Source organism: Pseudorasbora parva, chromosome 9 (genome assembly GCF_024679245.1).
Source record: "Pseudorasbora parva isolate DD20220531a chromosome 9, ASM2467924v1, whole genome shotgun sequence".
Lineage (NCBI taxonomy): Eukaryota > Metazoa > Chordata > Actinopteri > Cypriniformes > Gobionidae > Pseudorasbora > Pseudorasbora parva.
In genome coordinates, this window is record NC_090180.1 from 40,585,999 (window position 1) to 40,730,177 (window position 144,179).

The following is a 144,179-nucleotide window of genomic DNA, read 5'->3' on the forward strand; positions in this document are numbered from 1 at the left end:
AACTTAACTTGTGATTTAAGCTCTTCTCAAAATAAATTCATTGTATATTTAAAAGTTCTTAAACTCTACTAGTTATCTGGACCGTAAATCAAGGACTTTTTTTAAAAATATTGAAGTTTTACATTTTTAATATAAAATTATACAATACTGTATACATTAATTTATAATATGTATATATTATAAATTATGCATATATTATAAACATGCAAATATTATGTAAACACACACTTTTATTTTGGATTTCACAATGAATCGATTTTACAGCACTAATATATATATACTAATACAAATACCACAAAAAATGAATGTGCTATTTTTTGGCAAAAAAAATGCTATTTTACCTGTTCTTTATCTTGGACAATATTATTTGTCATTAAACTGTAATTCATGTTTATGTCATGATTTACAATTTTAATTTATTTATCAGTATTTGCATATTTTTGTTTTTGTCAACAGACTGACAGTGGACTACCTGTATGATGTTGGAGATCTGATCCAGATTCTTGGTGAATCAAAAATCTTGAGAAAACTGAAGTAATTTACAGAAAACATCCTACTTACACTGTTTTTTATTTATTTATCCTGAATGTAGTGTTTTAACATTTGTTTGTATAGTTTACCATAAATTTCACAATGATATAATTTATTAGTTGTTTATTTGACTTGAGATTTAAAGTAAGGGAAGTATGTTGGAAGATATATTTTGTGTTTTTGCTCCGATTGGTAGAGTTCAAGAAGATGAATACACTGCTGAGAGTCTCAGATGGTCGCTTGATGTGTCATTCACTCGTGGAGATGTCTTGTAAGAAACTGTTGCATATGCAACAGCTATTTTTCTTATTAAGTTATGTTTTAGAAACACAGCAGATATCCATCATAGTGAGTGTATGGTTCTTTTATCAAATGTTCCTCTGTGTCTCTGTTTGTTTCAGGTTGTCTTTGAGCTCCTCAGAGAAGAATCCGTCATTTCCAGCAGTCTTAAACATCAGTCTGACATGTTCACACTCAGAGATTTCCAGCACTGACTGGACGCTCTTCTTACAGACACTCAGCAAGGCAGGAAAACAAGCAGAAGAGTAAGAAAAATATAAATGTTGCCATTACACTTTATAACTTATCAATAGCTTTACTGTTATCCAAACATGTTGTTGTCAAATATATTTGTGCAGCTCTTCATCTCTCGAGGATCATGTCAGTTTGCTGCTGTTTTCATTTCACTCTGTGAGTTTGAAGACGTTGGATCTGAAGGTGTTCAGTCTGAATGAGAGCTGGGCTTCTGGGATCATTTCCCTCGTCCAGACCTGCACCAGTCTACAGGAGCTCAGGTAAGAGCATTTGCTGTAGTTCATAAATTTTTTTTTTTTTTTTTTTTTTTTTTTATGTCCTCTGATATAAATAACAGCACCACCAGGTCAAATGCTGTATACGGTTGCCCCATATAAAATTTGGACACTGAAGTCACAATTAAAAATCCTAATTTCATTGCATTAGATACAAAATATCAATCCATTTGACATCTTGTAACGGATCACTGAGAAAAGGAGCTGAGAGAGAATCCATTTGCACGCACACATTTAATTCCAAGACTCCTCAGAAAAGTACAGGGACATCAGAATTAGAAAACAAACACGATCCATACCAAAGAACAGTAAACGCAGGTCAGAACATCCAGACTTACAATTAACGACTCGCAAACCTTACATGAAAACCAAGACCTTAAATACACAAAACAATGAGTAGATAGACTGCAGGTGTGTACAATGAAGGTAACCATAACAACTGATATGACAACAAGGAGAGACAGAAACCAAACAGGAAGAGAACATAGAAACATTGAAAACAAAAGGCACTTCAACATAAAAGTCCATACTAAACAAAAGACCCAGAGCTGGGATCGTGACATAACCTCCCCTCAATGGAGCGGCTACCAGACGCTCCTAAAATGTCCAGGAGGGAGGTGGAGCGGAGGCAGGCCCAGGGGCAGGATGGACCAGGGCGGGGCGGGACGGGAGGGACGGACCAGGGTGGGACGGGAGGGACGCAGAATTTGGGAGGCCAGGGCAGTGTGGAAACAGCACAGGTCCTGGGCGGTGCGGGCAGAGAAAGGTGCCTGGGCAACGCGTCCGGGATGGCAGCAACCGCCATGGCGATCTCTGAGATTGAAATCAGAGCAGAGACCACCGGAGCAGAAACCACTGGACTCAGGACCACTGGACTCGGGACCACCGGAGCAGAGACCACCGGAGCAGAGACCACCGGAGCAGAGACCACCGGAGCAGAGACCACCGGAGCAGAGACCACCGGAGCAGAGACCACTGGACTCGGGACCACCGGAGCAGAGACCACCGGAGCAGGGTCCACCGGAGCAGAGACCACTGGACTCAGGACCACCGGAGCAGAGACCACCGGAGCAGAGACCACTGGACTCGGGACCACCGGAGCAGGGACCACCGGAGCAGGGACCACCGGAGCAGGGATCTGGACGGAGGCTAGGACGGGACTAATCTCTGGACTGTCGGGTACTGCGGGAGTGCCGCGTTCCTCCACAGCTCCCACAGTATATGTAGAGCCACTCAGCCACAATGCGATTCCCACATATTCCTCCAACGTCCAATTAGGTTGATGCCAGGGCATGAGCAACTTGAGTGGCTCAGATAGTCCTCCTCGAAAAAAAATCATTAGGCATTGTGAGTCCAATCCAGACAACTGTGCCACTTCATACCACTCCCTAACGTGATCCTCTATCCTCCGATCTCCTTGACGGAGGCTGAAAACTAGTGCGACTGGATTCATGTTTGGCGAGTCGTTCTGTAACGGATCACTGAGAAAAGGAGCTGAGAGAGAATCCATTTGCACGCACACATTTAATTCCAAGACTCCTCAGAAAAGTACAGGGACATCAGAATTAGAAAACAAACACGATCCATACCAAAGAACAGTAAACGCAGGTCAGAACATCCAGACTTACAATTAACGACTCGCAAACCTTACATGAAAACCAAGACCTTAAATACACAAAACAATGAGTAGATAGACTGCAGGTGTGTACAATGAAGGTAACCATAACAACTGATATGACAACAAGGAGAGACAGAAACCAAACAGGAAGAGAACATAGAAACATTGAAAACAGAAGGCACTTCAACATAAAAGTCCATACTAAACAAAAGACCCAGAGCTGGGATCGTGACACATCTGCATAAAAATGTCCAAAATATCCACTTATCTCCATGTTTATTTTTCTTGCCAGTGTTGAGGAAGAAATTTACAGTGCTGAGAGTCTCTTCTCATCTGTCAGTGTTTTAGTTTGTGATAAAGACATCAGGTATGTCACACACATATTTTAATCTTTGCATTGCCATGTTAGGCTATAATATGTTTACATGCGACCTGTATGTTTTTTTTTTAGGCTGGATGTGAAGCAAAGACAGACATTCAAGTCTCTCTCACATATCACTCTCACTTGTCCTCACTCAGCGTTAAAGGGTTACTTCACCGCTTTTTCATATTAAACTATGTTATTCCCTTAACTAAAACGAGTTGATACATACCTCTCTCGTCTCAGTGCGTGCACTTAATCTCTCTGATGCGCGGTGATGATCTGATAGCATTTAGCTTAGCCCACTAAGCCCAGTTCATTCACTATGGAACCAAACAGAGATCAAGTTAGAAGTACCAAACACCTCCATCTTTTTACTATTTAAATACAGTTACACGAGTAGTTGAACGATCAAGTATGGTGACAAAATAAAACAATGTACTTCTCTAATCGGATTAAAAAGGAGAACTATAATGTATGGCGGATTAGCACTTCTGAGAGTACTTTGGCTCGGCGCAGTAAAAAGTCCCGGCCGAAACATCTTTCCTCACACCTCCCCCTCACTCTCTCATTTCTGTCAATAGGGAGATGTGAGGGAAGATGTTTCGGCCGGGACTTTTTACTGCACCGAGCCGAAGTACTCTCAGAAGTGCTATTCCGCCATACATTTTAGTTCTCCTTTTTATTTTGATTAGAAACGCACCACGTTTTATTTTGTCACCATACTTGATCTTTCAACTACTTGTGTAACTGTATTTAAATAGGGGAAACGTGGAGGTGTTTGGTACTTCTAACTTGATCTCTGTTTGGTTCCATAGTGAATGAACTGGGCTTAGGGAGCTAAGCTAAATGCTATCAGATCGTCACTGCCCGTCAGAGAGATTAAGTGCACGCACTGAGACGAGAGAGGTGTGTATCAACTCGTTTAAGTTAAGGGAATAACATAGTTTAATATGAAAAGTCAGTGAAGTATCCCTTTAAGCAGCTCAGACTGGAAAATCTTCTTCCAGAGATTTCAAACACAGACTAGAAACAACCCAGAGTAATTAAGACAGTCATTGGTGGATAAAGTCGTTATTTTGATTTGTGCGCACAATAACTATTTTCGTCGCATTGTAAAATTATTGTACAGCCACTGTAGTTAGATGGACTTTGTATCGATGTGTTTAGTGTCTTTATGGGTCTTGTGAGTGGGAATGTACTGAATGTCAATGGAGGCCTTTCTGAAGCCTTTCTCAGCCATCAGCTTTCAACAAAAATATCTTCATTTGTGTTCCTAGATGAACGAAAGTCTTACAGGCGTCCAACGACATGAGGGTGAGTAATTAATGAAATAATTTAATTTTTTTTGGGTGAACTAACCCTTTAACTGTGAAGAGTTTCAAGAAAAGCCAGGTTATATCTTTGATATGAAAAATCCGGCTGCCTGTATAACAATATAGGGTTTGAATTATGTGAATGATTATGTATTACAATGTTATATATGAACTATAGGCCTTTCTCCAGTGACGTTTAGAGTTGTTCAAAGCATTTTTATTAAGATGCTGATTTTTAGAAGGCAGCTGACTCTGAAATGGCGAATGGGAACATGGTTTGTGTAATAATTTACAAAATGATTCATATGTCAAATGCAGCCATATAAATGCTTTTTGTAACACATCATTTGAAGATAGATAGCAGACATTTTTTATTCTTTCTTTATTTTGGATTGACTTTAAAATAGACATTTTTTTTTTTTTTTTAAATTTTAACAAATCTGTTAATTCGTGTTTTTGGGGTTATCCACAAAAATGAGTGAGAACAACCTTGAAAGAGAGCAGCGTGCGGCAATGCAAAGGTAGCTCTATATCTATTAAAGGGTTAGTTCACCCCAAAAATGAAAATTATGTCATTAATGACTCACTCTAATGTTGTTCCACACCCATAAGACCTTCGTTCATCTTCGGAACACAGTTTAAAATATTTTATATTTAGTTCGAGAGCTTTCTGTCCCTCCATTGAAAATGTCCATGTCCAGAAAGGTAATAGAAACATCATCAGAGTAGTCCTATGCCATCAGTGGGTAAGCATCGAAAATACTTTTTGGTCCAAAAATAACAAAAACTATTACTTTAGCATTAGCACTTTAACAGAGAAAGACAGGCATTTTTTTTGCTCAGCCATATTTATTTGAACCCGTATACACGGGCGCACAAATTGGTGTGGTCTTATTAAACACTTGAAGAATGCCAACTCCATTGCAAACAAACTGCTTCAGAATCAATAATTAAGAAGAAGAAGAAGAAAGAAGAAAGAATGAGAAAGATCTGCAGCATCATGCGTAAAGGCAGTGTTGCTATGAAAAACCTCGTAATCTCTATTCTTCAGGAAGAAGAACCTAACCTTTTATTATATATACTGCATTTATATATTTAATTCTATACTGTTTAAAAAATAAGAAGTTCATCTACTGTACACAGGGGCGTAGCACCAAATTTTGGGCCCTGGGTACAAACCATCTTGCTGGGCCCCCGTACCATGTATGTGTATGTATAGAAAACTGACTTCTAAGGCCCCCCCCCCCCCCCCTGCCTCGGGCCCTGGTTACTCAGTACCTTTATCCCCCCAGTCCCACGCCCCTGACTGTACATGGTAAGAATGTTTATGTAAAGAGTGGGACAGTGTACGTCCACCCCTTTGATCTTGAACACTTTTTTGATATCACAAGCTGTCTGTAACTAAGGAGCACATGACAAAGGTCTTAAGTTTATTTTAAGCAGTTGTATTTACTTTGACAGGTAAATTTGTTTTATGTCAAAGTTGCCTTAAAAACTTTAAAGCCTTAGCCTTAATCTAAAACTATTCTTTTTGTTGAACTTTTTCCTATCTTAATACATTTTTCTCTTTAATGATCTCATCAATTTAACCTCACAATCATCAGTTGTCAAAAGAGAAAGATTTGCAGCAATGGTGTAATTACAGCATATAGGGACAATCTTCTGAAATGAACGAGTCAAACCTTTAGTCCTTAGACACACCCGTTTTGCCCACGTCTTAAGAATATCATTTCTGGAAACACCCAGTGACTGAACACATTTTGCAGGGAGTGTCTTTCTGGGACTTTTACTTTATTTAAGAACAAATCAGTGTTAGCTGGAATGGTTGAGTGTTGCACTGTTTCAGCTGTTGTCTTCACAGAAAAATGGCAGAAGCCAGTATTTCAGAGACTGATGATCAGGTCATCTGTCTGATCTGTCTGGATCTACTGGAGGATCCAGTGACCATTCCCTGTGGACACAGTTACTGTATGAGCTGTCTTGCAGACTACTGGGATCAGGATGATCAGAAGATATTCTACAGCTGCCCTCATTGCAGTCAGACCTTCACTCCAAGAGTTTTAGGTAAAAACACCATGCTGGCTGACATGATGGAAAAACTCTCAAAGCTGCAAGCTACTTGTCCTTTTTGGTGTGAGTGTGATGTCTGTACATGGGACAAAAACAAAGCCATCAAGTCTTGTCTCGTGTGTCAGATGGCTTTTTGCCAAAATCATCTCAAAGAACATGACAGTGTCTTTCAAGATATGCACTGTATGACAGATGTCACAGGACGACTGCAGGAGATGATGTGCTTTCAACATGATAAACCGCTGGAATATTTTTGTCAGACTGACCAGCAGTATATCTGTTATCTGTGTATCGTGAACCAGCACACAAACCATGGGATTGTATCAGCAGCAGCAGAGAGGACTGTGAAACTGGTATGACCTGAATGTGGATATGACCTGAACATGTTGTTTCACATTATTTTTGTTATAGCTGATTGAAACCTACTTTGTTCCACACAGAGAAAATTCCATCAGACAATCCAGGAGATAAAGACGGGGATCCTCCGTTTAAAAGGAGCTGACATGGTGAGTTTTGAAATGAGCTGAAAGAACAGTTGCAGACACTCCAGTCAGAGAGGAATCCAGTGCTGGGCCACTTTAGTTCCTTTGAGCCCCACTGGTTACAGGCTGTCTGATGTAGTGGAAAGATCTGAGTAAAAAATGACTAATTATAATTGTTAATTTATGTTTAATATATGATATAATATAAAATATTATGTATTAATGTATCTCTGAAGCAGACTGTCTTTGTGAATGTATTTTTCTTTACATAGAGCTTCCAGCCTCCCCTTTTCTGTTTTGGAGCAGACTCACCAAGCATCACTGTCAGTTATCCCCTCTCTATTGATGTGCAAAAACCTGCCTCTCAGCTGAAAGAGAAACTAGATAGATGGCAAAAAGAAAAGATGTATGGAAAGGGTAAAGTTGTTATTGTTTGTTTACATTTAGAATGGAGTGCATTATACAATACCAAAACACAATAAGGTTGCACAGTTCACAAGTAACTACACACATAATGGTCATGAAAGTGTCAATTACAGTGCTTCATTTTAGGTCTATTTTTGTTTAATCAGATTTTTTCTATTCACAAAGTATGTTTACCCTTATAAAAATAGGTTTATTCAAGTGTGCTATTAGTGTACTTCATAAAATAAAAATAAATATACTTTTTATGTACTTCTTAAAAATATACTTAAAATTGCACTTAAAGGGATAGTTCACCCAAAAATGAAAATTAACCCATTATACTCACCCTCAGTCGAATACAATCAGTTATATTAAAATATGCCCCAGCTCTTCCAGCTTTATAATGGCAGTGACGGCGACTAGGTCTAAAAATGCATCTGTCCATCATAAAAATATTCCACACAGCTCCAGGGGGTTAAAAAAGGTCTTCTGAAGCGAATCGATGCGTTTGTGTAAGAAAAATATTCATATTTAAAACTCTAAAAACTAAAATAACTAGCTTCCGGCAGACGGCCTATGCAAGTCGACTTACGGCAAAAGAGTAACCCCAGCTCCTCCGGTCTTATATCGAAATCCTCCAGCATTTCTCTTTAAAAATGGTAATTTTAGTCTCTAATTGATGACCAGCGTTTTTGTTTTTTTTACACTATCCTCTGCACTTCTTCATTTGTCAATACGCATCAGGTCAGGGGTTACTCTTTCGTAGTAAATCTAGTTAGTAAATCTAGTTAGGAAACTAGTTATTAAAGTTTATAAAGTTTATTACAAACACATCACTTCGCTTCAGAAGGCCTTTATTAACCCCCGGAGCCATGTATATGGATAGATGCAATTTTATGGACTTAAACAAAAACAGCCATTCACTGCCTTCATAAAGCTTGGGAGAGCCGGGACATTTTTTAATATAACTCCGACTGTATTCGTCTGAAAGAAGAATGTCATTTACACCTAGGATGGCTTTTGTGGGTGAGTAAATCATGGGCTAATTTTCATTTTTGGGTGAACTAGCCAATATAGTCCCAAGCATGCATTTAAAGTTTACTACATTATTTATACTTAAAAATATACTTAAACTTTACTTAAGTATACTTCATGAAATTAACTTAAAGTACTTCTTTTTCATAAGGATAGCATTGCTGCATGGAAAGGGACTGTGCAACATATACACTCAACAGCTTCCTCATTCTACTGATTACGCCTCAGGGGTTTCCAGTAACAGTGTTCAGCACACCTATTTTCTCTGTTGTATTTTTTTCATGTAGATTGGAGCAGCTTGAATCTTCAGTACAGGACCTCAGTCATTGACAGATGCAAGTTTTTGACAGAGTATAACCCTCCATTTAATGAATGTGTGGAACTGGCTGCCCGTTTCACTGAACCTGTGATCATTCAGAGGAGCAAAGAGCAGAATGAGAAATACTATCGTGAACATGTGAGGTCTGCTCTCGCTTCTGGAACAAAAACATCATCTCAGCTGTTATCAAATGACAAGAATCACAGCATCAGAATAGACCAGCTGTTCAGTCCCGATAGTAACGGAAACACACCGAACACTGTGATTCTCAGTGGAGATTCTGGAAGAGGTAAATCCTTCACGTTACAGAAGATCATGTTGGACTGGGCTTCTGGAGAACTTTACTCTGAAAACTTTGATGTGATTTTTCTGTTGAAGTGTGATGAGCTGAAGTGTATTTCTGAGGAGATGAGCTTGATTGATCTCTTGAGCTGGAGTTGTAGTTTAACATCAGATCAGATCTCACAAATACTACAGTTAACACCAGAGAAAGTCCTCTTCCTCATTGATGGAATGGATGAGTATGTATCTTGTTCAGTCATTCATTTCATACCACACACAAATCCATCAAAGAGAGCGTCACCTATGGCTATTCTCAGGAACTTGTTGAGGGGAGTTTTGTTGCCTGAATCATTTGTGCTTGTAACTATGAGATCTAAAGCTGCTGATGCAGTGATGAATCTCCTCAAGGGACCTCAGCGTTTCACTGAGATTGTGGGCTTCTCTGAGAAAGGGGTACAGGAGTACTTCCACAAGTTCTTTCAGGATGAGGAACTCTTCAAGAAAACACATGAGAGTGTGAAAGCAAATCAAAGCCTCCTGACTGCCTGCTCTGTGCCTTTACTGTGTTGGATGGTCTGTTTTTGTCTGAAGAAGCACTCAACTGATAGTCAGGTTATGATGAAAAAACTAAAGACAACCACCTCCATATATGTGCACTTTGTGTCCACTCTACTGGAGCATCATGGCCAGAGTCAGTCTGTCCTCAGTATGCTGAGGAGTCTGGGTCAGCTGGCAGAGAGAGGAATACAAAATCAGCAAGTATTTTTTGATGAAAAGAGTGTGGCAGAGACTGGCCTAGATGCCGCCAAGTGTCTGTTCTTGTATAAAGAGGATCTTAACGGAAAAGAAAAACAGGAACCAGTGTTCAGGTTCATGCACTTCAGTTTTCAATGGTTCTTTGCTGCACTTTGGGTCTTGCTTGTTGAAGAAGAGTCCTGGTTGAAAGTCAGTGAACTGTTGACCTTGATGGGCTCAGCTATAGTTGAATGCCTGTCTCTAGAAAGAAGATCAAATCCCATTCCATCAGTTCTGCTTTTCTTTTATGGTCTCTTAAATGAGGAGGTGATCAGCTCACTCTTTAAAAAAATCAAATTAACTGTCTCTCACGCCATAAAACTGAGAAAAGGGAAACTGAAGAAAACACTGAAGCAAAGAATTCTTACAATGACAACATGGCATGGATGTGAACTATATGTTCTTCACTGTCTGTATGAGCTCCAGGATGAGGGGTTTGAAAGGAAAATTCTGAATTTTCAAAGCTTCGTGAATCTGTCCAACATTTCCCTGAGGAGCACAGACTGTTGGGTTCTGCTGTACTGTCTTCAGTGCTGTCCACACATCAGAGAACTGAACCTCATGTACTGTGATTTAACAGTTGATCAACTCAAGATTCTTCAGCCGGCACTCTGCATGTGTGAGACGCTGAGGTCAGTGTGATGCATGGAGAAACGCCTGAAACTTAATTCATGATTGATTGAAACTCTTCTAAAGTACAAATAACTAATATATTTAACTTAAATTCCTTGTACTTATGTTTCTGTGGTAGATGGGTCAGTGACGTGACAGCAACAACAATAATAAATAAAACTTAAAATATCAGTTTTGACTTATGAAATTTGCTGAAATCTTCAAAATCATATGAAATCAACAGATTTTTAAGAGATTTCTCCTTTATCTTGAACATGCTTTTACATTTTATTCAACATTTTATTTAAATGACTTTTGTTTTTGACTCAAGGTTGTCAGTGAAACATCTTCCAGAAGTTGGAGATTTGATCCAGATTCTTGGTGAATCAAAAATCTTGAAGAAACTAAAGTAATTTTAACAAACATCCTACTTCCCATACAAACATATGATATGTTTAAACAACTAATAAATTACTGAATTAAAAAAAAAAATAGTTTGAAACGTTATCTGTTCTTCTGTCTTGGTAGAGTTCAAGAGGATGAATACAGTGCTGAGAGTCCAAGATGGACGCTTGATCTGTCAGTCACTCGTAGAGAAATCTTGTAAGAAACTATTGCACATAAAAAGTAATCTTTCTTATCAATAATAATTTATGACATAGTTCTAAATCCTTTATGTTTTAGAACACAGTGGATATCATTTATAGTGAGTGTATGGTTCTTTTATCAAATGTTCCTCTGTGTCTCTGACTGTTTCAGGTTGTCTTTGAGCTCCTCAGAGAAGAATCCGTCATTTCCAGCCGTCTTAAACATCAGTCTGACATGTTCACACTCAGAGATTTCCAGCACTGACTGGACGCTCTTCTTACAGACACTCAGCAAGGCAGGAAAACAAGCAGAAGAGTAAGAAAAATATAAATGTTGCCATTACTCTTTATATCTCATCAATAGCTTTACTGTTATCCAAACATGTTGTTGTCAAATATATTTGTGCAGCTCTTCATCTCTCGAGGATCATGTCAGTTTGGTGCTGTTTTCATTTCACTCTGTGAGTTTGAAGACGTTGGATCTGAAGGTGTTCAGTCTGAATGAGAGCTGGGCTTCTGGGATCATTTCCCTCGTCCAGACCTGCACAAGTCTACAGAAGCTCAGGTAAGATCATTTGCTGTTATTTATTAAATTGATTTGTGCATGCCCTGTCATGATACCATGTATTGGCCCTATAATGTTATTAGAAGCTTAAGTCACAATTTAGTGGACAGCTGTGTTTGCATTTGATATCAAACTGTAAGGCTGGAAGCTAAAGTCAAAGTCAAAGTCAAAGTACCTTTATTGTCCCACAAGGGGAAATTGGATTTGCAGCAATGCTCCACATAAACACATAAACATACAACAACACTCATCAACAAAGATCAGCCAGCAGAGAAGGAATTCACAATAGCGCCCAATGTACATAATATGCAAAAAAATAAAAAAAATACAGAGCACAATCAAGTGCAAAAATGCAACTTGTACAAGTTATTATAAAGTACTAAGTACCATTAAGGTGCCTCACAGCTGATGGAATAAAAGATATTTGCATCCTCTTTGTTCTGCAGCTAGGAACTCGATAGCGCCGCTCAGAGGGCAAAAGCTCAAACTCTGTTCTTAGGGGATGATCCTGTGAATGAGCTATGACTCTAACTTTCCTCTGGACCTGTTTTATATATAACTCCCCGGGTTGAGCCTGACTTCTCCTGGAAATCTTACTCGCCACTTTGACCAGACTACCAAGTCTGTTTTTATTTGTCAGGGAGAGGCTTCCAAACCAAGCAGCTATACAAAAGGATAAAACCGATTCAATGTCATCATTTCTGAAGAAACATTAAAAGTGTTCATTTTCCTAAGAAAGTACAGTCTTTGTTGGATTTTCTTTGAGACAGCATCAACCAAAGGTTCAAAGCACAGTTTGTTGTCTAAAATGACTCCAAGATATTTGTATGTCTCCACGAGCTCAATGTCCGTACCTTTAATAACCGTGACTGTAAAAGGAGGCGGTGTCCTGCGAAAGTCAATGACCATGTCCTTAGTTTTAGATACATTCGGCTGTAAAAAGGAACTATCGCACCACTCTACAAAGTCACTGAGGACTGGCCCATGGTCCCGCTCATTCCCTGATTGCAGGCTGACAATGACAGAATCATCAGCAGATTTAAGTATGTATCTATCCTGGTACAAACTGCGACACTGGTTTGTGTCGCAGTTTGTACCAGGATAGATACATACTTAAATTTGCTATTTTAAGTCATTATCATACTAATGCTATTTTGAACCAATAACCGGAACAAAAATCAGTTCTGACTCCATTAAAGCATTTTGAATATTTTTCTATTTAAAGGTTGTTTTAACGTTTATTAAAGGCTCAAATTTTGTTTTTTTTTACATCACTAGAAGATAAAGGCCTGGTTTCACAGAACAGGATTAAGCCAGAGATCGGTGAGATTGCGTTTATTGAATGCGTGACAACTTTTAGTGATTATAAAGGGAGCACTCTTTGGAGGCTGTCTGGGCAATATCATTATTATTTATTTTTTTGTAAGGACCACAATATCGATCCCAACCTTTAGTTTAAACTGATAATTGTTTGCTATACTCGCGTTTTCCTCTAATAGCTGCGGTGACGCAGCAGCTCTTCTGCCACTCAGCCCCAGCTGAGGTGTTCCGGCGGGAAAGTGACGTCGATGCATTCCCTCTATAGCAGTGGTCGGAGGTGAGGCAAAATCTCACAATAAAATAACAATAAATACATTTGTTACTTAACAGATGTGTTTTATTAATGCCTACACCTACACCTACCCCAACCCAAAACGTACCCTTACAATAATGCAGATACGGTAATTAAATGACGCGATATTGATGTGCGCATGCCCAGTGCCCGTAGTTGTATCCCTTAACTCTTTCACCGTGCTGGACGTAGTGTGATGACATCCCCTTTTCAGAAAATATACGGATTCGCTGTACACATGAAAACAGAAGATTGTCGTTTTCAGATTTATCCACTTTGGGACCCGATAAAAAAAAATATGGGATTCATGCTTCCAAAACGACGGATTGGTTGAACGAAACGCTGATATGGTACAAAATATATACGTATACAGCTAAACCTGTCTCCGTGTGGACGGGGCCTAGGAACATTACCATATTCTTTTCATGTTTAGGCAAGTTCTGCTAAAACTTTGCAATAAATGTGCACTAATATGCATTGATAAATGCTTAGCTAACGCACAAATAATCATGAGTTAATGTATGACTCATGAAGAAATAACCCATTTATTAATGATTACTGCATCAGCAACTAATGAAGATTCTATATGATTAATAGATTAAGTAATCATTAAATTGTTATTTGTTAAATGTGTCATTGTATTAATTCCCTAATAACATATGTATATTAACTACCGGTAATAATTTAAATTAATGTATTAATTACCACAATGGATCAAAGCCATGGATTTCAACTTCCAGTTGTCTGCTTTAATTCATCATTAGTTAATGATTTGCAAAGGCATCATTATGTTATGACTTTACTTGTTGAGGCACATGACTGTTAACTAACATGAGCCTATTTTCAAAAAAAGTGGAGCCTGAATATTTAAGTATGTGCTTTTCTAATCTCTATCCACAATTTACTTCTAAAGCATTTTGGATCAACTAGTGTGTGGGCACTGGGCAGAGGCCTGAAAGTTTCAACCTAGAGAACTATATATTGATTGATAATTAGTTTGGTATATAGTTTGTTAATTTTTTCCCAGAATGAATGTAAAAATACATCTAAATATAAAAATAGAATTTGTTTTTTTACAGAGCAGGCAAACTGAACAATCACTCATTATAGTTAAATAATTCAGTGTTTTGCTATGAAAGAAGTGCAAAACACATTTTAATATAATGTTCTTAGGATGTACCTGTCAGAACACTTGCTGAACACAAAGGAAGATGCCCCCCCCCCCATACACTGTAAAAAAGTATATGTTCAGTAAGTTATGCCAATATATGTTTTTACATTGTTTTAGTTAGTTTTACATTTCTTAACTTATTTTATAAGTTATACAAGATGTAACAATTTTTTTTAAGTCAATTTCACATAATCTAAGTTTAAATAACTTCAGAGTACTTCAGCAATGGAAAGATGAATCTGTATTTAAACTGGGTCATTAATGTAGTAGAAATGTGAAATTATTTTTTAATTTGGTGCCTTCTAGACTGAGAAAAGACAGAAAATGTTTTTTTGTCTCAAATTCACCCCCAAAGCCACCGCTACTAGATTACTGAATCACTTTCACTTTCCCATCGCGACCCTATTCATTTTCATAAAATCAGTTCAGTTAGAGAACAGACACTACAATTAAAAACTGAACTTGTCTGTTCAATATGTGATTTAGCCGCTGAGGAAGTGTCACAGCCCATAACGCTGCAGGAGTCAGATTACATTGACAGTCATGCCTTTGAAAGCTTAAAGGTCCCATTCTTCGTGATTCCATCTTTCAAACTTTAGTTAGTGTGTAATGTTGCTGTTAGAGCATAAATAATAGACTGAAGACTCATAGCAGACACGCCTCTTGAAACAGAGCATTCCAAACAGAGGGCTAATATCAGTATAGAAAAAATGCCTTTTATTTCTAAATTATTTTTTGATGTAAAAACCATACTAACAATATAAGCACACCCCAAGACACATTATAAAACAATAAAACAACCCATGACATGGGACCTTTAACTTTTATAGGAATTAGTTTGAGAAGTTGAAAGACTTACTTTGCTCTGCTGACCGCACCGTTTACATCAATGCCTGAGGCTGCAGCTGCGAGCTGAGTGCTGTGAGTGCGATCTCCATCCCCCACGCGCGAGTTGAAAACATGCAAAACTGGCTCCCCCTGCTGGCTGTAGTTTAGCCTCTAGCCAAAAATTTCTCAGATGACGCAATTGTCGATATTTGCGTCATCTGAGGAATTTTTCCAGAAATAAAATGCATAAATCTCTTGTCTCAGGGGGATATGAGGGGGGAAGCACAATCATTTGAAGTATACTCCATGGGTTTCTACTGATACAAAGCCATATGCTAATCGCTGAAGTTGAAGTATACTCCATGGGTTTCTACTGATACAAAGCCATATGCTAATCGCTAATAGCTGAAGTAACCCTTTAAAGGTCCCATTCTTCGCGATTCCATCTTTCAAACTTTAGTTAGTGTGTAATGTTGCTGTTAGAGCATAAATAATACCTGTAAAATTATAAAGCTCAAAGTTCAATGCCAAGCGAGATATTTTATTTAACAGAAGTTCCCTTTCAAAGCCTACAGCGAACGGTCGGTTTGGACTACACCTCTGCACTTCCTGCTTTAATGACGCAACTAAGACCGTTTGTTGACAAACCCTCCGCCCACAAGAACACGCAAATTCGGGGGCGTTGTCCTTTTGCTCTCGCAGGTCGAGAATAGGAAGCGTTGTTTTTGTCACCAAGCCATTGAAACGCTGTTATTTTCATCCCGGAGTCAAATCACCTTTGTTTGGCCTTCCCACGGACGCTGTACGTAGAGATCAATGGCTACAGTTTATGGTTAACTCGGTTCCGGAAAATTATAATCACAATTTAAAACTATGTGCAGCACATTTTGCTGAGGACTGCTTCCTCAATCTCAATCAGTTTAATGCCGGATTCGCAGAAAGATTATTCTTAAAAGATGACGCAGTTCCCTTTTGGCTGGAGAAGGCGTTGTTTATGGACCACAACTAGTAAGTATATTTTATTATTTAAGTTGGTCCGTTTAACAGTTTATGTAACTCATTACACAAAGTGCAACACTGTTTAGCTTTGTTAACTAACGTTAGATGGTAATTGAAACTAATCCGAAAAACTTAGCATATAAAAGTGTAGTAACGTTAATTCATTCAGACACCATCGATTGTTGGTGTTTGTAATGATCAGTTTAAACTACTGAATAGACAGCTTACCATTCTGAAACATCCTGCAAAAGTCTTTCCTGAGCAGGTTGTAATCGATCCTCTTCGATATTCTCCGGGTCTGATTCCGGCTCAAATTGATAAGGCAATATAGACATTTTTGCAATAACATTGAGCGCGCGTATCTCCCCGTTATGGTAAGAGGCGGGCAACGTGCGCTAAGCTGCTGTCCAATCACAGCGCGGGAAGCGCTGGCCTAATCAGAACTCACTACGTATTTCTGAAGGAGGGACTTCATAGAACAAGGAAATCATCAGGCCGTTTTTAGGACAGAGGAAACAGCGGTATACAGATAAGTACATTGTGTGAAAAATACTGTTTTTTTACACGCGAAACATGAACTCAATCAAATGTAATCAAAGCTTCGAAAACACGCGAAGAATGGGACCTTTAAATATGTCAGGCTTTGACCTTTTTTACAGTGTAGTTTATAAAAAGTTTGTATATGTTTCTCTTTTACACATCCATCATCTCATTTATCATTATCATCTCTGTTCTCTAGACTGAACATCTCTCCGCCTGAACCTTCTGAAATGAATCTTCACTGTCAGTCTTGTGTTCACATTGTTGATTGTGATCAGTGGGTTCAGGTGAAGCCATCAGTCTGTACAGATGAAGGAGGGTCAAAGTTCAGGATCAGCACTCAGGCGGGTCGATTCGAGTGCAGCCGGACCAGAATGCGATGGGTCTGTGCTGGTGACGTCACTCTCCAGTACCGTGAAGTGGATGGACGTTTCCTCAGTGCAGAGCTGGAGAGGCTTCAGTGTGAGAGAATTGGTCCAGTGATTGATGTGACCGTCATCTCAGGGAAACTGGAGGAGGCTCATCTGCCTCATTACGCCTGTTTAGCAGAGTCTGACCCCGCTCTCAAAGATGCTGTGAAGCTCCTCAGCAAAAGAGATGAAGGAATATCTTTACAATCTGTAGAGTTGACCCGTTATCATGCCAAAATTCTCCAACCATCCTTCTCTCTTACAACTCTGATTATAAGCTGGTTCATGCAGTGGGAAGAACACTGTAACCTTCTTCTCTACATGTGCTGTAAGGATCCTCTCATTCTTCACATCTACTTTTTTCCAGTGAATGACACTTGTTCAAAAGAGAAAGTTGAGCAGAATGAAAAATCAAGTCATCTGATCAGCCATCCTAGACCTAACAGGCCATTTAGAATGAAAACGCCACACCTTCTTGAGGTTCCTGGTGCTTCTGTTCATCCTGTAGAGGGAATTTCATTTAGAACAGATGTTGAGCCAAACTTCTTCGAGATCATGCAACATCTGCATGGTGATGTACAAATGAATCTTATCAGAGAAGAGGACAAGAAGTCTGTCTGGACTGCCACAATATGGAAAGACAAACTTGCCCAGTTAAGTCAAAGACAAGTCCAACATGAGCCACAACTGAATTCTGGGATTGATAAAGTTAAATTTTTTGATGATCACAGACTGGCTCTAATTCAAAGGGTTAAAAATGTGAAGAGCATTGCAGATAAACTGTATGAGCACAGAATAATTCATGAAGAACTATATTCTGAAATCACACAAACTAATTTAACCAGTCAGGATAGTATGAGAAAGATCTGTTACACAGTGCATTCAAGTGGTATGATTGCAAAAGCTCAATTTATTGTGATTCTTCAGGAAGAAGAGCCCTACCTCTTTGATGCACTGTTGCGTTCTGGTTCTTAAAGGTCCTGTTCTTCGCAATCCCAGCTTTCAAACTTTAGTTAGTGTGTAATGTTGCTGTTAGAGCATAAATAATACCTGTAAAATTATAAAGCTCAAAGTTCAATGCCAAGTGAGATATTTTATTTAACAGAAGTTCCCTTTCAAAGCCTACAGCGAACGGTCGGTTTGGACTACACCCCTGCACTTCCTGCTGTAATGACGTCACAAGAATAGTTTGACTAACCCTCCGCCCACAAGGACACGCAAAAAAGGGGGCTTGGTCTTGTTGCTCTCCCACGTAGAGAAGAGCGCACATTGAGCGCGTGCATCTCCCCGTTATGGTAAGAGGCGGGACCTCTCAGGGCAATGTGCGCTAAGCTGCTGTACAATCACAACACGGGAAGCGCTGGCCCAATCAGACACACTCGTTACGTGTTTCTGAAGGAGGGTCTTCATAGAACAAGGAAATCATCAGGCCGTTTTTAGGACAGAGAAAACAGCGCTGTACAGATAAGTAAATTGTGTGAAAAATACTGTGTTTTTTTACACGTGAAAAATGGGTAGGTCTTTTGCAGTGATGCCAGTAACGCGTTACTTAGTAAAGCGTTACTCTAATCTGACTACTTTATTCCAGTAACGAGTAATCTAACACGTTACTACTAACACGTTACTATTTCCAACCCAGTAATCAGATTAAAGTTACTTATCCAAGTCATTGTGAGTTACTATTTTAGTCATTTTCCTTAGTAAAAACCGACAGCTTATCAAAATTCTCAGCCCGAGTCCGGCTGGAGCCCATGTTATTTATTAATTTATTTATTTATTTTACCTTGTTGCAGCCATTAAAATAGTTCAGTTTTGTCAAAGTAGTTATATTTCGTTTCGTTTCTTTATTAAGCTCATTTAGAAAAATGTTTAGAGCAATTTTTTGTGTGTTAAATTAAAGTTTATACTTTAATTTAACAAACAAAAATTGCTCTAAACATTTTTCTAAATTAACTTAATAAAGAAACAAAACAAAATAGGCAATAACTACTTTGACATTAAAAACAAAGTAGTTATTATACCACCAAGGCATTTTTGACGAGCTGAGGCAAGCTAATATAGACTAGCCTACTGCTTGGTGCTCAAAAAAACTAAACTACACAATCTAAACATTTTTTTTTTTTTAAAGAACATGCAGGTTGTCTTACCTTACACTTCTGCAAAATGAATATTATTCGATCTTCAATTCCCGCGGCATAGTATGCTCATTTAACGGAGATCACATCAAAGCAAAAGATTCAAGATGCATTTTATTCTTTTTTTTCCATTTTTTATCCACTCATTTCAAATTCAAAGATCGCAATATGAGAGCGCGACCTATAAGCACTGTAGTGGTAAGATAATTTAGTCTCATTCATTTTTATTGAAGATGATTGTGTTTTGTGTGATTTATTTTTGTGACTTATTTTAAGTTTCATTTATGGCCATTTGCATTGGCTTGCTTTACTCATTTGCAGCGATATTGTTGCAGTAGCACCATCATATCTATCTGACTACAACATAGCCCATAACACGCTCTCATGTTTATTTTTTAATCATTTGCCAGGACTACAATTTACACATGTGGTTTAAACAACCAGATACGTTTACATTTGTTTCGTCTGAAATGCTTTCAGACCACCTTCTGAATTGGTTTGTTTGAGTGATCGGAATTAAATAAATCGCCCTTCATAAATCTGCGGATTAGAGAATGCTGCCCAATCGTTGAGCCCTCAAAACCCACATGATAAGCAGAGATAGCTGCCAGATAGACTTTAATAGTGGAAAAAGACCTGCCTTTATCCATAAGGTCTTGGAGGAAACACAAGATATCAGCGACTAAGCACTGATATGAGGTGAGACCCCGCCCATCACACCACTCATCGAACACCCACCACTTACAGCCATACAAGGACCATGTAGAAACGGCCCTGGCATTCTGTAGCCACCATGTGTGGGGGAAGCCCTAACGCGCTTAGGTTCGTCCTCTCACGGGCCAAGCCTAGAGAGCTACGCTGTCCGGGTGTGGGTGATAAATTCTCCCGTTCGCTTAAGACAATAGGTCTGTGCGGAGGGGGAGGCACCACGGCTGGGCATATAACAGAGGGATTATCTCTGCCAGCCAAGGCGCTTTGGGCCACCTGGGTGCTATCAGGATGAGAGAAAAAAACCCTTCTCTCGCCCTGGCCAGTGTGAGAATTATCAGGCACAGGGGAGGAAAGGCATACAGCAGGACCCTGGGCCACGGGTGGGCCAGTGCATCCACCTCGAGGGGCGCGTCCAAGTCCTTTAGCGAGAAGAACATAGGACTGTTACGTCCCTCGTTAAGTAGATGTTAAAATGTCTAGCATATTATCAGACATAACACAATAGAGGTGTGTGCGTGACAGATAGTGAAAGGGAACATGCAAATGAACGAGCGACACTTTAATCTCATTTGAAAAGTATTTAATGTGAATATTATTGTAAAGTAATTAGTGAAAAGTAATGATATAAAAAGTAAATTAACAAATGTACGAGCAGTCAGGATCAAACAGACATCAAAAGTGGGGAGAGAGAAGGAGCAAACGAATGGTGCTTAAATCAAAAAACCAAACATAAAAAAACTTCTCTAACTAAAGATTCAAAGCAACTAAACTAACTAACAACAAAAGATGTGAAAAAAAACATCTTCGAAGTCCGCAAACGCCATAACTAAACTTCCTAACTAAACCAAAATCAAAACATACATAACAGCACCACTCCTGAGCCTGGTGTGTCTAATACATGATTTGAGCTACGTGTGTGTGAATGTAGGTCGCGACCTGCTTACTGGCTCACAACCTCTCTTACCCCTTTCACTGCGGGAAGTGAACAGATGACAGGAGACTCAGAAACTCTCATAAAGTAACCAGATTTGATTAGACTCTCGGACTGGACTCTCGAACGAGAGACCGTCGTCACCGAGCGTGCTCTCTCTCCCCAAAGTCAGAGCACCATCTCTTTCAGCTTGCTCCATTCATAAAGAGCCTCGCGACCGCTGATTGGTGGTATCCGCCTGACGTCAGCGTGACGTCCGTCGATTTACAAGCGATCGTCCACTCACGTTCCAGCTCTGAAACAAAGGCAGCTGATACAAATACACACTCACATATCAGGCCCAGCGTGATCTCAAGACAAAAATACGTAACCATGTACGTAACACACAACATGTATACCTATGTATAACAAAAAAAACTACGTAGCACTGCGTACGTAACAAGGACAAAGGCTGTTTTCGCGCGAGGCGAACAGACCTACGCCCGTAGCCTCATCCATATCATGTCTACTATCTGAGGGTGGAGGCGCCAATCTCCGAAGAGCGGGTTCCCCCTCGAAAGAAGGATTTTCCAAAACATGAGTCGCGCGTAACGACAGGAAAAATCGGCCGCTCCATGCCAAACGCTTGTAAGCTAGGGCATGAAGCTTCGGCGGGCGCGCGCCGCCTTGACGATTGATAGCCACTGCCGTGGTATCGTCGCAGCGTACGAGCACATGATGTCCCTGCAGACGAGGCAGAAAATGATTCAGAGCCTTCCAATTGGTTAGAAGCTCTAAATAATCTATGTGTTCTGAACGTAGTTTGCTCAGCCGCAAACCGTTCACAGTTCTGCCCTCCTGGGTGGCAGCCCAGCCTGTTAGGGACACGTCCGTCGTCACGACTTCCCGCAACATGACAGTCCCCAGAGGGGTACCCTGTGCGTAAAAGTCCGCGCTCTTCCAGTGGCGCAGAGCTGCAGCGCAGGTGCGCGTCACTGCTACAGAGCGGCAAAGATCTTGTAACTGGCTGAAATGTAGTGGCAAAACCCATTTCATGAACGCCCTCATCCTCAGGGGTCCTAGTGGCAAAAACTGGATAGCTAAAGCCATAAGACCCTTCCTGAGACATGTGCGATATCGCACCTTCGCCCCCTCTCTGAACTGTGACAGATAGTTCGTCAGAGAGAGAGCGCGCTCTTGAGAGAGACGCGCTCGCATGGAGACTGAGTTCAGCTCCATGCCCTGAAGGATCACCCTCTGAACGGGTGTAAAGCCGCTTTTGTTTACATTCACCCTGAAGTACAGAGATGAATGTCATCGTTCTTGTCGTCGCATCGTTGTTGCATCATAGCAACTGCGGGGCCAAAGAGAGCCCGGCCGGGCTCTACCGGGGCGCCTGCGATACATTTCTTTTCGCTATCCGGGAGGCCAGACAGGTTGAGCCAGAGCGAGCGCTCTCCTACCACGGAAAGCGCCATAGAGCACCCGCAGGCTTGGACGACCTGGCGAGCATTACGGAGAACGAGGTCGTTAACCGTGATGATCTCCTTCCACAGTGCAGGAGAGGGAAAAGACCCCTTATCTAACTGCTGGACCAGATCGTCCAGGATCTCCGCTTGGTAAGCGGAAAGGAGATCCGCTTACCACGTTTAAAGACTCCATTTGTCCATTGTTTATTTCTAAAGAAACACGACAATGCATAAAAGGCTCCATTACCTTGTATCTTACACTATCGCCCCACAGAAGCTGTTTTTGTAAAAATAGGCTAACGATTGTGTCATAACCAACGCGACTCTGTCGCAGAGTTGAGAAATTACCGTATAGACCTGAGGAGACGCTCGCAGGCAATCTTTTACTGTCTATGAGACAGTCGGGGGGCGTGGAGACATAAAGTCTGATAAAGTCAAGGGGGAAGAATGGGGAGAAGCCCATAGTGAGCCAAAAGCAACGGGAGAAAATATTTAAACAACGTGATTCAGCTTTCACTTTCCACAACTACTAGAAGACCTTCAGCTGTCAGACAGGAGGCTCATGTCACATCTACGTCGTCAAGCTCAGTCTGAGCCTGCGCAGTTCGCTCAGCCATCAGGAAGTGAGTGCCCCTAGGTTGACTTCATTTTTTCGCCGTTGACGTCAATGGGATCGCTCGGTCCATTTATTTTACTGTCTATGCTTTTCAACACTTTCAATAACATTTTTTTAGCTGGATTTGAATATATAGTTAAAAAATATAAAATACTATTTTTATATAATTTTTTTTTTTTTTTTAGAAATGGTGATTTTTTTTCTCCTGTGAATTTGTGTGTTTGGAGATTCCCCATTAATTTCCAATGGTGGTCATTTTTGACCGAAGAGGCAAGTGGGAGAATTTTTTTTACAACCACTTAGCATGTTCGAATCATGCCCTGAATTTTTTTTTGTGTTTACATACCTAATGTTAGAAAAGTCACCAAGTTTCATATCATTCTGACGAAGATGTGATTTTTAATCATTCAAAATGTAGTTCATAGGTTCAGTTTTTCATGGGTGTGTGTGTGTATAAGTGTGCGTGTGTATGTGAGTGGATGTGTCAATATCACACTCCTGATGTTTTAGAGTGTCATCCCTATACTGCAATTCTACAATTCTGGCATTCTGGCTGATTTGTAGATTGTACACACAAATATTCTGCAAATATTTGTGTTTTTGCAGATTTCCCATTCATTTCCTATGGGGGTCATTTTGGACCGAAGAGCACAAGTGGAAGTCATTTTTTTATGACCACTTAGCATGCCCGAATCATGCCCTACTTTTTTTGTGTGTTTACATACCTAATGCTAGAAAAGTCACCAAGTTTTATAATTTTCAGATGAAGCTGTGATTTTTAAAAATTCAAAATGTGGTTCATATGTTAAATTTTTCATAGGTGTGTGTGTATAAGTGTGCGTGTGTGTGATTGGATGTGTCAGTATCACACTCTTGATGTTTTAGAGTCTCATCCCTTTACTGCTGTGTACTTTTTTTCAGCATTGTGGCCGATTTGTAGATTGTACACACAAATATTCAGAGAATTTTTGTATTTTTGCCGATTTCTCATTCATTTCCTATGGTCAGTCATTTATGACCGTAGACAATGAACGTTACTTTTTTTTTTTTATGACCAATTACCATGCTCGAATCATGACCCCAATTTTTCTGTGTGTTTACATACCTAATGCTAAAAAAGTCACCAAATTTCATATCATTCCGATGAAGCTGGGATTTTAAAAATTTTAAAACAGAAAAACCGAAGAGGACCAGAGGGTTAAGACAAGTAACTGATTATGTTTTTAATGTTGTTTATATGTCTAATGTGATGTTTTTAATATACTTAAAGATAAACCATTGCTGAATATTTTCTCCTTGAAAAACTTCAGTTAAACTACCTTGTAACCAATCACGTCAACTTGCAGGTGGGCTTTAGCATTTCATTAACTGTAGAGGAGTTTCAAAAAGAAGCCAGGTTATCCTGGTATATTTTTCTGTTGATATGAAAAATTGTGAATTATGTGAATGATGTATATTACGATGTTATGATTATATGCCTTTCTCCACTGACGTTCAGTTTTGTATAAAAAGCGTTTTTTAATGTTGATTTATGAAAGGCAGCTGACTCTAAGATGGCAAACGGGAACATGGTTTGGGTAATAATTTACACAATTATTCATATGTTAAATGCAGCTTAGTAGGTATATTCATACTGTTTGTGATAAATGTACAAACCCGATTCCAAATAAGTTGGGACACTGTACAAATTGTGAATAAAAAAGGAATTAAATAATTTACAAATCTCATTAACTTTATATGTATTATTTGTATATATAATACATATTTGTATTTACAATACAATATGGATAACATATCAAATGTTGAAAGTGAGACATTTTGAAATGTCATGCCAAATATTGGCTCATTTTGGATTTCATGAGAGCTACTTATTCCAAAATAGTTGGGACAGGTAGCAATTAGGGCTGGGCGATAAATCGATTTTATGAATTAATTCGAGTTTTTAGTTTACGACGATTTTTGTGAATGAAAATCGGTTTTCTCTTTCAAATCCGCCGACGCTCCCCTCTGAGCTCCCGTAATGGCTCAGCCCTCGCCGCGCGCGTTTGCCACAGAGGTACACAAACAACAAGGATCGCGTCTAACAACATACCGTGTCATTCGTAATTGGTTCAGTTTTTCACAGAACAATTAACAATACCCCGCTGCAAAGTGTGTTTGAAGTCTGAACGGAACCGCGGTAGGCGCTATACTCATTTAAAGCTGCGCTGACACGAACGCAGCGCGAGCTCACACACGGGCCAATCTCGTGACAGACACGATACACTGCAGCGCTGGTGATCCAGTGAGAGACCGTTTAAATCAACACACCATCGCTACTGTGATCTAGTGGAAGCGGTCGGCGCAGAATTCTGTTATAAACCACAGATATCAGATCAAACAGAGCTGAGCGAAGGTCAGGGGTTTCAGTCACAGATCACCAACATTTACCACGATTGTACTGTAGTAAAACCACATGGATTTAATGTTGTTGTTGTCATTATTTATCTCAGGATTCGTACAACCTTTTGAGATTGAAATTCAAGCACTTTCCAATGGTTTTCAAGAGCTTCACACTTATTTCCAGCACTTCAAAGCTCTAGATATCCGACTGTAATGTTATTTTTAATGTGATGGTTTGTAAAACTAAAAGTTTAAAGGGGGTCTTGTGAAAGAAATAGTTGAATGTTTTTTTTAGTTTATTTTTTTTTAATGTGTAATCCATTTTGTAGCATTTTTATTTTAAAAAAGATATGAAATGCCCACCACTATAACCAGCAGAAGAGCACTTATTGATTTATTAGCGATTTCCACTCCCTAGCCTACTGTATGGAGAAAAGTACGAAGTCACAGTCTCAGGAAAAACTAAACTTTTCTTCAAATTGTGACTAAATTACAGTAAAGTAAAGAGCTCCTTTAATAATCACTGAAGCTGTCGATCAGTTGAGTGTGAGACTATTGAAGAACAATGCTATCTATATTTAATAAGAGCATTAGGCTACATTTAAATTTTCCCTATATTTTTTTTGCACATTACTGTTGTTAATAAAAGTTAATTTTATCTGCATATCAATTCATAAACCTTTGATATGTATACTGTATATTGCAAAAGATATGGTGCCCATTTATACTGTGGAATAGTCCGGGTTATTCACATGCTGAAAGTTTTGCACCCCAGGTGGCACTTCTACCAAGCTGCAAATATTTAATTTTACCTAAACAAAATAAAGTTAAAACTTGTTTTGAACAATTTCTTTGTCATCTGCAGACTGATTTTAAGTAGGAGGGGGAAAAAATCGTTTTAAATCGTAAATCGAATTTTTGGTGAAAAAATCGGGGATTTTTTTTTTGGGCCATATCGCCCAGCCCTAGTAGCAATAAGAGGCCAGAAAAGTTAAATGTATTAGGAACAGCTGGAGGACCAACTGGCAACTTATTAGGTCAATTGGCAACATGATTGGGTATAAAAAGAGCCTCTCAGAGTGGCAGTGTCTCTCAGAACCAATTCTCCCAATGTGGTGAAAAATAGTGGAACAATATCAGAAAAAGGATTTTTAGAGAAAAATTGCAGTGAGTTTGAAGTTATCAACATCTACAGTGCATAATATCATCCAAAGATTCAGCGAATCTGGAACAGTCTCTGTGCATAAGGGTCAAGAAGACAGGAAAACCATACTGGATGCCTGTGATCTTCAGGCCCAGACGGCACTGCATCACATACAGGAATGCTACTGTAATGGAAATCACAACATTGGCTCAGGAATACTTCCAGAAAACACTGTCGGTGAACACAATCCACCGTAAATTGCTAAAACAAATCATTCACTGTTGCCGGCTAAAACACTATAGGTCAAAAGAAGCCATATCTAAACATGATCCAGAAGCGCAGGAGTTTTCTCTGGGCCAAGGCTCATTTAAAATGGACTGTGGCAAAGTGAAAAACTGTGGTCAGACAAATCAAACTTTGAAATTCTTTTTGGAAAACTGGGACGTCATATTATTCAGACTAAAGAGAACAAGGACAACCCAAGTTGTTATCACGCCTGCACTAAACACGAGCAGAGTGGATGATGGCGCTATAGGGTCATTTAAAATTCTAAATTGTTAAGTCTTAGGCTGTCAACAACACAACATACAAGCACAAAGACTGCATCAGGTTAAAAGATGAGCTTTCTATTTCTGACAGGTTATTTAACTGACTTTCTACAAGCATTAATATAAAGAAAATGTGTTAACCTAAAATTATGACGTAGAAAACTTTTATAGACCACACAGACACTGTAGTGTAGCCACAACCTGATGACAAAACTAAAACAAATCAAGTGACAAACAGATTCATCAAATAGTAGAGCGAATGTTAGCTATTAATTTAATGCTAATTTGGGAGTGGAAATAACGTTAGATTGCTGGAGCTTTACAACCGGGTAGCCTACCTAGAAAATTCACACAAATGAAACATTAAACAACTGCTAGTTTACAACAATCTACTTTCATTAATATGCAGGCGATCTTTCTCAATGTTTTTTTTTCCGGGAATCTCCCAATAGATTAAGCAAAAAGAAAAACACCCGTTTGAAAACGCCCTTTTATTTGTTCCGCAGAGACCGCATCCTCCTTAGAGACCTCATCCTCCAGTTATTTGGACCAATCATATTGCATTGTACCTTAAACAAATCACTTTCGTTTTATTCGAATGAAATCCACTTCATTTCCGCGGAACAACGAATCTTTGAAACGGTTTACGACAGGTTTACGAGTTTAAATATTTTAATAGCGTATCTCAATTTGTGTTTTGGGGACATCTACAAAAATGAGCGAGAACAACATTGAAGGAGATCAGCCGGAGCGATGCAAAGGTAGCCTATCTATTAAGATAATAGCCTATGTAGGCCTATGTAAATTGCTAAATGGTTGTTTTTTTTTTTTTTCAAAGAAAAAAATATTGGATAATGGAAGTGCTTATCAATAATTAGGACTGCTGAAGTTGCATTGTAATAAATTGTAGCCTATTAATTTGTCTCCAGAGGCCAAGTTTGTGGATGATAACTCTGCAGAGCTTATTCAAAGGGTTACTTCAGTGTTGCCAATAGCAGATGAGTTAAAACAGGAGGAGGGCATGTTACATCAAGAAAAATATGATGAGATTAAAGCAGAAAAAACCAACCAGGATAAAATGAGAAAGCTGTTTGAATCATTAAACTCTGGAGGGAACAAAGTCAAAATTGCCTTTTATTATTTGCTGGAAAAACATCATTCACATCTCTTCAAAGACCTGGGTAAGAGAACAATTATCATTTATAATAGAGATTTATAAACTTAATGTGTAATCTGACCTGTAGGCTACTGTGGTTGATTTTAACAGGTGGTGTCAGCAGGAAACGCAAGCTTTCTGATCCTGAATCCACAGTACCATATAAAAGTGAGTTTACCTTGTTATTTGTAGGCATTTTCTTACTTTTATTTTTGAACAATTTGTTAAACTGTAGCCTACTATAAATTTAAATTAAAGTTCTCTATTAGCTTTTTCTTTCAAGTAAAAAAAGGACAAAAAAAATTCATCATAATCGCTGGACTAGTCATCTGGCATAGGCCTACCGGGCATTAGCCCATGCTGTGGGCCGACGCACTTTGGGGCCGGTAGTTGTTTTGTTGTTTTTTGTGTGCCACTGACAACATGCAGCGACAGCAGCCCATTGGGTTGTCTTCTGAATTGACAGGCCAAAGCGAGAGAGACCTCCCCAGGCTCCCCTCCATATTAGGCGCTTTTTTCTATTTATTTATTTATTCATTATTTGAGCGCATGGAACTGCAAAAGGCGAATATCCGCACAGCGCAGCCGCTGACGAACGTAGGCTACTCTGCGTTATGCTGCTCTATACGGCACATTGACTCCGAATTTTGTTTATACAATCGGATATGGAAACATTACAGGTTCTGTGTTGAATCAGCTGAAAACAGCCGCGAGCATGTATTCATGACGACGAGGTAACGTGGAAACGGCAATACACACAAACGTTTCACTTTACCACAATCACAATTTACCTTGCAGCTAACAGCGAAGAAATATGGTGTTTTGGAAGAAACATTTATTAAAAATATGATTTATATATATATATATATATATATATATATATATATATATATATATATATATATATATATATATATAATATGTTTTATTTGCAAGGAGGATACCATAATCAATAATCAGTTTATGTGTCTTTGTCACAGGACTCAATAATGAGAGTTATGAACCAAATAATCCTCATGCTAGTACTTCAGCACCAAGTCCAGCAGCAATAAACTTTGTGACCAACATAGTTAATGGTAAGTTGTGATTTTACACCTTCTGCATGTACTTAATTTTGTTTAGTACTTTAATTTTGTTGTCGTAACATCCTGGTGAATGAGAAAAATATGAATAAACGAATGTCATTTATATGCAATGTTAAATGCACAATTTAACAATTGTGATGTAATGTATTTGTGGACACTACTTAAATATAATTAGTGTGCTTTATGTTGCTGATGCTAGAAAGAAGACCTTATGAGAACATAAACAATATTTCCATCTTGAAAAAAATGGAATGGAAGCACCCAGCTCCCATGAAAGAGAAGAAACCTCCTGCACCCAAGAAAGATAAGAAACCTCTTGCACCCAAAAAAGAGAACAAACCTCTTGCACCCAAGAAAGATAAGAAACCTCCTGTACCAAAGAAAGATAAGAAACCTCCTTCACCAAAGAAAGAGAAGAAACCTCCTGCACCAAAGAAAGAGAAGAAACCTCCTTCACCCAAGAAAGAGAAGAAACCTCCTGTACCAAAGAAAGAGAAGAAACCTCCTGCACCCAAGAAAGAGAAGAAACCTCCTGTACCAAAGAAAGAGAAGAAACCTCCTGCACCCAAGAAAGTGAAGAAGACCCCTGCACCCAAGAAAGAGAAGAAACCTCCTGCACCCAAGAAAGTGAAGAAGACCACTGCACCAAAGAAAGTGAAGAAGACCACAGCACCAAAGAAAGTGAAGAAGACCCCAGCACCCAAGAAAGTTAAGAAGACCCCTGCACCCAAGAAAGTTAAGAAGGCAGCTGCTTGAAAATTATGGAATACTATAAATTATGGGGGAAAAATTGTGTGTATGCCTTGTCCACACTAATATCTTTTCATTTAAAAAAAATTGCTGAGATATGTTGCTAAATAAAATTATCCTGCAAAAAGAATTGCATGATAACTTTATTATGTGTTGTTCTGTCTGTATCATCAATGAGCTTTTATGAGGGTTTGCGCATGCACAGTGAGGTAAATGATGGTATAGACAGTGGCCATTTTAAAATAAATAACTACTTTATATGCCTTGTTCCATGCTAGGGGCCCTATCATACACTCAGCGCAAGACGTGATGCAAGTCTTTCAGCCCAAAGCAGTTATCATTTTTTACGTCCAGCAGCAAGTTGCTTTAATAGCAAATGCACTCATGGCCATTTTTTTGTTATTCAAAGGGCACGTTAGTAATATGCGCCTATAGGCAGCTTTACAATGTGCATACAATGCTTGTTACACACAAAGGGAGGCGCAGCAGCAACCAAACATTTGTAGATAATATGATAGTATAAGCTATTTATATCTCTCTGGAGAAATGTTCGGTCTTTCCGCTCACAAATTACGCCATGTTTAATAGCGAATCAGCCATGGTGCAAGCGCCACTGGCTTTTAAAGGGAATGGGAGATGAGACACGTTGGTTTATTGCATGTTACACCCAAAATACATCCATGACTCATTAAGAGAATAGGTACAACTCTTTTGGACTATGTGCCTGCCACACTGATCATTTTACTAGCGTTAAACTAGCAAGATTTTCGACACGCCCAAATAGCACCTGCGCCATATACGCTTCGACCGTGCGCTCAGATCATGAAAATATTCATAAGGATTTAGAAGGCAGCTGTCTGATTCTGTGATGACGAATGGGAACATGGTTTGTGTAACATAAGCAACACATTATTAGTTGTTTGATACATAGTCAAGCCAAAGGCTAATTATATCAATTAGCATTATGTTCTCAACATTGTAGAGAGCGATACATAAAACACATTACCATTCTGATACAAAAATTTTATTCCAAAAAAGTTGCGACACTATACAATTTGTGAATAAAACAGAATGCAATGATGTGGAAGTTTCAAATTGTAATATTTTACTCAGATTACAATATAGATGACATATCAAATGTTTAAACTGAGAAAATTTATAATTTTTAGGGGAAAAAAAAGTTGGGACAAGGCCATGTTTACCACTGTGTGGCATCCCCTCTTCTTTTTATAACAGTCTGCAAACGTATGTAGACTGAGGAAACAAGTTGCTCAAGTTTAGGAACAATGTTGTCACATTCTGGTCTAATACAGGCATCTAGTTGCTCAACTGTCTTTGGTCTTCTTTGTCGCATCTTCCTCTTTATGATGCGGCAAATGTTTTCTACGGGTGAAAGATCTGGACTTCAGGCTGGCCATTTCAGGACCCAGATTCTTCTTCTACGCAGTCATGATGTTGTAACTGATGCAGTATGTGGTCTGGCATGTTGGAAAATGCAAGGTCTTCCCTGAAAGAGACGATGTCTGGATGGAAGCATATATATAAGTTCTAAAACTTGGATATACTGTACCTTTCAGCATTGATGGTGCCTTTCCAGATGTGCAAGCTGCCAATGCCATACACACTCATGCAACCCAGGCTTCTGAACTGAGGGCTGATAACAACTTGGGTTGTCCTTGTCCTCTTTAGTCTGGATGACATGGCGTCCCAGTTTTCCAAAAAGATTTTTGATTTGTCTGACCACAGAACAGTTTTCCACTTTGCCACAGTCCATTTTAAATGAGCCTTGGCCCAGAGAGATCTTCTGAATCGTGTTTAGATATGGCTTTTGACCTATAGAGTTTTACAGTAGCATTCCTGTTGGGTATGCAGTGCCATTTAAGGGCCTGGAGATCACAGGCATCCAGTAGGGTTTTTTTCCGGTCTTGACCCTTAAGCACAGAGATTGTTCCAGATTATCTGAGTCCTTGGATGATATTATGCACATAAGATGATAATAACTTTTCAATTTTTCTCTGAGAAACTCCTTTCTGAAATTGCTACTCTTCACCGTAGCATTGGGGGAATTGGGGATCCTCTGCCCATCTTGACTTCTGAGAGACACTCAGAAGAGTCTGAAGAATAGGGGAGGCTGTAGTTGTAACACAGGGAGAGCTTTAACACCACCAATTCCACGAATCAGGGGTAAGTGTGTGACAGTTTCAGTTTTCTCAGGCTTCCTTTATGATCCCACATGTAGGTTTTCCAGTCTATGTTGCTATCTCTACTGAAGCTAAAGCAGAAAATCTAATTCTGAGGTAAAAAAGCAAAAAAAAAAAAAAAAAAAAGCAACATGCTAATACAACTAACTAAACAATGAGCGACAGTGGCGGGGTAGGTTCTAACATATTTTTAAAGTGTTAACCATCCCCTTACGAACGGGTAAGAACATTTTTGTGATTTTAATAATTCTACAGAATGCCTATGTTTATGTTAATTTGCTCTCACTCACTCACTCAAAGTATTTTTTTAAAGAAATGTTGGCCCATATTGATAGGATAGCATCTTGCAGTTGATGGAGATTTGTGGGATGCACATCCAGTGCATGAAGCTCCCATTCCACCACATCCCAAAGATGCTCTATTGGGTTGAGATCTGGTGACTGTGGGGGCCATTTTAGTACAGTGAACTCATTGTCATGTTTAAGAAACCAATTTGAAAGGATTCAAGCTTTGTGACATGGTGCATTATCCTGTTGGAAGTAGCCATCAGAGGATGGGTACATGGTGGTGACAAAGGGATGGACATGGTCAGAAACAATGCTCAGATAGGCCGTGGCATTTAAACAATGCCCAGTTGTCACTAAGGGGCCTAAAGTGTGCCAAGAAAATATCCCCCACACCATTACACCACCACCAGCAGCCTGTACAGTGATAACAAGGCATTATGTATCCATGTTCTCATTATGTTTACGCCAAATTCTGACATCTGAATGTCTTAACAGAAATCGAGACTCATCAGACCAGGCAACATTTTTCCAGTCTTCAACTGTCCAACTTTGGTGACCTCGTGCAAATTGTAGCCTCTTTTTCCTATTTGTAGTGGAGATGAGTGGTACCTGGTGGGGTCTTCTGCTGTTGTGGCTTCACAAATGCCTTGCTGCATACCTCGGTTGTAACGAGTGGTTATTTCAGTCAAAGTTCAGGGTTCGTACACCTTTTCAAAGGTCAAATTCAAGCACTTTTCAAGCACTTTCAAGGTCAATTTTAAGGATTTTTCCAGCACCTAACACCGCTGTAAATTACATACCAATACATTGTCAAAATTATTATTTAGTGTTATCATCACATTAAAAAGATAATAATACTATAAACAGCCAAAATCGTGTTTCGTAAAGCAGAAGGATCAGATATTTAAACAAATCACAACTTTTATTTATTTTAAATGTATCACTGTCTAAGTAGATTTTGCTTACTATCTAACCTGCCTTTGGGGTAATTGTAAAAACAATTAGCCTAAACAAAATCACTCGACGGGTTCACTTCACTTTCAATTCATTTATTGAACATTTTAAAAATGAAAACATTCGTGTTTGAGGTAGACAGTCAATCACATGTACCTCATTGACCTTTTCTATTTTTAATTAATTTCTTTTTTGTGTGTGTATGTCTATTAAAAGTCTAGGCAATCAAGTATTTCTTCTGAAGAGATCACTTTATATGATAAAGCTTAACCTTTTTTTCCCCCATAAACATTGATCAATTACCAGTACAATTATCTCACAAATATGCTTACAGTGCATGTTCTACAATGGGGTAATTGTGTTGCAGTAGCTTACATACAGCACAAGAAAGCTTGACTTCAAATGGTAAAAAGAAGAGAAAACAGTAATAAAATAAGAACAAATAAGCAAAAACAATAGCACAAATAAATCAGGTAGGCCTAGGTCTAACTGTATTCAGGTGAGACACTGAATTAAAAAACAAAAAACAAGTTATCAAATTTACAATAACATTGGATTTTTATTGTAAAAATTAAATGCATATTAATCTGTTAAAGTTACACAAGATAATCAGTAAAGAGCAGCAGGTGATCTTTTGTCTTTTTGTAGTTTGAATAACTGCTGCCCCTTTAAGACCTGACGCGAGTGTGGAATCAAAACACTGTTCCTGTTACTCATTCTTCTGAACTGTTTACGACTGTATTTACGTTAATACACACCCAGATGAACAGTGTAACATTTTTTGTGTGTATTTGACCATTAATAAGCTGGGAAAATTAGCTATTTTTTATTTTATTTACTTGTATGTCAGAGGTCGGCTTTATAACGGTATCTGCCCACTTCAGATATGAGCGCAAAATCTGCAGGAATTTGTAGAATTATGTGTCTAATCCCGTGCTAAATTCAGACCGATCGAAAAATATATCAATATTTTTGACAGCACTAAGTTACTTGCAGGGGCGTAGCCATCTTTTCAGAAGTGAGGGGGACAGAAATTATTATTATTTTTTTTTTGGACCAATATAATTTATCGCATCTCTTGCTTTTAATTGGGCAAGATATCAAATACACTGCTGAACAATAACCACTAATTAATATCTATAATATTATTCTCCTTTTTTTGTGCCAATTTTATAATTGGTTTTTATACTAGCCTACAAACACTTGTGCATTAACACTCCATAGATTTTATGCAATGTAAAAATATATATATATATATATATATATATATATATATATATATATATATATATATATATATATATATATATATATATATATATATATATTCTAATGTAAACCATGCTGTTCTCTGTGTGAATATATAGTAAAGTGTGATTTATTCCTGTGATCAAAGCTGAATTTATCATTATTACTCCAATCTTCAGTGTCACATGATCCTTCACTAATCATTCTCAGATGAGGATCTGATGATCAACACACATTTATGATTATTATCAGTTGTGCTGCTCATTGTGATGCTTAATTTTTGTGGAAACCATCTAAACATTTGCACGGTAAAATTAAAAAAGAGAGAAATTAATACTTTTGTTGATCAGACATGCATTAAATTGATCACAAGTGATATTTTTAATATTACAAAAGATGATAATTTATTTAATGAATGCAAATAAATGCATCATTTGAACTTTCTATTCGTTAAAGAATCCTGAAAAATAACATGTAGGCTATCATGGTTTCCACAACATTTTTAAGCAGCACATCTGTTTTCAACACAGATAATAATCACAAATGTTTCTTGATTATGAAATCCTCATATGAGAATAATTAGTGAAGGATCATGTGGCACTGAAGACTGAAGTAATGATAAATTCAGCTTTGATCACAGGAATAAATTACTATATATTCACATAGGGAAAAAGCTGTTTTAATTTGAACTATTTTTGATTACATAAATGCAGCCTTGGTGAGCAGAATATACTAAACATTAAAAGCTGCATTATTCATATGATAGCCTATACTTTATTGTCAATCAATAGCCTACATTGAGATGGCTTGAAAAACACACATAAAGCATATATTGTCGCAATCGTCTGATTGTCGTCGTCACGTTTCATCATCATAACGAGTGTTTTCCTTCAGCTGCAGCTCCAGCGTGACTGGATATTACGAATCCGCTTTTGGACTTTCCGTGAGAGAGCGCCTCCTCATATTTAGATGCGAATAAAATGACAGGTCATGCATAGATTATTTTTTGTCTCTGAATTTAAATCTTGATGTATTCACATTGGTTTCTATGTAAATACATTTGACCGTGACCTCAAGAAGCGCGCAATCAACCGAGATTAGAGAAGGCTGTTTTTAGCGTCCCTGTTAACTTGCCCGCCCCCGCGCAGGTAACGCCGGTTCGGATCCCGCTCGGAGCGGGTCGACTAGCATCGGTGAGACCCAGTAAAAGTGCGAGGGACGAAAATACATTTTATTAAAAGTGAGGGGGACACGTCCCCCGCGTAATCTACGCCCATGGTTACTTGTATGATCATCTGACACTATTTTTATGCACTGAGCTAATGTTTGTAGGTTTTCATTTGTGGCTACGTTCACTGCCTATTCCACAAATGAACATGCCATAACGGATATGCTAATCTTACATTATCACATTATACGTATACTCTGTCACTAATGCGAATTCCTAGCTAGCAGTTAATAGCGCAAGTTAAACAAATAGGCGCTAATGTGTAGGCTACAGTAAACTACTTTAGTTAGCTTACTTGAAAGTCTATGACTTAGCCTACCTTTCATGTGACTCGAAAGAGCAGACTCGCCCATAGTGAAAAGCTGCATGTATTTTTGCAAACTTTACAGGAGGCACTTCGTGGGGTTTGTGTCCGTTTGATCCAAAATTCGTATTTAGCATCTTTCAGCCAACGTTAATTGAAACGACAACATGGGGGCGGAGTCACACGGAAATAGACAGGCAGATCGCGAGCACAGCAGGTTTCATTTTAGGCTCTCCAACATTTTATTTCTACATTTAATAAACAAACTATTTATTCAGATAGGTATTTGTTGTAAAATAAATAGTTACAATTTCAAGCATTTTTAAGCACTTTATCCAAAATTCAAGCACTTTTCAAACCTTGAAAACACAACATCAAAATTCAAGCACTTTCAAGGATTTCAAGCACCCGTACGAACCCTGAAAGTTGCTCTTCTATCAGCTTGAATCAGTCGGCCCATTCTCCTCTGACCTCTAGCATCAATAAGGCATTTTCGCCCACAGGACTTCCCATTATTTGTAAACCCTAGAAATGGTTATGCATAAAAATCCCAGTAACTGGGCAGACTGTGAAATACTCAGACCAGCCCGTCTGGCACCAACAACCATGCCACGCTCAAAATTGCTTAAATCACCTTTCTTTCCCATTCTGACATTCAGTTTGGAGTTCAGGAGATTGTCTTGACCAGGACCACACCACCAGAGGTGGACAGTAACTAAGTACATTTACTTGAGTACTGTACTTAAGTATACTTTTTGAGTATCTGTACTTTACTGGAGTATATTTTTTTCTGGATACTTTTACTTTTACTTCACTACATTTGAAAGACAAATATTGTACTTTTTACTCCACTACATTTCTTTCTAGGCCGAAAGTCGTTTCTGCAGCAACTCTAAAAGTCATAGGATGATTTTTTCCATCTTTAAAAGTTTTTTTTTTGTTGTCGTTGCAGACAGTCTGTCAGGAATCCCTCTTATAGGGTCATATACATTTCCCAACTTTTTTTGAGCACTGATCAGTTCATAGCAAAATGGAAAAAGAAGGTTAGGCACAAGTGTGTGCACCCATAGCCATACTTTGAAAGTATGTTTCAGTTTAAAAAAAAATCAAGATTAGTTTAGTTGGCATACACTTGGTGCATGTCTTATAAAATATTAAAAATATAAACATCTGGGAGAAAGAGAAAAGTTGGGAGAATATCAGATGTGTATCAGTGTATTGGATCCGTGCATTCGGCCTTAAAGTGACAGCAGCTTTGTAAAGAGCTTTGTAACTTTTATACAAGTATTTAAATGAGTTTAAGTTAGTGGTATGCTAGTATGTCAGATGGAGCATCACTGACTGGCTTAAACCATGATGACAGTGTGCATTTATACAACAATAATAAAATAATGCATTGGCATAAAAAAGGAAATTTACTTTTATACTTAAGTACTTTTGAAAACAAATACTTCTGTACTTTTACTTGAGTAAAAATCTATTTTTACAACTATCACTTGTAACAGAGTATTATTTGACCAGTAGTACTTTTACTTTTACTCAAGTAATAGATTTTTGTACTTTGTCCACCACTAAATACATTGAAGCAACTGCCATGTGATTGGTTGATTAGATAATTGCATTAATAAAACATTTAACAGGTGTTCATAATAATCCTTTAGGTGAGTGTACACTCCCCATTTTCACACACATTTTAATGTTGCAGCTTCATTTAAAATAAAACTGATTCATTTAAATGTTATCACAGTAGTTAAGGCCATATAAAGTGGGTCAAAGTACAGCTATACTTTGACAGAGCTGGAGAGGCTTCAGTGTGAGAGAATTGGTCCAGTGATTGATGTGATCGTCATCTCAGGGAAACTGGAGGAGGCTCATCTGCCTCATTACGCCTGTTTAGCAGAGTCTGACCCCGCTCTCAAAGATGCTGTGAAGCTCCTCAGTGTTGAAAATTAGGGAATAACCTTGGAATCGGTGGAGTTGACTCGTTTTCATGGCAGAATACTCCAACCATATTTTACCCCTAAAACAGTACTTATGAAACTAGGGATACCAGTAAAAATTCACTGTGATCTACTTATCTTCATGACAATAAAGAACCCCATCATTCTCCATGTGTATTTTTTCCCATCAGATCCTGTTGTTGCAAAAAAAATTAAGACAGAGGAAAAGCTAAGTCAGCAAATCAAGTGCTTCAGAAGCAAGTCATTCATGAGGAAATATATTCTGAAATCACACATCCCACTTCAACCAAAGAAGAAAGCATGAGAAAGATCTGCAGCATCATGCGTAAAGGCAGTGCTGCTGTGAAGGAAAACCACAGGAGGAAATCACTCTACTACAGGTTTTAGAGAAAACTATTTTATATAACGTTCTTCATATGTTAATTGATGGAATTAAAAGAAAATGCTAATGATCTTTTTGTCTCTAAAAATATTTTTTAATCACCTAGACTGCTGCAACGTCATTCCTGATAAGACAAATGAATGCAAAAAAAAAATCTGTACAGGTTTTATTTCTATACAGCTGTTGTAAATTAATCTGACTGTATCATACTTTGACATTTTAGGTACATTTACAGTTTAACACATTTTTTTAATAAACTAAAAGTGACTACAAAAATAATACAGTGATATTTGTGTCATAATTACAAATCTCATACTAACTGGAAGGTAACTAGTTTTAGTAACAATGTTATTCAATAAATAAAAACAAACCTGCAGTCTTGTATCAAAAGATACATTTGTGTGATTCACTGTGGTAATCATAATCAGAGCAATGCATCCTAAACTAAAACTTTTAAAATCCTTACAAATGCAAATGTACAAAGAGCTTAATTTTTTTTTTTAAACATTAAAATTTAGAAAAATAAAGTGTTATTTACAACAAAAGTATTATTTTGCTCAGTACAGCTGTACATGAAATGCCATCCAAAACTCAGTTCAAAGTTCAGATTGATGGCATGTTACCTGACCATTGTGTATCGCTAGCGTGAGGTTTGTAGAACTCGTGCATGAAAATGAGCTCATTTCTGCATATGAAGTTCAAAAGTGGAAGTGCATTTTTGATTAGCGGCAGGAGGGCAGCGTGACCCTCTGCTCGTCCATTCTCTTGGCCTGTGAGCGCATGATGAGGCTGAAGAAGTCTTCATCTGGGACGGTGGGGCCACGGGCAGAGGGCAGAGGAGGGGCACACCGCTGATCATCCAGACGAGACCCCTGAGAGACAGAAAGCGATTAGATTAATGGCTTAAATGAACCAATAGACATCCTTTCTTGCAGCTACAATTTGTTCCCATGAATATTTCTACAAGATGCACGTCTTTGGCAGGGACGTGCACAGGGGGGTTGCTCAGGTTGCCCGGGCAACTGCCCATATGCCCTTCTCGACTCACGTTGCCCTTCCGAGGTGGAAAAAAAAATTAAAAAATCGTACAATGGATGCAGAATTTCACGTAGGCCTAGATGCAAAAAAAAAAATCGCAAAGCCTCATTCACTTTCATGTTCGGGTACCCGTCCGAAAGTGAAAGTCAAGCAATTGCTTGGGGCCCCGAGCTGGCCCGGGGGGCTCCAAGACAACGACAGGTTAAGAATAAAATGCAACGACAAACTGCTTGAGCGCCCCTTTGATAGTCAATGCAGTAAAGTGCAATGACACTGTTATCGGAATCCCCCTCAAGGGGGCCCTCTCAGTCGTCGCTGACAGCAGCCACCCAACCACGCGATCTCTGCCGGCAAAATACAAATCCTCCTCGGCGATCATGAAGCGGAATTATGCTTTAGGAAGCCAGAAAAGAAAAAAGAGAAAAAACAAGATAGTGGTAAGTGATAAATTACACAATATAAAATAGCTCTATTTGTACAAAAATTGTGTAATTTAGCAGCAGGTAGGCTAGCAAAAATATGTTTATGTTAGCTAACGTTACCTGCCTGACGGCAAATGCTGCTTGCAACGAACAGTTTTGTGCAACTTTTTTTTTGAACGGATGGAATATGGTTACTTACTGTAATATGTTTTTTAACGGGATAAGGAAGACGCAGATCTGTTCCAGAATAACTGTTTATTGTATTTAATGAGATAAAATTGCTATAGCTTTTGTAATAGGTTTTGATGAAAGTGGCATAGCATGCTATACTAACTATTTTTATGCTATGCATAAATAACCTGGAATAGTTAATATAGCATTAACTATTATTATAAACATTATTTAACCAGAAAGAGGCAGAGGAACATGATTTTTTTTCATATCTTATCTTAATGTGCTAGTGTCGGGATATATGGTAGTAACAGTTTATACAAACATGATATTATTTTTATGAGTTACCAATGGATCTTGAACAGTTACTTTATTCTGTGTGGCAATTTTTACACTGTTGCATTTTGAAGTACAGTATCAGGACAACCCACATGTTTTACTGGTACTGTTTATTAACTATTTAACAAGGTATTATAGTCATCTGTTGCAACTTTATAATAACCATCCAGATAATGTTTAGACAGTTTACAAACCAACTAGTAACCCTTAATAAAGTGTTAGGAATATTTGGTCTGTCTATCTATGTAATGTTTATAGATGTTTTAAAAATGGTTTCTTAAAGTTTTACAAACATTTTTTAATCATTACCCACTTATCTGTAGAAAGTTAGCCATGTCCATTTTGCTTGTGGCCCCCAAATTCCTTCTATCCGCCTTGGCTGAGCCTGCATGAGCAGCACCAGAAGGAGATTGTCGCGGTTGTCGGGTGAGACTTAACGTTGTCGGAAAGGTATAACAAACGGACGATCATAAACTGTTGATGGCAGTTAAATTAATATTGTCTTTTTTTATTAGACTATTGATATTGACTGGTTTGAGTTCTTTATTGGTATAGGCAAGGGAAATGGCCTCAAACGCACCATAATGCAGGAAATCACATCTACGAAAAAAAAAAAAAATCTTGGGGGAGAAACCCCCAGACCCCCATGCAAAAAAATGGCCCCACCTATAATATTTTCCTGAGCAGAACATAAATACCACTAGGGGGCATTGAAATAATAATGATAATGGAAATAACAATAATATGTAATTGGACAGATGATGAGGGGGGGTTTTTCGGTTGGGGGGGTGCCCTTTTTTAGGTCAGAGCAACTGCCCCTCAAAAATCCTGTGCACGTCCCTGCTCTTTGGTTAATACAAACACATCGTCTCACCTGACACTTGACGAGCATGTCAAAGAACTGGTCATCGGGTTCGGTGGCATCTGTGCTGGCCATGACCTGGCTGAGGATCATCTGTCTGCTGTTAGTGCTGCTGTGTTCGGATAGGGTGCGCAGGCCGGGCAAACTGTTTCCTGTTCCCGCCCTCTGCTCGTCCAGCCTCCTACCCTGAGCACTCGCCAACAGTCTGAGAAACGGCTCCTGACCTGGACTCGCAGCCGACTCTGAGAATGCTGGAGAGACAGAGAAAAGTCATTTTAATTGGCACTTTATCGTCAAATTAAGTAAAATAATGTGAAAGAAGAGTGCCTAACATTTCCTGATGGTTGTGGGAGGGGTGGTGGGTGGGGAGGAGCTAGTATTGACAGACAGATGGCTCCGCCCATCCTGTATGGCACACCGCTGGTCATCCATCCTGTTGCTCTGGAAACGACTCAGCAAGTCAAAGAAACCCTCGTCTCCTATGTCTGTACTTCCATGCTGAGAGCAGAAAGTTCAAAGGTTAAAGGAAAACCGAACTGCTGATTCAATACACTGATTCATAACGCTCCGGAGCTTCATGAAGCAGTGTTATGAGTTAAGTCGTTATTTTTTTATTTTTTTGCTGCACCAAAAATATTCTCGTCGCTTTATAATATTAATATTGAACCACTGTACTCACATGAACTGATTTAAAAACCATTTGTAAATCCGTCAAGATTTCAGCGAGATAAGAGTATTTATGTTCGTACAGATCACTCATCTTACATCAGGTTCCACAGAGCCCGACAGAAAGCCTGCCTGTGACAAGATGACCGCCGGTGATGCCGATGGTGACTCCGCCGTAAGATATCTAGTCCTTACTATGGATATCTATGCATCCCCCTCTCTTCTGATTGGCTTCATCACACCGGGACCTTTATGACGGGATGGGACACATTCGCCGGGCGCCTGCACTGATCCGCTCTTCCGGTTATGATTATGAGGTAATGCAGCTCTGTTTATCATATTAGATACATTTAAGTGTGTTAAAAATGATGTTATGACGTTACTCCGTGCGTTCACTTGTTCACACTGCTAAGAGTAAAGCGCTCCTGCCAAATAAAACCTGAAACCGAGGGTAGCGCAGATATGATGCAATTGACAGCAACTTCCTATGTTGAAACATCCCTGTCCTTAGTTAAAATAGCAATTTTCTCACAATTTACAAATAATTGGAAACATTTGGGATATTGTAAGTACTCAACTGAACAAAATATATAACACCGGTCTAGTGGTTTTTGGATATTTTACTGCAAAAATACTACATAGTGCACATTTAATGTAAGAATTTTTTTGAAATTTTGACTAGAAACAAGACAAAAATACTAAGTAAGAAAAGCATTTTTTGCAGTGCTCACTGAGCCATTGGATTTCAACATAAATATTTTAATTTGCGTTCCGAAGATGAATGAGGTCTTAAAGTGTGGAACGGCATGAGGGTGAGTAATATATATATATATATATATATTTCTTTTTTTTTTTTACATTTTTATGCGAGCTAACTCTTTAACAGATACAACTTTTAATCTTAAAAAGTAAATGCTGAGATTAACATTTACTATGGTTAATTAATGATATAAAAGTTTTGAAAATGTAACTTTTTAATAATTCTATTTGTTTTAGTAAAGGTGGTAAAAGTACTTTGTTCTGCGGTGCTTCCCGTGTGTTGCTGGTATCCTGCAGGATTTTACTGGAGCTGCTCTGCAGTTTGTGTTTTTTTCCTCGCAAACGATTGACAAAAGAGAGCTTTGAGGATGACTTGGCCATTGTGGATTTGGACTGCTTGAAGAGGATGTCACTGGACCACTTCTGACCCTGCAGGACAGAGATTCAATTACTCAATGAATCCTGATATAGCTTATGAATCAGATAAATGCACTCTGCTGATTGAAGGATTTTTCAGCTGCTCTCACATTCATGTTGATCTTGTCAGGTGTGAGTTTTAGCAGCTCTAGGTTCTCCATACTGTGTCGTCGGCTCATCCTGGGTCTGGCTCCTGGAAAAAAACAACAATACTGATCAATCAACAAGGCAATTGCCGAACACTTGTTTATTCTTTATCACAACTTTATTGTTGAGAATAACTATATAGAAGATCCTGAGATGCAACTTCTGAAGGAAGTGCTGTACCGTGCAGGTTGTAGTCGATCTCTTTGTTCTCCGACAGGACTGAATTGTTTGTGCTGTAACTGAGGCCGAGCACCATCTGAAGATCAGAGACATTCATGCGAGCAGTGAGCTCACCACTACGATCTCCAGTCTGTATAAAAAAAAATCAGGGCATTTCTATATAAAAACAGAACAGATCTTTCTGTTTGCTTAAAGGGGTCACGAATTGAAAAGTCAACTTTCGCTTGAACTTTTGATATATAAATGGTCATGGTAATTTACGAATATCCTGTAAGTTTCAGAGCTGAAAACGTCCTTGTTAGTCAAAGCAAAGCATTCATATACACCAGGCCCAGAAAACGATCGATTTCAGAATGTGCCTCATCCTGATGTCATAGTGTGGAGAAACACCGCCTCTACAGAATAATAAGCACGTCTAATTCAGTAGCCCTGCCCACCGACGTGTGGAGCTGTTCGGATCGTGCTAGCCAGCGGCAATAAACATAGCGAAGAAGATAGCAAGATATTGCGCTATTGCTGGTTGTGGAAGAACACAGTCACTGCATAAGCTTCCTCCTGATCCTAATATTAGGAATGTGTGGTTGAACTTTATTTTTAATGAAGTTCCAGCTCACGTGGGGAAGACATTGTATGTGTGCTCACTTCATATCATGGCGTAATCATTTGTAAACAAAATGCTGTTCCTTCTATATTGAATCTGACAGGAATGGTGCAGGACCCTTATGTGAGTAAAACATGTTTTTTTTATATGTGATAGTATTGCATTGTTATAGTTCTGTATATCGTTTTGATTATGTGTACGTGTCTAACTGAACATACCTTAGAACGCTCTCACAGGCTGGAGAATAGTTTATTTGTTGGTTCATTGCGATTCGTGGTCAGACTTTTGACATGTATGGGCCCAAAGTCACGGGGCTGTGTGTTTTCCAGACGGGCTACCAAAATGTACGCCGGTCGGCAGGCCAGTGAATCTCAAATAGTGAAATAATATTCCTCTCTCTTGACTTTATATTTAAAGGGCGCGCAAATCTTTTCCAATCCTAGCCGTGGGCGTTTACTTCCAAGTCTCCAGTGCGTCACGCCCATCAAAACCCAGCGTTCAGGAGAGAGCCTCAAAACCAGTGTAGAAAATAGAATACTACTTGTTCATTATGATGTTTTTGAATGTAAAAACCATAAAACGTCATTAGTTGACCTCAGACAACAATATATATATATAAAAAAACTGTTCATGACACCTTTAAGGAGGGAGGGGGCTATCTTTCTGTTTTATTAAATGCTTTTTCATGGATTCAAACTTATTTACACTGTTAAAGAGTTGGATTATCATGCTAAACATGGCCAAAAAAAAAACAAAAAAAAACAGCGTTGTGCGCATGACGGAGTATTTCTGTGCCAAATACACTCCTTCAGGATTCAAACAAGTTTTGGAAATCTCACTAAAGAAGTGTGTTTTTGGTTGTGAGGGAAAGATCACCTTGTTCAGCTTCCCAAATAACCCAGCGTTAAAGCAACATTGGATGCAGTTTTTTTTTTCCGGAGTTCTGCAAGTGTGTTTGTTTGTTCGCGGTCACAAGTCGAAACCTCAGTGAGTGACTCTGCATCAAATGCCTGTGTTTTGTTGGCAATCGGCACTTGTGCAATTAATGCAAACAACATGAACGTATTGTGAATCGAAAGTTATCCAGGGATGTGTGGTTATGAATTTCTAGCTCCGCCCACTGCACAAGTTCGCCTGTTTTTGTAAAGAATCGGTACAGCATCTTATATGAATATGATGTAATACTACTCTATAGGTACTCAAGATTAACATAAGACTGGCAGAAACTGTGAGTGTTATGTACCCTTTAATTGACAAAAATCATTATGTTCTAGCTACCAATGAGTCTGTAGCTGTACTTACCTCTTTTGAGATTTCTAAGTGCTTCTCTGCAAAGTGCATGGCCTGGTCATGATTCCCTAGTGCTGTATGAGCATTTCCCAAACTCCAGCAAGCCCTGCCTTCACCAATCCTGCAGAAAACACATTATTCATACTTAGTATGCAAATTATTACACCTCAAGAACTGATGATTACACACAAGTTTTGTGCAATTATCAATTCTTATACTAGTAGCACTAATGTGTGAAAGCACCTGTCGTTGAGGTCCTGAGCGATGATGAGATGTTTGAGATGGTAGTCGATAGCTCTCTCATAGTCCTGCAGCAGTGTGTATGTGTTACCCAGACTGTAGCAGGCCTGAGCCTCCACCGCCAGATCCTTCAGCTGCCGAGCCAACTGCAGAGCCTTCCTGCACTCAGAAAACTATCACGGTCAGAGCTCAGCCACAACCACAGCACAGGGTTTTTTAAAATCAAAATCAAATGTAAGACTTTAAGACCTACACAAATAAAATGTATATTTGTACGTTCATACAAAAACCCACAAAATCAAATTAAATCATGCATCTCAAACTAGTAATTTAACAGGCTGGGGCATCCATTCAACTACAAAACTGTAGCAAGTTTAAAATACTCCAGACATGTTCTATCCTATATGCATATGTATTGAAATTGGTTTATTTATGGGTATAAGTCGCTGTTTAGATTTGATGCATTTGCAGTGATGATTATGTTTCTAGCATGTTTTATGTGTGGCGAAAATTTTTTAACCCTAATTGATGGAGTGTGTAGCTTTTTATTTCCAAACCAACCATGTAGGAAGACACATCATGGCCATATTCCAGGATGACAATGTCAAGATACATCAGGCTCAAACTTTCAAAGAATTAAAAATAAATTTCCTCCTTTCTGTAATTTTATTTAGTTCTTATCACATTGACTTATATTCAAGTGTTAATTTTTCCAATAAGGGTTTCCAATTGGGCTTACTTCGTTATTTGATGTTCTAAAAATGGGGTGTAACCTCATGATTGGCAGCTTTGCTTGTGATTGAGTCTGCGGAAGAGGGTGTATGTGCGGGACCCTGATACAGCGGCTCCACCTCGGGATCACTGCTGCACAGACTTAGGCTCCAAGCGACGTAACTACTGCTTCTAGTGCTGTGTTCCAGATCGTTTTTACAATCCTCTTCACTCGCTAACTTCCCTCCGTCTCGTTCACTCGGATGTGCATCATTGCTTACGTTGCATGAGTGCCCACTACTGGCGGAACCTTTGCAATGGACTGAACTAGAACGCCCTAAGCCCTTGATCACTTGGAATCCACTGTGGAGATGATTTATTAATTATATTTTTCCATTTACGAAATTGTTTAATGCAGCATTCTATATGTATATGTGTGTGTTTGGGTTGTTTTAAATGTTTTAAAAAATATTAGAGTTGTTTGTGGTGGGGTAAATTAAACGCGATATGCAGTGATGTCACAATCGTGTTGCATTGTGGTATATGAAGCTGCCTGACCCTTACATATGAAGTAGACTCGCTACCTCGGTCAAAATCAAGGGAGCAAGGGTCTGTCCAAATAAACTTCCCTTGTCCACTTCGCGAAGAGGAATGCAGAACGCACTTCCAAATGGCGGCGGGGATTCCCCCGAGGGGAAGTGCTAAGGGAAGTTCGCAAGTGAGTGTCTAATAGTGGGAGTGGAACGCAGCATAGGACATTAACTACTTACGGAAGAAAGTGGAGTCTATGCATTTTCCCTGACGTGCATTTTTTTTTACAGAAAAAAACTGAGAAAATTTGAAAAGGAGGATATTAATGTTGTCAGATAATTATTTATTATGCATTTGTTTTAAATAATGAAACATTTTTAAACTCACAAAAAGAAGAAAAGTTACACTGTGTCTACACCATAACAGTTTGAGGCTTTATACACATTGCGCAGCAATGCGATGACTGCAAATCTCTTTCCATACATACTGTAAATAAATTTGACTGCACTGAATTTAACACTTTAGGACCCATAGAAAAATCCATATTAAACCTCTAAATCACACATAACCATTGTTGAATTGTGTCACGCCGTAACAGCTTGAGGTTGTCCACACCGGACGTGACAAAGCGACCGTAGCAAAAATCCATGTGTCCTTAATTTCAGAAGTATTGCAGACACTTGGAGTATGTCAGAAATATAATGAGGCATCAGTTTCCTGTAGGGGAATTTATCTTATCGCACCACATCAAGTTTGGTTTCAAATGAGTTCTATTGTCTTATGTTGCGTTGCGTTGCGTTGCTCCTGTCCAGTGTAGAAACTGTGTAACCCGATCCCAAAAGGCATGTAATGTGCTCTCTAATCTCTCTCAACAAAAAAAAAATCAGTAAAAAAAAAAAATACTGCCCGCACCTGTAATGTTCTGCAGCCCTCTCAAACTCCCCAAGGAATATGCAAGCGTTTCCAAGGTTGCAGTAGGCTCTCCTCTCTGCAGACCGGTCACCAAACTCTTTAGCGATAAGCAGACGCTGAAAAAGACAAATGGTTCACACACACTGCAGGGTCAGTGATTTGCACTGCCTTGCACTCTTTAATTTATGACACAGAACACTCACCTGTTCATGAGAGGCCACTGCATCCCTGAAGTTTCCTAGCAGGTAATATGTGTTCCCCAGGTTTCCGTAAGTTCTCCCCTGTGCTGCTCTGTCTCCAAGTTCCTTCACAATACACAGGTCCGCCCTGAGCAATTGGAGAACGGAAAGAGGATGTAAACACTCTGTACCACACATGCAAACAATGTCCACTTGTGTGAGCGTTGGTGGGATATTCACTCGTAATATTCAGCGGCTTTTCGAAGTGCTGTCATGACCTCTTCAGGGAAGTCTCCAGGTTCTGCTCCGCTCCAGCAGATGCTCTTTCCCTTGGCGTGGTACACATTTCCAAAATTATAAAGTGCTCTGGCCTGCCCCACCTTTAGGGAAAGAGCTAATTAAAAAAGAGAAACAAAAAAAAAACCCTACATACTAAGCATGTGAACCCTAGATGTTCATCTCCAAGTACACTTCACAGAACTCTCATTATGCTCACAAAATTCTATTTCTCATTAACAATTTACTACTTTGATTTTAGGGTAAACAAACACCTGGTCATTTATTCATGAGATTCGCGCAACTGTATGATTGAAATATTCAGCAATGATTAATTTACATTTACAACAATCATTAACGAGATCCTGTCTGCATCTACCTGATTTGTTTTTCAGTTTGCAAGCTAATTTTTCCAGACAATTTCAGAGCTTTCTATTGCAGCATTATTACTGCCTCATCAGTCATAGTGTTTTTCAATTGCAAGTTGCTCTGGATGAAAGATTCATTGAATAATGCTGCATGAATGAATGCAAAATCTAATATATTCCATTACGGTAAGGTTTTTTTATTGTGTCGACTGAATAGATCACTCACCTTGTCGCCCAATTCCCTGGCAATATCTAAATGTCTCTGGCAGCAGACCACTGCTTCATCAAAGCGTCCCAAAACCTTAAACGTGTTCCCCAGGTTACCGCTGGCTTTGGCCTCACCAAGCCGATCCCCCGTGGTCCTAAGAGAACAACTCAGAAATTAGTGCTGTTATTAACAATGTAATAAAATATATTATACATTAAAAACATTGATTATTTGGGGTTGATAAGAATTGCATTTGTTTGGTTCACCAATGCTGCATTTACTTCACTAAAAAATACAATAATAAAGTAATCAAAACCTAATGCTGGTGTTTAAATTAAATACATATAAATCCTTATTAAAGCTACAAAAGTTATTTAATCAATAACAGCGAGTGATTATTTTTTTGTTTGATTAACATTTAAAACAGACAGTTGACAGGCTGACTGTTTTATGTTATAATGATACACACGTTTTATTTCTCAGCTGTTTACGTTCACTTAAGCCGTAACTGACTGTGTTTCCAATGATACTCGCCAAGATGGGCCTTTTGAAGATTGTGTGTGAATTAGTCCATTCAAGTAGCCTGACAAGCCATACCAACATCAAGATGTTTGGTCTGGAAACTCACCATAGACAGGGCGCAATCCGAGGGGCGGGATAGACGGTTGTTTTTCAAAGTCCCTCTGCACGCGATAGGATAGCGCTACACCAACCAGAGCAACGAAGGTTAAACAGAGCTCGCTGATAGATTAAACATTCGCCGTATCTGGTCGGCTAAACTCCGAACACATCTTCCCTTTTTAAGAATGACTTCAGTGCCGTTCTTTGTTCTTTTCTCAGAGAAAAGCTTAACTCCAAGTCTTCCAGAGTCGTGGTCAAAGCTGATTCGAAAGACCGCAGCCGTTCGCCAGTTTCTGTGTTAACTAGAAGCACGCAAACGCAACTCGGCCATCGTCATTATGGCCCCGCCCGCCGACTCTATACATGATGTGATTGGGCCGTCCAGATTTTGAGGAACACAGCTCAGAATGGTATTGAGAGTGCCTAGACGACACTTGCGGGCAAATTAAATTTGCTGCCGCTAGGGTGCGTCTAGATTTCTAGGCTACCATTCAAGTGCAAGAAGCAACGAATGGTCTGGTCACACGAAAACAAAACGCACACAAAGAGTACCAAATTGAGTTATCTTTTTCATCATCTTGTACTTGAATATTTAAATTGGCAAGATTTAAAAACATGTGCAAAGGATAAACTTTCGTGATGATGCAGCGGAGGCCCGATCGGGACAGTGACAGTTCTGTTCTGTTCAGTACAGTTCTGTTTACGCTGGCACTGAGCAATCCGTATTGTCGAGCCCTGCTATGTTTTGTACAGGTTTCATATTGTTTTTGCAAGTATTTAATCATTTTACCCAGAGAAAAACTTTGGATAATGCAACAGACATTATATAACTAAGCTAATTAATACAGTAAGAGCCGTAGCACCGTGAACAGTAGTGTGGTATAGGTCTCTGGATACTACAGTCGCTAAAAAGTTGTGCGAGTATACCTTGTTAGAGTAAGATCATGGTGGTGGAACTCCAGAGCTTTACTGTAGTCTTGCAAGTGGAAGTAGGCATTGCCCAGCTGACTGTAGATGGCACTTAGAACCTGCAGGTCTTCTGTCCCAACCTGGATGGCGGCCTCGAAGAAAGAAACGCCGGCACCATAATCCCCGACCTTGCACAGACGCTCCCCCTCCAGAGCCAGGTCCAAACAGGATGCCTCCATCCTACAGAGGGCAGCACAAACTATTTTTTTGAATGGTTGACAACAAGCTTTTTAATGTCTCTGCATGAATATCAGTAGAAATAAAACAAGGTAGGATGCTGTCATTATGGAAGCATACAAAATACCCAGACAGTGCACCATTTATGAGTATTAAATATACATAATCAAACAATGGGAAAATTCAACTAAAGGACATGAAATGGCTGCCATGACAGGCTATTGATTCCTTTGTGCCGGGAGAGTCTCATTGTGCAGGGTCTAGATATATTTTATATATTTTAAAAAGCTGAAAGTTTAAATGAGAGACTAAGGATTCATTTGATGATGTAAAAGAAATATAAAATGTCTGAAAATAGAATGTGGTTGTATACTAGGATACAAAGTTATACAATAAAAAACAAGGATGTAAAGTTTTTTGCACACAATTTCAGGTTGATTCAGGTTTTTCATATTTCATTAGTGCCACTGATATGTAATGTTATATGTGTCAAAATCACACATGGATTTGTATTATTAATCTAATACTGGTAAGCTTAGGGTCCTTGAAACTCCTTGCAATTTAATTCAATCTAACAAGTCAAAGGGTAAAAAGACCCAACAGAAACTTCCTTCAACAATCTACCGGATACTGCATAATATATGTGGCCTTGCAAATATTTAACCACTATTTCATGGAAGATTAATCCCTACACATAATAACAACTAGTCCGTCAGAGTTTGTAGAGGCCCTACCTGGCGCCTTCTCGCCTCACACAATCAAAGAAAACTGGACATGTGAAAGGCATCTAAAATGCTTTGATGTCCCCTTAAAAAGTCCTCTGATGGGGCTGCTGTAATCTCCAAAACCAACCGTCCCAAACACACATACATCACGATGAGGCTTGCCAATCAACCAAATTCTTCAGCAGGAATTACACTACGACAGGCTCATATGATTTTAAAAAGAATATTCTACACAGCAGTTGTCCACATTGGATGTCTTTGAGGGCAGAGGTTGAAGATGGCTTTGGCAAAAACTGTCATGCTCAGCACTTGAACAGCTAATCTGATTGTGTTTCTGCTTTCCACGGTCGTGTGTGATTAGCACAGAGAGGAATACTAGTGAGATTAGACCCACTGCAGTGCATGAAACTCTTCAATGCATGTGACTGATCAATATACCCATTTAGTCGAGCGTGTTAATCTAGAACATTAAAAAAATAATTTGGATAAAAGACACTCAGAATCAGTGTAGTTTGTTTCAAATGATAAACTGATCACAAAATCCATTTAGTTTGTGCCAGGGACTAGTTTCTAAATAAGAGTATTTCTGTGCTCTTAGAGATAGCCTAGGCTAAAATTGGCTTAATTGCTGAGTGACAGATGTTTAGCGAGGACTGATGAAAAGATCATTCAACCCAACTCAAAGGCTGCAGAACAGAATATAGACAATCATCATAAATTATTAAGTCGTTATTAAATATTGAGCAAAATAAGGCACATATGCTTTCTCTCTCTCTCTTTCTCCTTCTCAAACACACACACTCATTTATACCACCTTGGAAAAACTTCTATTGTTGCAACATTTTGGCTTTATTTTAATAATATAATATAAGATTGAGTTTGACATTCAAATCCATATCATTCATATCCTTATTTTCAGGTATAAAGGACATCTTGTAGCCTGTTCTTCTAATACAGTGCTAAATAAAAACTAACTATGATTAAATGGTATGTAAATGTTTCGGTCTACTTCAGATCTTTCAGATCTCCAAAAAAAAGTGTCTTTACGAATGAGTTAATACTGGAACAGCTCCAAAGAAGGTGCATTACAACTACAAGAAAATGTAATTCAAATGTCGCATGCCTACCTGTAGTGGACAAAGGTTCAAGTCTCATTCTGCATGCTAACCACTGCACTGCTCACAGCCATTGAAGAGCATTATGAAGTACTGATCCCAGCCAAGTCCAGAAAGTAATCCATCAGGGAATAGTGAATGAAAAAAAAGGGAAATTAAGTTTTGGCAAACACTTCCAAAGTCTGTGATGTTTTCCAGTGGCGGAGTCCAGGGTGCTACAGGGAGCTTATCCAAACTTATATTCACCACAGCAATGGGTCTAGGAAGTGGTCTAGGAAGTGTGTGTTTGTGTGTGTTGTGTGTTTTGTCCAGGATGCTCTTCCGGAGCTCTCTGTGAAGAGAACACAAGATGTCGAGTGTGAGCCCTCATTCTGTGCGTAATGCCATGGCAACACCCACTGAGCGGCAGATACATGCAAGGGATGCAGATATTAAGTGTGTGTGTGTCAGCCGCGTTGTGAATGTGAAAGCTAAACCAAGGGGGCCCACCAACAAGAGAGAAAGCAAGAGCGATCAGCCTATAAACAGCTCTGAATATCTGCCATGCATGCAGGCCAGTACCAAAAAAAAAAAAAAAAAAACCACTTTCAAATTTGTGACAAGAGTTGTTCACCCTTCTCTTAAAAATCCACATAGAATTATAGCAACTTAATCAAGAAAATAAATAAATAAAAATTAATAAATTCAACTCTAATGGTGATTGCTGGCCTCCTTCAAACATACTACACCTCTGTGACATTTGAAAAGCTGGTTTGTCATTGCCAAACTAATCCAGATACAAGATAATCAGCTTGGAGAACAACAGAGCCATGTTCACGAAATATTTAGTCTGTTTTATTTTTAGATAATTTGATACAATGCAAATAATGCAAAATGTTGTTGTGGTGGTTTGTCATATTTTTTGTGCATATTAAATGGAAGTTGTGACAGATTTTTCTTCAATAATGTGACACTTTTGAGTGTAACAAATTATTGTAAATGAAAAAAAAAATAGGGCAGGAACATGACTCTATCCATTGGTTGTTGATTGGCATTGAGATGTGAATGTTGCACTCTAAATTGATGGTGGAGACAGAAGCAAGGTATAAGCAGATGAAAAGATTGGAGTCCAACATACGTCACCAGAGAGAGAAGTCTGTTATTTTCCTCTTAAGTTATGACATTTGATTCAAAACTGAGGTCAAATAATAAAAAAATGACTAAAAGCTATGAAATGAATAAACAAAATAGGGTGAATTGACATTTCAATACAATTTTACTACAATGCTTTTAACACATTGTATTAAAACCAACATAAACAACATAATGTGTCTTTCAGAAGATATTAAATGAACAAAAAAAGTAGGGCAGGACTAAGTATAAATCCAATTCATTTTCTCCAAAGGTAAATTGATTTTTAATCTTATATTGTAATCATCATTTACAACTTGTAAAAAATATTTCAAAGAGCTCATGGTTCCTGCCATAAATGAATTCATTGTTAGATAACGGTGCAATTTGTATATTCCCATGAAGCACTATAAAGGCTGTAACATAGGCTAACTGAACTAAGTGAAGCAATATTTAATAACTACAATAGTAATTTCAAGCTAAAAATTACATTAGAAAAAAACGTAGGTCGAAAAACAAACATTTACACACAAACTGAGCTGACCACCAAACTGCAACTTTCAGACGCCATCTTTATTTTTTTTAGCTCAACTGTCACAAAGGAAATGACTGGATTGTGGGATATCAAAGGCAGCGAAGGATATACATCTATGCGACCTTAGATGAAGTCATCTCAGGAGACAGGAAGTAAAAGCAAACATTGGATTCGGATGGACCTTGACCTTGGAATGCCAGAGTCAGTCTCCCTATGTACTGCGCCATGTGATTGTTGTTTTCCTCATTAAAGCCTTTAAAGTAATAGTTGAACCAAAAATGAAAATTTTCATAATTTACTCATCCTTGCATTGTTCAAACCCTGTTACAGAAATTATTCAAAATATATTTTGTGTTCAACAGAAGAAAGAATATTATACAGGTTTGGAACAAAACAAGGGTGAGTAAATGATTCGAATAAGATTCACCTCATTGTTGGTTGTTTTGGTTCATGCCTTATAATGCTGTAATGGAAGCGTTTTTGTTTTTTAAATCAGTATTTAAAAGAAATTCTGGAACCATAGGCTGCCAACAAAGAGGGCAAAGTTGCACTATTTTAATCAATCAGAAATTGATTACATCACAAAAACTGGTCTCTATAATTAATAGAACAACACAACTCCCAGACTAAAGTCTAAACGGCATGAGTCAGAACAAGATAACCCTTGGTAAATGGTGAAGAGCAACATTTTCTTGACAACAACAAAACAGACACATTCAGTCTCAATCAAGAGAGCTAATAAACTGCCTGCTAAAACACATCACAACATTTGTGCCAAACAACTTCAAATCCATTGTATTCTCTTTCATCGTTCTAAAAAACAAAAGGAACGCCAAAACACAGAGTCACTTACAAAACTGGTTTGTGCGTCATAATTCTAACAGAAAAACAGCTGTGTGTTTTTCTCATAGTACCTCAGAGGCAGGTTAGTTTGACAAGATGAGGCACGAATAGAGGTTAGGAAGAAGACAGACAGACACAAACTGCACCTTCCATGACACACAGGAAGTTGATGACTGCAATGCAATCACATTATGACTGTAACTTGACAGCTGTTATTGGGGTTAGCTTTTAAAGATCCTTTATACAGAAAGAAAGTGTGTCTTGTAAGCAGTTACAAGTAAACACTTGCCAAATTTAACACAGAGTGAGTTTACTATTACAATGTGCCAAGAGAATAACTATATTTATGGCCATAAATAATTTTGAATAAGATTGATATTGGTCAGATAGATAGATAGATAGATAGATAGATAGATAGATAGATAGATAGATAGATAGATAGATAGATAGATAGATAGATAGATAGATAGATAGATAGATAGATAGATAGATAGATAGATAGATAGATAGATAGATAGATGCCAATGTAAAAACCTATAATTCTGGAAAAAAAACAGCCAAAACGCAAGCCAATATCACGGCGTCATTCATAAAGCAGCATAAAGTCTCAACCATGTCTCATTCCCAAAGCAAACAGTAAAAAAAGCAGACCAGGATTAAGCGAGCACAATATACAATCCATATGGAAGGTAACGTTACAACGTTAAAGCACATAAAACACCACCCTTGAACATGCGTACTCTGACTTATGTAAGTTTTACAGTACCTAAACAAAACAGAACCATTACAATATTGCTTGTAGAAACAATATAAACGTATTACCATTATCACTCTAGGGCAGGGGAGAGACATTTTTAAAATAACTAAAAATCCCCCATTTTTAATTTCACTGAAATCATAATATGCCAGATCTCCGCGCGCGCTGTAGTTTCAATTTTGGCTTTTTCAATTGATATGTTCATTTTGTTGTGTCGTGCGGCTGTCTTAACGGCCGTTACGGGCCAAACTTCAGTCATCATACTCACTTAAACTCCTCCGATTCCCCACCGACCCTTCTCTGGGTTCCTGGTCTAACAACCAACAGAATCAATAACACAAATCAGTTAAATCCAAACATGCTGTCTAAGAATCGATTAACTAAAACTGTTCGCTTTCAAATTAATACGTTTCTGACTCATCGAAGCGGTTTACAGAGAAAACTTTACACAAACCCGGACACAGGGGGCGTGCCGATGCTTGGTTGTAACTCGACTGGCCAATCAGAATCACATGATTCAAATATAACCACTCCCTGGACCAATCGCCAATGAAATTTGAATGTTTTATCTTTTTTTTTCTCTTTGACAATTTTTTGTTTGTTTTAATGCATATTATACAACTTCGCTCCTGAAATAGTACGCAACAGAGGCCATAATCAAACCATATCTAGCGATTTAAACTCGTCTAATGACTAAAACTGTTTTTTTTTGTTTTTGTTTCTTTTTCAGCAAGGATGACTGACAGCTGATCTTAAAGGGATAGTTCACCCAACAATTTATATTCTGTCATCATCTACCCTCATTCTTTTCCAAATTATGAATTTCTTTGTTCTGCTAAACACAAAAGAAGATATTTTGAAGAAACTGGGTAACCAAATTGTTGTGGTGTGCCACTGATTTCCTTAGTAGGCTATGGAAAAAAATACTAATCGAAGTCAATGGTGCCCCAAAACTGTTTGCTTACAAACATTCTTCAAAATATATTTTTGTGTTCAGCAGAACAAATAAATTCATACAGGTTTGGAACAACTTGAGAATGAGTACGTTAGGCCTAAACAATGACAGAATTTTCATTTTTGGGTGAAGTATCCCTTTAAGGCTTAGGTTCCCATATCAACCACTGTTCACCCACCCCCGTGCGCGTGTAGCACCTGTCCAAAGAATCAGCATCAGATACGGCATTTATTATTTAAATTGCTCAAGATGATCCTACACCGTAGGCTTGAGAAACTAGACAGAGCACTCATTGTACCTTCCCAATAGTTATGTCATTCATTTAAGACAGCCAAACACAAGCAAGAGGAGTGGGCAAATTCCTGTATGACTTCTAAACCCATGGAACTAACATACAAAGTAAGTGCAATGTGATATTATCAGAGTAACATAGTGTTAACCTTCTAGTTATTTACTTATTTAAGCCAGCATAGATGATAAATAGTGGTAAAAATTCAGTCATTACGATTTCTTATATTATAATTACCAGATAAATAAATGAAAAACACAAATGAGCTTGCATTTGTAACCGTTTATTTTTGTGTATTTTTGTTGCTAAGAAATGAATAGAGATGCGCGTAACACGCGCTCGAGCGCACGGAGCAGGTTTGATGGAGCGTCAGCGGGAGACGCGGAGGATATGGACGAAGAAGATGACGCTCAAAACAGACCTTCATCGGTGCTGTGGGAAAAACACATTGAGCAGAGTATATTTATGGATATCAGTGATGATGACAGCCTGCATTTCAGCGACATGCAGGGCGCCTTCACTGTCCACCTCTCACAGAACACCGGTGCACCTGAGAGCCCGCAACTCACTGGTAAGAAATACTTAGATCTGTATGTAATCTTTACTGTATTTTTGTTTTTAACTACAATGGAACTACTATGTTTTTTTTTTTACATGGTGCAATGGCAATGCCACCTTTTTGTCACTGAATTTTACTTTAAAAGAGTTGAATCTTGTATAACTTAAAAAAAAAGTTTACAATTGCAAAACATATGTTGTCATAACTTATTATTCATATAATTGTACAGTGCATGACATGCAGAAATAGTTAAACGGGAATATTATTGTGAATTATTATTACAACCTTTTATTTTAATATAATACTCCAGACCAGTCTTCAAGGGGTACTTCAGCACTGGGAAGATGAATCTGTATTTAAACTGGGTCATTAAAGTAGCAGGAATGTGAAATTATTTTTGAATTTGGTGCTTTCTAGACTGAGAAAAGACAGAAAATTAATTTTTGTCTCATGGGGATGAAAGACAACAATTCCCAGAATGCTTCGCTGCCCTGTGAGGCTATTCCCTACTGTGACTAAGTTTGAGAACAGACACTACAATTAAACACTTAACGTTTCTGTTTAATATAATGAGCGAGTCAACGCGTGAGTGTCACAGCACTGAGCACTAACTGCAGGAGTGAGATTACATTTAACATCATGAGCTGATGAGCGATGAGAGCTGATCGCGACCACATTCGCGGCATACATTCACAACGCGTGTTCAGTCTGGCGCGTTTTCAATTCATGCCTTTGGAAGCTTAACTTTCATCGAAATTAATTTGAGAAGATAAAAGACTGCTCTCTGTCTCAGCATAGTTCAGTTTCCATGAATGCCTGAGGCTGCAGCTGCGAGCTGAGTGCGATCTCCCATCCCCCATACGCGGGTGTAAAATATGAGGAAATAGCTCCCTCTGCTGGCTGTAGTCTTTAGCCTTTGGCCAAACATTCCTCCTATGATGCAAATATCGTCAATTTGCATCATTGGAGGAATTTTTCCAGAAATCAAATGCATAAATCTCTTGTATTAGGGGGATATGGGGGGGGGGGGGGGGGGGTGCAATCATTTGAATATACTACAGGGTTTCTATTACAAAGCCATATGCTAATTTACTAATAGTAACCCTTTTAGTATCACATGACTCTTCAGAAATCATTCTAATAATCTGATTTGGTGCTCAAGAGTCAAGAAACATATATTATTATAACCAATGTTGAAAACATTTTTGCTGCTTAAACTCCCCGTAAAATCAAACTTGAAGTTTGATGTTATCCTAGTGCACTCCAAAGCATTGACAAAATTTGTATTTAGAAGATCAAAATAAGTGTTCAAAACATAAGGTGTGTTCGACATCGGCTGCGGCTGGATGCGTACGATCGGTGAGAGTAGCCGAGTGCAGGCGGGGAGGAGCTGCAAACGGAGACGTGAAGTCGGACACTTTCTGCTTACCATGGTGATGCTCGCGCTGCGTTTGCAAACTTTATCACAGCTAAAGTTAAATAAATGCAATATTTCGCAAATACACAGATGTTTCAAATTACATTTTCATTCAATACTTTATGTACTGCTTGATAAAGCGTCTATTTACACAAGATTAAAGTTCAACATATAAACCTACACTATCAATGAAGTGTTGTCAACGGTTTTTATCAGTTTTAGTTTGATAAACATGACAATATAACATCGCAACTACATGAAAAGAGGGTTTACTGTTATAAATAAATTATTTGTGAGCATTAGCGTAACATAAGGTTTTAGAATAAACACGAATCGCACGTGATCGCCGTCATGCGGTGAATCCGGCCAATCGTGGATCAGCTGTGTCGTCATCAGAGCTCGAGCAGCCTGCTGCAGCCACCATTGAGAATCTGCACCGGCTGCATCAGCTGGCTGCTCTCGAATCGCTCTCGCGGTACTTTGCTGACATACGTCACAGTCACATGCCGTCGGCGGTGTCTCAAGTCGGACAAAATTTCGAACCGGCGTGCACTGCTTCAAGTCAGCCGCCGATCGGTCTGCGCATCGCTAGGTGAAGTCGAACAAGCCTGTAGTCTCTCACTCTGTCAACACTTCAGAATTTCTGTCCAATCAAATTCTCTCTACAATCTAAAAATCCCCGCCCCCAAATAGACTCTGAAGCTGTAGTTAAAATCTGTCACTTATTCATGCATTTACTATTTTGTGAATGACACATCAATATTTCAACTGGATCGCCTATAGAGAGTTTTGCCATTTTACCAAGACATTAAAAATTGTAACCAACCCAGTCTTTTTATTTTGTGTACAGATAATGCAGAGCTGTCAGAGTCATGTGAGACTGAAGAGGGCTCATCAGAGAGTGTTGAATCAGTCAATAGTGAAGGCACAGCGCATTCAAACACCAGAAACAGGGAGGAAAACATTATCATGGCACCAATGCAGAAACTCAACACTGCAGTAAAGCCAATCACTGGAACACATGAGGAGGATGCTGTCGACACCAGTGATGAAGAACATGAAGAGCTCCCATATGATGGTACGCACACCAACAACAAAACAGAGACTTATTTAAAATCATCTTGTGAAATGGTTACTGTGAAGTCCAGTCAGGCTTTCACAAAACTTGATAAGTTTAGTAGGCAAATTGGTAATGCAAAAGAAACCGATTACTTGCCAGTCTAATCTTACTCATGCTCTTCTATTTAATCTTAAAGCAATAGGGGATGTGGCTCCTCCCTTAGCCACACCTATTCAACCTGCAGACCACATCACAGACTTCCTGCTCAGACACTTCTCCCAGGAGGAGCTGCTTAACTCAAGCAGGATCATTGAAGCAGAGACCCTACCTGAGATGTCTTTGATGGACAGCGTTGACGAAACCGTGCTGAGTAGAGCTTCTTGGGCTCCACTGGTTGGCACAGGAGAACGAGAGAAGATTCAAAAAGTGTTGGAGGAACCTGATCCCAGCACTTCTGGAAGCCATGGACTGGTTGAAATGAACATTCCAAATGATTCAAGCTCATCTGGAACGACTTGTATTATTGATCCCGTAACTGCTGAGGATGATCATATAGATCCTAAGCAGAACCACAGTTCAAACTCTCTAGATCTATCTAAAGCAGATGCAAAGAATCCTAAGGGCTCCTTCAGCCGAACCAGGTCCTACAGTGAGCTGAAATACGGGCAGGGAAAGGTGCATTACCCCCTACCTGACTTCTCTAAAGTGGCACCTAAAGTCAAAATACCTAAAGGTAATGGAAGCGTTAAACCCGTCAGCCAGTCACCAGCCATGGCCCGAGCCCAGTCATCCCCAGGCATTCTGGGTAAATTCACCTCCTCTTGTACAGCTACAGCAGATATCATCAGCAGGGTTTTAGAGGACTCCATGCTACCAGAGAAGCACAATGTGTTTACAGACAAGGAAGTAGCGCAACAGTTACAGGTGACTCTATATATTTTTTGGTTATAAATGAGAGGTATTTTCATGTAGCACAACACTAGGTGCACTGCTTGAATAAATAGAAGATCTTTCACATGATTTGAGTCAGGATTTATCAAGCAGCTTTGACCTTAAAGCACGGCAGTGTGACAGAAAGACAGTCTTACAAGAATGTGAGAAGTGTAAAGTAAACTGTTTAAATAGCAGTTTAACTTGCTATTATAAAAAGTAACTTGGCTATATTTACTTTACTTGTTACTTTAAAAAATAACTCAAGTTATGTAATCAAATTACTTTTTTTAATGTAACAAGTAAAGTAAATATATCCAAGTTACTTTTTCAAATAAGTAACACAAGTTACTTTTTCCCATTTATTTAACTCTGCAGTATAGGTGTTACATTTTTCCTTTAGTTTGAGGCTAAAGGCATTTCACTTTTGGTGTCAAAGGACAGAACAAGATAGTGCCTTGGTGTGGATGCTAAAATTATCATTTTTGGTGTGAAGTTGTGAATGGGCCTTTACTAAGGATTCTTGAAATCTGGTGATGTTGAAGTTGATATAACATGATGTAATGAAGTTGATGAAACATGAATTGCCTGATAAAATACAGTAACCATTATTAATAGCAGATGGAGTCAATGTTGAAATGCTTTAAGAATGCTTCACACTTGGCTCAATGCATTGAGAAACAATGAAATAAATGTGAAAGAGCCTTGAAGCGATAGATCACCAAAAAATGAAAATGTTCTCACCCTCATTGTGTTTTTGGTTCAATTAAAGTCATTGGGGTCTAATATAATTTTGAATCCCATTGACTTTCATTGCATCAACAAAAATGTATCAAAAGGTTCAAACTTAAAGTGTCCCTTTCATTTGTTTACAGGCTGAATATGACCGATTGCTTGCTAAGTACACAGAATGTGAAAACCTAATTGGTCAGGTGAGACTTTTATTAATATTGAATATCTTTAATGTATACATGTTTATATGTATATATTTATTCTGGTTTGCTGCCTTTTGTTTGAGATTATAAAATAACCATTATACACAACATGCCTTTATAAAACACTATATTATCAAAAGTATTGGGACACCCAAATCATTTCAGGTGTTCCAATAACTTCCATTGCCACAGGTATATAAAATCAAACACCTAGACATGCAGACGCTTCTACAAACATTTGTGAAAGAATGGGTCACTTTCAGGAGCTCAGTAAATTCAAGTGTGATACTGTGAGGTTGCCACCTGTGCCATAAGTCCATTTGTGAAATTTCCTCATTACTAAATATTCCACAGTAAACTGTTAGTGGTATTATAGCAAAGTGGAAGCAATTGGGAACAAGAGCAACCCAGCCACAACATGCTGGGCCAATTAAAATTTAAGAGCGGGGGTCAGCGCATGCTGAGGCACACAGTGCAGAAGTCGCCAACTTTCTGAAGAGTCAATAGCTACAGACCTCAAAACTGTGTGTGGCCTTCAGATTAGCTCAAGAACAGGGCTTAGAAAGCTTCATGGAATGGGTTTCCATAGCCGAGCAGCTGCATCCAAGCCTTACATCACCAAGTACAATGCAAAGTGTCGGATGCAGTGGTGTAAAGCTTGTCGCCACTGGACTCTAGAGCAGTAGAGACGTGTTCTCTGGAGTGATGGCTCATGCTTCTCTGTCTGGCAGTCCGATGGATGAGTCTGGGTTTTGTGGTTGACAGGAAAACGGTACTTGCCTGACTGAATTGTGCCAAGTGTTACGTTTAGTGGAGGGGGGATTATGGAGTGGGTTTTTTTTTCTGGGTTTTGGTTTGCCCCTTTAGTTCTAGTGAAAGGAACTCTTAATGCTTCACCATACCAATACATTTTGGACAATTTTATGCTCCCAGCTTTATGGGAATAGTTTGTGGATGGCCCCTTCCTGTTCCAACATGACGGTGCACCAGTGCACAAAGCAAGGTCCATAAAGACATGGGTGAGGGAGTTTGGTTTGGAGGAGCTTGTCTGGCCTGCCCAGAGTCCTGACATCAACCCAACAGAACACATTTGGGATGAATTATAGCGGAGATTGTGAGCCGGGCCTTCTTGACCAACATCAGTGCCTCACAAATGCGCTTCTAGAAGAATGGTCAAAAAAATCCCATAAACACACTCCTAAACCTTGTGAAAAGCCTTTCCAGATTAGTTGAAGCTGTTATAGCGGCAAATGGTGGGCCAGTTATGGATTAAGAATAGGATGTCATTAAAGTTCATGTGCATGTAAAAAAGACATCCCAAAATGTTTGGCAATATAGTGTATCTATACTCTCACGTGGTATACAGATATGATCCATATTTCAACATATTTTAATCTGAATTGCAGTCTAATTTGAGTAGGTTAAATTGTTGCTTTCTTTAAAGCAGCAGATTCATGCTTCCAGTGAGCCATCTGTGTCCATCGATTGGAACGATGCAACTAGCAACAATGACAACACCATACTGACAGCAAATAACCCACAAGCACCAGCCGCAGGCAAGAAGCCATTGTATTTCTTTCTCCAGCTGAATACTGTAGTACAGTGTAACCCTGGCAGCAGAGAAACCTTGCCAGGGAAATTTGAGCTGGTTTCTTTAGCATTAAATAGACCTTCTAAGAGAGTGAAATAATAAACATTGTTAAGAGATCATCGGTTATTAGGTGGTTTATACTTAAGTCCAAAATGATAAAAAAGTGCTTTAAGGTAAAAGATGCATGACTTTAATTCAGAATATTTTACACTTACATTTATGTAAACACATAAAGGATGCGTTTGTGTCCTGTGTCCTCACGTCTCGAGTACATGTTAGCAGGTCCAAGTGAGAAGCAGTTTAGTCTGCACAACTCTCTACCTGTGCAGACTGAATCACAGAGCCCGACAGATGGAGAGAGACTGACCTCTGAGCTCAGAGACATCATCAGAACATTTATGCAGAAGGTATGGACAAAAAAGTTAACAAGACCTGTCTTTATAGATTTGCCCTGTGTCTTATGTTGTGTTTTAGCTGTCTTTAACATGCATTTAGCTTTTACACTTTATTCTTTTCCAGGTGGATGAATTCAAAACATGCGTCACCACCATGTCAATGAACGTGGAAGAGCAACAGATGGTAACTGTGCATACTTAATCATGAATTGTACAAACCTTTTTTTATTATACATTCTTTAATCATACGATCAAAATTCAATCAAGCAGCTGTAGTTTAATAGCCCCCGAAATGGGAAAAAGTAAGCATTTTATCCCGTTTGGTGAATATCTCCGCAGGTGCTGAAGAGCATGATGGAGGCCCAGGATCAGCTGGAGAGGAACTACCTCACAAAGAGGGAGGAGCATCGTGCTTTAGAGATGCAGAACTACAGGGGTCTAACAAGAAACACAGGAGAGTTTGACCCTGACAGGTAGATATCTCATCATGTCAGATTGTATTTTAGTACTAACACAGCATTATAAAAAAAAACTAGAAACCTCACAAAACTAGAGTACCCTGTATAATCAAGAAGGCTGTTTAAATGATAAGCACGTGAGGGTAAATTCTATTACATTAAGTCATGGATATTTTACAGAGCTCAACACACTGTAACCGAAGAAAAACACATGCAAATAGAAAAAAAGGCAGCAAATCTTCATCAGATTGAAAACACGTGTGCTGCAAATACTCACAACTCAACCACTTACAGAAACACTGCAAATACTCACATCTCACCCAAAATACAGGAACACGCTGCAAACACTTACAAAACGCATACAATCAGTTAAAATAATTTTTTGTCAAAAACTGACAAGTAGATATTGAACAATAAGCATGTCTCAGCCAAGTTTCTCACTTGTTGGGGTCCCCTTGAAGCATTTCCATTGTAGTTGTGTGAGTATTTTGAGCATGTGTCTGTATTTGGTTGCATTGTGAGTATTTTCAGCACGTGTTGTCAAATTGATGATGTTTTATTAATTTTCTGGAGTTTTTTCTATTTGCAAGTGTTTTCTTCAGTTGCAGTGCGTTGATTCACCCTATTTTTTAAATGCATATATTTCATCATAACTTTAAAGCATAATGGATATATTTTGCTTTTGTAAATATAGTTTGGAAATCACTACATTTTGGAGCACTGGCTACCTGGAGCAATGGCTACCTGCTACCTGTAAAAATCTGTAAAACTAAAATTCATACTGCACATAGGCACAAATTATATTTGTTTATAGAACTAATTTCAGTCATATACTGTCTGCATATGCCATTAAATCAAAAAGTTTCAAAAACCTTCAGAAATAAAATCTTTTAAGGGTGTCCAAACATTTGACATGTAGTGCAATTGTAATTAGACAGATTTCTGTCAAAATCTGTCAAAACAGGGAAATTAAGCTGTCATGGGTCACAGCGTCAACCTGCAAGTGTTGTGTATTCACGTTTGTTTTCAAGGGAGGTCGAGGGGCAGATTTTCAGGATAGGCATGCACCTGGAGGACATAAAAGAGCAGATCGACAGAAACGTCTGCCATGTTTTCTACCCTCCTTCATCATCCTCCACTCCCTCTCCTCCTCCTTGTGAAAGTATCCCTCTCTCATCATCCCATCATCCATCACTGCATGAGGTAACACACAGTGATCTACATGTTAGGTGACATTTGGAAGAAAAATAAATATAATGATTGGCATTAGACAGTACTTTAGTGTGACCACATTATTACCCTTCACTTTTCCTTCCTTCATTCATACACGTCAAAGTTAGCTTATGCAATTTCTGCTTAAACAACTACTGTTAAGAGTCAGCAATTATTAATGCTCATGAGGACACGCACAGCGAAGCTGATATTGTTGTGTGCCTCATATCCGTTTGCATGTCTTGTTTTGCTATGTAACATGAGAACTGAATGACTGGGCTGCGGTAGGTTTTGGGGATTCTGGACCCGATTTAACAGCATGTCATGTTACAGGAGTCTGTCTGCAGCATCTCCTCTGTCAGACACAACATGGAGGACGATGAAGAAGAAGCCAATGAAGATCACAGAACTGATGAGCCCTTTCTCAGCAGCACAGAAAACAGCTTCTATCTACAGTACAGCCACATTTTCTTCTTTATCTGTTTTTGCCTACACAACACTCCCACCACTTCACCAATTAGCATTAAGCTTTGTATCAGTAGAAACCCAGTAGTATATTCGAATGACCGTGCTTCCCTCCCACATGTCCCCTGAGACGAGATATTTCTGTATATTTTGTCTGGAAAAAAAACCTCTTGCAAAAATTGTCATTTAGCGCCATTAGAGGGTTTTTTTGGCCAGAGGCTAGAGACTACAGCCAGTAGCAGGAGCTAGTTCCGCGTTCACAGTATTTACACGTTTTCAACCTGTCCGTTAAAGGAACACGGCCGCTCTGGCATTCATAACGGAACGGTGCGGAGCAAAGTGAGTGTTTTCAATTCATTTCTATGAAAGTTAAGCTTCCAAGAACTGAAAACGCGGCAGACTGGACACACACCGTGAATCACGGCCATGAATGAATGCCTGTGTTATTCTTATTGAAAAACACTACAACAAAAGTGTTTTTCTGTATTGAGCAGACACATTCAGTTTTTAATTGTAGCGTCTGTTCTATAACTGAACTTAATTATTTTATTACTACAAAAATGAAAATGGTGGTGGCTGTGCCGCAGTGGTCAAGTGATGTAATCGATCAGCATGGCTTGGCAGTGGCCTTGTAGGGCAGCGAAGCAAGTGCATTCGGGGAGTTTTTGTCTTTCATCCACATGAGCCACAAATACATTTTCTGGCTTTTCCCAGTCTAGGAGGTGCCAACTTTAAAGATAATTTCACATTTCTACTACATAAATGACCACATACTGTAGTTACTAACAGCTAGCACCAGAGAAAACCCTCTTTTTACTAAAGACACAGGGTTATTTTTGCGGCTGACATTATTTCATATGCATTTGTAGGAGTTTCCCTTTCAGGTGCAAAATTAATGGGAAGAGAGTATTTAAATGAATCATGAAAGATGATTTACTAAGGTTTCCGCTCGTCAATTTACTGGTGTTTGCACCATTATTTAACTAACTGAAAAAGTATGTCTTAAACCAGACACGAACGGGTAGATTACGCTGTTCACTGTGGAAATGATCCGGCTGCGTCTGTGTTCATTAATTTGCATGTCATAAGTAGATCACAAAATTTCCACTCCCATCCGCACTTTTTTTGGAATTGTGCTCTCATGCTAATTTGCCCCGTTTAGTAAATCTGGCCTTAAGGCATGTGACTGTATCTAATTTTCATGTCATGGTAATTGCTGACGCTTTTATTCAATTTAAAGAAGTGCTCAACTCTAAATAATGTTTAATAAGATTTCTTATTTTTTAATAAGATTTCTTCTCTTCTCAACCCTCAACATTTAAATCCAACAGTCCAAAAAATATACAATAAAAAACAGAAACAGATTAAAGTTAAAAGAACAATTAATCAAAACGTTGCAACATCATCAATCAATATCTAGATATCTTCTGTGGCATGTTTTAGTCCAGATTAAAATGTAAACATGTTTAGGTATAACCAAATGTTAATTATATAACTAAATAAATAGCATATTAAGTCTTTATGTAAATTTAAGTATTTATGTAAAAATAAAGTATAATTTTGTGCTGTTATAAACACCATAGCGAATACAAAATTCTGAATGGCTGTTTGAAACATTTAAGTATTAAGTTTGACTTTTTCTTTTCCAAATTATTTAAAGTATTTTAAAGTACTCATAATGCTGTTCATTACCACAAGTCCATGATATATATACCGGCACATGTTCAGCTATAAAGAAAAACAAAAGTAAACAAACTGAAAAAGGCTAGTGGAATGTATCAAAAAGGTTGCAGGTTCAAATTCCACAATCATTAAGTTATTAACATTACACATTAAACAAAACACTTAATCCCAGATTGCTTGAAGATGTTCCTGTTCACATTATGCTATACGCAAACAAATTCAGCTGTAGAGTGAAAAAGATTGAATTTGATTCTAATGGATCATTTTAATTAGAACTGTTGTGATCCAGTCCCTTGTTTAACTCTTCTCTGAAGGATCACTGGTGTGTGTTGTAAGAGGAGCTAGCGTATAGTGATATTTAGCGCAGCACACTCGAGGCGGATCGAGTTACAGGTCGAGAGGCGGGACAGGGGAATATCAGTTTCATTATGGAAACACTTAGTTCCCTCTGTCAGTTTTTCTGAATCTTCCTCTGAGGTATTCTACCTTCTCCAGTGAAACGCCTGGCACTGCCGATGAGGAAGAGGACGACAGACTGACAACAAGAGAGGAAGACAACATCCTGGCACAACTGTCCACCTCAACTTCATTAAAGCAACTGACACACGATAGGTCAGTATTTACTGACAGATTTGTATTGTTTTGGCAGTGCATGGTCTGCAATCTGGTGCATGGTATGTTGTATTTTAGTAGTATTTTAAGTTAAAATTTAACATGAATCTATGGTAAATCAAAGGTGCATGATTCAGGGTTATGATGGGCGAAATAAAAATAGAGAATTTAAAATTTAAATCTAATTCATAAAATTGAATGATGCAATAGTATCAGAATTCTACTGAAATAACCCATGATTAAAAATAGCTTTCAGATACAGGAACTTTATACAGCTTTTGAGGAAACTTTCTTGTGTTATGATATGAGATATATCCAGTAATTTATGTTGCATGCTTATGGATTTATTATTGCTTTATTGCATTACACTAACAAAAAGAAAGTACCAAAAAGTTCTAAACAAGGCAATGCTAATACTATGGTATTTTTGAAGTAGTGTGTGTAATTCATGATTGTACCATGGTGCTCCGAATACTTTTTGTAAGGGTAATGTGAGTTCTTGGTTGTATTAACACAATGATGCAAACATTATCAGAGTATTAAAATCTAAAATTTCTGCAAATTTAAAAAAAAAAATGTTTTTGATGGCTGATGTATTAGTCATTCCTCTCTCAGGTACGAAGAGAAAATCAGACCCAGTGAAACCTCCTTCCCTTCTGTAGCATCGTCTGCTGTGAACTCTCCTCAGCCAACCACAGACAAAACACAGGTAACAAACACACACACTGCAGGAGGACAATGCAGAGAGAAAGAGATTAGGTTTGTCTGTGACAAAAACAAATCTATTTTACATGGACAAGATAGTATTCTACAAGAATGTTAACGTTGCTAATAGTACAAATCGTACTATATTTTTAAAAGAAAAAATAATCACACTCACTCATGAATTGATACACTGTCAGAATTTTAAGGGTACTTCAGCTTGTCACTGGGACATCACCCTTAAAAGAACAACTGTATACCTTATCTACCCCAAAAATGGCACATTAGTACCTTAAAGTAGGTACTAATACCGTACTATCCTTTTAGGTACAAAGTTATCCTTGCCAAAGTGACAAGCTGTTGTACCCCTAAATGTAAACTTTTAATGTCTGTGTAAACATTACATTTTATGAGATAAACTGTGTAAATGTCATTTTTTTGTATTATAGATACAGTACAAAAAATCAATCCCTAAAATTTCGCTAGAGATACTATGATTTTTTTTGTTCGTTAGAAGTGTAATTGCTTCAAAGTATTTGTTGTGTGTTAATTGCAGTAGGTTTGGGCTGTTCCTGCAAAGGACAAACTGACAGAGAGAGTGTTTTTGTTCTTCTAGAGATTTTTAAGTCCTGAAGCTGACAGTGGCTTTGGCAGTTTTGACCTGAGCCGTCCAAACACAGGACTGTCCCAAATATCTCCTAGTGCTGTGAGGTGAACCCCCCCCCCCCCCCTCTCTCTCTCTCACATACACACACACTTGTTGATACATTAATGCATTTAACAGAAGCTTTTATACAAAGAGACTTACAAAAGAGGAGCAAAAGCAACTTGTCTAAGACTCAACAATATTCATAATAGAAAATGGCAGGTTTATTAGATAATAGCTGTGTATATTTGAAATATACAGAACTGAAATGCCAAAATGTGATTTTGTTTACAGGTTATAAACAGTATATTTTGCTCTGTAGCTGAACTGACATTTGAAATATCTGTTGTGCTCTTTAGATCTGTGCTCTCTGATGATGTCATTAGCACGGCGAGTATAAGCGGTTCGGACAGTAAAGCCTCCCACACCAATGTACGGACAACTATATCAATGGCACCAAGACCTGTGCAGCCCACAGTGAATCACCTGGAATATGAACAGCTGGTTCCACCAGGCATGGAAACAGCAGGAAGTATTACCCAGAATGCACCCATTAGAGCTCCAAAAGAGGATGTTGCATCAGTAGGTGGCACCACACATAACCAAATTACGGAAGGAAGAAAAGACTTTCAACTTGGAAAGAGCCATTCTGCAAATGAGATGCACTCAGCATCACACTGTTCATGCCATAAGTAAGTATTAAAGGAAGTAGTTTATACTAGTAGTTTATACCTGCATTTTTTGTAACCATCATATTTCTGTTGTGCTCTTCACAGCAGTGAGGTTATCCTCGCACTGCAGTATGAGGTGTCTCGCCTCAAGAGGGCGCTAGAGGAGAGCCTTGGTCACTTACCTCATGAGAGCAAGAGGACTGATTATCTGAATGGCAGGTGTCCATTGGAGAGGAAGCACAAGGGACAGACCCGTGGCCAGAACAGAGCCGCCTCCTGCAGGTACTCCAAGTTGGGGTTGAAGAATGGCTATCATCCAATAGTGTCCAAGGAAACTACATTCACTCCTAAAAATAAAGATTCCAAAAAAGATTTTTGTTGCATTAATGCCATAAGAACCGTTTAGGTTCCCCCAAATAACCTTTCAGTGAACAGTTCCAAAAATAATCATTTATCTATTTTCATATTACATTTTAATAAACACTTTAGTGCAATGGAAAGATTCCATGGATGTTAAAGGTTCTGTAGAAGCGTGTTGGTTCTTTGAAGTTTGTAAAACTAATGTGCATTCTGATTACATCATCAGACGTGCAAAGACAGACTCAAACCCTCAGAAGATAGAGGACTGGATCTCTTCTGATATGGAGCTCAGCAAGAGTAAGGGTGACATCACAATTTGGTTCACGCTTGTTTCTTTAGATATGCATTTGAGATAAATGTGGTTTAATGCGCTAAATATTAATGATGTGTTTAGTCTATATAGTTAAAGTGAAGTTACACTGAAGATAAATTGAAGTAAGGGTGTATTGTTACAGACGGTGACGATTCGGATCACACTATGAGTTTTCAGAGAGACTTCAGTCAATCTTACGAACAAATGCGCTCTCGCTTTGCTCTCGCTGAGAAGAGGTCACATGACTCCAAAACCTCATCCAGGGGTAAGATACCTTTCAGTAAATAGCATTTTTGCTACAGTCCAGCATGTAGTAAGATAAAAGTACTCAAATGTTCTTCTTGCGATGGTCACAGCCTCAGTGGAGAGCTTTCCTTTGGACACATCTCAGTTCAGCCAGTCAGGAAGCCATCGGAGAGCAAGCGTTGGGCCAACGATCCACAGCATCAACACTGAGCCAACCAACAAAAGTGCCAGCTACAGACCTGCAAGTGAGGAGTCACTTTAATACCCATATATACATTTATATTAATTTTAATGACCCTATAAATTCAATTAAACCATTAAAATGTAAGGAACATATTATATTAAAAAATATATTAATTTGAGGAAAGAACAGAACATCAAAAATTATAGTTTTTCTGATGTTATTTCCATCAAGAGGTGCATACATTTTTGGTCAAGATTTTGTATTGACACTGCAAGAGTCCAGCACTCTGTAAAGTCTACTCCAGCACATCCTAAAAATGAATTCCAAATGAATTTAAGGTCTGGACTCGATTCATGTGTGAAAATGATTCTTCATGCTCCCTCCCAACCATTCTTTTACAATTTGACAATTTTGACAAATACAATTTTGACATTGTCATCCTAGAATATGGCCATGATGTGTCTTCCTACATGGTTGTTTAAGAAAGGAAAAGTTACACACTCCATCAATTAGGGTAAAAAGAACTGTTCCCAAATATATAACATGCTATAAACAAAAACAAATTAAAAAAATCACTGCAATAATGACCCAATCATAGACTCTTAATCATTTGCCTATTTAAATCCAAGCAACTTTTTTGGGCCGGGCAGTGTACATTTATTCTGTATGTCATGGAAAGTGTGTACTTATAGTGGTATGAAGTGAAGAAATAGTGTCATTTGTTGTTTCAGTGGGACACTTGAGGAATATCTTCTTAAATAGCACACATCCTGCCCCTTCTATTCCTGCTTATCCATCCCATAAGCCTCTTCTGCAGGTCAACTATGGCTCCTCCTGTAGTCTACCCGCCGGGTAAGCAAATAATCAGTTAAAATGCAATCTATTAAATATGCAGCCCAAAATGGGTCCTAACATGTCAAACACATCATATTATCAAACCACAAATACAGTTTGATCTGACAAGGATAATAGATTATAAACTGTACACATTAACGGACACTGAGTCACTAAGTGACATACTGTGTGACACATATTGAAAACTGAACAGCATTTGACCTTATGGTGGCTGTTTTCCCAGATTCAAAGTGGGAGATCAAGCATCTGAACCAGTGTCCAGTAAGAGGCGCTCTACTCAATCTGACTCAGCACTGCTTCCCAGCAACGTCTTCTTTCAACGGACCTCACCTCGGACCAGTGGAAGACGACACCACAGCAGCAGAGTCAGTTTAAACTGTCCTACACCTACCACCCATTTAATAATGCTAACATTTTAGATTCAAAGGAAAAAATGTTAACTTCATAATGTTGACTACTTAGATAATCCCAACATATTAACATGTAACACAATTCAAAAGTTGGGGTCAGCAAGATTTTCTTTTTTTTAAAGAAATAATGTTATTTGGTAAGGATGCATTAAATGAATCAAGTGATAGTAAAGACTTACATTGTAAAAAAAAAAAAAATGTTGCTTGAGCACCAAATCAGCATATTAGAATGATCATGTGGCACTGAAGACTGTAATAATCGTTAAAAATAATGAATTATTTTTTAACATTTACTTAACATTTATACTATATATTATTAACAAAGAAAACTTTTTTTAAATTGTAATATTATAATCATAATATTACAGTTTTACTGTATTATAAAAAAAACTTCTTTGAAAGTCTTATAAAAGTCTTCTTTCAAAAACATTACAAAATCTTACTGACCCCAAACATTTGAAGAGTAGTGTATTATATATTAACATACAATTTGTGTTTCATGCTTATCAGGAGGAATCAATACATAAGACGCTGGACAAGGCCTTGCAGGCAGCTTTTCTAATGAAGCAGACCACGGACAGGATGGCGAACGCTCTCTCGGCTGACCTGGCCAAGGCTCGGCTCCAGAGGAAGTTACAGGGCCTACATTCTCTCAGCAGCAGAGAGGGCAGTTAGCTCTTTCCAGACAACAACAGTTGAATCCTTTCATACATCTGCTTTTACACACCTGTTTAATAATGTCTGGGGTTCTTGCATTATCATAAAAAAATAAAAAATTAAATTGCTGACCTGAAAGTTTGTATTTTTCCATTTGTAATAATGATCAATAGGGGGCAGAATACAGCCTCTTAAGATAGCCAATAATGTACAGTAAGTGTGATGCTACTATAACAGCACAATAGCATAAAACACCTAAAAACTACCGATTTCCGTCATCAAATACCATCATGTCATTAGGGAGAAGTTTTATTGAAACTAGGGCTTTTTAGTGTTAAATTCCCACAAATGCCCCTCAGTTTCAGACGACAATACATTTTTTTGCCATATCACCCCACTGGCTATCACAAGCTCGAAAAACGACACCAGTCTAGTTTCTGCCAGTATCTTGTGTGTGTGGTTGGTAAGCCTCTGGCCATTGTTGTTTGTGTAAAGCAGCTTGTGCTCTCATATTGGTGTAGAATAATCTGTTGAAAACAACTATCGGTCACTATGACATTTAGAACCAGAGTGTAATGCAAAGTCTAAAAAAGAAGAAAATAGGGGAGACTGGGGTAACATATTTGCATTTTTTTAGACTTCATATATATTATCTTATATCTTCTTTTTCTTTCGGCTCTTCCCTTCAAGGGTCGCCACAGCGAATCATCTGCCTCCATCTAGTCCTATCCTCTGTATCCTCTTCTCTCAGACCGACTACCTTCATGTCCTCCTACACTACATCCATAAACCTCCTCTTTGGTCTTCCTCTTGACCTCCTGCCTGGCAGCTCTAACCTTTTACCTATATATTCACTGTCCCTCCTCTGAACATCTCCAAACCATCTCAACCTGGCCTCTTTAATTTTGTCTCCAAAACATTTCACATGTGCTGTCCCTCAGATGTACTCATTCCTGATCCTATCCATCCTCGTCACTCCCAAAGAGAACCTCAACATCTTCAGCTCTGCTACCTCTAGCTCTTGCTCCTGTCTTTTCCTCAGTGCAACTGTCTCCAAACCATACATCACCAGTCTCACTACTGTATATTATTACATTATCTTACTTATATACATTCATATATTGATCAGGCATAACATTATGACTGCTGAAAGGTGAAGGGAATAACTGATGATCTCTTCATCACGGCACCTGTTAGTGATATATTAAGCAGCAATTGAACCTTTTGACCTCAAAGTTGATGTGTTGGAAGCAGGAAAAATGGGAGTTTGAAAAGGGCCAAACTGATGGCTAAATGACTGGGTCAGAGCATCTCCAAAACTGCAACTCTTGTGGGGTGTTCCCGGTCTGCAGTGGTCAGTGTCTATCAAAAGTGGTCCAAGCAAGGAACAGTGGTGAACCGGCGACAGGGCCATGGGAGGCCAAGTCTCATTGATGCACATGGGGAGCGAAGGCTCAAACAGAGGAGCTACTGTAGCTCAAATGGCTCAAGAAGTTAATGCTGGTTCGGATAGAAAGGTGAATAAACAATGTATCATATTTTGTTGTGCATGGGGCTGCAGATCCGCATATCAGTCAGGGTGCCCATGCTGACCCCTTACCACTGCAAAAGGCAGCAACAGTGGGCATGTGAGCATCAGAACTGGACCACAGAGATGGCTGGGTGCATGAGTGTCACTTACCCGAGGAACACATGGCACCAGGATGCACTATGGGAAGAATGCAAGCTGGCGGAGGCAGTGTGATGCTTTGGGCAATGTTCTGCTGGGAAACCTTGGATCCTGCCATCCATGTGGATGTTACTTTGACAAGTACTACCCACCTAAGCATTGTTGCAGACCATGTAAACCCTTTCATGGAAACAGTATTATCTGGAGGCTGTGGCCTCTTTCAGCAAGATAATGCGCCATTCCACAAAGCAAAAATGTTTTCACATTATCAAACATTTTCTCACATTATCAAAGTTTATTTAGAAAATGTTAACAAAATATGACAAGAGCTCAGAGTTTAACTCTGTCGGAAGATATGCATCTTGATAATGTCAGATAACTTTGATAGAAAGTTATGTAATGGATTGCAATCAACCAATCAGTTGTTAAATTTAAAGGTTCAGTGTGTAGCATTTATGAGGGTATATTGACAGAAATGCAATATAATATACTTAACTATGTTTTCAGTGGTGTATAAAGACCTTACACAATGGACCGTTGTTGTTGTTTTTACCTTAAAATTAGCCATTTTTCTACAGTAAATGTTTCTACAGTAGCCCAAGCTTCTCTACAGAGCACTAGTCTCTGATCTTTCCCACGATGACATTTTTGTCCTGACTTTGTCCTGTCACAGACTTTAGTTCAGTCTGGTATAAAAGGTTGCATTAGCAGTTAAAAACAAAAACACTTAAAGGGTTACTTCAGCGATTAGCATATGGCTTTGTATCAGTAGAAACCCTGGAGTATATTCAAATGATTGTGCTTTCCCCCCTCATATCCCCCTGAGACAAGAGATTTATGCATTTTATTTCTGGAAAAAATCCTCCTATGATGCAAATTGAAGATATTTGCATCATAGGAGGAATGTTTGCCCAAAGGCTAAAGACTACAGCCAGCAGAGGGAGCCATTTCCGCATGTTTTGAATCCGTGCATGGGGGATGGGAGATTACACTCAGCTGGCAGGGAGAGCTCAGCTTGCAGCTACAGGCACTCATTTAAACGGAGCTATGGTAAGCAATGTAAGTCTTTTAACTTCTCAAATTAATTTCTATGAAAGTTAAGCTTGTAAAGGCATGAACTGAAACGCGCCAGACTGAACTCGCTTTGTGAATGTATGCTGCGAGTGTAGTCGCGATTACCTCAGCTCTCATCATGAGAGCTCATTAATCTGACTCCTGCAGTTAGTGCTCAGTGCTGTGATACTCGCGTGGTGACTCACTCATTATATTGAACAGACACGTTCAGTTTTTAATTGTAGTGTCTTCTCCAACTCAGTCACAGTTAACAAGTTGGTGGCTTTGGAAAATGGCCTCACAGGGCAGCGAAGCACTCTGGGAATTGTACTCTTTCATCCCCATGAGACAAAAATACATTTTCTGTCTTTTCTCAGTCTAGAAGGCACCAAATTCAAAAATAATTTCACATTTCTACTTCATGGATGACCCAGTTTAAATACAGGTTCATCTTCCTGTGCTGAAGTACCCCTTTAAATGAACTGTAGTGTCCTGCACCCACTAGTAAAAAATTATATCTGGTGTCTGAAAGACAATTTTTGTAGCATGCAGGTTCTAAGCATGCTTTTATTACATTATACTTCTCTTCAATGGAGAAACTTCACAGGTGTGATTCTTGTCTTGTATAATGTCACATTAATGTTTCACTGGGAGTTACACTGTAAACATTCTCCTGTAGCAATTGCAGTGTAAAATACACTAACTTTAGAGACACTTAAAATGAAAAGGTTAAATCAGATTTCCTATCAGATTCCCTTCTCCCATGACTCCCATGAATATGTTACAACTCTAATGTTCCGTTCTCTATTGAAAACCCAACAATGCTGAGGCAAAAACAACCTCAGTGACCCAGATAAATGGGATTTACAGGGTTGTCTGCCATCAGCCCCCACTCCCAAACTAAATGAAATAAATACCGTACGCCATTCTTTCTTCCTTTTTTTATTGACTCATTGGTAATTTTTACATACTGATTTCTTGTTTTGATATTGTACTGGTGTTGTTAAAAAAAATATTTTATTGACTTCTGAACTAAAACACACCACGACACACGTTTGTTTGCTCTGAAAGTTAAATTGTGGTTATACACAAATGACAATGTGAAAAAAAATGTTCATGCAGCACCATGATACTGTAGCTGCTGAACCTGAATCTCATTATCAGATCTGTCTTATGAGTACCGGTCTGAGCGAGTGCGGCTGTTAGAATGACACCACAGGTTTTTTCCAGCTTCTGTCCTTTCATAAAGTAATGCCTTTTCCATGATTTAAGTAACAGGAAAAGGGGAAAAAAGGGAAAGTATCATTTTAAAGTTGTGGGTCCGTAAGATTTTTTATATTTTTGACAGAAGTCTATTATGGTTTCCAAGACTGCATTCATTTGATCAAAAACACAATAAAAACATTAATTGTGAAATTTTATTACAACTTTTCTATTTAAAAAAATAAATAACTAATCAAAAATGTATTTTATTCCTCTGAGAGCCAAGTTTAATTTTTTAGCATTATTACTCCAGTGTCACTTCAGAAATCATTCTAATATGCTGATTTAACAAAACATTTGTTATTATTATCACTGTTGAAAACAGTAATATTTTTGTCTAAACCATGATTTTTTTCCCCAGGATTCTTTGATGACTGCAAAAGAACAGCATTAATTTGAAATAGAAATATTTTGTAACATTACAAATGTCTTTACCACCAATTCTAATACACTTCTGCTGAACAAAATTGTTAATTTCTTTCAAATACAAAAATAAAAACTTACTGAACCCAAACTTGTGAATCACAGTGTAGTATCGCCTGACTTTTTTTTTTTGTTTTTTTTTTTTAATGAACCAATGAAGCACTGGTTATAGTAACAGCAAAGCTGCATAGTCAGTTTTGGAAAGTTTTCACAATACATCAGTCATGTTGATGGCTGTATACATAACATAACACAACACCCCTAAGCTGGAGCAACCTAAGCCAGCACTGATTTGTTGCACTATACAAATTAACTGCACAATTTGGTTTCTGCTTTGGTTTTGAAATTCCCATGTCCTATAGAAAGGAAATTAAGCTCCCTGTAAGATATAGCATGTCATGTTACACTGAAAGGAATCAACCATAGATTTATGACTTTTATATTTCCTCTGGTCATTCATCTACATGAATCTTTTGACACTGATATTACACATTTCGTCTGAGTCTGTGTTCTTTAGCTCAGATCTCCAGCTTCTCAAATGTTCCTCCAACACACACTCAGTTTCGCTATCTTTGTGGGGACTCTCCATAGTAGTAATGGTTGAACTGTATATTCTATCCCTTTACACTAACCCTACCTATCACAGAAAACATTCTGCATTTTATTACATGTTCTTGAACATTTACACAACAATGCTGCCCTACAAAGGCAAAAGACCGTAGCTTGCTAGAGTGTGAAACTGAGAAAAGATTACTTTGAAGAGTTTTAGTTGCCCAGCCAAATTAATTATAGGTAGAACACTGGAAATGTAGATGTTTTAGTAATACAAATGACCTACAGAAAAGCAAATCTTAAGCTCAAACTTGACTTTGGACCAATATTTTGAAGTTACATACTCTGCCTTTGTATTGTCTGCAAAAAGTGAGAAGTCACACCAAGGCAAATAACAGTAACTTCCACATTATCAATTTTTGGTTGCTGATCACCAACCATTTATAAAATCATTATAGTAACACTTGTATATATTAAATCTAGTGATCATGGCATTTGTTTTCGATGATTTACAATTGCTTTCTTATATGGAGCAGTTTGGTTGCCTATTCATTGGATAGTGGACTAGCATATTTATGCTATAGGCTGACAGCTAGCTAAATGAAGTAGATTGCAATCTATCTAATTTGTTAGTCTAATGCATAATTTGTGTTCTTACCTTGATGTCTGTGTTTCAAAGCCATCTCAACTATCATTTTCCTTCAAGAGCAATGGGCCATCCTTAAATGCTATAGTAAAAACAACCATTGAACTATTTGTTTTTACCCACACTTTTATTCAGGTATTGTGTGTGTAAGTGCTTCTGTAACAGATGTATGACACAGGCTACATTGCAATATAAACGCAGCAAATTTTATTGGACAGTAAAACAAAGGCAGAATATCATAACCCCAGGCACAGTAACTTCTAAACAACAGCTAAACAATAGCAAAGTACCCTAGCTCAGTGAGTGTTTCAGAACAAATGCAAAGAACAGCTGTCTTTTCCTCTTCTTAGCTGTCTTTTCCTCTTCTGTTAGAGTTTTCCCACATGTAAATTCTGACCAATCGAAAAGCAGTTTAGGAAATATGCCATGGCTAATGAGTGATGTGGATGTTGTCATGTGCCTGCATTTTGGTTTGTTTCAACTGGTTCGGACCAAAGCAATCAGTGTGGTGTGAAAAGGAACCAAAAATTCTGAAAAATGCAACAATGTATAATTGTTTGCCTTTAGTTTGGACCGAATTAACTAGAGATGTGAAAGCACCCTTAAACTTTGAGCGTTGTAACTTTGCAGATGTTATTTATGCTCAAACAGCAACATTACACACTAGCTAAAGTTAGAAAAGCGCAATTGTGTTTTACCACCCCTTTAACATGCATAATAAATGCCCACGTACACATGAAAATATAATCACAATAATATACTGTATGCAGTCATATGAACATCAAAAATAAAAACAAGGAAGAGGAAAATAACACAAATAACCTTTACCCAGATCCTATCTCCTTAAAGGGTTTGTTCACCCAAAAATGAAAATTATTTCATTAATTACTCACCCTCATGTCGTTGGACACCCGTAACACCTTCGTTCATCTTCAGAACACAAATGAAGATATTTTTGTTGGAAGCTGATGGCTGAGAAAGGCTTCAGAAAGGCCTCCATTGGCATTCAGTATATTTCCACTCACAAGACCCATAAAGGCACTAAAGACGGCGTTACAAAGTCCATCTCACTACAGTGGCTGTACAATAATTTTACAATGCAACGAAAATAGTTTTTGTGCGCACAAAAATCTAAATAACGAGTTTATCCACTAAGTTATTGACGTGTTCCGCCGTTCAGATACATGACCCGGAAGCGAAGAGGAGCGCAGCTATCACGTGAGTTCACATCCAAGACCTACACGGAAGAAAATAACTTGGCGGATAAAGTCATTATTTTGATTTTTTTTGTCGCATTGTATAATCGTGGCAAATTATTGTACAGCCCCTGTAGTGAGATGGACTTTGTACCGATGTGTTTAGTGCCTTTATGGGTCTTGTGAGTGGGAATATACTGAATGCCAATGGAGGCCTTTCTGAAGCCTTTCTCAGCCATCAGCTTTCAACAAAAATATCTTCATTTGTGATCCTAGATGAACGAAAGTCTTACGAGTGTCCAACGACATGAGGATGAGTAATCAATGAAATAATTTTCATTTTTGGGTGAAATAACCCCTAAAGTAATCTAAAAATGGGCTCCAAGATTTTAAGAAAAGATCAGGGCCCTCATTTATCAACAGTGCGTAGAAAAGGTTCTATATTTCGTCGTACGACTGAAATTTAGAATGTGTCTAAGTACAAGAAAATCCGTATTTATCAAACATGCGTACACAGTTCTTACGCACATGAGTAAGCAATCGTTGTTGATAAATCCCACATGTGCGTAAGTGCCATGCTCGTTCACGTTCACAGTCATTAGCATTCAGAAACGCCTCCAATGAACCATATATGGTGACAACACATCCCTTTAAAAATCACGAGATTTTTTTTTTCCCCTCACCGCAGTTATGGCAAAAAGAGGAACTCCACAAACACAAAATGAGTCAATCATTTTGACGTTGACGACAATAACGTTTAACAACAACAACAAATTTAAAACACAAATTATTATTTGTCTAGCAGAAAACAGAATGAAACACTTTTCTATTTACATAATTAAATTTGTTGGTTTATGATGGTGCTTTTATGGCGATGTGGGGGCAGTCTGTGGCTCCAATTCTGTTTGGAAATCTGGCGATAGCATGCAAGCCCCATTTTATTTTGGCTTGTTGAGGATTTCAGTAAGGTTCTATCTATCTATCTATCTATCTATCTATCTATCTATCTATCTATCTATCTATCTATCTATCTATCTATCTATCTATCTATCTATCTATCTATCTATCTATCTATCTATAGATAAAGATATATAGTCATTTTGAACACAATGCGTAATTTTATATTATATATATATATATATATATATAAATTTAGTGTCAAATAAATTTAGCATGATCATTCGAATATACTCCCAGGTTTCTACTGATACAAAGCCATATGTTCCCTTACGAAACAAAAATATATTGCAATATATAACTTGCATATATAATAATATTATTATATAATATATCATATGATATATTACCATGTAAATTTCACAATATATGGAGACACATGAAATATATTGTCAACTAATATATTGAGAAATATATTGTCAACTAATATATTGAGAAATATATTTTTGTTGCGTAAGGGTTAATTGCTGAAGTAATCCTTTACATGCTGTTTCATGTGTAGTATCGCTGTTCTACCACTAGATTCTCTGCGTAAGCATGCTCAGAGGTGTGCTTATATTTACACACATTTCTACGTATAAGTACAAGTTGGTAAATCCCACACTTTGCGTGAAACTGTTCTTACGCACTCACTACGCACAGAACTGTGCGTACGCACCCTTGATAAATGAGGGCCCAGGTTTCATTCTAACTCCAAATTTAATCTTTTCCAGTTTGAGGGCAAAAAGTTGGTCAAAAACCCACTGATGGTAGGTTAGAGGAGATGACTTCTTCCAGGTAATTCGTTAAGTCGTCTGGCCAGCAGTGTGCAAAGTGCAATATTATCCAACTCTAAGGCTGTCATTTTATAAAACTATGATTGTGTACATCAGAAAGAAGAAGAACGTAAAATATATACATCTAGGATGGCTTGAGGGTGAGTAAATCATGGGGTAATTTTCATTTTATAGTAAATTATTCCTTAAAATGTGTCTTCATCACCCTTAAGAATATAGGAATATAAGAATATATATTTTCCATTGCAATGTATGAAGATAATTCAACTTTCTGAATTTTTACATTTTCAAAAAACTAAAAAAGTAGTGTTTATTAATCCTTAACCATTTCCTCCATGGGGACTACTGTACCCTACCCACAATGTAATATAAACCTACACACACACGTCTCTAGTGTTTCAGAAGGGATCTCAATAATATCACAAACTGACAGATAACTGTCACAGGCTTGCTAAAACACCAAAGACCAGAATCTCAATTTGAAATCTCAATATTAACTAAAATATTACTCATCAAGTTCTTCTAAATTAAATTCTGTAAAATATTCATGTATACCTCTATTTATCCTATAGGTGACTACATTTTAGGTCAAACATCTGAAACTAAGTACTAAAACAAAACACAACCTGAGCTATGAAAGAGAATGTAATATGATAAATGCCTCTTTTCAGATTTGTGGCCTATTTTTTCAGTTCATAATAGGGATTAATATCATTGATACTTATTATTTTGAAGTATTGTCTTGAGTTTATATTTAAAATAGAACATTTGATGTCTTGTGTATTTGATAACAATAGAACAAGCAATGCTGAACAGCCCATTCATCAGGCAGAGTGCATCTCTTTGTGTCTATCCTCAAGTGTATTGATGTGTCGTCCTCTCTCTCTCTCTCTCTCTCTCTCTCTCTCTCTCTCTCTCTCTCTCTCTCTCTCTCTCTCTCTCTCTCTCTCTCTCTGTGACAGAGGGAGGGGGAAAACGTGAACACTCGCTGCTCCCAGAACAATAAAATACCTGTTGGACTGTAACAGAAAAAAAAAAAAAACAGAACTTAAGCCACAGCCATTACCCTGCAGAAATAGAGAGTCAAATCAGCAGAAGGAAGTGTGCCCTAAAGGCAGCTGAACAGAACCAAATTTGAGACATGGAGTCGAAATATTTACATATTTTTAATTTCGTTGTTTTGATTATCATCGTGCCACAGGTAAGAATAACAATTCTGCTTTCTTTATACATACAATAAGTTATGGTTTAACTGTGCCTTGATGAGAGAGTTTAAAAGCATATTGAGATTCTGAATAAACAGTTATATATTTTAAAACAGATTATTTGTATTGCACAGAACAATAGTCCTTTTATTATACTACTGTCAAGATTTGAAGTTGTACATGCTTTCAAGCTGGATAGGAAAAAAATAGCTTTGGATCTAAAATCTCTGCTGAGTGATGCTCAAATGAGCCTCCTGGGCCACTAATGGCACATAATACCAAATGACAGAGTAATAGATGCCCCTGAAATAAGCAAGGAAGAATGAATGCTTTCTAATATGTTTTATATTTATAAAAAATGATTTGTTTGTATTTCTTTTCATTTACAGATATGCACAGCAAATGGTAGGAGATCTTCAATATTTGTCCTATACTGAAAACTGATCATTTGTAGCATTAAATTATCGTTTAAATACACAATAGTAATGGATAAAGTAACCACAAAACTGTCAACATGTCATATCTTAAAATATAAAAATCTACTTTTAAAAATTGACAAGGCACTCATTATGTGGAATGCCCTTGGTTGTGTTTTCATCTTTTAGCAATAATGATTTAAAAAAAAAAACAGTATTATGATTATTACGCTATTCTCTCTCTGCAGACATCACGTTATCCGTGTTCACCGTCACCTCTAAAAGCATGACGGTACGCTGGAGCGGACACACCGGCGCGAGCTCGTACAAAATCACCGCCACGCCGAAAAACTCCCCAGAGCCGTCGGTGTTCGCGCAGTTTAGCGGCAGCACGGTGATGGGCTCTGTTAGCTCCTTGTCCCCAAACACTGTGTACAGGATGCGGGTCGAAGCCATGGACAACGCGGTGAACGTGCTCAGCAGCGCCGAAACGGAGGAGACTACAGGTGAGGTGACCTCTGACTGGCGTTGGACACGAGCCACCATGATAAATTACAAATCAAAAGTTCAATCTTGACGCCGATGCAAAAGGCTTTATCTGTGGTCTTAGAAAGTTGACTTTTTAATTGATCTCTTAAAAATAACAATATTTGAAGTATTAATTTAATTATGTACATTTTAAATTGTGTTAAATATTCAAATTAATATGAAAAATATTGAATTTGTAATACCGATTATGTTTTAATTTTTGTATAATTGTATTACTTATTTTAAATTATTTAGGCTAATGAACAAATTACGTTCTGTGTGTGTGTGTGTGTGTGTGTGTGTGTGTGTGTATGTATATATATATATATATATATATATATATATATATATATATATATATATATATATATATATAATATAATCTCAATATATATATATATATATATATATATAATATTCACTATTGTTGGAACCAAATGTATAAACACGTTGAGTCACAATTTTCATTAAGGGCACAATTTACATTTATTCATAAAGCACTTTAAGTTGCAATCTCTCATGATAAATTCTGTACAAATTAAATTCAAATGGTTAAAATAAGTGCTTTGATCTACCATCATTATGAAATTAACAATAAATTATATGTAAAATAAAAAAATAATAATTTATTTCTAGAAATTAAGCTATTGATATTAATAATTATTATATTTATATAATAGTAATTATTATTATTATTATTATTATTCTTTATAATTAATAATAACTACAATATTTATATAATAATAATTATTATTATTATTTTGTATTGTGTCCCATCAGCTCCTGAGATTCCCTTCATTGAGCAGGCTTACTCCAAACGCAGTGAAAGCATCACGGTGGAGTTCGGTCTAGTGTTTGGTGCCACCAGCTACATCATCCGGGCAGAGAGCGAGGATGGGTTCTTCTCTGAAACCCCAGTGGTAACTTCCCCCGGGACAGTGATGAATCTGCTGCCTTATATCCAATACACCCTCAGCGTGATGTCTGTCAACACTGGGGGAAGGAGTCAGCCTTCTCTGCCCGTGAGCACTAAGACAGGTAAACTGACTGTAAATTGACATCTTCTGCTTGATTTAAAAATGCCTTTCGATTAATATATGGGCTTTTTATGCTTAAAAAAGAGCTCACATCCCTGATGTTTGTGGCAGAAAAAAAATTAGTTTGAACCAGCCTAGGGTGGTGTGCTGGGGAAACTTGTATTAAGATGATTTAGCTGATTTAGCAGCCTAACCAGCCAAAATAACCAGCTCCAAAACCCCTCTTAACACCATCAAATCAGACCAGACTGACCAGTTGACCAGTCTGACCACTTGAACTTGGTGGCCAGCTCAAACCAGCAAAACATTTTAAAGTGAATATTTGCATTGCAAGATAAATAAAATAGAACTAGTATACATTATTCAAAACCATTGTGTCATGCAATCTTTAATCAAAACAGTTTTACTACATAATATGTGTTATGAATGAAGTTTTGCCCTCAAACCCATTTCATAACATCAAAAAGCTTAAATAAAAAGTGTGCTGTGTATCCTTCCAACCAAAATCTTTATATAAAGCTAATTTACTATAGACTACACACCATTGAAAATAATGAAAACTGAGCCCTGGTCCCTGTTTGGTCGACAATGAATTGGTATTTAAAACCTGTAACAATAACACAGTATTGTTTAGTCCAGCTATTGTGGATAGTTGGTACATCTGGCTCTACAAACTGTTGACTGTAACTGCATCTTTAGTTGGACGTTATACCCAAAACTGTATGAAAAGATAAACCATGAGAACTAGGATGTCGCCTCTCCCTAAGGAATGGCTTGACTTAACATAAAAAGGATGGATTTCATAAAGTTTCATATAGAACAACAGAACATTCTCACTATCCCATTTCACCTTACAGACACACTGCAGGTCATTTTCATCTCAAGCTTTTATATCTCTTCCTATGAGATATTTTAGTGTCATTTTAAATCAAATAATATATTTAAACAACAACAACAACAACAAAAAAAATCATTGGCACATATCACAATACACTAATTCGACTAATGGTTCATAATTTTTGTATTAATTGAGGCAGGATTTTTTTAGTTTTAATGATCGAAACTCACCACCAGGGGAAGTAATTGTTTAGTCTTTGCATTTGCTGATGCTCTCCGACTTTTGGTTAATTCACCCCCAAATTAAAATTCTGTCATCATTTACTGACCCTCATGTCCTTCCAAACCTGTAAGACTTTAGTTCATTTTCACAAACAAAGATGATTTTAATGAAATCAGATATTTCTGTCCCTCCATTGACAGTCTACGCACCTAGTAGTGTCAACTACTTTGACACTTCAAAAAGTTCATAAAGACTCGATTGTTTTGTTTAGGTGGGGTCCTCCCCCAGAAAAAAATGCCATTCTGGTGCATTATTAATAACCATTATTATTTAATAATGTCTATTTACACTAAGTGCAATAACCTGTCTTGTTGAAAATTGAATGTCTGCATTCTTCAGTACTACAAACCACACTACAAATTTACGCTTATTACAAGAAGTTACACCTCCCGCAAAGAAACTAGCATGGATGTCACTGACTAAAAAAGTCTTTTAAAGCAAATGATTTAATTTTTCATGTATTAAATGTTTGTAAGACAAGTTTATATTGCCTTCAAATCTGAATAAGTATTAGTAGTAAACATAAAATAAAGTATATTATCAAATTAATAGAGACTCATGGTAATTATAGATTAAAAAACACACCTAAGCCATAGCCCTACCTCCCCTGCCTTGTGGGTCTTGTTCCACCCGCAAACAATGGTTCTGACGGCCGTATAAACATTGATCAGCAAACATAAACAGAAGCTCAACTGACCATGCTTGATGCATGAGAACAAACCTCATTGGTTCTTGCGGAAGCTCAAACCACGCAACACACAAGAGGAAACTCATTGGTTCTTTTTCAGATGTGCTGTGTAACATGAGAATGAACATCATTGGTTCTTGAGGAAGGTAAAAACTTGCTGCGTAACACACTAAAAGAACCTCACTGGTTCTTGCTGAAGCTCAAATATGTAACACGAGAATTAACCTTATTGGCTCTTGCTGAAGCTCAGACGTGCTGCATAACACAATAATGAACCTCATTGGTCCATGAGGAAGCTCAAATGTGCTGCGTAACATGCGAATGAACCTTATTGGTTTTTGCTAAAGCTTAGATGTGCCTATAATGAACCTCATTGGTTCTTGCTTAAGCTCAAATGTGCTGTGTAACATGAGAATGAACCTCATTGGTTCTTGAGGAAGCTCAAACGTGCTGCGTAACACGAGAATGAACCTCATTGGTTCTTGAGGAAGCTCATACGTACTGCGTAACACGAGAATGAACCTCATTGGTTCTTGCGTGTCAAACGAACATGCTTGATCTTCTGTTTACCACAACTGATATGTGAGTTAATGATTGTTTAAATGTGAATTCTGCCTAAATTCAATCTGTTCATCATATAAAGCTATCCCATCTATTCAGACAATTTGGACTAAACCGCTCAATTCATATGGATTAGTTGCACGATCTCTTTATGAACTTTCAAAGTTTCAGTTGTGTAGCTGTCAATGGAGAGACAGAAAGCTCTCAGATTTAATTAAAAAAACTATCTTAATTTGTGTTCTGAAGATGGACGAAAGTCTAATGGGTTTGGAATGACTTGAAGGTGAGTAAATGATGACAGAATTTTCATTTTTGTGTGAACTCTTTCCATTCCTTCTGTCCAGTTGAAATTTTTGATTTATTTGCTCTCTCTCTCTGCAGTGCTGGTGGCCCCAAATCTCCGTTCCAGCTCCCCCAGCAGTGACGCCATTGTGATCAACTGGAATCCAGTGAACAATGCTGTGTTATACACCTTGGTCTTGATCATGGAGGGTTCAGACACACGGGTCAGACTCAACACTTCTGAGACCAACATTACCTTTAGTGGCCTTCAGCCGGGCACTACCTACTCCATCATGGGCAATGCCTGGGATCCTGATGGTAAACAAGGAGATTACACCACCATCAGTCAAATCACACGTAAGTACTCATTTAGAGAATTTTAAACAGGGTATATTCCAGTAAAACACTTGTCTTTTTTATGATTTTGTTGTTGTTGAAAGAAGCAAGACTTAAAGGGTTAGCTCACCCAAAAAAGAAATTTATGTCATTAACTCTGAGGGACCCATCCACTTGCATTATATGGATTGACAGAGATGGATTATTTTCCTAGAAATCTCTGTGATGAAAGAAAGTCATATACATCTGGGAATGCACAAGGGTCAATTTTCATTTTCATTTAACCAAAGTGTTTCTCTATGTACAAGAAAAGCTCTGCAAAGTTTGTATCATTAAATTCACAAGTTTTCTTTATCTGTTCTACTCTCTAAAGGTCCTCCTGTCCCAGGAGATGTGCAGGTTCAATTGACGCCGGGTCGTTCTATCGATCTGGTGGTGAACTGGCAGTCAGTACATGGCGCCAACACATACATTGCTTTGAGCTCAACAGGCCAGAACTGCAGCTCCTCAGACCTCTACTGCATAATCAGTCCCCTCAGCTGCAGCCAGAACCACAGCATCACCGTCGTAGCATCGAACCAGGCCGGAATCAGTGACCCTTCACACCCAGAGGACCTTCTGACCTGTATAATTTACTCACACACGAATGCACACATATGCAAACCACACATACACATTTATAAAGAGTTGTGCAGTTGGTTGTCATCTTCTTTGAATCATTTTCAGTCCCATGTCCTCCTGACTCGGTCTGGATTGAGGAGGTGACCACAGGGAACTGCTCCGTCATGTGGTCTGAGGTTCCATGGGTGGATTACTACATCGCCTACGTGAAGAGCGATGATGGCTTAGAGGAAAACTGCAACACCACCAGCAGGGCCTGCTATTTCCAGTGCAAGTGCGGATATATGTACCTCTCGAGCGTATTTTCTTACAACCAGGCCGGGCCCAGTCCACCAGGACAAACAGTCAACTATACTACAAGTTTGTACTTTACACAGATCTATATATTATGTATAATATAGACATAATACAAGTCATAAGACATAAGTAAGTACACACGCTAATATTTGACTTATGTAAAAGTTTTGCTATACAAATAAATCTAAGCTTGTATGAAGTAAAATCAAATATGAGAAACTTTCTCTCTCTCATCTTTCTCTCTCTCAACTCCCCCCCCCCCCCCCCCAGTCCCGTGCTGTCCAGAGGATGTGTCCGTGTCACTGATTTCCACAGAAACTTTAGAGATCTCATGGTCAGCAGTTCGAGGAGCTGAGTTATACGAGACGATCGCTGCAGACGGAAGTGAATGGATCCACTGCAACGACACGGCTCCTGTGTGCGCACTGTCTGATCTCACCTGCGACAGTTTGTACAGCGTGGTGGTGCGGCCCTGCAGTGAGATACAGGGATGCAACAACACCTGTAGTGCACATAAACGGCGAACAGGTAGACAAAAATTGCTCATTTGCACATGACACTAGTGTGCAATATGCCTCATACAAAACAGTGCCATGGTATATACTGGCACTATACATGACAACAAATATTCTTGAAATGTATATAAACATCATGAATAATAATAATAATAATTACTACAAATGGCATTTTGGAAGTAATTTGAGTCCCATCTAAATACAATAATAATAATATTTTTTTTTTGTAGTAGTAGTAGCATTGGTACATGGTATATGTTTTGTTGTACATTTTATACATAGTAGTACCATTCAAATGTATAACAATATAAATATTATTAAAAATATTAATAATAATTACTACAACATGGCATTTTTGAAGTACTTTGAGTACCATGTAAACACAATACTAATATTACTACTACTAAAAATATTATTATTATTTTATTTACATGGGACTCAAAGTACTTCCAAAATGCAATGTTGTAGTAATTATTATTATTAAAAATAATGATATTTATATAAACTTTAAGAATATTTGTTTTTCATGTATAGTGCCATTAAAGGTAGATTCTTAATGCACTTTACATAAGAAAACAAAAATTAAGATAGTGTGCAATATGCCATAATATACAAAAAGTACCAAGGCAATACCATGTTTTGTTGTATAGCAGTACCATGGTATTTTTGGAACCATCTATATAATAATAATAATAATAATAATAATAATAATAATAATAATAATAATAATAATAATAATTATTATTATTATTATTATTATTATTATTATTATTATTATTATTTGTATTGTATTCACATTCCAAAAATAGTCATTAAAAAATATAAACAATAAATATAAAGAATAATTTATAAAACATTAACTTAGGTAGAATTATTAATAATAAAACAAAACAAATTTAAGTTAAAGGCTTTCCTAAAATAATAATGTAAAAGAATGAAAGACTCTGACAGAAAATGTGGAAACAAAGGCAAAGCCTTATAAAATGGGACATTAATTTCAGTACCATGGTATAATTCAAAGTACCATGATATTGCCAAGTATAGGATACCATCACTGTAACATGGAATCCATTTGTATGAAATGCTGCTTATTTCTCTTTTAGCTCCCTGTCCCCCTGTGATCCTCAACGTGACTCAGGTGAACTCTTCCATGGTGGAGGTGTTCTGGACCGCTACAAACACTCAGGCCAACTATAGCGTGATCGCCATAGGTCACACCGACACACTCACTTGCTCTTCCGGCAGCACTTCCTGTTACATAAGCGTGCCCTGTGGATCCGTATATGAGGTCAGCGCCTTCGCCACCACCGCTGCAGGAGAGAGTCTTCCCAGCTACTCCGTTCCGCTGGAAACAGGTGCAGTAGTGAAGATGGAAAACATCCGGAGACAGATATTTATAGTTAAAAATGGTCCAGCCATATAAAAATGACCCCTCTCTCTCTTTAGGACCCTGTTGTCCAGAAACTCTGACTGTTGAACAGGTGACCCAGTCCATGACGAACGTCACATGGTCGACTGCCATTGGGGCACAGTCCTATGTCACGTCTTTGACGTCCCCCAGAGGTCATGCCAAATGTCACACCATGGACAGCCACTGCCTGTTGGGATGCATCACATGTGGCACAAGCTACAATGTATCACTGGAGGCTTTTAGCATGACTGGACATAAAACAGAGTGCAGTTACCAAGGTTTCTCCTCAAGTGAGTTAAGTGGTTTTCTCATGACAAATTTAACATATGTGACTACATAATTTGTTAATGGTCATTTACTCTAACAGGTGCTTTTGAATCAACCTGGTGTTTTTTTTTCTATTTATTTAAATTTTAAAAACCAACAGACTTGAAAAGTCCTTATACTCTTAAATACTATGGTGGGGTATAAAGAAGGGGTAAAAGAGGGGGTAAAAAACTTTTAATTTTCTAAGTGATATTTAAAATGGAAAATAAATGACAGAAAATAAGACATCTTATGTACCGCATTTTAAGGAAACACAACACAGCAACTACTGGCTGGCCTCCGTTACACCTTTCAGAATATCTATATATCTAATATCTATATATTTGTTCAACAGAACTAATACAGGTTTGGAAAAACTTGAGGGATAGTATTTTTTTTTTTTAGTGAACAATCCCTCAAATAATGATTTTATGAATGATTTATGCAAACTTTTTTTCAGAGTAATTTTTGCACTTTTCATTTTCATTTTCAAAAATGAAAATTCTGTCATTAATTACTTACCTAATGTCGTTTCGACACCCGTAAAACCTCATCTTCGGAACACAAATTAAGATATTTTTGTTGAAATCCGATGGCTCAGAAAGACTTTCATTGACCTCAATGTCATTTCCTCTCTCAAGACCCATAAAGGCACTAAAGACGGCGTTACAAAGTCCATCTCACTACAGTGGTTCTACAATAATTTTATGAAGCAACGAGAATAGTTTTTGTGCACAAAAAAACAACAACTAAATAACGACTTATACAGTGATGAGCCGATTTCAAAAAAAGTTTCGAACCATTATGATTCAGTGTATCGATTCATGATTCAGATCAAAAATATCTTCATTTGTGTTCCGAAGATGAACAGAGGTCTTATGGGTGTCGAACGACATTAGGGTAAGTAATTAATGACAACATTTTAATTTTTGGGTTTACTAACCCTTTATTTTCTTCACCTTTCCCATCTCATTTCGTTTACTTGTGACCTTTCTCAGGCGCGTGTTGTCCAACCAGCGTGAAACTCTACCGCATGGCGAACAACACTCTGCGGGTGTACTGGCGCTCTTCTCCTGGCCTGTACAACTACACAGCCGACCTGTACGGTACCAGATCTAACTACACCTGCAGCACTACTCAAGGGGCTACCGCATGTGACGTCTCCAACATCATGTGTGGGGAAGTGTACAGCGTCGTGGTCGCCCCCCTAACACAGGAGGGTTCGAAGGTCACATTCTGCCCCAGAAAACTCTACTCAGGTAAAAACAGATGTCGCTTTATATCTTCCAAAGACTTGTGAAAAAATTTGAACATTTATATTTTATAATTGTATAATGACATACAATATTTATTACAGAAATAAACAAAAATGTATTATTGTATAATGACATACAATATAATTAAAAAAATATTCATTTACATTTATGCATGTAAACCCATGACTTTGACATTGCTAGTGCTTGAGCTACAGTAAGGCATTTCAAAGACTGGAGATGATGGGCCCTATTGTGAATATCTGAGTACATGGTCTGAAGTGCATGTTGCAGGTGCACTGGGCATGTCCGAATCCATTTTTGCTAGTTTAATGGACTGATTTCCATGTTTCCTTGTCTTTCAGTATCCTGCTCTGGGAACACAGTGGGAATGGGTGTGTATTTGCATTAAATTTATCTAGAAACATAGCATGGTTAAAACCAGACCATTCTCAGTAACTGAGTTGCAGAGCAAATCTAAATTTGCCGGAAGTTGTCTGGGTTGTCTGGGTTTTTTTATTTTTTAAATAAAATATGAATACATTAACATATTAGTATTATGTATTCACATATTTAATTAAATTATGACTATTTTGTATATATATATATATATATATATATATATATATATATATATATATATATATATATATATATATATATATATATATATATTATTTTTGTATTATTATTATTATTTTTTACACATTCCTTATGACTCAGGGCTACATAACTGCTCTTTTTGTGTATCTGCAGTGATCCATCGAGGCCGGAGGAGCGTGGATTAGAAACCTATTGTGAGTGATCGCATGTAAATTATGAACGTTTACATTTACTGTCATCACTAACACACGCACACACACACACACACACACACACACACACACACACACACACACACACACACACACACACAGACAGATGCAGAGTCTCGTGGGACAGATTTACCCAGGGCATTTGAAACTGGAGGCCTTTGTGTCCACCTTAAGATAAAGCATATCATGTCAACGTGGACATCTCAGAAAGGTTTATTGATACAGTTGGTAACAATAAAATATGACACTTTCACTGTTGAGAATCCAGGGGCCAGTTGCATAAACTGCTAAGATTCGTCTTACAAGTTATTACATTTTTGGTTCTTTAAGACTGTTCAAAACTTTAAGTCAGTTACATAAAAATGTAGATTGATCTTATTTGATACCAAAAACTGATCACTGCTAACTAAGCTAGTTGGTCATACTAGTTCTTAAGACGTAGTCTTATCGTAGTAACTTTTTTATGCAACTGGCCCCAGATGTGCATCTTAGTCAAACTTCTTCAGAAATGATAAGTCTATCAAAAATGTTTGTCACCTGAAAAAACTAAAAGAAATCCTGTTTTGCATAGTATATATATATATTTCAAAGTGTATGTATATGAAACAAAGTACAAACTAGTTTTTAACCTAACTTCAATTTATGGGGATTTTAAAGTAAATTAATCATATTTGTGTCCATACATGATTAGGATTAGGATCATCGATAATGACAATTACAAACAAACTCAGAACAGGACAGATTACAGTAAAGAGATTTTCATGAAAAACATGATTTTTATGCACAATAGGATCTTGCACATTATATATACACCGATCAGGCATAACATTATGACCACTGACAAGTGTCGTGAATAACACTGATTATTCAGCTGTTGTGGGGTATTCCCGGACTGCAGTGGTCAATTTCTATCAAAAGTGATCCAAGAAAAGAACTGGGCAACAGGGTCTTGGGCGGCCAACGCTCATTGTTGCACATTAGGAGTGAAGGCTGGCCTGTGTGGTCCTGCCTCTGTCCACTGTGGAAAGCGCCAACAGTGAGCATCAGAACTGGACCACGGAGCAATGGAAGAAGGTGGCCGGGTCACGTGGATTGCCGGGTTTGTGTGCGTCGTTTACCTGGGGAACAAATGGCACCAGGATGCACTATGGGAAGAAAGCAAGCCAGCAGAGGCAGTGTGATGCTTTGGGCAATGTTCTGCTGGGAAACCTTGGGTCCTGCCATTGATGTGGATGTTACTTTGACACATATTACCTAGCTAAGCATTGTTGCAGACCATGTACATCCTTTCATGGAAATGGTATTCCCTGTTGGCTGTGGCCCCTTTCAGCAGGATAATGCACCCTGCCACAAAGCAACAATGGTTCAGGAATGATTTGAGGAGCACAACAACGAGTTTGAGGTGTTGACTTGGCCTCCAAATTCCCCAGATCTCAATCCAATCGAGCATCTGTGGGATGTGTTGCACCACCTCACAACTTACAGGACTTAAAGGATCTGCTCCTAACATATTGGTGCCTGATACCACAGCACACCTTCAGGGGTCTAGTGGAGTCCATGCCTTGACAGGTCAGGGCTGCTCTGGCAGCAAAATGGGGTCGTAATGTTATGCCTGATCAATATATACATCCGTGTGTGTGTGTGCATGGTTACATGAAACTAAAGACTTGACGTGACATGAATGATGTATAGGCCATATACATTTTCATTGTGTATATGATCAAAGACAAATGTCCGGTTCTCATGTCTTTTTTGTGTTCTGTTAAAGGACAGAGATGAAAGCAAATGGAGCTCTGACGTCATCAACACACACAACGGCGCTTTCCCTTCTCACCGCTTTCATCTTGCCACATTCTTAATGTTTGCCCGAAATAGCAAAAACAATTGGCTCAATGTGAAAATGTAATTGCATCTTTAAGAACTTTAAAAAATGTATACAAAAAATATATTTCAATCAAATTGTTAACCATTTCTAAATGTGTCATATTTTATATATACACTTTCTTGTTTTAATTTGATGTTTTGCACTTATACTGTGATTTCCTAACATGCCATGAAGCCCAATTATATATACATAAGTATAAGTAATATCATAATATCACAAGAAAAATGTATCTCACAAGTTAAAAAACTTTGTTAATATAGCCTAATGATTCAAACAACACATTAAGCATTTATAGGAAGTCCCCTAAGCAGAAAGCCTCCAAAGGAGATGACTGGGGTCATGTGTGTTATATACAGGGCGGACCTCTTTTGAAGAAGGTTATTGAGAAATATGAACAGCAGCAGTTTCAGGTTCAGTGTCCGCCCCAGGTCATGTGTCTTTTGGATGATATATTACATTGAATTTGCATAATATGTATGTTTACTTATGGCCCACAGCCTGAGAACCTCAATACAATAGGAGCCTTTAGCACTCTTAATAAACAGCATGAAGCATTACGTTGTGAGAATATTTTTTTATTTATTAATATTTCAGTTTTCTTATATCTCTCCAGAAATATCCTAATTTTAAAACAATTTATTTATTTTAAAGGAAATGTTTTAGGGCTACTAAGCTAATGGATTAATTATTTTGACTGATTAAATATGTTGTCCGTGAAGGATTATAAATGAAAAGATTTCTGCACACAGTCGCACACAACACATTTATCAGTTGATGACGCAGAAACATTGTCTGTATTTGTAATGAAGATAAACATGAGACGCAGCATATCTTTGTATCTATCTAATGGCACATCTATTTATAAATGAAATCCAGATGGGAAACTTTATCATTTAAGCTGCAAAATCCCTCAAAGACATAGCATCACACAACTACGTCATATTGTTCTTGAGCTGTTATCATCTCCTTCATGAAAACCAACACACACCATGAGGTATTATATTCTCTTACATAACACCATATTTAGTGGCACTTACAGATCAGCATTACTATTTGTAATGCTTGATTTGAACAGCATAAATATTAAACTTAATATTAAACTTAAATATTAAGTAGGCCTAACTCATCCGGCACCAGCTGAATGATACACACAGGGCTTAGATTAGTCCTTTAGAACAATAGTACATTTATATAGCTTTTATAAATGAGCCTTCACTCAACCCAGCGCTGGATAAATATGGGATAGAGAACACATGCTGGGTTCTTTTTACCCAGCTTCTTGGATTTTATACATGAATCGATTTGCTGGGTTGTTTTTTAAAGTGCTGGGTCAGACAGTTTGATATTGAAGGTTTTTCACTTTAAATAATAATCCACTCTAAAATATGTTGCACATATATCGTCAGTCTTTTACAGTCATAAATAAAAAAAAAAGTATTATTTTAAATCAGTAAATGTTTTAAAACGTGACAGGAACAGCAGTCTGTGGGAAAAAAAACGGCTATAGGCTGTTCCAGGTCATTAAATGGCGATCTTATATTTTTAAGCACTCTTATTATAGTTAGTGGAGCGCGCGGCAGTTTAGAACAGGGATGTAGCGTCATCTTTCATCCGTGGGCGCGGCGCATTCGTTCGTTTGTCAGAAACGTCCTGGTGGTCGGCTAGCGTAACGTTCTCAGCAGACTGTGACTAACATGTAAACAAAAAGGTAAATGTAAAACTAGACATTTTTCTCTTTGTACAGTAATAATTTGATGGGAATACAATGTAATACAGAACTTAATTTAATTCAGGAAGTTTCCCCTCAGGACGTTTTCTTTCGGAACAGAAAACAAAATGACCGCGGACAATTTCAGAATATCATAGATACTTTGAGCCAGTTAACTGCCACCCGCACCCTGTTAACCTGGGCAACAATTATCTCAAAATCCACCCAGAACAACCTTGCAGTTTAATAGCAAAAACATGGCAAGTACAACAATTAAGCATTATGGCATTTGTTTTTGCATGGGCAAGACCCACTCACATTTTCTTTAGAAAGTGAGTTGGGAAATTATGTGAACTAAAGTAGAAAATTGACCAAACAACACATATTCTGATAAGTTAAATACCATGAGTGTGGGACAAATGTAAATATAACAATAACATTGCTGACAAAAGCACTGATATGACAGATTCCTGTGGGATTTGTGAGCCAGACCTGTCAAGTCTTATATGAAGACAAAAACATGCCTCAAGACATGTTAGGCTAGAGACATGTATAACTTGTGATAGAAAAGATGGGTTTAAACACGTGCCATACAGTGATGACACTGATAATTAATCCCATGGGAAATAATCTTGACGACTTTAGTAAATAAATACTTTTTTATATTTTGTTTCAGTGAGAGAGCAAAGACATTAAATAGAGAACATAGTAACACTTTACAAAAAGGTTTCATTAGTTAACTACATTATTAACATGAACTAATAATGAACCATTTATTTATCTTTGTTAATGTTAATTTCAACATTTAATAACACTTTATTAAAATCTTGTTAACATTAGTTAATGCACTGTGAACTAAGATGAAGAAACCATGAACAGCTGTATTTATAACGGTAACAAAGAGGAACAAATACAAATGCTATACTGCTCATGGTTAGTTCATGTTAGTTAATACGTTAACTAATGACACCTTATTGTAAAGAGTTACCGTTAACATGAACTCATAATGAACTGCACTTCTTAAGCATTTATTAGTCTTTATTAATGTTAATTTTAACATTTACTAATACATTACTGAAAACATTAATACCTCATGTTTGTTTATGCCCCAATATTCTCACATGCATCTATTAAGTGAATCTAAGCAGTAAGCAATGACTCAAACTGTGCAAACCCTGCAATAAAAAGATGTTTTCATTTTTTTAGACTTTTTTGAACATATCTCATGAATCTCTTCTGTGACCAAAAGTTCAGCTGCATACATCAGACATTCATTCTATAGCCCTGTATTAATTTTCTCCCAATGAATCAACAGTCATTGAGTCAATATTTCAGTGCAACATTCTTGAAAACGTTGTTTCTCAAACAACAAACCCCCTACAAACTTACGGAATTTTTTTAAAATAACACTGCATAGACTCTCTTCACTGTATAAATGAATTAAATATTAAATATTAAAATAATTATTAAAGTTATAAATGTTTAGTCAATTGAGTGACCTTTTGCAACGAGTCTGTTGTTTGATTAACATTAAAAACACAGACATTACGCTGCTGTAACTTTAGGATATAATGCACAAATCCAATATAGTGATACTGTATGCGTTTTCCTGCTTGACTTTTTACATTCACTTACAACCGACTGTTTACTAGGATATCTCCAAGATGGGCATTTTGACATTATGTTGTGTGAAAACATGAAGGAGAGATCAATTCAGTATTCGCATGCTTTCTAGGCACCTGCTTTGGATGTGCAGTTTGCACACACAAAACTACTCACACAGTGCATAAGTTATTTTTCGTGCCTTCTTGCGCTTGAATGTTTACATTGGCAAAGCCTAAATATGCATGCAAATGTGAACGTCATGATGACACGCACTGGTCCGATCGGGACAGTGACAATTCTGTCAATGAGCTCTGCATTTGCTTTCTCTTTCTCTCACTGCGAAGTGCGCATGTGTGAGAGAATGCAACAGAGGTGCTCTCAGTCAAGAGACGTAAAACTCAGCAGGCAATTAAATTATAGGTGCATCTTGATCAGATGGTGCACACGATTACTTATGAATGGGAAAAAGTGAAACACCCAATATGTAGACTAAGTCCTGCCTTCTAAATTAAAGAGCCATTAGTTGATTAGTAAAGTCATGCATCACTACAGATGCTGTTAGAAGATTTATTTGCTATAGAAACAGGCAGTTTTCTGAACATAGACTGTAAAAAAATATGGACGTAGTGTCCATAGTGTAGGCTTTATACACTCCTGAACAAAATCTTAAGACCAGGGGATGCATTACAAGTTTTACACATTTCGCACTAGTGGATCATAACTGGGTTGTAAGTGCTGCTTCAAAATGCCAAAAGAAGAAACAGGAGCAAGAGACAAAAAATAGAGAGTAGGCAATTTAACTGCATTTATTGCATTTAAACTGAAACAGGCCGTTCATCAGCCGATCAAAAGTTTAAGACCATAGCCCAAAAATAAACGCACAACAGTACTAAAAGTGTCAAAAAAGGACTCAGTAGTGAGTAGCCCCACCGTTCTTGTTGATCACTTCAAAAACTCGTTTCGGCATGCTTGATGCGACTGTTTCCAAGAGGCTGGTGGGAACGTTGCTCCATGTGGTGAAGATGGCTTCACGAAGGGCATCCACAGTCTGGAATTGAAGTCCATTTTATTAAACTTCCCTTGCTATTCATCCCCAAATGTTCTCAATGGGATTTAGATCAGGGGAACACGCAGGATGGTCCAAAATAGCAACGTTATTCTCCTGGAAGAAGTCCTTCGTCAGGCGGGCTTTGTGAATTGCAGCGTTGTCCTGTTGAAAGACGCATTCATTACCGCACAGACAGGGGCCCTCGGTCAAGAGGGAGGCCCCGCTGCAACATATCCACATAGCCAGTCGCCATTTGACGCCCCTGCACAACCTGAAGCTCCATTTTCCCATTGAAGGAAAAAGCACCCCAGATCATGATGGAGCCTCCTCCACTGTGCTGCGTAGAAAACATCTCAGGTGGGATCTTCTTGTCATGCCACTAACATTGGAAGCCACCCGGACCGTCCAGGTTAAATTTGTTCTCGTCAGAGAATAAAACTTTTTTCCACTTTTCAATGTCCCATGTTTGGTGCTCCCTTGCAAATTCTAAACGGGCAAGTTTGTGTCTCGTGGGAGGAGATGTGGCCTTTGAAGATGTTTTTTTGTTCTTGAAGCCCTTCTCTAGCAGATGACGTCTTCAGCAGTCAGCATCAGTAAGGGCCTTAATTTGGGTTGAGGATCGACCTGTGTCTTCACGGACAACCCATCGGATCCTGCGGTTCAGTGCAGGTGAAATCTTTTTTTGTCCCATATCTCTCAGGGTTTTTTAAGAAATGTAAAATGACTGTCTTACTGCGTCCAACCTCGGCAGCGATGGCGGGGTGCGAAAGGCCTTGCTTGTGCAGCTCAACAATCCTGCCACGTTCAAAGAAAGAAAGCCTTTTTGCCTTTGCCATCAGGAGATCTTGACAATATGTCTGCTTGAAGGACAATGACATGAAAGCCATATTTGTGTGCAGATTTGACCTTTTTATGGCTATGGTCTTAAACTTTTGATCAGCTGATGAACGGCCTGTTTGAGTTTAAATGCAGTTTTAAATAAATTGCCTACTCTCCATTTTTTGTCTCTTGCTCCTGTTTCTTCTTTTGGCATTTTGAAGCAGCACTTACAACCCAGTTATGAAGTGCGAAATGTTTAAAACTTGCAATGCATCCCCTGGTCTTAAGATTTTGTTCAGGAGTGTATAAGGTAAACAAATTAGTTATAAAAAATAAATCCCCCTCACAGTTGTCATGAAGGTCAAAATTTGATATATAGACCAAAACCACAATTTGTAGCAGGCTGTAAACATGCTTTTTTCTGTTGTAAAGTTTGCCATTTTAACATGGGGCTACAATGAGATTCTGCTCTCTTCTGGAGCCTGTCGTTAATGGCCAATCGAAGAATTGCAGTTTAAGTTACTTGCAAATTGGCTTCAAGAGAAACTAGGGGAGGTTGCTGCCTGGTTCTGAGATGTGTGCTTTGGACTGCAAAATGCAGTTTTTTTTGTCATGATTTTAGCCTTTAGAAAGAACATTTATGAGACAGGTATTGTCATATTTCATTAGTGATTTTAAAATATGAAATTTAATCGTAAGCTTGGCAAACAGTTTTGGAGAATTTGATGTTTCCCTATTCAAAGAAATAGGAGCTGCACTTGCATGCCAGAGAAAGACATTTCAAAGATGGGCTCAGAGTGAAATTACTTGTTTAAAGGGACTTAATCAGTTCCCTTGCTCCCAAGCTTTTGAATCAGTATATCATATAGGGCCCTATCTTGCACCCAGCGCAATTGACTTTGTACACCGACGCATGTGTCATTCCTATTTTGCACCGGCGCAAAGCGCGCTTTTCCCTCCACAGAAGCACGTCGCTAAACTAGTGAATGAACTTGCGCTCCCTGGGCGGTTCAGCGCAAAAAAGGAGGCGTGTTCCGGCGCAAACAATCCCTGGTGTCAGTGGCGCGTTATGCGTTGTTCATTATGCTATTTTAAGGGTGCATGCTTGACCATAATGTATAGTGTGCACAACGCGCATACACTTTGCTCATGTAATCTACTCAGATGCAACAGTTATTTTTGCAAATCATAAATTGTTACACTAAAAAAATATTAACACATGAGATGACAGAAATCATTGTGGTGTGCCACGAAGATGTGAAAAAATAGGCATAAATCTAGCTTACAAATTATTCAGGCTAATTGTAGTAATTAAGGATCAGACCTGTTTGCCCAATAGTGGCAAGACATTATTGTATATAAGGACATCTGACAAATTGGTTTGTCTGTCAAGAACCAGGAAAAAAAATCGACTGAAAAACTAAAAAAACTGTTTAACCGACGCTATTTTGGGTGGGTTTCTCCCATCCCCATACAACACAACTTCTCTGTCTTTCACTGCTCTTACAAGAACATCAGTCTCCTCGGCTGTGAACTGCTCCTGGTGTGCGCCTGGTAAATTTGCCATAATAATAGCAATCCATAATGGAACTTGCGCACCTGCTTTTAAAGGTAATGTTGGATGACGCTCTGATTGGTTTATTCACGTTACGCCCAAACCACACCTATGAATAATGAAGCTACTTCAGACCAACCCATTTTAGATTTGCGCCGGGTGCAAGAGCCATTTATCCAGCCGGGAAAATAGCAACAGCGCTGAGACCCGCCCACAAAGTTACTTGCGCTTCACGCTTTGACACTTGCGTTTTAGATCGTTAAAATAGGGCCCATACACACATTAGAGCACTGGTAAGGACAGTAAAGGAGACTGGCTCACTACACATTGGGACACTGATGACTTTTTTTCCAGCGATGTGACGTCATCCTCATTGTGCAACATTATAGACTGTAAAAAAAGATGGACGATGACGCGCCTTCTCATTCTTCCGTTGACCTAAATGATGCCGCCAGTGTGAGTGCAAGTCTGCGCAATAGTGAGCACAAAACTGAACTGTGATATCAAGGTCCTGCCCACACTCCCGCTTAATCAACAACTTTTTGAGAAATAAACAGTTATGAAAATGTAGACATTAAAGTTAAAGCACCAATCCCCTCCCGAAGTTCCTAAAAAATGTCCATTAGTGCCTCAGTGACGACTTCGCTCATACCACTTTCCACCAGAATGAACCTGGTGCTAGTTCAAGGCTAGTGCTAGTGCCAGTTCGGAGTTAGTTCAACCGACGAGCCTTCTAAGAACTGGTTTGCTTTTCCACAAGCTAGGGAGCCAACACAGAGCCAGGTCTTACGTCACTGTATACGTCTCATCTTTCTCAGCAATGTTAGCGAGGCACACCAGGCTTAATCGAGATGCATTGAAGAAAGCGCAGACTATTCAGCGAAAGACTGCATGGGCGATTCTAAAGCATAAGGAGTAGTATGCGCTTGCTGTATATTGATGTCATACGACGATCAGTCTGTGCAGCGACGATGCATCTAGACCAAGCCTTTCATCAATAATGGCGAACGTTGCATTACTATCGATGCACATGGCTTTGCAAACCTACATCGGCATCAAAACACAGCGAATCCAACGCATTCATGCAGCTTGCTGTAATTTGTATAGACAGAGATTACAATCGAGCAGCTATTAGCTCGATTAGTTCGTTATTTCAAAAATGGCGGGTACAAGTTTGTGTTCATCTTGTTGGTCACAGTAACCTCACCCCCCAGCCCCTGACATAAGTGGTTCTTTCTTCTAGACCAGCAATGATTCGGTGCTACTTAAGAAATGCTTTTCCTGGTTTGGAGCTCTTACTTTGGGTGTGAAAAGACAAAGAACCGATTTGAAACTAGGCTCTGGCTCCGAACCACCTCCAGCACTGCCTTGGTGGAAAAGAGTAACAGAGAAGCTGTCAATCATAATATCATGCTACCATTTTTATATTATAACACTTTAATAACATCAGCGTAATTAAAACAGCCTAAAATGACAGAAATCTTAGGAAAACATTTATTTGAAGTGTAATTTGATTGTTTAGTTTTGCCTATGTCCCGTTACATTTCATGGAGGGGGCAGGATTTATGACCTATACTGCATCCAGTCACCCGGGGGGTGATCGAGACGCATCGGCTTCAGTTTTCAGGACTCGTGTGGCAGGCTTGTGCAACATATTGGTATAATTATGAACAACAGCAGAACTGATATCGTCTCTGGTTACGTATGTAACTTTAGTTTCCTGAGAAAAGAGAGTTCCTGTCTTTATTCTGAAATATAATAAAATTATGTTTTCTATTTAAAAAAAATATATATATTGCGTGTCGTTATCATTTGTTATGTGTAGTGAGTTGGCTCACGTGATTTAAGTTCCATGCTTCACATCTTCCGTTAAGGGAACCATCGATGCACCCTGGGTTTTACAGTGTATGATGAAACTTTTTATGGAGTGCACTGGAAGGATTTTGCAATTGAGCCAGCCCTTAAAGGATTAATTCCCTTTAAAAATTTAAATTACCCCATGATTTTCTCACCCTCAAGCCACCCTAGGTGAATGACTTTCTCTTTCTGATGATCACAATCTGAGTTATATTAATACATATCCTGGCTCTTCAAGGCTCTGGCTAAAGGCTGTCTGAAGCGAATTGATGGGTTTTTGTAAGAAAAATATCCATATATAATACGTTATAAAGTAAAATAGTATTCAACTTATGAAGAAAGTGTAATGTGTAATCATGGGATAATTTTACCTTTAAAATGACACTCCCTGATCAGTGTCCTGACTACTGAACTAGGGAATTGATTGATACACACACCCTATATCTGCTTATTTTAACGAAAAACTTTTTTTTTTTTGCCTCTAACTCAATTACAGGTGACCTATTCGCACAATTTACTAGCCAATTTCCTAGACATTTTTATTCTTTATGCTTTCCTTACAATTACGACGGCCTGAGAGAAACGAATGATTCTCAGGGAAACCACCTTTTAAAGCAAAGAAAGCTATACCATTAAAGACACTGACCTGAACCACCATACAAAACAATCTGAGCTGGCTGGACACAGAGATTGGTGTATGTTTCAGGCTCTGAATAGAAGAGGCAGATTCACTTTCCCCTCACAGCTTCTTGCTTCTGGGATCAGAGAAACCCAGACAAACGCATTCTAATCCTTCATTATCTTTCATAGCACATACTGTTTTAGTCGCAATGATGAAAGCGAAACATTCCGTTGCTTTCGTCATTCTAAATGCTGATCAGTAAACACCTGGAAGATCTCTTACATAGCAAAGCTGTACTCTGGCTCTAGACATAAAATAAGATAGACTTATAACATTAGAACTTTAACGTTGAAACTCTTTCAACATCTATAACTATATGATATATGGTATATGGTAAAACTATATATAATTTTGGTTCTTTACATTTAGTTATAGATAAATGCAATGTTTTCAATGATGTTTCATTAAGGTTGTTAATTATCGGCTAATTCATGTAAAAATTGCGTAGATACTGTTTTACAGCTACTCCCACAAGCCATACACATAATGTATAAATGCAAATTTTGCTTTTATAAACAAATGTGGCTACTTTAGAAGAAAAAAGTGGGATTTTTTGTCATAGCCATAGTCTTTAGCCATAGTGTATTGTCATTCATATGAGCAAATAAAAAAACACAGCTTAACATGTAGCCATTTATAATATGGGGTTAAAAGTAATTCCAAAAAAATAGCCTAACAAATAGATTTTAAAAAGTATCTTACATAGCTGTAAAAGTTGTCTAGTTTAAAGAAAAAAACATATTTGTTGATGTTAAAAAGAATAACTCCATAAGCTACACTAAAACATATCTCCATTTACATTATTAACATCTTTAGAGTTAATGTAACTGAATTCAGCAGTAACTGAATAAAATGATTTACTGAAAACAGTCATTCAGTTCAACTGCATCGGTACATGCCATTTTTTGAAAACATATAATCAGAAATACCAACAAATACAAAATCAACATGAAAGAGGATAATTTTAAACCAGAATTTATGTGAAATTAGAGGGGAAAATGTGTGTTTATATACAGTAATTTAACCGTTCTTTAATATTACACCAGATTGCTTGAGGCAGGCCACTAAAGGATGGGAATTTCACACTATCCATTATACTGAGCCTGCTTTCCTGAAACCTAATGACTAACAACCTATCCTATATCATTTCCCACTAAAAAATAATCCTAACACACCAGTATGTTCTTCGTTTACACACATGATGTTTTTCAAATAAAGTTATTATTAAAATATAATGCTGATCATCTTAGAGAGAACTAAGTTAGAAAGAACATGGAGAGAACTTTAGTTTCAAAAGTTTTTGGTCTTAATGAGTCTAACAATAAACCTTAGACCCCCAGCCTAGCCCTAAGCTGTTAAAACAAACACACGCGCACACGCACACACACACACACACACACACACACACACACACACACACACACACACACACACACACACACACACACACACACACACACACACACACACACACACACACACACACACACACACACACACACACACACACACACACACACACACACAGATACTTGGATGAGGTCTTCAGCCCAGAGGCATCCACCTGTCCTCATTTTGGATGCACTGATTGGTTCTCACAGAGAAGGTATACATGCACCGTGCCACAAAAGATTTCAGATTTCTCTCCATATTGGCAAGAGTATGTACCTTAACTTATTATTAGCACCTTAAACATCAATCAGAGATGCATCTTCCAGCAACACTGTGCTTCTTTGTAACACTGTTCTCACTGACACAGGTATTTATTAAATAATCTGTTAATTATTTATTGTTCATTATTATGTTTGAAGACCTTATGCTTAAGTTGACTATTATATGTTTCTTTGTTCTAAGGTAAACGAAGCTTATCCAAGTAAGTATTTAATATTAATTTATATGTATTTACTATAGTTATAAGTGAAAATATTAAGTATATTAATACCATCTAATTATGTATAATAAATTGTCTATTTATCGAGATCAGAAGACAAAAGATTTGTTAACGAAAAATTTACATATAACACAAAAAAACACGGAATATAAATGTATTTACCTAAATGTATAGTATTAATACACACTTTAATATTTTAAAGTGACAATAAATAAGATTATTGCAAGTAATTATTGTAATTTTTTGTCTCCTCCAGGCTGTGACATAACATCAATCACATCACCCAGTGCATCATCTCTCCTTGTAAAATGGAACTTTCATCAAGGAGCGACGAACTATGTTCTCGATGTCAAGGCTGTGAATTCAAGCAACACATCACCTGTTTCTATTCCAGCACTCGCTTCATCCACTGTGGAGAAACTGATCCAGGGCTTAAGACCGGGGCAAATTTATCAAGTGACTTTTAAAGTGTTTGTGTTGAATATTGTGACGTGCATCAGCTCCCAGATGGCACAGACAGGTAAATTATTGACCCACGCGTATCTGGACAAATTTTGTTTCATTTTCAAATCATGTAATTTCTTTTTCTTTTTTTTACGTGCAGTTCCTGCCGCCTCACAAATAACAGAATCGAGAGCAATATCGAGCACCTCGATCAGGTTTGTGTGGTCCAGTGCTCAAGGAGCTGATACATACTTTTTGGTGGTGAACGGAACGTTCCACATTGAGACTCGTAACCTCACATTCACCACGCTAAATGGACAGGTAGACAACCTCCGCAACAATACCCCATACAGCTGTTACGTTTTTTCCGCGAATGCTGCAGGACTCGGCGCCAGGAGTCTTGTTAAAACCATCAGAACATGTAAGTCTACTTGGTTTTAACCAGTTTTGTGCTGTTTTCAATACTGCAGCTTTGGTAGCCTGTCAATGCAATCTCACCTTTCTATAATTGACGATTAAGCGACCATTCACATAACTTTCTTGTTCTACAGTGGTGCAGCCTCCAGAAGGCATGAACGTGAAAGAGTTAACACTGAGCACGGCTCGCGCATCATGGTTCAGCGTCCCAGGTGTCCTGCTCTACCAGCTTTCAGTCATGGCCAATAATAAGCTAGTCTTTCCTCTTAGGAACATCACTGCTACCGCTGTGAATATCACAGACCTGCAGCCGTGTTTAACATACACAATAGGGATTGCATCCGTCAACATGTTCCTGGAACCAGGAGAGCCTGCAAACTTTAGCTACATAACTTCCAGTAAGTTGCACCTACATGAGGATGAAGCAGAGTGACCTTTGAATGAAACCATAAAGATAAAGCAATAGATGTATGCACTGATGTGTGTTGAATGCTTTTAGACTAGCCTTTCTTCAAGAAAAAGGACATTTTCTAGACCAGAAACAAAACTAAACATAAACCAGCCTAGAAGTCAGTGCTGGTCTTTTCAGCGTCTGGATTTGCAGAACTCTGACATGTCACTTCTTGGTCTTTTTTTTAGCCATTCCAACAGTTTCCTCCATCTCCGTGGAGTACAGCTGCGCTACTGCCATGGCATCGATTAGCTGGAATGGAGTGTTTGGTGCCCTGTGGTACCGTGCGGTCATAAGAGATGGCCAAGGCCGGTCGCTTAACTGCACATCCAATAGCACCGCCTGCCAGATCTCGATGCTGAAGTGTGGAGAACAATACTCTGTGTGGATTACAGCCATTGGTAACTGTGAAAGCACCTCCGATGGCAGCTACGTCTTTGAGACAGGTAAAGATGCCCTCTCTCAAAGGTTACACTCACACCTGATCCAGTCCTCTGGGAGAAGAGCAGGAAAGCCTCTCATGGTGTAGGAAGTCTGAGAAGAAACACACCCAGGAATTACTGTCATGTAGATTAAATGAGCTGTGGAGTCTATTGAGGCCGAGATTTAATGGAAGGTCATGTGGTATCAGGTGGCAGAATTGTTCTAGTTCCTGCATCACTCTAAGCCCTTAAGTTAGTAAATCTACCTGCCTTTTCTACGGTTGCCTTTCTCAGGTTGTATTTTTATCTGCTCTCAGTCTCTCTCCTAAAGGTTAAAATAAAGAAAGAATATTCTGTCATCATTTACTCACCTTTAGGTCGTTCTAAACCTATATGACATTCTTTCTTCTGCACAACATAAAAGACGGTATTTTGAAATGTCTCAGTGCGTTTTTGTCCATTCAAAGAAAATCAATGGACCCCATTGTCTTTCATTCTATGGACAAAAACAGAGGAAATATTCTTCCAAATATCTTTTTCTGCACTCCACTGTATAAAGAAAGTTGTACAGGTTTTGAACGACATGAGGGTAGGTGGATTATCCCTTTAAATAAAAATGGATAAGGGTACTTAAAGGATAAAGGATATGTATCAGCAATTTAATTTCTCTCCCCTATCTCTCAAACAAACACAGCACCCTGCCCACCCAAAACACCACAACTGTACCGTGAATGTTCCAGCAATGTCATCCTGTTCTCGTGGAGTCCCACCAACAGCACGGCTTATTACCACGCCCAGGCTGTGGACTCGGACGGCCAGGTAACTGATTGCATCACTATGGACACCACCTGTTACTTCACCGATAACATCTGTGGTAAAAGATACAGCTTCTTCGTCAAATCTATCTACTCTGGAGGACTAGACTGCGACAGCGGATATACAAGTGAAGTGATGATCAAAACGGGTGAGTTTTTGGCAAAAAAAATAAAATAATATTATTAATTTCATGATATGACACTGTTAATGTCTGGGACTAACATGAAATATTAATACTGTAATGTAATCGCTATTGGTACGTCACAATCATTAGAATAAGAGAAGCATAAATCTGCAGTTATTTTTGGGATTAAAAAAGACTAAACTATGTGCTATTTAACGCTGTGTGTAAAGACAACCTTCGATGTTCCCAGTCAAAAATGACCGGCCTTTTTTTAAAATGGCTTGTAAATCACTTGTTATGCTACATTATCACCAAATGTTTTATTCAATGGATTGTCAACTTGTTTTTGTTTTTTTTTGGAACTGATTGATCGTAGGATCGTAGGTTTTTTTGGAACTTATTTGATCTGAACTGATGCATCTTCATTTTTTAATGGAAAAAAGCATGGCTTCACTTTATTTTGTACCTACACTCTCATTGGTGTTAGTCGAGTATAGTTGACTGGTAGGTAGGGCTAGGGTTAGAATAAGTTGACATGTAGTTGCAATGTTACTTATAGTCAGTAGAATGTCTTTTGGGGGACAAAAACAATAAAATGTTAGCAGATATTAAGCATAATAATTCTAATACTCTAATGAGAGTTAGTTAACATATAAATGCAATGTAAAGTCAACAGAAGATTCAAAAGGGACCATCAAAATAGTGTTACCAAAAGCATTATTTGTGGATAATTTTGTCAATGTTCACCAAAATATGGAAAAAATGTATCACATTAGTATGCTTTAATGCTTAACCGGGAATTTTCTTTGAAATGGAACAAAGTTATACTTGTCATGTCCCCAGTCCAAAATGACTGGCCTACAAATAGCTCATAAATCTTTTTGTCAAATTGTTTTCTTTCAAATAGGACAGGTTTTGTATTTATTTTTCAAACTGACTGATTTTAAACCTCATTGATCTGAGGATAAAGTTTATCTCTGTGAAAAAGAAAGCTTGTAATACTCAAAATAGCTGTTTGTTTACATGAACGTGTGTGTGTGTGTGTGTGTGTGTGTGTGTGTGTGTGCAGTAGTGCGAGTGTGCATGTATCCACACATTTATGCAGATGTCTCAGGCCTTTATTTTTTCAAGCACAAATGCACATATGTGAACATGAACATGATTAACATTATTTTCTATCTATCTATCGCTCCCATCCTCTCCGGGTCAAAATGACCCAAACACAACATAAGTGTTTTAAAGACGATTAATATTCAGTTTGTAACACTTTATTCTAGGATTTGTAGTATCCTTGTTATGTATGTGACATGTGACCATAGTAATAACAGTAAATTATGCATAATTACATGCAACCATTCAATTGTATTATCAATACTATCGGGTGAGAACAAAATTTGAACTGAATTGAGCCGGATTATGGCAATAACTTTGACATTGACACTGTTATTGGACCGAATTGAATCAACATTAAATTGTGGCTGAATAATAACACTAATATCTTCTGTAGATAAAGATACTATGTAAATAAATGTAACTTCACTTGTTTTAAATATAATTTTAATTTTTTTCCTTTTGTCCTGTCGCTTTACACCTGTAGCCCCATGTTTGCCACAGAACATCATCACAAATGCAAACTGTAATAGCATAGGCAGTGCCGTCACTTCTTGGGACCTGGCCGAAGGAGCCTCCACCTACACTGTGGAGGCTCGCGGTAATCGTGGAGATTTCTACAACTGTACATCTAGAAACACGAGCTGCACACTAACAGGTCTGGACTGCGGCGAGAGCCTCAGTGTGTGGATTATTGCCACTGATGGTATCTGTACTACTGATCCTGTGATAGGAGAGGTGGCAGAGACAGGTAAGCATGTGTACACATTGCAAATATTGCAATGTAAATACAATAGTATATGAAAATGCCCTAAAAGTACCATGGCATGGTATCAGATGTTAATACTCTTTTATCTTCCTCCGTAGTTCCCTGCGCCCCTCAGAATGTGTCTGTTGTGGGGAACTGTAGTTCAGACTCAGCCTCACTCTCATGGCTCAGTAGCAACGGTGCCGTTCTCTACATCGGAATGGCGAAAGGTCCGGATGGCATAGTTCACATCTGCACTGCCATGGCGACGGAGTGCACATTCCAAAACCTGACATGCGGAATGACATATGATGCATTTGTCATAGCAAACAACATGCAATGCAACAGCTCTGAGAGTCAACATGTCACCCTACAGACGGGTAGGTGCACAAATGACCAAAAACAGACAAATAAAAGGTACCTGATAATTAAAAATCAAATAAATTATAAAATTAACAAAAAATACATATATAAATAAAAGTATTTAAAATATTAAACATTTTTATTTATCTGGTTAATTTATAAATTAATGTAAAGTCAAAATTGAGAAAATTGAATAAAGGGTCCAGATTTGTACAATAAATGCATATTATTCTCAAATAAAATAAGAGGATGAAGAAAAAGGTTGATATATTTAGAATGTAAAATAAAAATAAAAATATGTAAAACACAAAATAAAATGGGATGAAGAAAAGATGCCAGATATTTGAAATGTTAAATAAAAGTGATCAAATTTGTAATATGTAAAATAAAAATAATGTAAAACAAATCAATGAAAAATAATAAAATGGGATAAATAGACAGCCCAGATTTTAAAAATACATTTCTTTATTTATCTGGTTTATTTATAAATTAATATAAAATCTAAAATACAATTTGATTAAGGGTCCATATATGTGCAATAACAATAAAAAATAAATAATAAAAGAGGTCAAATATTTAAAATGTAAAATAAACCTAAGTAAAATAACCGGGTGAAGAAAAAGAACCATATATTTAAAATGCAAAATAAAATAAAATAAATAAATAAATAAATAAATAAATAAAAGGGGATGATGGAAAAAATGCCGGATATGTAAAATGCAATACAAAAAGGGTATGAATGAAAGTGATCAACTATTTAATATGTAAAATAAAAAAAAATAATGTACAACAAAAAAGGGGATGGATAACAGGGGTAAATGGATAAAACAAACAATGTACAAAACATTTAAATAAAAAGGAATGAATAAAAGGACCAAGATAGCTTCTTGTCACACTATTGGCACTCCCTGTCAGCTGACCTCTCTGCCATGTGGGATGAGGCCAAATGTGACTCTCTAAGCTGATGGCTCTCAACCTAGAGCTGCAGTGCTAACAGGTGTCAGCTCATGTTAACTTTTATTATTTTACTCTTATATAAATGAGTCATATCAACATTGGCATTAAAATGTATTCAAATACATAAAATGTATTATTGTATGAATATTATTATGAAAAAAAAACTTTTTTTGTTTTGTTAACTTTTTTCATTTTTTTATGTTACCAAATGTTGGTCTTAATGATTCTGTTATTAAAGAAATGAATAATTTTATTCAGTAAGGACACATACAATTGATCAAAAGTTGCAGTATAAACATTTATGTTACAAAAGATTGTAATGTCAAATAAAATATGTTCTTTCATGAGCTTTCTATCCATCAAAGAATCCTGAAAAAAATATTTTGGTTTCTACAAAAATATTAAGCAGCATAAAATTGATGATAAAAAAAATGTTGCTTTAGCACCAAATATTAGAATGATTTCTGAAGCATCATGTCACACTGAAGACTGGTAATGATGCTGACAAATTCGTAGGAATAAATTACATGTATTAAAATAGAAAACATGTATTTTACATTATAATAATATTTCACAATAGTACAGTTTTTACTGTATTTTTGATCAAATAAATGCAGCCTTGGCAGCCTTTTGAACAGTATGCACTTTTTTATATTTTTATATATAACCTATTTATTTAAATATAGCTTCTTTCTCTCCCTTATCTAGCACCCTGCATTCCCACCCTTGTCACTGCTGCTCTAAACTGTTCTTCCAACATTGCTTCCATCACCTGGTACAGTGCACTTGGTGCCACTTTGTACTTGGTAAAGATGAAAGGCAGCCAAGGGTACAAGACATCCTGCAACAACACTATCACACGCTGTGATATCCCAAACCTGCCGTGTGGCCAGGAATATTCCATCACAGTTATGGGCATGAATGGTGACTGCATGGGCCCGGTTAGCCAGTCTATCACTCTTGTCTCAGGTACTTGAACTCAGCTCATTAGTGACAGGTCAGGTAGGGTTGGGAAACACAAACTAAATTTCCTTTGACTTAAAGGTCCCGTTCTTCGCGATTCCATCTTTAGTCTAAACTTTAGTTAGTATGTAATGTTGCTGTTAGAGCATAAATAATACCTGTAAAATTATAAAGCTCAAAGTTCAATGCCAAGCGAGATATTTTATTTAACAGAAGTTCCCTTTCAAAGCCTACAGCGAACGGCCGGTTTGGACTACAGCAGGAAGTGCCGGGATGTAATGACGTCACTAGAACACGCAAAAAAGGGGGCGTGGTCTTGTTGCTCTGTCACGTGGAGAAGAACGCGCATTCAGTGATTGCATCTCCCCGTTAGGGTAAGAGGCGGGACCTTTCCGGGCAAAGTGCGCTAAGCTGCTGTCCAATCACAACACGGGAAGCGCTGGCCCAATCAGAACTCGTTACGTATTTCTGAAGTAGGGAATAAATAGAACAAGGAAATCATCAGGCCGTTTTTAGGACAGAGGAAACAGCGGTGTACAGAAAAGTAAATTGTGTTAAAAATACTGTGTTTTTTTTACACGCAAAACATGAACTCATGTTATATTGCACACTGTAAACATAATCAAAGGTTCGAAAACACGCGAAGAATGGGACCTTTAAACTATTAAGAAGCTCCTTAGCAACCTCCCAGAACACCCAGCAACCATAAAGCAACATCCTAACTTTTTTTGCTTGACACACACAAATCAGTAAATGTATAAAATATGGTTTTCTACTGCAGTTAGATGAGTTAAAAAAAATTTCATGTTGCAGCACCATGTCCTAATACTGGCATTCAAGCCAGACTGGATTGCCGCACCAACTCAGCACTCGTTTCTTGGACACCAGGCAATGGTTCAGTAAATTTCAACGCAACACTGCAGTCTTTACAGGACGCCCAAAAGCGCAGCTGTTTCACCAGCGGCTCCTCATGCAACATCAGCTCACTGCAGTGTGGTACACGCTACAACGTCAGTGTCATAGGATACGGCCAGAACTGTTCAACCTGTTCTAAACCCCTGGTCACTGTAGACACAGGTATAACATTAAACAATAATTCAAAGTGCAATTAGCTTAGACCCGAATTTAAACCCTTTCTTATAGCATCAAATAGTCTATTGCGCTAAAATATTGTGCATCTCATCACTGTAATTTTTTCGTTCCAGCTCCATGTGTTCCCACTCAAGTCAATGTGTCATTATCCTGTGGGACTGACACTGCGTCTGTTTCCTGGGCAGCATCTAGTGGCCTTGTTTCGAACTATATAGTAACAGCAGAAGGTGATAATGGAATTACGCTAACATGCAACTCCAGCAGCACTTCCTGTAACATCAGCAGACTGGCATGTGGTCAGGCGTACAACGTCTCAGTCACAGCTATGAGCGCCGACTGCCCTGGACAACGTAGCGAAGTGCGTCGTGTCAATACTGGTAAGTATTTCCTCTACTGCATAACTTTATAATCGTTTTGCTTTGTTCATCCTCCATCTAAATATTGAAGAATTTTGCACATTACAAGTTTGTCTGGTGTTTAAATGCAGAAATTGTAAACTATAGTGCACAGTATATCATAGTCTGCAGCAATTTAAAAAATTTTGTCTCAGAATCTGACCAGTTAAATATAACTTGAGCTCCATCACCACAATGTTTCTTTGTAGAAACAACACAAACACACAGTATTGAACTTATCCAGCATTCAAGTGGACAGGACTCTGAATATTCTTTTAAATGAAGTCAACCATGTACTTATTTTGTTTTCTGTCATTTCCTCAGCTCCTTGTGCGCCACAAAACATGTCGGCCAATGTCAACTGTAGTAGTAACATAGCAACAGTAACGTGGGGGAGCAGCCAGGGGGCGGAGCTTTACTCAGTGACAGCCAGCAGTGTTAATGGCCTCTCAGCGAACTGCACCTCAGCCTCCACCTCCTGTGACCTTTCAACTTTGACCTGCGGAGAGTCTTACACGATCACAGTGAAGGCGAAAAGCAGCAACTGTTGCAGTGGGAACAGTGTACCTGTTCAGGTCCAAACAGGTAATAAAATATGACATATAACTGAGTAAAACAATTAAAACCAAACCAGTTTATTTCCTATTTCATATAATGATGTAACCCCCACTGTTCGGACTGGGACTCGAACATGGGTCCGCCGGCATGAGAGTCGGATGCTCTAACAAGGAGGCTAAAGGCTGCAACCTCTAGCATCAGTCGCTAGAGTGTCTCATGAGGTCAGAGGAGTGAGGTTTACTCACACAGCAACTACTACTAGCTGGCCTCTGTTACAATGATTCTTTTTAAAGCTGAAGAATGTCATTGCTCAATTTAAAAAATCCAATATTTCCACAAAAAAGCCTGCATGTAATTACATTTTTAATTGCACTGTTGACCCATCAAAAATCATTTAGCAGAATGTTTTTTCACATTAATAATGTTTGTTTATATTTATATTTTGGTGATAATATCACTTTTGACATCTGAAACTTAACTTCCAAATTTATAGGAATGAACTGAAAAGCCTCGCTCTGCTCCACTCGCTACACGTCAGTGTACACGCACCGTCACCATGTATTGCACTTTTTTATGCTGGATCATTTAAAAACAATGCCAGAACGCAAAAAAAAAAACAAAATCTGACATTTTTCTGGAACAGAATCCAGCAGGATATGACTCAAATTAAGCACTGCCCAACTATATGCTATTTTATATAATCTACCCAGCTCCATGTGTAGCACCAAACCACATAAACAGTGCCTTAGCAACCATATGGCAACACCCTGGCTACCATCCAGCATGTAAAAATACAGTTTTGCAACAGCATTTTAATGTGCTATAATTTTTTCATGTTGCAGCACCATGTCCTAATACTGGCATTCAAGCCAGACTGGATTGCCGCACCAACTCAGCACTCGTTTCTTGGACACCAGGCAATGGTTCAGTAAATTTCAACGCAACACTGCAGTCTTTACAGGACGCCCAAAAGCGCAGCTGTTTCACCAGCGGCTCCTCATGCAACATCAGCTCACTGCAGTGTGGTACACGCTACAACGTCAGTGTCATAGGATACGGCCAGAACTGTTCAACCTGTTCTAAACCCCTGGTCACTCTAGACACAGGTATAACATTAAACAATAATTCAAAGTGTAATTAGCTTAGACCCGAATTTAAACCCTTTCTTATAGCATCAAATAGTCTATTGTGCTAAAATATTGTGCATCTCATCACTGTAATTTTTTCGTTCCAGCTCCATGTGCTCCCACTCAAGTCAATGTGTCATTATCCTGTGGGACTGACACTGCGTCTGTTTCCTGGGCAGCATCTAGTGGCCTTGTTTCGAACTATATAGTAACAGCAGAAGGTGATAATGGAATTACGCTAACATGCAACTCCAGCAGCACTTCCTGTAACATCAGCAGACTGGCATGTGGTCAGGCGTACAACGTCTCAGTCACAGCTATGAGCGCCGACTGCCCTGGACAACGTAGTGAAGTGCGTCGTGTCAATACTGGTAAGTATTTCCTCTACTGCATAACTTTATAATCGTTTTGCTTTGTTCATCCTCCATCTAAATTTTGAAAAATTTTGCACATTACAAGTTTGTCTGGTGTTTAAATGCAGAAATTGTAAACTATAGTGCACAGTATATCATAGTCCGCAGCACTTTAGAAATTTTGTCTCAGAATCTGACCAGTTAAATATAACTTGAGCTCCATCACCACAATGTTTCTTTGTAGAAACAACACAAACACACAGTATTGAACTTATCTAGCATTCAAGTGGACAGGACTCTGAATATTCTTTTAAATGAAGTCAACCATGTACTTATTTTGTTTTCTGTCATTTCCTCAGCTCCTTGTGCGCCACAAAACGTATCGGCCAATGTCAACTGTAGTAGTAACATAGCAACAGTAACCTGGGGGAGCAGCCAGGGGGCGGAGCTTTACTCAGTGACAGCCAGCAGTGTTAATGGCCTCTCAGCGAACTGCACCTCAGCCTCCACCTCCTGTGACCTTTCAACTTTGACCTGCGGAGAGTCTTACACGATCACAGTGAAGGCGAAAAGCAGCAACTGTTGCAGTGGGAACAGTGCACCTGTTCAGGTCCAAACAGGTAATAAAATATGACATATAACTGAGTAACACAATTAAAACCAAACCAGTTTATTTCCTATTTCATATAATGATGTAACCCCCACTGTTCGGACTGGGACTCGAACATGGGTCCGCCGGCATGAGAATCGGATGCTCTAACAAGGAGGCTAAAGGCTGCAACCTCTAGCATCAGTCGCTAGAGTGTCTCATGAGGTCAGAGGAGTGAGGTTTACTCACACAGCAACTACTACTAGCTGGCCTCTGTTACAATGATTCTTTTTAAAGCTGAAGAATGTCATTGCTCAATTTAAAAAAACCAATATTTCCACAAAAAAGCCTGCATGTAATTACATTTATAATTGCACCGTTGACCCATCAAAAATCCTTTAGCAGAATGGTTTTTCACATTAATAATGTTTGTTTATATTTATTATAATTTGTTTATATTTTTTTGATAATATCACTTTTGACATCTGAAGCTCAACTTCCAAATTTATAGGAATGAACTGAAAAGCCTCGCTCTGCTCCACTCGCTACATGCACGCACCGTCACCATGTATTGCACTTGTTTATGCTGGATCATTTAAAAACAATGCCAGAACGCAATAATACAAAATCTGACATTTTCTGGAACAGAATGCAGCAGGATATGACTCAAATTAAGCACTGCCCAGCTATATACTATTTTATATAATCTACCCAGCTCCATGTGTAGCACCAAACCACATAAAAAGTGCCTTAGCAACCATATGGCAACACCCTGGCTACCATCCAGCATGTAAAAATACAGTTTTGCAACAGCATTTTAATGTGCTATAATTTTTTCATGTTGCAGCACCATGTCCTAATACTGGCATTCAAGCCAGACTGGATTGCCGCACCAACTCAGCACTCATTTCTTGGACACCAGGCAATGGTTCAGTAAATTTCAACACAACACTGCAGTCTTTACAGGACGCCCAAAAGCGCAGCTGTTTCACCAGCGGCTCCTCATGCAACATCAGCTCACTGCAGTGTGGTACACGCTACAACGTCAGTGTCATAGGATACGGCCAGAACTGTTCAACCTGTTCTAAACCTCTGGTCACTCTAGACACAGGTATAACATTAAACAATAATTCAAAGTGTAATTAGCTTAGACCCGAATTTAAACCCTTTCTTATGGCATCAAATAGTCTATTGCGCTAAAATATTGTGCATCTTATCACTATAATTTTTTCGTTCCAGCTCCATGTGTTCCCACTCAAGTGAATGTGTCATTATCCTGTGGGACTGACACTGCGTCTGTTTCCTGGGCAGCATCTAGTGGCCTTGTTTCGAACTATATAGTAACAGCAGAAGGTGATAATGGAATTACGCTAACATGCAACTCCAGCAGCACTTCCTGTAACATCAGCAGACTGGCATGTGGTCAGGCGTACAACGTCTCAGTCACAGCTATGAGCGCCGGCTGCCCTGGACAACGTAGCGAAGTGCGTCGTTTTAATACTGGTAAGTATTTCCTCTACTGCATAACTTTATAATCGTTTTGCTTTGTTCATCCTCCATCTAAATTTTGAAGAATTTTGCACATTACAAGTTTGTCTGGTGTTTAAATGCAGAAATTGTAAACTATAGTGCACAGTATATCATAGTCCGCAGCACTTTAGAAATTTTGTCTCAGAATCTGACCAGTTAAATATAACTTGAGCTCCATCACCACAATGTTTCTTTGTAGAAACAACACAAACACAGAGTGTTGAACTTATCTAGCATTCCAGTGACCAGGACTCTGAATATTCTTTTAAATGAAGTCAACCATGTACTTATTTTGTTTTCTGTAATTTCCTCAGCTCCTTGTGTGCCACAAAATGTGTCGGCCAATGTCAACTGTAGTAGTAACATAGCAACAGTAACGTGGGGGAGCAGCCAGGGGGCGGAGCTTTACTCAGTGACAGCCAGCAGTGTTAATGGCCTCTCAGCGAACTGGACCTCAGCCTCCACCTCCTGTGACCTTTCAACTTTGACCTGCGGAGAGTCTTACACGATCACAGTGAAGGCGAAAAGCAGCAACTGTTGCAGTGGGAACAGTGTACCTGTTCAGGTCCAAACAGGTAATAAAATATGACATATAACTGAGTAACACAATTAAAACCAAACCAGTTTATTTCCTATTTCATATAATGATGTAACCCCCACTGTTCGGACTGGGACTCGAACATGGGTCCGCCGGCATGAGAGTCGGATGCTCTAACAAGGAGGCTAAAGGCTGCAACCTCTAGCATCAGTCGCTAGAGTGTCTCATGAGGTCAGAGGAGTGAGGTTTACTCACACAGCAACTACTACTAGCTGGCCTCTGTTACAATGATTCTTTTTAAAGCTGAAGAATGTCATTGCTCAATTTAAAAAAACCAATATTCGCACAAAAAAGCCTGCATGTAATTACATTTATAATTGCACTGTTGACCCTTATCAAAAATCATTTAGCAGAATGGTTTTTCACATTAATAATGTTTGTTTATATTTATTATAATTGGTTTATATTTTGGTGATAATATCACTTTTGACATCTGAAGCTCAACTTCTAAATTTATAGGAATGAACTGAAAAGCCTCGCTCTGCTCCACTCGCTACACGTCAGTGTACACGCACCGTCACCATGTATTGCACTTGTTTATGCCGGATCATTTAAAAACAATGCCAGAATGCAAAAAAAACAAAATCTGACATTTTCTGGAACAGAATCCAGCAGGATATGACTCAAATTAAGCACTGCCCAACTATATACTATTTTATATAATATACCCAGCTCCATGTGTAGCACCAAACCACATAAAAAGTGCCTTAGCAACCATATGGCAACACCCTGGCTACCATCCAGCATGTAAAAATACAGTTTTGCAACAGCATTTTAATGTGCTATAATTTTTTCATGTTGCAGCACCATGTCCTAATACTGGCATTCAAGCCAGACTGGATTGCCGCACCAACTCAGCACTCGTTTCTTGGACACCAGGCAATGGTTCAGTAAATTTCAACACAACACTGCAGTCTTTACAGGACGCCCAAAAGCGCAGCTGTTTCACCAGCGGCTCCTCATGCAACATCAGCTCACTGCAGTGTGGTACACGCTACAACGTCAGTGTCATAGGATACGGCCAGAACTGTTCAACCTGTTCTAAACCTCTGGTCACTCTAGACACAGGTATAACATTAAACAATAATTCAAAGTGTAATTAGCTTAGACCCGAATTTAAAACCTTTCTTATGGCATCAGATAGTCTATTGCGCTAAAATATTGTGCATCTCATCACTATAATTTTTTCGTTCCAGCTCCATGTGTTCCCACTCAAGTCAATGTGTCATTATCCTGTGGGACTGACACTGCGTCTGTTTCCTGGGCAGCATCTAGTGGCCTTGTTTCGAACTATATAGTAACAGCAGAAGGTGATAATGGAATTACGCTAACATGCAACTCCAGCAGCACTTCCTGTAACATCAGCAGACTGGCATGTGGTCAGGCGTACAACGTCTCAGTCACAGCTATGAGCGCCGGCTGCCCTGGACAACGTAGTGAAGTGCGTCGTGTCAATACTGGTAAGTATTTCCTCTACTGCATATTTTATAATCGTTTTGCTTCGTTCATCCTCCATCTAAATATTAAAGAGTTTTGCACATTACAAGTTTGTCTGGTGTTTAAATGCAGAAATTGTAAACTATAGTGCACAGTATATCATAGTCCGCAGCACTTTAGAAATTTTGTCTCAGAATCTGACCAGTTAAATATAACTTGAGCTCCATCACCACAATGTTTCTTTGTAGAAACAACAGAAACACACAGTATTGAACTTATCTAGCATTCAAGTGGACAGGACTCTGAATATTCTTTTAAATGAAGTCAACCATGTACTTATTTTGTTTTCTGTCATTTCCTCAGCTCCTTGTGCGCCACAAAACGTGTCGGCCAATGTCAACTGTAGTAGTAACATAGCAACAGTAACCTGGGGGAGCAGCCAGGGGGCGGAGCTTTACTCAGTGACAGCCAGCAGTGTTAATGGCCTCTCAGCGAACTGCACCTCAGCCTCCACCTCCTGTGACCTTTTAACTTTGACCTGCGGAGAGTCTTACACGATCACAGTGAAGGCGAAAAGCAGCAACTGTTGCAGTGGGAACAGTGTACCTGTTCAGGTCCAAACAGGTAATAAAATATGACATATAACTGAGTAACACAATTAAAACCAAACAAGTTTATTTCCTATTTCATATAATGATGTAACCCCCACTGTTCGGACTGGGACTCGAACATGGGTCCGCCGGCATGAGAGTCGGATGCTCTAACAAGGAGGCTAAAGGCTGCAACCTCTAGCATCAGTCGCTAGAGTGTCTCATGAGGTCAGAGGAGTGAGGTTTACTCACACAGCAACTACTACTAGCTGGCCTCTGTTACAATGATTCTTTTTAAAGCTGAAGAATGTCATTGCTCAATTTTAAAAAAAAAAATATTCGCACAAAAAAGCCTGCATGTAATTACATTTATAATTGCACTGTTGACCCATCAAAAATCATTTAGCAGAATGGTTTTTCACATTAATAATGTTTGTTTATATTTATTATAATTGGTTTATATTTTGGTGATAATATCACTTTTGACATCTGAAACTCAACTTCTAAATTTATAGGAATGAACTGAAAAGCCTCGCTCTGCTCCACTCGCTACACGTCAGTGTGCACACACCGTCACCATGTATTGCACTTGTTTATGCTGGATCATTTAAAAACAACGACAGAACGCAATAATACAAAATCTGACATTTTCTGGAACAGAATGCAGCAGGATATGACTCAAATTAAGCACTGCCCAACTATATACTATTTTATATAATATACCCAGCTCCATGTGTAGCACCAAACAACATGAAAAGTGCCTTAGCAACCATATGGCAACACCCTGGCTACCATCCAGCATGTACAAATACAGTTTTGCAACAGCATTTTAATGTGCTATAATTTTTTCATGTTGCAGCACCATGTCCTAATACTGGCATTCAAGCCAGACTGGATTGCCGCACCAACTCAGCACTCGTTTCTTGGACACCAGGCAATGGTTCAGTAAATTTCAACGCAACACTGCAGTCTTTACAGGACGCCCAAAAGCGCAGCTGTTTCACCAGCGGCTCCTCATGCAACATCAGCTCACTGCAGTGTGGTACACGCTACAACGTCAGTGTCATAGGATACGGCCAGAACTGTTCAACCTGTTCTAAACCTCTGGTCACTCTAGACACAGGTATAACATTAAACAATAATTCAAAGTGCAATTAGCTTAGACCCAAATTTAAACCCTTTCTTATGGCATCAGATAGTCTATTGCACTAATATTTTGTGCATCTCATCACTGTAATTTTTTCTATCCAGCTCCATGTGCTCCCACTCAAGTCAATGTGTCATTATCCTGTGGGACTGACACTGCGTCTGTTTCCTGGGCAGCATCTAGTGGCCTTGTTTCGAACTATATAGTAACAGCAGAAGGTGATAATGGAATTACGCTAACATGCAACTCCAGCAGCACTTCCTGTAACATCAGCAGACTGGCATGTGGTCAGGCGTACAACGTCTCAGTCACAGCTATGAGTGCCGGCTGCCCTGGACAACGTAGTGAAGTGCGTCGTGTCAATACTGGTAAGTATTTCCTCTACTGCATAACTTTATAATCGTTTCGCTTTGTTTATCCTCCATCTAAATTTTGAAGAATTTTGCACATTACAAGTTTGTCTGGTGTTTAAATGCAGAAATTGTAAACTATAGTGCACAGTATATCATAGTCCGCAGCACTTTAGAAATTTTGTCTCAGAATCTGACCAGTTAAATATAACTTGAGCTCCATCACCACAATGTTTCTTTGTAGAAACAACACAAACACACAGTATTGAACTTATCTAGCATTCAAGTGGACAGGACTCTGAATATTCTTTTAAATGAAGTCAACCATGTACTTATTTTGTTTTCTGTAATTTCCTCAGCTCCTTGTGCGCCACAAAACGTGTCGGCCAATGTCAACTGTAGTAGTAACATAGCAACAGTAACCTGGGGGAGCAGCCAGGGGGCGGAGCTTTACTCAGTGACAGCCAGCAGTGTTAATGGCCTCTCAGCGAACTGCACCTCAGCCTCCACCTCCTGTGACCTTTCAACTTTGACCTGCGGAGAGTCTTACACGATCACAGTGAAGGCGAAAAGCAGCAACTGTTGCAGTGGGAACAGTGCACCTGTTCAGGTCCAAACAGGTAATAAAATAGGACATATAACTGAGTAACGCAATTAAAACCAAACCAGTTAATTTCCTATTTCATATCATGATTAGTTTTAAAGCTGAAGAATGTCTTTGCTCAATTTAAAAAATCCAATATTTCCACAAAAAAGCCTGCATGTAATTACATTTATAATTGCACTGTTGACCCTTATCAAAAATCCCTTAGCAGAATGGTTTTTCACATTAATAATGTTTGTTTATATTTATTTTAATTTGTTTATATTTTGGTGATTATATAACTTTTGACATCTGAAGCTCAACTTCCAAATTTATAGGAATGAACTGAAAAGCCTCGCTCTGCTCCACTCGCTACACGTCAGTGTGCACGCACCGTCACCATGTATTGCACTTGTTTATGCTGGATCATTTAAAAACAACGCCAGAACGCAATAATACAAAATCTGACATTTTCTGGAACAGAATGCAGCAGGATATGACTCAAATTAAGCACTGCCCAACTATATACTATTTTATATAATCTACCCAGCTCCATGTGTAGCACCAAACCACATAAAAAGTGCCTTAGCAACCATATGGCAACACCCTGGCTACCATCCAGCATGTAAAAATACAGTTTTGCAACAGCATTTTAATGTGCTATAATTTTTTCATGTTGCAGCACCATGTCCTAATACTGGCATTCAAGCCAGACTGGATTGCCGCACCAACTCAGCACTCGTTTCTTGGACACCAGGCAATGGTTCAGTAAATTTCAACGCAACACTGCAGTCTTTACAGGACGCCCAAAAGCGCAGCTGTTTCACCAGCGGCTCCTCATGCAACATCAGCTCACTGCAGTGTGGTACACGCTACAACGTCAGTGTCATAGGATACGGCCAGAACTGTTCAACCTGTTCTAAACCCCTGGTCACTCTAGACACAGGTATAACATTAAACAATAATTCAAAGTGCAATTAGCTTAGACCCCGAATTTAAACCCTTTCTTATAGCATCAAATAGTCTATTGCGCTAAAATATTGTGCATCTCATCACTATAATTTTTTCGTTCCAGCTCCATGTGTTCCCACTCAAGTCAATGTGTCATTATCCTGTGGGACTGACACTGCGTCTGTTTCCTGGGCAGCATCTAGTGGCCTTGTTTTGAACTATATAGTAACAGCAGAAGGTGATAATGGAATTACGCTAACATGCAACTCCAGCAGCACTTCCTGTAACATCAGCAGACTGGCATGTGGTCAGGCGTACAACGTCTCAGTCACAGCTATGAGCGCCGGCTGCCCTGGACAACGTAGTGAAGTGCGTCGTGTCAATGCTGGTAAGTATTTCCTCTACTGCATAACTTTATAATCGTTTCGCTTTGTTCATCCTCCATCTAAATTTTGAAGAATTTTGCACATTACAAGTTTGTCTGGTGTTTAAATGCAGAAATTGTAAACTATAGTGCACAGTATATCATAGTCCGCAGCACTTTAGAAATTTTGTCTCAGAATCTGACCAGTTAAATATAACTTGAGCTCCATCACCACAATGTTTCTTTGTAGAAACAACACAAACACAGAGTGTTGAACTTATCTAGCATTCAAGTGGACAGGACTCTGAATATTCTTTTAAATGAAGTCAACCATGTACTTATTTTGTTTTCTGTAATTTCCTCAGCTCCTTGTGCGCCACAAAACGTGTCGGCCAATGTCAACTGTAGTAGTAACATAGCAACAGTAACCTGGGGGAGCAGCCAGGGGGCGGAGCTTTACTCAGTGACAGCCAGCAGTGTTAATGGCCTCTCAGCGAACTGCACCTCAGCCTCCACCTCTTGTGACCTTTCAACTTTGACCTGCGGAGAGTCTTACACGATCACAGTGAAGGCGAAAAGCAGCAACTGTTGCAGTGGGAACAGTGTACCTGTTCAGGTCCAAACAGGTAATAAAATATGACATATAACTGAGTAACACAATTAAAACCAAACCAGTTAATTTCCTATTTCATACCATGATTATTTTTAAAGCTGAAGAATGTCTTTCCTCAATTTAAAAAATCCAATATTTCCACAAAAAAGCCTGCATGTAATTACATTTATAATTGCACTGTTGACCCTGATCAAAAATCCTTTAGCAGAATGGTTTTTCACATTAATAATGTTTGTTTATATTTATTATAATTGGTTTATATTTTGGTGATAATATTACTTTTGACATCTGAAGCTCAACTTCCAAATTTATAGGAATGAACTGAAAGCCTCGCTCTGCTCCACTCGCTACACGTCAGTGTACACGCACCGTCACCATGTATTGCACTTGTTTATGCTGGATCATTTAAAAACAATGCCAGAACGCAATAATACAAAATCTGACATTTTCTGGAACAGAATCCAGCAGGATATGACTCAAATTAAGCACTGCCCAACTATATACTATTTTATATAATCTACCCAGCTCCATGTATTGCACCAAACAGCATGAAAAGTGCCTTAGCAACCATATGGCACACCCTGGCTACCATCCACCATGTAGAAAATACAGTTTTGCAACAGCATTTTAATGTGCTTTAATTTTTTCATGTTGCAGCACCATGTCCTAATACTGGCATTCAAGCCAGACTGGATTGCCGCACCAACTCAGCACTCGTTTCTTGGACACCAGGCAATGGTTCAGTAAATTTCAACGCAACACTGCAGTCTTTACAGGACGCCCAAAAGCGCAGCTGTTTCACCAGCGGCTCCTCATGCAACATCAGCTCACTGCAGTGTGGTACACGCTACAACGTCAGTGTCATAGGATACGGCCAGAACTGTTCAACCTGTTCTAAACCCCTGGTCACTCTAGACACAGGTATAACATTAAACAATAATTCAAAGTGTAATTAGCTTAGACCCGAATTTAAACCCTTTCTTATGGCATTAAATAGTCTATTGCGCTAAAATATTGTGCATCTCATCACTGTAATTTTTTCGTTCCAGCTCCATGTGTTCCCACTCAAGTCAATGTGTCATTATCCTGTGGGACTGACACTGCGTCTGTTTCCTGGGCAGCATCTAGTGGCCTTGTTTCGAACTATATAGTAACAGCAGAAGGTGATAATGGAATTACGCTAACATGCAACTCCAGCAGCACTTCCTGTAACATCAGCAGACTGGCATGTGGTCAGGCGTACAACGTCTCAGTCACAGCTATGAGCACCGGCTGCCCTGGACAACGTAGTGAAGTGCGTCGTGTCAATACTGGTAAGTATTTCCTCTACTGCATAACTTTATAATCGTTTTGCTTTGTTCATCCTCCATCTAAATTTTGAAGAATTTTGCACATTACAAGTTTGTCTGGTGTTTAAATGCAGAAATTGTAAACTATAGTGCACAGTATATCATAGTCTGCAGCACTTTAGAAATTTTGTCTCAGAATCTGACCAGTTAAATATAACTTGAGCTCCATCACCACAATGTTTCTTTGTAGAAACAACACAAACACAGAGTATTGAACTTATCTAGCATTCCAGTGGACAGGACTCTGAATATTCTTTTAAATGAAGTCAACCATGTACTTATTTTGTTTTCTGTCATTTCCTCAGCTCCTTGTGCGCCACAAAATGTGTCGGCCAATGTCAACTGTAGTAGTAACATAGCAACAGTAACCTGGGGGAGCAGCCAGGGGGCGGAGCTTTACTCAGTGACAGCCAGCAGTGTTAATGGCCTCTCAGCGAACTGCACCTCAGCCTCCACCTCCTGTGACCTTTCAACTTTGACCTGCGGAGAGTCTTACACGATCACAGTGAAGGCAAAAAGCAGCAACTGTTACAGTGGGAATAGTGCACCTGTTCAGGTCCAAACAGGTAATAAAATATGACATATAACTGAGTAACACAATTAAAACCAAACCAGTTTATTTCCTATTTCATATAATGATGTAACCCCCACTGTTCGGACTGGGACTCGAACATGGGTCCGCCGGCATGAGAGTCAGATGCTCTAACAAGGAGGCTAAAGGCTGCAACCTCTAGCATCAGTCGCTAGAGTGTCTCATGAGGTCAGAGGAGTGAGGTTTACTCACACAGCAACTACTACTAGCTGGCCTCTGTTACAATGATTCTTTTTAAAGCTGAAGAATGTCATTGCTCAATTTAAAAAATCCAATATTTCCACAAAAAAGCCTGCATGTAATTACATTTTTAATTGCACTGTTGACCCTGATCAAAAATCATTTAGCAGAATGGTTTTTCACATTAATAATGTTTGTTTATATTTATTATAATTTGTTTATATTTTGGTGATAATATCACTTTTGACATCTGAAACTCAACTTCTAAATTTATAGGAATGAACTGAAAAGCCTCGCTCTGCTCCACTCGCTACACGTCAGTGTGCACGCACCGTCACCATGTATTGCACTTGTTTATGCTGGATCATTTAAAAACAATGCCAGAATGCAAAAAAAACTAAATCTGACATTTTCTGGAACAGAATCCAGCAGGATATGACTCAAATTAAGCACTGCCCAACTATATGCTATTTTATATAATCTACCCAGCTCCATGTATTGCACCAAACCACATAAAAAGTGCCTTAGCAACCATATGGCAACACCCTGGCTACCATCCAGCATGTAAAAATACAGTTTTGCAACAGCATTTTAATGTGCTATAATTTTTTCATGTTGCAGCACCATGTCCTAATACTGGCATTCAAGCCAGACTGGATTGCCGCACCAACTCAGCACTCGTTTCTTGGACACCAGGCAATGGTTCAGTAAATTTCAACGCAACACTGCAGTCTTTACAGGACGCCCAAAAGCGCAGCTGTTTCACCAGCGGCTCCTCATGCAACATCAGCTCACTGCAGTGTGGTACACGCTACAACGTCAGTGTCATAGGATACGGCCAGAACTGTTCAACCTGTTCTAAACCTCTGGTCACTGTAGACACAGGTACAACATTAAACAATAATTCAAAGTGTAATTAGCTTAGACCCGAATTTAAAACCTTTCTTATGGCATCAGATAGTCTATTGCGCTAAAATATTGTGCATCTCATCACTATAATTTTTTCGTTCCAGCTCCATGTGTTCCCACTCAAGTCAATGTGTCATTATCCTGTGGGACTGACACTGCGTCTGTTTCCTGGGCAGCATCTAGTGGCCTTGTTTCGAACTATATAGTAACAGCAGAAGGTGATAATGGAATTACGCTAACATGCAACTCCAGCAGCACTTCCTGTAACATCAGCAGACTGGCATGTGGTCAGGCGTACAACGTCTCAGTCACAGCTATGAGCGCCGGCTGCCCTGGACAACGTAGTGAAGTGCGTCGTGTCAATACTGGTAAGTATTTCCTCTACTGCATATTTTATAATCGTTTTGCTTCGTTCATCCTCCATCTAAATATTAAAGAGTTTTGCACATTACAAGTTTGTCTGGTGTTTAAATGCAGAAATTGTAAACTATAGTGCACAGTATATCATAGTCCGCAACACTTTAGAAATTTTGTCTCAGAATCTGACCAGTTAAATATAACTTGAGCTCCATCACCACAATGTTTCTTTGTAGAAACAACAGAAACACACAGTATTGAACTTATCTAGCATTCAAGTGGACAGGACTCTGAATATTCTTTTAAATGAAGTCAACCATGTACTTATTTTGTTTTCTGTCATTTCCTCAGCTCCTTGTGCGCCACAAAACGTGTCGGCCAATGTCAACTGTAGTAGTAACATAGCAACAGTAACCTGGGGGAGCAGCCAGGGGGCGGAGCTTTACTCAGTGACAGCCAGCAGTGTTAATGGCCTCTCAGCGAACTGCACCTCAGCCTCCACCTCCTGTGACCTTTCAACTTTGACCTGCGGAGAGTCTTACACGATCACAGTGAAGGCGAAAAGCAGCAACTGTTGCAGTGGGAACAGTGCACCTGTTCAGGTCCAAACAGGTAATAAAATATGACATATAACTGAGTAACACAATTAAAACCAAACCAGTTTATTTCCTATTTCATATCATGATTATTTTTAAAGCTGAAGAATGTCATTGCTCAATTTAAAAAATCCAATATTTCCACAAAAAAGCCTGCATGTAATTACATTTATAATTGCACTGTTGACCCTTATCAAAAATCATTTAGCAGAATGGTTTTTCACATTAATAATGTTTGTTTATATTTATATTTTGGTGATAATATCACTTTTGACATCTGAAGCTCAACTTCTAAATTTATGGGAATGAACTGAAAAGCCTCGCTCTGCTCCACTCGCTACACGTCAGTGTGCACGCACCGTCACCATGTATTGCACTTGTTTATGCTGGATCATTTAAAAACAATGCCAGAACGCAAAAAAACAAAATCTGACATTTTCTGGAACAGAATGCAGCAGGATATGACTCAAATTAAGCACTGCCCAACTATATACTATTTTATATAATCTACCCAGCTCCATGTGTAGCACCAAACCACATAAAAAGTGCCTTAGCAACCATATGGCAACACCCTGGCTACCATCCAGCATGTAAAAATACAGTTTTGCAACAGCATTTTAATGTGCTATAATTTTTTCATGTTGCAGCACCATGTCCTAATACTGGCATTCAAGCCAGACTGGATTGCCGCACCAACTCAGCACTCGTTTCTTGGACACCAGGCAATGGTTCAGTAAATTTCAACGCAACACTGCAGTCTTTACAGGACGCCCAAAAGCGCAGCTGTTTCACCAGCGGCTCCTCATGCAACATCAGCTCACTGCAGTGTGGTACACGCTACAACGTCAGTGTCATAGGATACGGCCAGAACTGTTCAACCTGTTCTAAACCCCTGGTCACTCTAGACACAGGTATAACATTAAACAATAATTCAAAGTGTAATTAGCTTAGACCCGAATTTAAAACCTTTCTTATGGCATCAGATAGTCTATTGCGCTAAAATATTGTGCATCTCATCACTATAATTTTTTCGTTCCAGCTCCATGTGTTCCCACTCAAGTCAATGTGTCATTATCCTGTGGGACTGACACTGCGTCTGTTTCCTGGGCAGCATCTAGTGGCCTTGTTTCGAACTATATAGTAACAGCAGAAGGTGATAATGGAATTACGCTAACATGCAACTCCAGCAGCACTTCCTGTAACATCAGCAGACTGGCATGTGGTCAGGCGTACAACGTCTCAGTCACAGCTATGAGCGCCGGCTGCCCTGGACAACGTAGCGAAGTGCGTCGTTTTAATACTGGTAAGTATTTCCTCTACTGCATAACTTTATAATCGTTTTGCTTTGTTCCTCCTCCATCTAAATATTGAAGAATTTTGCACATTACAAGTTTGTCTGGTGTTTAAATGCAGAAATTGTAAACTATAGTGCACAGTATATCATAGTCCGCAGCACTTTAGAAATTTTGTCTCAGAATCTGACCAGTTAAATATAACTTGAGCTCCATCACCATAATGTTTCTTTGTAGAAACAACACAAACACACAGTATTGAACTTATCTAGCATTCAAGTGGACAGGACTCTGAATATTCTTTTAAATGAAGTCAACCATGTACTTATTTTGTTTTCTGTCATTTCCTCAGCTCCTTGTGCGCCACAAAACGTGTCGGCCAATGTCAACTGTAGTAGTAACATAGCAACAGTAACCTGGGGGAGCAGCCAGGGGGCAGAGCTTTACTCAGTGACAGCCAGCAGTGTTAATGGCCTCTCAGCGAACTGCACCTCAGCCTCCACCTCCTGTGACCTTTCAACTTTGACCTGCGGAGAGTCTTACACGATCACAGTGAAGGCGAAAAGCAGCAACTGTTGCAGTGGGAACAGTGCACCTGTTCAGGTCCAAACAGGTAATAAAATAGGACATATAACTGAGTAACACAATTAAAACCTAACCAGTTAATTTCCTATTTCATATCATGATTAGTTTTAAAGCTGAAGAATGTCATTGCTCAATTTAAAAAATCCAATATTTCCACAAAAAAGCCTGCATGTAATTACATTTATAATTGCACTGTTGACCCTTATCAAAAATCCCTTAGCAGAATGTTTTTTCACATTAATAATGTTTGTTTATATTTATTATAATTTGTTTATATTTTGGTGATTATATAACTTTTGACATCTGAAGCTGAACTTCCAAATTTATAGGAATGAACTGAAAAGCCTCGCTCTGCTCCACTCGCTACACGTCAGTGTGCACGCACCGTCACCATGTATTGCACTTGTTTATGCTGGATCATTTAAAAACAACGCCAGAACGCAATAATACAAAATCTGACATTTTCTGGAACAGAATGCAGCAGGATATGACTCAAATTAAGCACTGCCCAACTATATACTATTTTATATAATCTACCCAGCTCCATGTGTAGCACCAAACCACATAAAAAGTGCCTTAGCAACCATATGGCAACACCCTGGCTACCATCCAGCATGTAAAAATACAGTTTTGCAACAGCATTTTAATGTGCTATAATTTTTTCATGTTGCAGCACCATGTCCTAATACTGGCATTCAAGCCAGACTGGATTGCCGCACCAACTCAGCACTCATTTCTTGGACACCAGGCAATGGTTCAGTAAATTTCAACGCAACACTGCAGTCTTTACAGGACGCCCAAAAGCGCAGCTGTTTCACCAGCGGCTCCTCATGCAACATCAGCTCACTGCAGTGTGGTACACGCTACAACGTCAGTGTCATAGGATACGGCCAGAACTGTTCAACCTGTTCTAAACCCCTGGTCACTCTAGACACAGGTATAACATTAAACAATAATTCAAAGTGTAATTAGCTTAGACCGGAATTTAAACCCTTTCTTATGGCATCAAATAGTCTATTGCGCTAAAATATTGTGCATCTCATCACTATAATTTTTTCGTTCCAGCTCCATGTGTTCCCACTCAATTTAATGTGTCATTATCCTGTGGGACTGACACTGCGTCTGTTTCCTGGGCAGCATCTAGTGGCCTTGTTTCGAACTATATAGTAACAGCAGAAGGTGATAATGGAATTACGCTAACATGCAACTCCAGCAGCACTTCCTGTAACATCAGCAGACTGGCATGTGGTCAGGCGTACAACGTCTCAGTCACAGCTATGAGCGCCGGCTGCCCTGGACAACGTAGTGAAGTGCGTTGTGTCAATACTGGTAAGTATTAACTCTACTGCATAACTTTATAATCGTTTCGCTTTGTTCATCCTCCATCTAAATTTTGAAGAATTTTGCACATTACAAGTTTGTCTGGTGTTTAAATGCAGAAATTGTAAACTATAGTGCACAGTATATCATAGTCCGCAGCACTTTTGAAATTTTGTCTCAGAATCTGACCAGTTAAATATAACTTGAGCTCCATCACCACAATGTTTCTTTGTAGAAACAACACAAACACAGAGTGTTGAACTTATCTAGCATTCAAGTGGACAGGACTCTGAATATTCTTTTAAATGAAGTCAACCATGTACTTATTTTGTTTCTGTAATTTCCCCAGCTCCTTGTGCGCCACAAAACGTGTCGGCCAATGTCAACTGTAGTAGTAACATAGCAACAGTAACCTGGGGGAGCAGCCAGGGGGCGGAGCTTTACTCAGTGACAGCCAGCAGTGTTAATGGCCTCTCAGCGAACTGCACCTCAGCCTCCACCTCTTGTGACCTTTCAACTTTGACCTGCGGAGAGTCTTACACGATCACAGTGAAGGCGAAAAGCAGCAACTGTTGCAGTGGGAACAGTGCACCTGTTCAGGTCCAAACAGGTAATAAAATATGACATATAACTGAGTAACACAATTAAAACCAAACCAGTTAATTTCCTATTTCATACCACGATTATTTTTAAAGCTGAAGAATGTCATTCCTCAATTTAAAAAATCCAATATTTCCACAAAAAAGCCTGCATGTAATTACATTTATAATTGCACTGTTGACCCTGATCAAAAATCCTTTAGCAGAATGGTTTTTCACATTAATAATGTTTGTTTATATTTATTATAATTGGTTTATATTTTGGTGATAATATCACTTTTGACATCTGAAGCTCAACTTCCAAATTTATAGGAATGAACTGAAAAGCCTCGCTCTGCTCCACTCGCTACACGTCAGTGTGCACGCACCGTCACCATGTATTGCACTTGTTTATGCTGGATCATTTAAAAACAACGCCAGAACGCAATAATACAAAATCTGACATTTTCTGGAGCAGAATCCAGCAGGATATGACTCAAATTAAGCACTGCCCAACTATATACTATTTTATATAATCTACCCAGCTCCATGTATTGCACCAAACAGCATGAAAAGTGCCTTAGCAACCATATGGCACACCCTGGCTACCATCCACCATGTAGAAAATACAGTTTTGCAACAGCATTTTAATGTGCTTTAATTTTTTCATGTTGCAGCACCATGTCCTAATACTGGCATTCAAGCCAGACTGGATTGCCGCACCAACTCAGCACTCGTTTCTTGGACACCAGGCAATGGTTCAGTAAATTTCAACGCAACACTGCAGTCTTTACAGGACGCCCAAAAGCGCAGCTGTTTCACCAGCGGCTCCTCATGCAACATCAGCTCACTGCAGTGTGGTACACGCTACAACGTCAGTGTCATAGGATACGGCCAGAACTGTTCAACCTGTTCTAAACCCCTGGTCACTCTAGACACAGGTATAACATTAAACAATAATTCAAAGTGCAATTAGCTTAGACCCGAATTTAAACCCTTTCTTATGGCATCAAATAGTCTATTGCGCTAAAATATTGTGCATCTCATCACTGTAATTTTTTCGTTCCAGCTCCATGTGTTCCCACTCAAGTCAATGTGTCATTATCCTGTGGGACTGACACTGCGTCTGTTTCCTGGGCAGCATCTAGTGGCCTTGTTTCGAACTATATAGTAACAGCAGAAGGTGATAATGGAATTACGCTAACATGCAACTCCAGCAGCACTTCCTGTAACATCAGCAGACTGGCATGTGGTCAGGCGTACAACGTCTCAGTCACAGCTATGAGCGCCGGCTGCCCTGGACAACGTAGTGAAGTGCGTCGTGTCAATGCTGGTAAGTATTTCCTCTACTGCATAACTTTATAATCGTTTCGCTTTGTTCATCCTCCATCTAAATTTTGAAGAATTTTGCACATTACAAGTTTGTCTGGTGTTTAAATGCAGAAATTGTAAACTATAGTGCACAGTATATCATAGTCCGCAGCACTTTAGAAATTTTGTCTCAGAATCTGACCAGTTAAATATAACTTAAGCTCCATCACCACAATGTTTCTTTGTAGAAACAACACAAACACAGAGTATTGAACTTATCTAGCATTCAAGTGGACAGGACTCTGAATATTCTTTTAAATGAAGTCAACCATGTACTTATTTTGTTTTCTGTAATTTCCTCAGCTCCTTGTGTGCCACAAAACGTGTCGGCCAATGTCAACTGTAGTAGTAACATAGCAACAGTAACCTGGGGGAGCAGCCAGGGGGCGGAGCTTTACTCAGTGACAGCCAGCAGTGTTAATGGCCTCTCAGCGAACTGCACCTCAGCCTCCACCTCTTGTGACCTTTCAACTTTGACCTGCGGAGAGTCTTACACGATCACAGTGAAGGCGAAAAGCAGCAACTGTTGCAGTGGGAACAGTGCACCTGTTCAGGTCCAAACAGGTAATAAAATATGACATATAACTGAGTAACACAATTGAAACCAAACCTGTTAATTTCCTATTTCATATCATGATTATTTTTAAAGCTGAAGAATGTCTTTGCTCAATTTAAAAAATCCAGTATTTCCACACAAAAGAAGCATGCATATAATTGCATTTATAATTGCACTGTTGACCCTTATCAAAAATCCTTTAGCAGAATGTTTTTTCACATTATTAATGTTTGTTTATATTTATTATAATTGGTTTATATTTTGGTGATAATATCACTTTTGACATCTGAAGCTCAACTTCCAAATTTATTTGAATGAACTGAAAAGCCTCGCTCTGCTCCACTCGCTACACGTCAGTGTGCACACACCGTCACCATGTATTGCACTTGTTTATGCCGGATCATTTAAAAACAACGCCAGAACGCAATAATACAAAATCTGACATTTTCTGGAACAGAATCCAGCAGGATATGACTCAAATTAAGCACTGCCCAACTATATACTATTTTATATAATCTACCCAGCTCCATGTGTAGCACCAAACCACATAAAAAGTGCCTTAGCATACATATGGCAACACCCTGGCTACCATCCAGCATGTAAAAATACAGTTTTGCAACAGCATTTTAATGTGCTATAATTTTTTCATGTTGCAGCACCATGTCCTAATACTGGCATTCAAGCCAGACTGGATTGCCGCACCAACTCAGCACTCGTTTCTTGGACACCAGGCAATGGTTCAGTAAATTTCAACACAACACTGCAGTCTTTACAGGACGCCCAAAAGCGCAGCTGTTTCACCAGCGGCTCCTCATGCAACATCAGCTCACTGCAGTGTGGTACACGCTACAACGTCAGTGTCATAGGATACGGCCAGAACTGTTCAACCTGTTCTAAACCCCTGGTCACTCTAGACACAGGTACAACATTAAACAATAATTCAAAGTGCAATTAGCTTAGACCCCGAATTTAAACCCTTTCTTATAGCATCCAATAGTCTATTGCGCTAAAATATTGTGCATCTCATCACTAATTTTTTCGTTCCAGCTCCATGTGTTCCCACTCAAGTCAATGTGTCATTATCCTGTGGGACTGACACTGCGTCTGTTTCCTGGGCAGCATCTAGTGGCCTTGTTTCGAACTATATAGTAACAGCAGAAGGTGATAATGGAATTGCACTAACATGCAACTCCAGCAGCACTTCCTGTAACATCAGCAGACTGGCATGTGGTCAGGCGTACAACGTCTCAGTCACAGCTATGAGCGCCGACTGCCCTGGACAACGTAGCGAAGTGCGTCGTTTTAATACTGGTAAGTATTTCCTCTACTGCATAACTTATAAACTTTATAATCGTTTTGCTTTGTTCATCCTCCATCTAAATTTTGAAGAATTTTGCACATTACAAGTTTGTCTGGTGTTTAAATGCAGAAATTGTAAACTATAGTGCACAGTATATCATACTCCGCAGCACTTTAGAAATTTTGTCTCAGAATCTGACCAGTTAAATATAACTTGAGCTCCATCACCACAATGTTTCTTTGTAGAAACAACACAAACACACAGTATTGAACTTATCTAGCATTCAAGTGGACAGGACTCTGAATATTCTTTTAAATGAAGTCAACCATGTACTTATTTTGTTTTCTGTAATTTCCTCAGCTCCTTGTGTGCCACAAAATGTGTCGGCCAATGTCAACTGTAGTAGTAACATAGCAACAGTAACCTGGGGGAGCAGCCAGGGGGCGGAGCTTTACTCAGTGACAGCCAGCAGTGTTAATGGCCTCTCAGCGAACTGCACCTCAGCCTCCACCTCCTGTGACCTTTCAACTTTGACCTGCGGAGAGTCTTACACGATCACAGTGAAGGCGAAAAGCAGCAACTGTTGCAGTGGGAACAGTGCACCTGTTCAGGTCCAAACAGGTAATAAAATATGACATATAACTGAGTAACACAATTAAAACCAAACCAGTTAATTTCCTATTTCATATCATGATTAGTTTTAAAGCTGAAGAATGTCATTGCTCAATTTAAAAAATCCAATATTTCCACACAAAAGAAGCATGCATATAATTACATTTATAATTGCACTGTTGACCCTTATCAAAAATCCTTTAGCAGAATGGTTTTTCACATTATTAATGTTTGGTTATATTTATTATAATTTGTTTATATTTTGGTGATAATATCACTTTTGACATCTGAAGCTCAACTTCCAAATTTATGGGAATGAACTGAAAAGCCTCGCTCTGCTCCACTCGCTACACGTCAGTGTGCACGCACCGTCACCATGTATTGCACTTGTTTATGCCGGATCATTTAAAAACAATGCCAGAACCCAATAATACAAAATCTGACATTTTCTGGAACAGAATCCAGCAGGATATGACTCAAATTAAGCACTGCCCAACTATATACTATTTTATATAATCTACCCAGCTCCATGTGTAGCACCAATCCGCATGAAAAGTGCCTTAGCAACCATATGGCAACACCCTGGCTACCATCCAGCATGTAAAAATACAGTTTTGCAACTGCATTTTAATGTGCTATAATTTTTTCATGTTGCAGCACCATGTCCTAATACTGGCATTCAAGCCAGACTGGATTGCCGCACCAACTCAGCACTCGTTTCTTGGACACCAGGCAATGGTTTAGTAAATTTCAACGCAACACTGCAGTCTTTACAGGACGCCCAAAAGCGCAGCTGTTTCACCAGCGGCTCCTCATGCAACATCAGCTCACTGCAGTGTGGTACACGCTACAACGTCAGTGTCATAGGATACGGCCAGAACTGTTCAACCTGTTCTAAACCCCTGGTCACTCTAGACACAGGTATAACATTAAACAATAATTCAAAGTGTAATTAGCTTAGACCCGAATTTAAACCCTTTCTTATGGCATCAAATAGTCTATTGCGCTAAAATATTGTGCATCTCATCACTGTAATTTTTTCGTTCCAGCTCCATGTGTTCCCACTCAAGTCAATGTGTCATTATCCTGTGGGACTGACACTGCGTCTGTTTCCTGGGCAGCATCTAGTGGCCTTGTTTCGAACTATATAGTAACAGCAGAAGGTGATAATGAAATTACGCTAACATGCAACTCCAGCAGCACTTCCTGTAACATCAGCAGACTGGCATGTGGTCAGGCGTACAACGTCTCAGTCACAGCTATGAGCGCCGGCTGCCCTGGACAACGTAGTGAAGTGCGTCGTTTTAATACCGGTAAGTTTTTCCTCTACTGCATAACTTTATCATCGCTTTGCTTTGTTCATCCTCCATCTAAATATTGAAGAATTTTGCACATTACAAGTTTGTCTGGTGTTTAAATGCAGAAATTGTAAACTATAGTGCACAGTATATCATAGTCCGCAGCACTTTTGAAATTTTGTCTCAGAATCTGACCAGTTAAATATAACTTGAGCTCCATCACCACAATGTTTCTTTGTAGAAACAACACAAACACACAGTATTGAACTTATCTAGCATTCAAGTGGACAGGACTCTGAATATTCTTTTAAATGAAGTCAACCATGTACTTATTTTGTTTTCTGTAATTTACCCAGCTCCTTGTGCCCCACAAAATGTGTCGGCCAATGTCAACTGTAGTAGTAACATAGCAACAGTAACCTGGGGGAGCAGCCAGGGGGCAGAGCTTTACTCAGTGACAGCCAGCAGTGTTAATGGCCTCTCAGCGAACTGCACCTCAGCCTCCACCTCCTGTGACCTTTCAACTTTGACCTGCGGAGAGTCTTACACGATCACAGTGAAGGCGAAAAGCAGCAACTGTTGCAGTGGGAACAGTGCACCTGTTCAGATCCAAACAGGTAATAAAATAGGACATATAACTGAGTAACACAATTAAAACCTAACCAGTTAATTTCCTATTTCATATCATGAGCCCCGTTTCCACCAAAATTACCCGGAACAATTTGTACCAGGAACTTTTTTACAGGAACTTTTCTCCCCCCCAGACCTGCAGCTGTCTGCGTTTCGACCGCGATAAAGTTCCGAGAAGATTAGGCCAATTAGTCCGGTGATGTAGGACTGCGCGCGACTGCTCCTCCAAATCAGTGAAGGACAGTAATCATTTGTGTGTGTACCGATTGAAAGATTTAGTGAACTGTTTACATGAGACGTTATAAAAACCGATCTGGTGTTTACATGTGATGACTTTCAATCGCAATCATTTTGTCACATGCAGTTTGTCTGCCGCACCAAAAATGTCAACGCTGTTTTCTCCAGCAGCTGGAGTGTGTTTACTGTAGCCATAGCAACTCTTAACGGCCACCAGGACTAATACAGTATTATTTATAGCTATTTGTTGTAAAGTGTAATAATCATCTCAGAAAAAAAAATCTTCTGTCAGGCGCAGTTAAAGTAAAAACTGCCTGGGGCAATATACGCTGTGTCATTACTCCAACATTATCTTCATAACTTACGAAATAAAAAGTTTAAAAGTTTAACACACACTTAAAAGTAATCGGTCAGGTCGTTTACATGGTGAAAAAAAATGAATAACGAGTATGGAAGAGATTCAAGCTTTGCTGCTTTTGCTGGTTATGTAAAGGTTTACTAAAGAGGTAATTAACAACGACAGAAAAGAGCACTAATATGCAGATTCAGCAGCATGCAGCTGCAGCATATGCAGAAAGCTTGTAAAGCTAGATTTAAAATGACAATGTATATTATTATCAGCTATTACGGACATTGAACGTGAGATGGCTGAGACGACCGCGCGCCACCAGACAGAGAGCAAAGACTGATATTTACTGAACGCAGAACGAACCTCGCAAAAGACTTTTAAAAATGCCGGTTGAACTGCGTGAGCTCAACCAATCAGCATGTTCAGCGCCCAAGTCCCGCCCTCGAAAGTTCCTGAACTTTGAAAAAGTACTACCTCGCGAGCAGGGCCGTTTGGAGGGGGAAATATTTACCCGGAACTTCAATTTTACCCTGGTTCCTGCGGTCTAAACACACGAAGTACCACCCAAAGTTCCTAGTTCCTGGGTAAAGTTCCTGTGGTGGAAACGGGGCTATGATTATTTTTAAAGCTGAAGAATGTCTTTGCTCAATTTAAAAAAATCCAATATTTCCACAAAAAAGCCTGCATGTAATTACATTTATAATTGCACTGTTGACCCATCAAAAATCCTTTAGCAGAATGGTTTTTCACATTAATAATGTTTGTTTATATTTATTATAATTGGTTTATATTTTGGTGATAATATCACTTTTGACATCTGAAGCTCAACTTCCAAATTTATGGGAATGAACTGAAAAGCCTCGCTCTGCTCCACTCGCTACACGTCAGTGTGCACGCACCGTCACCATGTATTGCACTTGTTTATGCTGGATCATTTAAAAACAATGCCAGAACGCAATAATACAAAATCTGACATTTTCTGGAACAGAATGCAGCAGGATATGACTCAAATTAAGCACTGCCCAACTATATACTATTTTATATAATCTACCCAGCTCCATGTATTGCACCAAACCACATAAAAAGTGCCTTAGCAACCATATGGCAACACCCTGGCTACCATCCAGCATGTAAAAATACAGTTTTGCAACAGCATTTTAATGTGCTATAATTTTTTCATGTTGCAGCACCATGTCCTAATACTGGCATTCAAGCCAGACTGGATTGCCGCACCAACTCAGCACTCGTTTCTTGGACACCAGGCAATGGTTCAGTAAATTTCAACGCAACACTGCAGTCTTTACAGGACGCCCAAAAGCGCAGCTGTTTCACCAGCGGCTCCTCATGCAACATCAGCTCACTGCAGTGTGGTACACGCTACAACGTCAGTGTCATAGGATACGGCCAGAACTGTTCAACCTGTTCTAAACCCCTGGTCACTCTAGACACAGGTACAACATTAAACAATAATTCAAAGTGCAATTAGCTTAGACCTGAATTTAAACCCTTTCTTATGGCATCAGATAGTCTATTGAGCTAAAATATTGTGCATCTCATCACTGTAATTTTTTCTATCCAGCTCCATGTGCTCCCACTCAAGTCAATGTGTCATTATCCTGTGGGACTGACACTGCGTCTGTTTCCTGGGCAGCATCTAGTGGCCTTGTTTCGAACTATATAGTAACAGCAGAAGGTGATAATGGAATTACGCTAACATGCAACTCCAGCAGCACTTCCTGTAACATCAGCAGACTGGCATGTGGTCAGGCGTACAACGTCTCAGTCACAGCTATGAGCGCCGGCTGCCCTGGACAACGTAGCGAAGTGCGTCGTGTCAATGCTGGTAAGTATTTCCTCTACTGCATATTTTATAATCGTTTTGCTTCGTTCATCCTCCATCTAAATATTAAAGAGTTTTGCACATTACAAGTTTGTCTGGTGTTTAAATGCAGAAATTGTAAACTATAGTGCACAGTATATCATAGTCCGCAGCACTTTAGAAATTTTGTCCATATGGCAACACCCTGGCTACCATCCAGCATGTAAAAATACAGTTTTGCAACAGCATTTTAATGTGCTATAATTTTTTCATGTTGCAGCACCATGTCCTAATACTGGCATTCAAGCCAGACTGGATTGCCGCACCAACTCAGCACTCGTTTCTTGGACACCAGGCAATGGTTCAGTAAATTTCAACGCAACACTGCAGTCTTTACAGGACGCCCAAAAGCGCAGCTGTTTCACCAGCGGCTCCTCATGCAACATCAGCTCACTGCAGTGTGGTACACGCTACAACGTCAGTGTCATAGGATACGGCCAGAACTGTTCAACCTGTTCTAAACCCCTGGTCACTCTAGACACAGGTATAACATTAAACAATAATTCAAAGTGTAATTAGCTTAGACACAAATTTAAACCCTTTCTTATGGCATCAAATAGTCTATTGCGCTAAAATATTGTGCATCTCATCACTGTAATTTTTTCGTTCCAGCTCCATGTGTTCCCACTCAAGTCAATGTGTCATTATCCTGTGGGACTGACACTGCGTCTGTTTCCTGGGCAGCATCTAGTGGCCTTGTTTCGAACTATATAGTAACAGCAGAAGGTGATAATGGAATTACGCTAACATGCAACTCCAGCAGCACTTCCTGTAACATCAGCAGACTGGCATGTGGTCAGGCGTACAACGTCTCAGTCACAGCTATGAGCGCCGGCTGCCCTGGACAACGTAGTGAAGTGCGTCGTGTCAATACTGGTAAGTATTTCCTTTTTTTGTCTGAAATATTTTTTATTTAGATTTAATAATTGCATGTAAAATGAGTAGGTAAGCTAACTAGCTGTAATATTACTGTACAGCATGTGCTGTGCGGCAAAGAGTATATTTCCTTCAAAAAATAGATGTATAGATACATTTCAATATCCATACTTTCCTCATGTACTTTATATCTGATCTCTTCTTCCTACAGCTCTAAATTCTCCACAGGGGGTTAATGGTACTGTGGACTGTGTCACTAACTCCGCGTGGGTATCATGGGATGTGGTTAAAGGTGCAGAGTCTTACACAGTGCTGGCTGTTGGGGATGACGGTCAAAATGCCACATGTTCCAGCCCAAACAACACCTGTAATGTGCCTGACCTAGGATGTGGAAAAAGCTACACCTTCCAAGTCACTGCTTCAAACGCTGCCTGCATGAGCCCACCCAGCAACAGCTTTCAGCTGGAGACAGGTAAGTACACCTGAGAGCTTTAGCCCTCTCCTTTAAAAACCCTGGGTCTCTCAGTTTTAAAATATGCTCTCTCTTTCTCCAGCACCTTGTGCCTTGTCATCTATCGTGGTGGTGGCTGAATGTCAAAGCTCTGTTATCATGGTACAGTGGGAGCGGGCACGGAGAGGAAATTCTCTCTACATTGTCACAGCAGAGGATCAAGACCGTATCTGCATTTCCTGCAATAGCTCTGCCTCTTCCTGCAACCTTACCAGTGTGCAGTGCGGCAAAGAGTACACCATCATTGTGGCTGCTTCGGCTAACCAATGCAGCAGCCTTCGCAGCCCACCCTACAAGATAAGAACCGGTACACCCATCAATATTTTTATTCATTCCCACCTACTAAAACAATTATTTTAATAAAAAGCAAGCCATAGGTAATTAATAACTGTTCATAAGGCATTGCTTTGTAAATACAAATAGCTAAGGGCACCATCACTATTATTATTGATCCAACTTCCCATTACCTTCCTAGGTAATATTTTATCCGGTGGGTGAAAAAAAAAATGCTTAGAACTGCATTTAAGAAGAGACCTGAGTCAAATCTAGGGACCAGAATATCATATACACCATCTCTTGATCTAACCAGTGAACAACCACCCAGAACAGAAATCCCATAATGGCCCTGTCCCAAATGGCACACTTCATATGCACTTTCGATCTTGTGGACTTACAATGGCTGCCATGTGCGTGTGTCAGTTAAGTCCACGAGACCATAGGGTGTCTCAATTGTCATTCTAGGTCTCAGAAGGGTGCTCGTGAGCGCCCCGTTTGCAGTCGATATACACCTTCGATACACATTTTTTCAAGCACGCACTGATGCGGACTTCTTCCCGACAGTCAAAGCGGAGTTACGTCACGAAAGTTCGGACTTGTAGGAAGACCATGACTGTTTAGGGTGCCATTTGAGACAGGGCTAACAACCACTTGATATACCATAAAATCTGCATTTCTAGGTAAAAAATTGCAACTGTACTTTATAGATCAGGGAGAACCTAAACTTAGAAGAATTTAGTTCTAGCCCGCTCCAGCACAACTGCCTGAAAGTTTCTAGAAATCCTGAAGATCCAGAATCTTCATTAGATGGTTAAGATTGGAACTAAACTCTGCAAGAAGGTGGTCCTCAGAGAAGGATTGGACAC

General features: G+C 38.7%; 6 protein-coding genes and 1 long non-coding RNA gene across 8 annotated transcripts in view; 6 read left to right on the plus strand and 1 right to left on the minus strand.

Annotated features, from left to right (window-relative positions):
- The first annotated feature begins 938 nt into the window (after positions 1–938).
- On the plus strand, positions 939–3,464 carry LOC137089153 (uncharacterized). The gene is made up of 4 exons (XR_010907641.1): positions 939–1,076; positions 1,170–1,325; positions 3,251–3,325; positions 3,410–3,464. It is a non-coding gene; the product is annotated as an uncharacterized lncRNA (long non-coding RNA).
- A 3,709-nt stretch (positions 3,465–7,173) lies between these two features.
- LOC137089152 (NACHT, LRR and PYD domains-containing protein 1 homolog) lies at positions 7,174–18,427 on the plus strand. Its single transcript, XM_067452653.1, has 8 exons — positions 7,174–7,211; positions 7,460–7,604; positions 8,915–10,655; positions 10,967–11,044; positions 11,164–11,238; positions 11,395–11,538; positions 11,632–11,787; positions 17,137–18,427. Exons 1-8 carry the CDS (start codon positions 7,209–7,211, stop codon positions 18,320–18,322), a joined length of 3,528 nt encoding a protein of 1,175 aa, XP_067308754.1. The 5' UTR covers positions 7,174–7,208; the 3' UTR covers positions 18,323–18,427.
- Positions 18,428–27,895: 9,468 nt separating this feature from the next.
- Positions 27,896–30,335, plus strand: si:ch211-66k16.27 (uncharacterized). The gene is made up of 5 exons (XM_067453299.1): positions 27,896–28,023; positions 28,192–28,443; positions 28,530–28,586; positions 29,399–29,494; positions 29,703–30,335. The coding sequence occupies exons 1-5, from the start codon at positions 27,978–27,980 to the stop codon at positions 30,257–30,259; spliced, it is 1,008 nt and encodes a 335-aa protein (XP_067309400.1). The 5' UTR covers positions 27,896–27,977; the 3' UTR covers positions 30,260–30,335.
- An 8,511-nt stretch (positions 30,336–38,846) lies between these two features.
- gpsm2 (G protein signaling modulator 2) lies at positions 38,847–56,470 on the minus strand. Of its 2 annotated transcripts, XM_067452655.1 has the most exons (15): positions 56,256–56,470; positions 52,755–52,835; positions 50,684–50,905; positions 49,154–49,289; positions 48,524–48,663; positions 48,308–48,431; positions 48,105–48,220; positions 45,954–46,109; positions 45,723–45,831; positions 43,820–43,949; positions 43,603–43,685; positions 43,331–43,504; positions 41,983–42,148; positions 41,663–41,901; positions 38,847–39,690 (listed from the first exon to the last, which is right to left on the minus strand). In XM_067452655.1, the coding sequence occupies exons 3-15, from the start codon at positions 50,902–50,904 to the stop codon at positions 39,541–39,543; spliced, it is 1,944 nt and encodes a 647-aa protein (XP_067308756.1). In that variant the 5' UTR covers position 50,905; positions 52,755–52,835; positions 56,256–56,470; the 3' UTR covers positions 38,847–39,540. The 2 variants fall into 2 exon arrangements, with proteins under 2 accessions (XP_067308756.1, XP_067308755.1); XM_067452654.1 differs by lacking the exon at positions 52,755–52,835.
- Positions 56,471–57,259: 789 nt separating this feature from the next.
- Positions 57,260–73,675, plus strand: LOC137089732 (microtubule organization protein AKNA-like). The gene is made up of 22 exons (XM_067453300.1): positions 57,260–57,341; positions 57,542–57,802; positions 60,058–60,285; positions 60,464–61,191; positions 62,073–62,129; positions 63,580–63,688; positions 64,006–64,130; positions 64,243–64,302; positions 64,458–64,591; positions 65,608–65,779; positions 66,122–66,243; positions 68,432–68,548; positions 69,164–69,257; positions 69,867–69,961; positions 70,256–70,588; positions 70,673–70,849; positions 71,154–71,230; positions 71,383–71,505; positions 71,597–71,731; positions 72,402–72,522; positions 72,749–72,890; positions 73,446–73,675. The coding sequence occupies exons 2-22, from the start codon at positions 57,544–57,546 to the stop codon at positions 73,608–73,610; spliced, it is 3,573 nt and encodes a 1,190-aa protein (XP_067309401.1). The 5' UTR covers positions 57,260–57,341; positions 57,542–57,543; the 3' UTR covers positions 73,611–73,675.
- Positions 73,676–83,999: 10,324 nt separating this feature from the next.
- On the plus strand, positions 84,000–95,943 carry fndc7a (fibronectin type III domain containing 7a). Its single transcript, XM_067453301.1, has 12 exons — positions 84,000–84,254; positions 85,057–85,314; positions 88,064–88,321; positions 88,674–88,925; positions 89,027–89,281; positions 89,489–89,746; positions 90,837–91,088; positions 91,180–91,434; positions 92,449–92,709; positions 93,069–93,098; positions 93,460–93,500; positions 95,287–95,943. The coding sequence occupies exons 1-11, from the start codon at positions 84,035–84,037 to the stop codon at positions 93,489–93,491; spliced, it is 2,331 nt and encodes a 776-aa protein (XP_067309402.1). The 5' UTR covers positions 84,000–84,034; the 3' UTR covers positions 93,492–93,500; positions 95,287–95,943.
- Positions 95,944–106,330: 10,387 nt separating this feature from the next.
- fndc7rs1 (fibronectin type III domain containing 7, related sequence 1) overlaps positions 106,331–144,179 on the plus strand; it is a 42,024-nt gene continuing 4,175 nt past the window's right edge. The window contains exons 1-55 of the mRNA XM_067453432.1: positions 106,331–106,436; positions 106,532–106,550; positions 106,825–107,088; positions 107,173–107,433; positions 107,564–107,827; positions 108,069–108,326; positions 108,997–109,266; positions 110,840–111,103; positions 111,220–111,480; positions 113,129–113,389; positions 114,197–114,450; positions 114,537–114,852; positions 115,195–115,455; positions 116,271–116,534; positions 116,663–116,926; positions 117,268–117,528; positions 118,345–118,608; positions 118,737–119,000; positions 119,342–119,602; positions 120,430–120,693; positions 120,822–121,085; positions 121,426–121,686; positions 122,512–122,775; positions 122,904–123,167; positions 123,509–123,769; positions 124,415–124,678; positions 124,808–125,071; positions 125,413–125,673; positions 126,318–126,581; positions 126,710–126,973; positions 127,315–127,575; positions 128,403–128,666; positions 128,795–129,058; positions 129,399–129,659; positions 130,291–130,554; positions 130,683–130,946; positions 131,288–131,548; positions 132,194–132,246; positions 132,618–132,849; positions 133,190–133,450; positions 134,096–134,359; positions 134,488–134,751; positions 135,093–135,353; positions 136,002–136,265; positions 136,393–136,656; positions 137,006–137,266; positions 137,915–138,178; positions 138,307–138,570; positions 138,912–139,172; positions 140,959–141,222; positions 141,351–141,614; positions 141,871–142,134; positions 142,263–142,526; positions 142,738–142,998; positions 143,081–143,344. Of these exons, the coding sequence (XP_067309533.1) occupies positions 106,383–106,436; positions 106,532–106,550; positions 106,825–107,088; positions 107,173–107,433; positions 107,564–107,827; positions 108,069–108,326; positions 108,997–109,266; positions 110,840–111,103; positions 111,220–111,480; positions 113,129–113,389; positions 114,197–114,450; positions 114,537–114,852; positions 115,195–115,455; positions 116,271–116,534; positions 116,663–116,926; positions 117,268–117,528; positions 118,345–118,608; positions 118,737–119,000; positions 119,342–119,602; positions 120,430–120,693; positions 120,822–121,085; positions 121,426–121,686; positions 122,512–122,775; positions 122,904–123,167; positions 123,509–123,769; positions 124,415–124,678; positions 124,808–125,071; positions 125,413–125,673; positions 126,318–126,581; positions 126,710–126,973; positions 127,315–127,575; positions 128,403–128,666; positions 128,795–129,058; positions 129,399–129,659; positions 130,291–130,554; positions 130,683–130,946; positions 131,288–131,548; positions 132,194–132,246; positions 132,618–132,849; positions 133,190–133,450; positions 134,096–134,359; positions 134,488–134,751; positions 135,093–135,353; positions 136,002–136,265; positions 136,393–136,656; positions 137,006–137,266; positions 137,915–138,178; positions 138,307–138,570; positions 138,912–139,172; positions 140,959–141,222; positions 141,351–141,614; positions 141,871–142,134; positions 142,263–142,526; positions 142,738–142,998; positions 143,081–143,344 (13,813 nt within the window). The 5' untranslated portion in view covers positions 106,331–106,382. The remainder of the gene's footprint in view (positions 106,437–106,531; positions 106,551–106,824; positions 107,089–107,172; positions 107,434–107,563; positions 107,828–108,068; positions 108,327–108,996; positions 109,267–110,839; positions 111,104–111,219; positions 111,481–113,128; positions 113,390–114,196; positions 114,451–114,536; positions 114,853–115,194; positions 115,456–116,270; positions 116,535–116,662; positions 116,927–117,267; positions 117,529–118,344; positions 118,609–118,736; positions 119,001–119,341; positions 119,603–120,429; positions 120,694–120,821; positions 121,086–121,425; positions 121,687–122,511; positions 122,776–122,903; positions 123,168–123,508; positions 123,770–124,414; positions 124,679–124,807; positions 125,072–125,412; positions 125,674–126,317; positions 126,582–126,709; positions 126,974–127,314; positions 127,576–128,402; positions 128,667–128,794; positions 129,059–129,398; positions 129,660–130,290; positions 130,555–130,682; positions 130,947–131,287; positions 131,549–132,193; positions 132,247–132,617; positions 132,850–133,189; positions 133,451–134,095; positions 134,360–134,487; positions 134,752–135,092; positions 135,354–136,001; positions 136,266–136,392; positions 136,657–137,005; positions 137,267–137,914; positions 138,179–138,306; positions 138,571–138,911; positions 139,173–140,958; positions 141,223–141,350; positions 141,615–141,870; positions 142,135–142,262; positions 142,527–142,737; positions 142,999–143,080; positions 143,345–144,179) is intronic.

Bases quoted from the DNA above. Each gene is read 5' to 3' on its own strand.
- fndc7a (XM_067453301.1), top strand. From the start codon at position 84,035: ATGACGGTACGCTGGAGCGGACACACCGGCGCGAGCTCGTACAAAATC. The intron at 88,322-88,673 runs GTAAGTACTCAT...TACTCTCTAAAG, and splicing joins CACCATCAGTCAAATCACAC to GTCCTCCTGTCCCAGGAGAT. The intron at 88,926-89,026 runs GTATAATTTACT...AATCATTTTCAG, and splicing joins CCCAGAGGACCTTCTGACCT to TCCCATGTCCTCCTGACTCG.
- si:ch211-66k16.27 (XM_067453299.1), top strand. From the start codon at position 27,978: ATGAGCGAGAACAACATTGAAGGAGATCAGCCGGAGCGATGCAAAG. The intron at 28,024-28,191 runs GTAGCCTATCTA...ATTTGTCTCCAG, and splicing joins TCAGCCGGAGCGATGCAAAG to AGGCCAAGTTTGTGGATGAT. The intron at 28,444-28,529 runs GTAAGAGAACAA...TGATTTTAACAG, and splicing joins ACATCTCTTCAAAGACCTGG to GTGGTGTCAGCAGGAAACGC.
- gpsm2 (XM_067452654.1), bottom strand. From the start codon at position 50,904: ATGGAGGCATCCTGTTTGGACCTGGCTCTGGAGGGGGAGCGTCTGTGC. The intron at 49,290-50,683 runs GTATACTCGCAC...TTGTTCTCTTAG, and splicing joins CATGATCTTACTCTAACAAG to GACCACGGGGGATCGGCTTG. The intron at 48,221-48,307 runs GTGAGTGTTCTG...TGTCTTTTTCAG, and splicing joins CAGTGGCCTCTCATGAACAG to CGTCTGCTTATCGCTAAAGA.
- LOC137089732 (XM_067453300.1), top strand. From the start codon at position 57,544: ATGAATAGAGATGCGCGTAACACGCGCTCGAGCGCACGGAGCAGGTTT. The intron at 64,131-64,242 runs GTATGGACAAAA...ATTCTTTTCCAG, and splicing joins TCAGAACATTTATGCAGAAG to GTGGATGAATTCAAAACATG. The intron at 72,891-73,445 runs GTCAGTTTAAAC...CATGCTTATCAG, and splicing joins GACGACACCACAGCAGCAGA to GAGGAATCAATACATAAGAC.
- LOC137089152 (XM_067452653.1), top strand. The intron at 7,605-8,914 runs GTAAAGTTGTTA...TTTTTCATGTAG, and splicing joins AGAAAAGATGTATGGAAAGG to ATTGGAGCAGCTTGAATCTT. The intron at 11,045-11,163 runs GTAATTTTAACA...CTGTCTTGGTAG, and splicing joins AAAATCTTGAAGAAACTAAA to AGTTCAAGAGGATGAATACA.